This window comes from Triticum aestivum, chromosome 3B, assembly GCF_018294505.1.
Source record: "Triticum aestivum cultivar Chinese Spring chromosome 3B, IWGSC CS RefSeq v2.1, whole genome shotgun sequence".
Taxonomy (NCBI): Eukaryota; Viridiplantae; Streptophyta; class Magnoliopsida; order Poales; family Poaceae; genus Triticum; species Triticum aestivum.
This window is the reverse complement of record NC_057801.1, coordinates 823955900-824100078: the sequence shown is the minus strand read 5'-3', so window position 1 is coordinate 824100078 and position 144179 is coordinate 823955900. Positions and strand designations below refer to the sequence as shown.

At 45.6% G+C, this 144179-nt stretch overlaps 2 pseudogenes; both read left to right on the top strand.

Moving 5' to 3' along the window:
• The first annotated feature begins 25741 nt into the window (after positions 1-25741).
• LOC123068035 (uncharacterized) lies at positions 25742-116437 on the top strand (annotated as a pseudogene).
• A 377-nt stretch (positions 116438-116814) lies between these two features.
• LOC123068034 (uncharacterized) lies at positions 116815-132882 on the top strand (annotated as a pseudogene).
• The last annotated feature ends 11297 nt before the right edge of the window (positions 132883-144179 follow it).

Here is a 144179-nt window from a genome sequence, read left to right as displayed (position 1 = left end):
TTTGTCTAAACTGCAAGTTTTTTTTTCATGAAGCGTTCTGGCCAGGAACTACTCCTCAAACCCTCTTAACCGTCTTCACCGGTTTGCCAGCAAAGCTCAAGTGCATCAGTCCTTCATGTATCCACCATCTCCCGGCATCCAACCCGTCACCATACAGCGTCAGATTCTCGAATGACTAGCCTCTCATATACGGCACTCCAGCCATACATCATGTCCATCATTGGGGGAGCGGGACAGGCCGCATATGGCAGCAGATGAGCAGACTGCTCGACGGCCGGCAAGCGAGTGGCGGATCATGGAAGAGCAAACTTTGGCAGTCTGGCGAGGTTCAGAAATTTGGAGCGTGATCGACTGGTGCCCTCGGAAGCCTCAATTCCCCACGCACTCACATAGATCTTCATGGATTCTTGCATGCTGATGTGGGACAGCAGCCAGCGATTGGAGTTGTTGTTACGGACAAAGCACTCTCTATCAGCTCACAAATTCGGTAAACGCCAAATGTGCCTTTCATATTGGTTTGCTCTAATATCTCAGAATCAAAAGAGTGGGGACTATAAACTGTTCACACATCCAACAAAGGACCTCCATTGTATGCATTGTGTCGTCCTGGAAAAACTCTTGCGTGCATATATATATAGTGTCGATTCCCTTACTGCCAAAGAGCTCCTCGGGTCACCATATTGCCATGCTCATTTGCATGACAATGGCATGGTAGATCCTCATGCTTATCGTATTCAGAGAAATGCCATTTTTACAGCTCGAATCACCACTTCGCCGCTGTCAAGCAGAAAACATGGAACCCTGAAATTTGAATCAAGAAGTCCCAGTCCATAATAGCAATGGTTGCATGCGAAAACATAGGAGATCTGGGTCCACACCTCCCATGTCATCAAAATCTCAATGCTTGCCTATATTTCTCAATGATATCGCGCATGCACATGTTATAACTTCAACATTTCCTCAATTTGGCTAATGCAATGCGTGCAAACTGAAGGGGTGTCGTATTGTATGTACATCTTTTTTGCGTACACTGAGAGGACGGTGGTCCAGAAGCACTTGTCGCCACTAAAAATAATAATGGAGCACTTAGAATTGTGGCTGCCGCTACCAATTGCTAAAGGACAAACAGTTGCGATTGAGCAGAAGAAGCACACAACACCCAAGGGCTGATTTTGGCATTCTTTATACTAGGCCTAGTAACATCTCTGTATTGGTTCACAAATTCGGTGAAGCAAAATGTGCAGTATGAATCGCTCTACCCAACAAAGGACCATACGCGTGGTGGGTGGCGAAAAAACTACGGCTTGCATCAATATAGCTCAGGGTGGACACGGTCCGAGCCGGTCCGGTCCCGGTCCGAGCCGGCCTTTGGACCGGACGCCGGCGGTCCGGACCGGACCCGACCGAGCAGTGTCTCGGGCCTGTTTGCAGGGACCGGACCGGCAATGGCGGGCCACGAGCCGGACCGAGAGGACCGTCAGGACCGGCCAAGACATGGGCAGAGCGTGCTCTGGAGCTCCGGCGAGTAAGGGGACGCAATGCTAGAGGAAGCGCAGCTCGTTGAAAAGATGTCTGGGAGCTTCAGAAGAGCAAGTGGGAGCTACATGACGAAGAAGAACACCGGAGGGAGCTCATCTGTGACGAATCTGGCACGACGGCCGGTGAACAGAGATAAAAGGGACGACGGCCGATGCGGCGATGTAGGACCTCCCAGGTCGATTTCGTTGGCGGGGACGACGGACCCAAGTGTGGCGCGTCTAATGGACATAGTTTTCGGGGCCATCGAGTCCAGTGGCCGCGCAGACGACGGCCCTGTGGCGGCGGACGTAGACAACGGCGGTTTCTTGCGCCCTCGCCACGCCTGAGCCACCACACCCTTGCCACGCACCTGCCATGCCCCCGCCATGCTCCTGGCAAGCCGTCGGCACGCCCCCACCACGCCCCAGCCATGCCGCCGACTGGCACCTTCGATCCGCTCGGTCGGCTCGGTCAAAGACCGGACCGGACCGAGATTTTCTCGGGCCTGTTTGCAGGGACCGGACCAGCCATTTAAACTAGCGGGCCAGGACCGAGCCGGCCCGAGCCGAGCGGCCACGAGCCGGACCACCGGACCGGACCGTGTCGTCCACCCTGAAATATAGCTAGTGTCTATTTCTCTAGTACCAGAGAACTCCTTGGGTCATCATAATGCCAGGATCATTTGCATTACCATAGCATGGTAGATCATCATGCTTATTGTGTTTCGTAGAAATGCTGGTTTTACTACCTGAACTGCACCTTCACCTATGTCAAAAAAAACATCTGAAGAGCTCCCAATCTATTGCAACAGACCAACAGTTGCATGATAACATAGGGGAAATCTGGTGCAGACATCTCATATCTAAATTGCACCTATGTACTTCTGGTATCTCAAGTCGATGATGCGTTAATTCTGCTTCTTTCTTCCTTCCTTTTTGACATGAGTGCTCCCATTCTTACCTTCTATTATCATCCAGATAGCGGAACCCAGCCATCCATCGACAGTGAAGCAACACAACATAAACACTATACGATTCAGAAGGCTGCCCTCAATACAAAACAAACCTGGGCTTAAAGCTTCCCTTGAGATCCCCACTAATTCTGTTGGATGGCTACGTTATCTCTCCCTGATCTCTCCCTAATAATAAAGCACGGATTGGGTCTCCGGGTTCACCGTCGCAATACGCTTTCTTCTCATGTCATAATACGCTTTTACGATTATGTTTTGGAATTAACCGATGTGGTACTAACTTAAGAGTTCGTTTTTGCCTCCATGGTAGTACGATGGAAGACTTGGGCCTGCTTTAGTCTAGCCCATACACGTACAACTTTTTATAATCGTCCCGTTGCTAGGTGCTCGCGCTCCGCGAGGTCCACGGTCGCTGCACCTTCCTCCTCCATATGCCGTAGCCTTTGGCCCTTTGCTTCCTGCAGCGGCAAGCAGCAACAAAACTAGGAAGAATTGTGTGACGTGCGGTGCTAAGGTTGGTGGTATGATCTATGCACCGAGTGGGATGGCAGTTGGAAACTGTTCGATCAAAACATGAGCGCTGCTCATATGAAGTAGGATGCATGTACCACATTAATTCAATGTTCAGTTATCTCGTGAGGGCCGGCGCCGAAGGAAACACCCAAGATACGTGTGTGCGTGTGATAATATATCGTACGTGGTACATCTGATCAATCATCACAGTGTAAATCAGCAGCAGGCAGCAGCACACAAATTCTCTTAAATACCAAAAAAAAAATCCTTACTTATTTAAACTCAAAATTAAGCTACTGTTGTTCCAAAAAATATTAGAATCCACTTGAGTTCAAAACTATATTCTGAATTATTTTAAGGTTACTTACATATACTTAATGCTTTCATTTAATCTTTTAAAGTGGATGTTTACATTTGTTTTAACAGTTTATACGGTGGATAAATTATTTGATATAGAAAATATACTATTACTTTTTAAATAACATTAACATGAATTTGACTCTCGTATTCGATAAAAGACACTCCAAAAAAAATGATTGCAACAGAATATAGATTATAATTATGTTTTATTTGGAACATGCATAAGGAGCCGCCGGAACTACCCAAGGAGTTTTAAGGAAAAGCTCACAGTGTGAATTATAAATTTTTTTGGTGTTAACTTAATCTATAATGTACGATCCGTTCTTTCTTTCTTACTGATAGAGAAGAAAGGAAACATCGACAACTACACATGCACACCTGCGAAAAACCTCACAGGAAAAAAAAACATATTTCTCATGTTATTTTGAGCGAAGTGTGCGCGCGAGAGAGATGCCTTAGAACTGACCGCATTCAAACATGCTTTCGTTGTGTGAGTACTGAGACCACTATCAACAACACAAATGTGATGCCATGTGAAAATAAAGGACGTGAACACATTAGGGTCTCGAGTCATGGTTATTGGGTTAAGAACATGTGTTATTTACTCTCCCGTTGCAACGCACAGGCTCTTTTGCTAGTAATAATAAAGCACGGATTGACTTTGTCGGGTTCACCGTCACAATACGCTTCCTCCCAGTCGTATTACGCTTTTACGATTCGTATAGACAAAATTATAATATAAACGAGGTGGTAGTAATTTGGGGATGTCCTATATACGTACATATTGTTTTCGCATGTTGTCCAATATTGTTAGCGCGGCGCGGGCCGGCTCGGTCGCGTGGAGGTGCGGCTGCTCGGCGAGGCTTCGGCGGGGGTGCGGCTGGGAGCGGTGCGTTGGCGAGGCTTCATCGAGGGAGCGGCTGGCGCTAAGGGGCGGCGCCGGTGCTCCCGGACTTCGGGCCACGCACCTGGATCTGGGCGGCGGGCGGTGACACCATGCATGCATGATGCCGGCGGTGACCTTGATGGCCAACAAATTAAAGACAGGATCTTGATTCTTGAACCCAGCAGCTAATGTATGTCATAGGGTGAATCATGGAGCCACACCAGGCACCAGCGCACCCATGGGTGCGCGCCGTACAGCATGGCGGTCGGCAGAACCCGCTGGGTGATGCTCATGTGGGAACGACTACAGAACCGCCGCGATAGACGCACCGATGGTTGCCGCGCCAGCCGGCCAGCACCGGCGACCCAAGTATGGTTGCAACGTCGTCGTTTCGAACTGCATAGCCGGCGAGCGAGGTGAATGTGAAGGGCCAGCTCCGGCCGAGAGCACGAGGGGATGAAGCTGGCGGTCGTGGAGTGTTGATCCGGCCGGCCTGCCATGTATTGTACTCCCTCCGTTCCTAAATATTTGTCCTTCTAGAAATCTTAACAGGTGACTACATACGGAGCAAAATGAGTAAATCTACAATCTAAAATATGTCTATATACATCCGTATGTGATAGTTCATTTGAAATCTTTAAAAGGACAAATATTTAGGAACGGAAGGAGTATAACACTATAACCCTGGAAGAATCTATGAAAATTAATGTCCAAGACTTGAGGAGGTGATTCACCGTTGGATTCCTTGTGTTGTTTGAAGAGAAGAGAAGAAAAGAAGAAACGAGATGAGATGGTTGGGTTGGGCATTGTGCAGGCGGACCGCATGATGGAGTTCATGGGCGTCGTCGCGTGTCGAACAAGTTGCTGTGCTAGATAGATCCGCACGTTCTCGCTCCGTGGTCGCCAAATCCAGACGAGATCGACAGGATCCACTCTCGGGCGAGGTTTCTCTCTCTGTAAGTCGCTGTCGCGACCCAAGGAAACTCCGACGAACGGAGTACATGTCGGCAGCCTGCGGGTCGGCGGATCGGCTCCGGCCGCCTCCACCGTCACCTCCTCCTCCATGAACTACGCAGCCCAGACGCCCAAGGTGATCGCGTGTTGTATGGTTGTTGGGTTAAAAGCGTGTGTTATATTATTTTTCTTTCGTTGCAACGCACGGGCTATTTTGCTAGTAAAGCCTATATCTGAAGTTGATTGTGTTACGAAGGAAGCACGTGCAATATTTTTTCTGATTTTCGCCTAGTGAAAACTGAACCTGTTGAATGGCTACCTAATTCTGTATGCATTTTGCTGTTCCTTCTAAACCATGTTTGTAAGTTCCATCTTTTTCTACTTGGAGAGGTTGGCTATGGTCCGCTTGCAATGAGTAAACACTGAACTTGTTTAAGCCGTGAGTTTCAGCTATCGTTTTTCCTAACAAAAATGGCCAGTAAGCGAATCTGTTTATACTATATGTAGATGGATGCAATAGGCAAAACAAAGCACTGAAGGGGAATTTCCACGGATATACCTTCAGTCCTGCATGACCGGTGCCACTCCATGGCCTCACCAGTAATTTGCTGCCGGACCTTTAACGGGGTTGGAAGTCTAGAAAAGGTATATCATGGCATGCAGCTTAATGGACTCAGAAGCCTCACGGGAAGCGCGAACAATGTCTCAGTAGATCCGCCTCCTCTCTCATAAGCTCTGATCTTTACTACCAGGTGCAAGACAAGTTCTACGCTATTCGACATTTGCAAAAGCTAGACCAAGGAAGAGTTGATGAGGCCCCTGAAATATATTTACTACAAGATCCGATCAAGATCGTCAGCCAATAACACACAACCATCCATGCTGGGGCTCCCAATATTCAGACTGATGCCATTTTTACACTTTGCATCTAGTATCTACTGTCGTTCAGATGTACTAGTCGAAATTGCAGCTTAATCATATTTGACGTCTACGGTGTTGCTTTCTTTGGAACAACGTTCTCTCCAACCGATCTTCCACATCTGGAGCAAGCTTACCACACATGACAGAGAAAAAATTTATTAGTCACACGGGTACAGAGATGCAAGGCTTCATACATCACATATCCCAGGCCTATTCAATCTGGTGAAGTTGTTGTCGTAACTTCGTACACAGGATGATTGCAAACATGGATTCTTGGAAGAGAACCAGAGTAGTATAAAGTTTGGATAGATAGAAGCACAACATGAAAATTTTGCTAAGAACTAGCCGTGCAAGGGTCCCGTTCATGGAAAAAATACCAAGTTAAATGCAGATGTCTTGTTCATATATAATTCTAGCAATCAAAGTGAAAATCAAAATTATGGTCGCATATTTTAGAATCAACCTCATAGTTCAAATCTGGCATGGTATTTTGATAGCTCAAGTCCCACCGAAGATTCGAGTCTTTGGCCAAAAACTAGCCTCTGAAGCGCTAGGTGTGCAGCATAATCGCTGGAGAAGGAACTTGGTGGCCTTGCCAACATGTACTAATTTGCGGTTTGGAACAGGAGGATGGGTTCCATGCAGTGATGAGATGTACGAAAGCAAAAGCACTTCGTCATGAGCTGTGGAAAGTCTGGGAGCTGCCGGTTGAATCCGATTTAGTTCGCTCTGGTATAGATTGGGTCCTGATAATATTGGGTAAATGCAATGAAAATATGAGAGCAAACTTATTTTTCTTATGGATGAGCCAGCAAAACTGAAGCAGTTTAAATAAAGCCCGGTGAAGAATTAAATGGAAGAGGCCTGAGAGATGGGATGGTAAAAGCTAAATGTGGATGCGATCGTGAATATAGGAACGGGTACTGCAGCCTCGGGCTGTGCTCAGGGTGACAGTGGTGAGGTCTGGTGATCGTGCTAGGGCCTATTCGCTACTACACCAGTCGACGTCACCGAAGGTATCACTAGATTTAGTTTGATGATGTGTGTGGTGGGTAATGTTCACTCAGTCCCAACCTGTGTGTTGGAGTGGGTGAGACAAGATTTTAATGACTAATGACTACGTGTTTCATTAATAAATATACACACAGTTTTGATAAAAAAATGAATAAATATATTTTAGCATCAGCAGAATGGTAATATTATCCATGATATTTTGCTATTCCACACTTACATCTGTCTGCCATGGGTTCCTGAAAGACAAACAATTGTGATTGAACAGAGGAAGAGCACATCACTCTCACTCAATGGCTGGCTTTGGCATTCTTTACACTACACCTTTGACCAACACCATCCCATCGTTTCTCAAATTCTGTGTAGCAAAATTTGCTCGTTGTATTGGTTTACTCTAATATCTCGGTAAAAAAAGGGTATGGAGTATCAACTGTTTCCAACAAAGGACTTCTGCTTGCATATATATATAGTTTCGAATCCCCTGCTACCAAAGAGCTCCACGGGTTATCATGTTGCCATGATTATTTGCATTAGTATGGCATGATGGATCGTCATGCTTCTGGTGTTCCGTGGAATTGCAGTTTGTACTCGCTAGAATCGCCCCTTCACCTCTGTCAAGAAGGAAGCATGGAACTCTGAAATCTGAATACAGAGCTCCCAATCCATGGCAACATTTGCATGACAAAATAGTCCAAGTGGTCCACAGCTCCCATTTAAATCATGGTTATGTATCTGTATCTCAAATCGATGACGAACTAATCCCTCTAGTGCAGCTATTTCTCTGTGAATTTGTTCAGTTGTGTTTTGCTCCAGAATTCTGATGGCTATTGTGGTGTTAGCTGTAGGAGGCACCCTTTCATAGCTTTTGCTTATTTTGCTGCAGATGGATGCTAGAACTTGCTCCTTTACCGTTGAGATAGCTGAACCCCACCGTTTTTGTCACATTAAACAATACGAAAAGATTATACTGCGTACATTTTTTTTTGGCGGTGGCATACATTCTTACTGATTTGCATCTAGGCACATACAACACCAGACCTGCAAAGCGATCATGCATGCGCGTCGTCGGTGTTGCTCCTAGTTGTGCCTCCGCTGTTGTTGTGCTTGCTTGTGCCACCACCGCTGGTTGTTGCGCCTGGTTGCTTTGTCATCGATCCTCTATATATCTGCATTGGTTGTTGCTGCCGTCAAGCTCCTGCTACCTCTGCTTAATCTCGTGCTCCTGCTACTGCTTCCTGCTCTGGTGCCTTTTCCACTACTGCATATTGTTGTGTCGATCATCCTGGACTGCACTTGCACGGCTGCACCTAATGAACTGGACAATGCAAGGAGTAACTTGTGAAAGCTGACAACAACCATGGTACATGTTCCGGCCAGTAAATTGCACAAACCAACCACAATGGAGGCTAGGTTAGCAGAAAACACGACTATGCATTTTTTTTGATTGAAAACACCGGTAATAACACGGATGGGTGACTTTAGCTCGATTAAGCATGCTTATGACAGATGAGGTCCACCAGCCAGGCGGACATGGCACCGCTTAACCTCTCATATTTAACAGTGATGTTTGGTAACGTTATCATCATGTGGGGCACCGCTTAACCCTCAGATTTAACGGTGACGTTTGGTAACGTTATCATCATGTGGGGCCCTGTGGGGGTCCACCTGTCATCCAAAGAACAAAAGAAAAAAATGCTGCTTCCTGCTCCTGTTATCCTCACCACGAGAGCCTGGTGCCAGAGACACATCGCGCTGCCCCCAGCCCGCCGCTCAACCTGCGCACGCCACCGGCCGGCGACCGCAGCAGCAGCTCAAACGGGAGCAGGAGTCCCGCACCGGGACAGCGGTCGCGCTTCTAGGCTTCACCTGCACGTTCCTCATCATCGGCCACGCCCACCCCTGCTGCAAATCACAGAAGCTTCTCGGCCCCAATGGTGGCCAGCGTTCCATCGCACGGCTCCCTCCGCCAGCGACTTCCTCCCGCCTGCCCCTGCTCCGTCGCACAGGTCCCTCCGCCGGCGACTTCCTCCCTCCCGCCCCCGCTCCCTCGCACGGTTCCCTCCGCATGCTGTGGAATGACTGCGTGCGGCGCACGGTGTGCCACAACGAGGCAACCAACCACCCGATCCTGGAGCTCCCTCCGTTCCCGCCTCATCGGCGTGGGCACACCGCCCGCCAACGACCATCTCCACGTCATATTGCAGTCGGCCGACCGAGGAGCTCAAGGTGGCTGCGCTCCAGCTGCCGCCCCAAGCCTCCACAGCTTGCTGCGCCGCAGGCACCTTTCCCCAGACCCTGATGGCGCGCCTCCTCGCCGCCGACGAGACACATGGGCGAGTCGTACTGCTGCTCTCCTCATGTACTTGCGCAGGCCAAATCCATGGAGCTGATTGCGTTTATGTTTTTGATTGAAGGGTGTCCCTATAAAATTATAGGGGCTAGTTTGTAAAATGTTGAAGAGAGGAGTGTGACGCTGACAAGCGGGCCCCATGTCCAGCAACCGATTCAATGTAACGGTGTGAGAAATTTGTGCCACCTTAGCCTCACTAGCGGGCCCCATCAGTCATAAATGCACTTAACCGAGCCAAAGCAGCCGACCGGTGTTATTTGCAAAAAGATTACCATAGACATGATGTTTTCTACAAAAAGAATGTAAACTCGTGTTTTCTGCTAACCTAGCCTTTAATATTATGGTTTTGTGCAATTTACTCTGTTCCGGCCCTCAAACTGCTAAAAGCTCGTCTAAACCAAATTTGATGAAGGCCACCACCATTAACCTTCCTAGGAAAATTTCAAGGTTCTCCATGACGATAAAAAAATTATGAGGCATGTTCCCCATGATGGGATATTGTCAATCCCTAGTTCTGTTAATGTCTAGTGCTAGCTTTTGGTGATGCATCATGTTTACTTTTTTACAGAAATTTAAAATAGGGATTGCCTAAACCCTAGCATCAAAGGAATTCACTAGGTTCAACTAAAATATTTTCAGTAATCCAAATGGCTTTAAAGAAATGTTCATCATTTTTGGAAATGCTGGAAACAGTAACCAGAGGTGATGCAGATTTTTCTATGACATATTTGGGCTCTGAATTAAATCATACTCTATTTGCATTTGGGCATTTAAATGCTATAAAATATTTTAAATGTTCAAATAATCATAAAGTAAAATATTTACTGTTGGATATATTCCAAACAGTAGCCATGAGTAGTTTCATGATTTTTGGAGGTGTCTGGGTATTTTTAGAAAAGCCCTAAAGACTACAAAATAATAGAAAACAGAAACTAAAATAGGAAAAAAAACGGAGAGAGAGAGAGAAGAAAACTTACCTGGCGCTTACCTACCCAGCTTGGCGGCCCAACACTGTTGGCCCAGCACAGCAGCCCTCCCTCTGTCGTCTTCCTCCTGCTAGGAGGACAGACAGCTGCGTGGCGAGCGCGCCGACAACGCCTTGCCACCTCCTGCTTCGCCGCGTAGCCTCGACACCCCCAGGCCTGCCACGGAGACGCCCGGAAGCCCCTAGTCCTTCTCCCTCACTCTCTGCTCTCCCTCCCTCACTCTCTAGCTCCCTCCCCGAGCTCACCCGAGAGCGCTCCGCCGTCGCCGTGCTTCACCCGCGTGGCCACCGGGCCCCCTCTCCATCCAGCGTGTCTGGGAGAACTGCCGCAGTTCTGTCTTCCTCCAAGTCGTCGAACACAAGTCGGGGCGCGCCCGAACGCCCTCACCACCCTCGTCTTCAACCTCGGGACGCCGAGATCCGCCGCGCCGTCCCACTCTCTTCGATGCCTCCCCGACCTCGCTCTTGCGCCTGTTGACCTCACTGTGAGCTCCGCCATTGATTCCCTCTTTCCCCGTTGCGTTTTGCTCGCCGTACCGTCGTTCTGCCGACGCCCGTAGGTCGTCGCCGCACTTGATCATCGCCGGCAATATCCGGTGACCATTAGGTCACGCCTGGGTGCCCAGTAGCCTCGATAGGACCCGCGGGCCACTGCTGGCGTGCTAACCCGGCCGCTCACCCGCTCCAGAGCCATCGCCGCTCCTGACCAAGCTTCGGTCGCCGCCGCCTCTGCCGACCACCCCAGCACCTCCCACCACCACCAGACGGAGTGCCGCAGTGCCAGCTTTCCAACGCGCCTAGCCGCGTGACCTCCCGGCGCCGGAGCTGGCCAGACGGCCAACGCCGCCGTGCTCCGGCCATCGCCGGCGCTAACCCGCCGACGTGGCCAATTTAGTCGTCGGCTAAACCCATTGTTGGCACAAATTAACCCCCCCCCCCTACACTCTCACTAACATGTGGGCCCAGTGCCTAAATTAAGTAGTTAACTTCTCTGTTAGATTAGCACTAACCACAGTGGGCCCACGCGTCAGCTTTGGCCATGCTGACGTGGCCCTTGACTGGGCCCACCTGTGTGTGACCGTAGGCAACACTGGCTCACTGACTGGCAGGTCCCATGCATCAGGTTTGACCTAGACCGGGTCTGTTGACCTGCTGAGGTCAGTATGACGCAATGTTGACGCAGTAATTGATTTTATGGATTTAAAATAATTCAGGAAATTCCAGGAAATGCCCAAAACTTCAAAAAATCATAGTAATTCAACCGTAACTCCAAATGAAATAATTTATATATGAAAAATGATCAGAAAAATCCAATCTATCCATCTGTACCATTTTCATGCATGTCAGAACAACTTATAGCTTTTGTTTAGGACAAATCATATAAATGGCATTTGAATATCCACATATGGAGTTTGAATTTGAACCTTGGGTTCAAACCAACTTTATTTAAACCATTGTTAGTTGCATTAGCTCAATCAACAGCATATTGTCATGTCACATTCATGCATCATATTGTTGCATTGCATTGATTGTTTTCTTTCTTGTTTGCCGATGTTTGTTCCCCCTCGGTAGATGTATGCTACGATGATGAGATCGATGACACTGATGAAGAGCTATACTATCTTCAGAATTGCCAGGCAAGCAAAACCCCCTTGTTCATTCCGATACAATCCCACTCTCTCGCTCCTGCTCTCTTTTACTGCATTAGGACAACAACAATTCAACTGTTACATGCTGCGGTAGTTGAACCCCTTTCCTCTGCATGACCTGTCATTGCCACAGTAACTGGATGAAACCCACTAGCATGAGTAGGAGTTGTTTGAGCCCTGATGTGCCTACTCATTCATGCTTGTTTGTCATGCCTGCTACTGCTTAGAGTTGAGTCAGGTATGATTCATCGGTGATGAATTGGAATGTGGTGAACATGTCCTACTGTTGAGAGCTAAGTGTGTGAACACAATTTGGTAAAGGTAGCGATGAGAGGCCATGTAGGAGTACATTGTGGGTTATCTCATTGAAACTGTCCTCGGGAACTGAGTTTTGTGTTTGTGATCCATGAACAGTTACTAGCACGCATTGGAATGCTTAAGTGCCCCTCTCGACTTATTAATCAACCTGATCTCTGTCCAGGAGTTGCAACTAGTTTCTGGTGTTTGTAGGTAGTGCTAGTAGTCTACCAAGTGTCACCCGGTACAGGTGGGCTTGGGACAGACTAGGCACCGTGGCACGGTGTACCAAGCGTAGATCCATCCGTCAAGGTGGGCTTGGGAACCCTGCACACATCGTTTGGGGCCGTGAGCGACACCCCGGCCGGATCTCCTTGCGGATGTAACCCGAATAGTTGATAAACCTGGACGATAGACTTGTGTGGTTAGTCAGGTCGTAGCCGACACCATCGCTGGGCTTCCGCTTGAAGGTTGTCGAGTACATGTCGTGTAAACGGGGATAAGTGGTGAGAGCATGTGTGAAGAAGTACACCCCTGTAGGGTTAACGTTATCTATTCGAATAGCCGTGTTCACGGTAAAGGACTTCTGGGTTGCCTGTACAGTTCATAGATAACTTGAAGTGGATACTCTAAAATGCGCAATATAAGCGTGAGTGCTATGGATGGCGTTCTTGTAGGTAGACGAGAGCGGATCCATAGTGGTGTATTGATATGGTGAATATGTGGACTCGTGTGCGCCACCTCAAAGGAGTTACTTGCAGTCATAGTTCAGGATAGCCACCGAGTCAAAGTTGGCTTGTTGCAGTTAAACCCCACCATTCCCCTTTGTTGATAATGATGCATAAGTAGTTAGTTCTGATGTAAGTCTTGCTGGGTAAATTTGTACTCACGTTTGCCTATTTTATGTTTTGGTAGAGAGACTTCAGTCTCACTAATAGTTCCGCGTGAACTTCGACGTTTAGCTTGTTACCTCAGCTACGATCTTGTGCCCTCGGCAGGATCTGGTAGATAGTCAGGCTTCTCAGCCTTTTTCATTTGTAGATGTCTGTACTCAGACATGTTAAGCTTCCGCGTGTGCTTTGACTTGTATGCTCTGAATGTTGGGTCATGAGACCCATGTTTGTAATATCTCGCTCCTCGGAGCCTATTGAATAAAATACTTGAGTCATAGAGTCATGTTGTGATGCCAAGTTGTATTTGCACATATCGAGCATATTGTGCGTATGTTATTGAAATGCTTGGTATGTGTGGGATCTGACAACCTAGTTGTTTATACTTGGTAGCCTCTCTTACCGGGAAATGTCTCCTAGTGCTTCCACTGAGCCATGGTAGCTTGCTACTGCTCCGGAACACTTAGGCTGGCCGGCATGTGTCCTTCTTCGTTCCTGTGTCTGTCCCTTCGGGGAAATGTCACGCGGTGTCTACCGGAGTCCTGTTAGCCTGCTATAGCCCAGATTCTCTAGGGTCCTGCTAGCCCAGCTGCTACAGCCCGGATTCACTAGTTGTTGACCGACACGTTCGTTGTTGGGTCATATATGCCTGTCCCTGTAAGTTAGCGTCACTTTGGGTTCCCGACTAGTCATGTCAGTCTGGGTTCTTTGTCATATGGATGCTAGCGACACTATCATATACGTGAGCCAAAAGGCGCAAACGGTCCCGGACCTGGTAAGGTGACACCCGTGGGAATACCGTGCGTGAGGCCGCAAAGTGATATGAGGTGTTACATGCTAGATCGGTGTGGCATTGAATCGGGGTCCTGACAGATATATAGCCCCATAAGTCGCGAGTCGTGACGTGGAGTATCCTCGGTGACATCTTGTCAGCAGCAGCGAAAGCCATGGTGACCGGCTCTAATACTAACTTTGTGAACCTTGATCCAAGAACCTTTAAATGAGAGAACAACTTGGGAAAACAAAATGCATGCCCACATGCCATCCTTATATAAAGGATGCTCAGGCCCTTGAGAGTAATGGTACATCCACGTAAAGAAAATTACGTGTTTTACATAAGCTGCCACATGGACAATTGTGATTGGAGAAGGGGAGAAAGGGGCTCCACCCATTTTGGGGGGGGGGGAGGGGGGTGTTTGGGAAGCTTATGTAAAACGTTTTGTAAAGTTATGTACCTCTAGGATTATCGGGCCCATGAGGCCTTCGCCTTTCCCATTCTCCTAATACGTAGGAATTTTTGAGGAATCGTATATGTCTATGTTCCTTTGGAAGAAAAAAATCCTACCTGACTGTTCGACTCAGAGGAATGGCTTCACACGTGTTCCTCTGGAAAAGGCTTGCCTTTCTTTGCTTTTCATGGGAACTGAAAAATCCAGCCGGACGTCTTGTTTGGGCGGATGGCCGAGGCATGCTGCTGCGTTGGCTGTAGTTCTGTACAGGTGCAAGGTGGTTCCAGCAAATAAACTATGATGTGTGTGTCAGTATGAGGCCTTTGAGCAAAATAAAATATTTGAAAAGTTGTCCCTCAATGGATAAGTTTCCTACGGTTTCCACGCATAACTGAACATGCAACTTCAGTTTCCTTCCTCTGTTTTGCTGCTAGCTGCTTATCACGTTCCTCTACTTTTTCTTTCCTCTTTCTTACATAACTCTATTCCGGACAGGCCCTAAACTTCCTTATACAATCGAAGTCTTTATAATCTTATAATTTCTTAATGCACTCTTTTTTTTTGCAAGGAAAAGAAAATTCATTCATCAAGCAGCAGTCAAGTCTGCGTTACAAAGGTCGGCTACCTCGTCCGGCCCTGAACGAGGCCACACCGCAGTGCGCTCTTTTTTTCTACCATAGTTTGCTCAAAGGTGACTAACAATATTTTGTTTTCTCCTAACTTGCTTGACTATGAATTCTCTCTGATCCTGAAGAATCCTAATGCACTCTTAGGATACTTGTTTCTGATGGACTCTTTGTCAGGTCCTAGCAGGAGAGAAATCTCGACATATATCTCTTAGTTATCCATCAGAGCAACACAAGTGAAGGCCACAGACGGCTATCCAACGATGCATGCATGATCGCGAGATCCAACGGCTGCTATTACTTAGCTTATTTCTTTAGTTACTGTTTACTGTAATTTAGTTCAACCAGGGGCTTTTCTTAGGCCATTCACTTCAGGTTTTACTCTCGGTAATCGCTGAACCGACCCGGCTATATATGTCGTTCCCATCGTGAATAAAAAAAAGAATTCACCAAAGCTTAATTCCTTTAATTAGTAAGAAGTAGAGGCGATTATCTTCTCAACTATTCCGCATTTTACCCCAAAATCCGACTAATCCCTTGTCGGTCCTTTGATTAATTAGAAGTAGAGGTGATTATCTTCTCTACTATCCCACATTTTACACCATCCCTTGTTTGTTTTTAATCAACTCCTTCAAATCGTTCCGGTCCTAGCACTCCTCCCATGCTGGTTCAAAGGCAGCTCGGCTCTCCTCAAATGCTGGTTCAACGGGAACATTGCCCTCTATTGGCTCACAAATTCGGTGCAGCAAAATATGCTTTTTCTATTGGTTTACACTAATATCTTGGAAACAAAAGCGTGGAGTATGGACCTTTTGGATTGTGTGGATTGTGTGGTGGTGGGAAAACTGCCGCTTATATATATATAGTCTCAATTCCCCTGCTGGTCATCAGGTCATCATATTGGCATGATCATTTGCATTACTATGGCATGGCGGTTCATCATGCTTATTGTGTTTCGCAAAAATGCCATTTTTACTGTTGGAATCAGCCGTACACCTCTATCGAAAAGAAAACATGGGAACCTGAAATCAGAATCTAGAGTTTTCAATCCATGGCAACAGTAGCAAGATAAAACGTGATAAAACAGGGGAAATCTGGGTCTATAGCTCCCACCTCTAAATCACAGTTATGTTCCCCTGTATCCCAAATCAATGATGCATTAACCCCTCCTCACGCTGTGCTGAAAATCTAAGCTCCATTTTTCATTTTTGAAAGAATAAGAAACCTGAACTCAATCCATCACTTAGACAGGCAAGCCAATAAATTATCCTGCACATACGGAAGTTGTTGACTGCATACCACGCAGCATAATGGACTCCGAAGAGCAGTAACAACTGAAGCGGATGCAGTAACGTAGATCCCTGTCCAGTTACATAGGCTCTAGTCTTTCCAGGTGCCGGACGAGCTATACACGATTGGATGTTCACAAAAACTGGACCAAAAAGAGTTGATGAGGCCGCTGATATACATTTTTCCTTCGTGTACAAGATTTGATCAGGAATAACCACATACAAACGTCGATTATCAGGCAATAACAAACAACTGTGCACGCTCCTGATATTCAGATTGATGCTATTTTTGCACTTCGGGAGTACATATGAAAAATACATATCTACTGTTGTTCAGACGTAATTGAAACTGCAGCATAATCATATTTCACATCTACAGTGTTGCTATCTTTGGAACCGCGTCCTCTCCAACTGATCTTCCACATCTGGAGTAATAAGCTTACCCTACATGACAGAGGAAAATTATTACACATGGATAGATAGATGCAACGCCTATTCAATGTGGTGATGTTATCGAAACTACGTACACATGATGAATGAGAACATTGGTTTTTGGAAGGGAAAACCAGGCTATAGTATTAGTTTGAACATATTTAGTTCATGGAGTGTTAGAATGAATCTGAGGCCACCCTTGGTCTATCGAGGACCAAGCAATCACACGAGGCACAACACCGAGATTTGTTAACGAGGTTCACCGATATGGCTACATCCCCGGGGCACGACTACGGGTGCTCCTCCCCGTGACACCGTCACAATACAGCACCCTGGCCGCTCGGGGGCCGGCACACACCGCCGTCTCCCCCGCGTGCCCGTGCTATTATGTTGGCATAGGTTACATCGTGCGTCTATCCTCGCTATATATGAGAGGTCTAGGATACAAGTGTCCTACTAGGACACGACTCCATGTCCTATCTAAACACAATACAACTACAAGTCCAACTGTAACCTATCTTGTACACTATATTAGACACAACTCTAACATGGAGAAATACAAAACAAGTTAACTGCAGATTGTCAAACAAGATACGCATTAGGAGATAGATAGGCGCACGGTTTACACTCTGTATTCGGTTGTAACTAGCCTCCTTATCTCCTGTACTTCTTCTCCCTCAAGTTATGTATCTCCAACAAACTTGTACGCGTATCAGGACTCCCAATCCTCTATATAACACGTAACACGTCCCCCACGATAGAGTAAGACGTTTCTACGCTCGCACATAGTATACAGAGCCTCCTCTTCCAATCTCATCTAGCCTAGCTCATCACCATTAGTGCCCTAGCCATGTCTTCCTCCGGTTCCTCCCACCCAAACCTCAACCAACAGGTCACAAAGAAGCTTACCGGCACGAACTATGTTCTGTGGCGTGCACAGATCGTGCCGCAGCTGCGGGGCGCCGGTGTCTTCGGCTATGCCGACGGCACCACACCGGAGCCGGCCCGACTCCTCGTCAGCAAGGACAAAGACGGGAAGGAGTCATCGACGCCCAACCCTCTCCACCCAATCTGGGTGCAGGAGGACCAACGGGACAAGTCAATGGAGGCTAGTTTGCCACTGGGTCCGCTCGTCTTTTCGTTGGGGTAGTGACGGGTATTGAGCGAGGTGTTGTCGAGGTCTTGGATGCCGGGGCAGCGGCCCCGGTGGTGGTAGCGTGGTGGTCTTGGGAAGAGCACGTCGCTCGGTGCTGCCCAGTGGCCATGGCCGTGTGGGCGGTGTGGTCACTGGGGTGTGCCTTTCGGTGGCTGTGAGTGTTGGCCGCGGTGAAAACCTGCTCTATCTTCGGACCAACTGGCGGCGGCGTTGCTCGTGCCCTTCTTGAAGGCGTCGTCGCGGCTCTCATTGCCCGTCGTTGCCTGTCATGTGGCTCCTGGGGAAACTCTGATTCTCGGATCGGGCGGTGGCGGTGCTCCGGTGCCGTATCCTTCCTGAAGGCACCGTCTTGGAGCTCACGGTTCGTCGTATGTGGCTTCATTTCTTCACGGTGGCGTGGTCACTGTTGGAGTCCCCGATTGCTCTTGTAGTATTTGGGGTCGTGTTGCTGCGCTCAGCGCCTATGTATCATGTCTTGGCTGTGTGCGTGTGTGGTGGTGACGTGCGTTTGTACCGGGTTGTTGTTTGACTTTGCTTTATATATAAAGCAGTGCGGAAGCCTTTTTCGGTAAATCGAATTGAAAAATCAGAACAAAAGTATCCAGACAATATAACTTTGCTCTTAGAAAACACTCATGAGAAATTGTGCTTAGACAAAATGATTTGGCAATGGCCTATTCTTTAAACTGTGCTTAAATAAATGCTTCTGCATAACTCATTCTTGTAGCAATTTTATCACAAACAAAAAGGAGAAGTTCAGATACATTCATATTAATTGGACTGTTGACTGCTTGATAAATTTCTAGATAACAGCAGACATGCATGACTGGGGAACAGAATCATCTTGGCACCTGTCAATGCTATTGAGAGAATAAAAACATAAGAAGGGGAACAGTAAAACTTCTAGTGAGTTTTCTATGAATTTCAAGGTAACTATGGTTTATAACCAAGCATCGTCAGTACAGACTGCAAAAAGGAAAAGGTATCACCACTTCTTATGCTGTGAGAAAACCGACTATGAAATAACCCAGTACATTAACGCGAACCACATATAGCCCAATATGTTTCTACACAAACACAAGTAATTTTTTTGGTAAAAGGTTATGCATTATGAGTTAAATAGCAATATGATTTATTTGGTACTTCATGGTATTATCTCTACTATTAAAGGGGTGTCAGTAGTTCGCTCGGTTTGTTGGCACTAAGATAGGAAGATGATTGACGCCCTTGTCCCTTGCTGTTGCCTGCCACGGTGGTGTCGATCACTGGCTCACTTGGAACATGAGTTAGCAGATTTTGTGATAAGAGTGAGGGTTCCGAGTGAGCGGGATGGGGGTTGGGGTTAGTATGTTAAATTACGGCTGTCTGGGCGGAGTAATTTCCATACTTTAAAACATGTGGCAAATTGCATTTCATTACAGATGGCTTTATAGCAAATTGCATGAGCGAGCGGTTCATTTTTTTGCATCAAGTTGTTCAACTTTAGTTAGGATAGAAGAGTAAATGCATTGGTTCATTCAAGAGTTAATAACAGAAACGGTGGCATATCAGTTGATGCCGAATAACGGGCATCATATTTTTGTTTCGTGTTAATGCACGACATTCAACTATTTACATTACAAACATGGCAATGGATTAGGCGACATCTGATCTGCCTTCTTGGCTTGGGGACGTCACGGGCAGCGCACGTCTCGTCCTCCTTGATGGTGGTGGTGGATCGACTTGAACACGAGGGGAGGGGATCAGGCAACAGCGGGTCGGTTGACGAGGGACTCCTCTTTGGCGGTCCTCGGGGAAGTATGATGGGAAGGAGAGAGGGCGTCATGGTGAAGGTGAGGTGTGCATCATCCGATTTAAAAGGAGGGGGCACCAGCGATAAATGTCCTGCCACAATGAAAAACGAGCGGGAAGGGAAGGGTCCAGCAGGAAAAGGGTACGTCATGGGGTCATATTTTTTGGGATCACGTGTTGGAGATAACATGGTGGATAGTCCAAACAAACCACGCTTCTTCCCCAAACTGCCAGACGGTTCGATTTTGGGGAGCTTGCAGGAGGCCCGCTTGGTGTCCGAACACACCGGATGATGAGGAAGAAATGAGTTTCAACCTCACAGTTACAGACGACCAAACCATCTTATTTATTTATTTATATGCATTCTAGCCCGTGACAAAGCACGGACATTCTACTAGTATATATAGGGGCTGAGCCATACAGCTGAAGTCTAAAAGTGTTGGGAGAACGTGCACGTATCGTGGAGGTAGTGGGAGGGGAGCGAATCTTCGGTCTAACATTGCGCTTCCTCTACTCAATAAAAAATGATTGTTTTTCTGCATGGGTGATTGGGCCACATACGCGGTTCCTTCGTTTCGCAATACAAAATCTGAAGCATCGGAGCTTGCACGCTCTCACAGTCTGCCCTGCACAGACACAAAATTTCATTTGAATTACAATATAGAAAAATCAAGAGCGCAGATAAATCCTCGCAAAAAGAACTACACAGACGATACCTGGAAAAATACATTTATTTTTGTCACGTTTAGGAATAATATTGGGATGCGCCATTCTGCCTGTAGTACCCGAGTTTGTATAGCATCTTGCAATGGAAAGATGTTTCGCTTGCTTCGGTGTTAGGGGCGAGTCCTCTAACGCAGTTCGGTTGAGCTCTGGACGGCGACAAGTGGATTGCATGGCTACATCTAGTGCATAGGTTGATGTCGATCATGCATGTTCCAGTTGAAGGTGCACACTTCCTATTTGTTTTTCCATCAAATCCATTTATGCCGATCTCAGTGAACACAATTAATGTGGTAAGGGGCCAGAGCCTGTTTCGGGAGGGAAAGTTTTGGGAACAAACAAAGTATAGTTTCAGGGTTTCAGCTAAGTGATGCTCCATATACATGTTTTTGGTACAATGCTTCAGATTGTCAGCATGATTTGTTGATTTGATTATACTTCTTAGCGACTTCCGAGTGTACAAGATCACTTATTCGCTTGTCGGCCAAAGTGACGGAGTGCTTTCATGTCTCTCATGGCCATTTTCATCAAAAAATACCACAGCTGACTGTGTGAACATGTTCAATTTTTACCCATTGCAACGCAGACCATATCCAAAGTATCCAAGTATAGAAAGATCGAACTTAGAAACACGTTGAGTTCATATTTCTTACTCTTTCAGAAAACAGAAAACAAAAAGGTTCACTTATCCATGTATGCCACTGCCACCACGACAACTTTTATAATATCAGAGTTCCGGAGCAGAAAAACCACCAAACAAAATTTACAGAGAAATAGCAGCTCTAGACATTAGATTTACCCTGTAAATCATGCAACTATTGCAATGGATTGTGAGATCTGTATTCTGATTTCAGGTTTCCATATTTTCTTTTCGATAAAGGTGGATGGCTTATTCCAGCAGTAAAAGTGGCATTTTTGCGAAATACCGTAAGCATGATGATCTGCCATGCCATAGTAATGCAAATGATCATGGCAATATGATGACCTGATGAGCTCTTTGGTAGCAGGGGAATCGACACTATATAAATGCATGCAGCAGTTATCCCACCTCCACACAATGTACGTCCTTTGTTGGCTGGGTGAAACGGTCCATACTCCACACTTTTGTTTCCGAGATATTAGAGTAAACCAATACAAGGGCCACATTTTTCTTCAGTACATTTTCCAGCGGAAATATCAACTCTTTCTTAGTATGGTTTTTGCTGATATTCAACAGGCTGGAACTCTCGTCCCGCACCGAGGTCGTGGCCACCTCAGTAAGTCTGGCAATCAGTGTGTGAAGCAGCGGAGCGGCACCGGTCACGCAGGACTGAAGGTGTATCCGTGGAAAATCCCCTCAACGCTATGTTTTGCCAATTGTATTCATGTACGTAATATAAGCAGATTGGCTTGACTGCTGTTTGCTTTCAGATCTGTCATGGCCATTTTCATTAGCCAAACTGTACAAGTAAAAAAAGATGGGCCTCACAAACAGGGTCTGAAAGGAAGAGCAAAATGCATACAACACGCTGCGTCTCACAGAAGTTCAGACTTCTGACTCACTTTTTTTCTAAAGAAAGGTTCAGGTATTCACTACAGAAACAAGTTACTAATTAAGTTTTCACTAAAGATACAAGTTCTCAACTGCAACTGAGTACACATGTAAGCAGTGAATGTTGTACTCATAAACATAATCAACTTCAAAGGTAGGCTTCAACACGGAGCCATCCAACAAGATTATGACTAGGCCACGGTGGTTTCTATCAAAACCAACTTTCAAGGCCAGTGTGAAGCCGAGGATTGTTTGTCATGAGAGCAGTAGTTGATGTGTCGCCTTCTGAGTCCGGACATCTTTTCTGCTGTATGTTCCTACGCTGTTTTGGTGGCGAGGTAATAAACACCTTCTATATGCATTTCCTCACCACCACACAATGCGAGGGCTAATGTATAGGCTGGTTTGTGTAGACGACGATTTCTTTCACGTCTATCGTAGCCATTTTCATCATAGAAAGGGTTGATGATAAGGCAGGAACAAAGTCGCTTGCACTCCTTATTATCGCTGGTGCACTGAGCATCCTGTACTGGAGGCAAGATCTTTTGATTGTTTAATGTTTATCTGTCTTTGTTATGTACTATCTAGTTTCTTTGATGATCTTCGGCCAGATGCAGTAATCCAGATCGGCCACATTCAACCTACTGGTTGTGAGCAGCAGGTTAGTGTTGCTCCTGTGCAATATCACCAGGGTATATGCAGTTTCGCTGTTTGTGTAGATTGCTAATGTGATTAGCATTAATTTACTGGGTTCCTTCATAATCGGTTTTCTCACAGCATAAGAACTGGTGATACCTTATTCTTTTGGCATCTGTACTCACCATGCTTGGTATCCATAGTGACCTTGAAATTCATAGAAAACTCACTACAAGTTTTACTGTTCCCCTTCTTAAGTTTTTACTGTCACAATGCTATTGACCGGTGCCAACATGATTATGTTTCCCCAGTCATGTTCCTATATAAAATGGAGTAAAACTTACTTTTGGCTCATGCATTTCGTCAAACACCTGCTATGAACTCTCGTGACGATGGTGACCAAGCCGGCACGGCTAGTGAGCACGCCGGACACGCCTGAAGTCGCCGGTCTTCTCATCACCACTGCCCTGTTGGTCGGGGTGTTCGACGGGAGGGCACCAGCAGCGTCAAGGACCTCTCTGCGCTGCTGCCCAAGGCCGCGCCACACCGCACCAGCTGACAGTGGTACGTCTTTTTTCTTGTATGCACACAGCACATGTGTGCCCGTGTTGTGGAAGGGAATCCTCACAGCAAAACCTACAGGCTCAGGATCTCCAGCACCACCTCGCTGGCTTCCCTCAACCTCGCAGATGGGGTAAGAAAATCCGAGACAAATTGATTCTCGCGTGATAAAACAGTATAAACCGTGCAGTGTGCAGAATCCTGAAGCTCTGTCGGATGCTTGCAATATTTTTTTTCAGAATCACAAGCTGACGGTGGTGGAGGCCGACGGCAAGTACGTGGAGCCGTGTCGTGGATGACATGGACGTCTACTCCGGCGACAGCTACTCCATCCTGCTCACCATCGACCAGGACACGTCGTCCAACACTGTGCGGTGGGGTAATGTTTCACTCAGTCCCAAGTTGGATCGCGCGAGACAAGATTGTGACTATGTGTTTCCTTAATCAATATACACACCATTTTTTCTCAAAATAAATAAATATATTTTAGCATCGGCGGAATGGCAATATTATCCATCATATTTTGCTATTGCGATGAGAGCAATTTTATATATGTCGTGTTGTGTATGTGTCTTGTTGTTTGTGCACATAAAGGGGACAGTGGCCCTAAAGCACATGTTGCGCGTAAAAGAACAACAAAAATGGAGCACTTCAACTGGAGTCTGTCACCGGTTGCTCAAAGACAAACAATTGCGATTGAGTAGAAGAAGCACTCAAGCACACATCACTCAGGGGCTGGTTGTGGCATTCATTGCACTACACCTGGATTATCTGAAATATCGGTTTGCAAATTCGGTGAAGCAAAATGTGCTCTTTGTATTGCGTAAACATAGGTTTAGATGAGAGAATAACTTGGTGAAACAGATTGATTGTTCTTGCCTGCCTCAAACATCGACGCTTGTCATCCTTTCATATAACTGATGCTCTGACCCTAGATGCCGTTGACCTTTACTATTCTCATAATACGATCATACTCTTACGATACTTCTTTCTCATTGACTCCTTGTCAGGTCCTAGCCGGAGAGCAATCTCAACGTATATCCCTCAGTTATCCATCAGAGAGACACAAGTGCATGAAGGGCAGTCAGTTATCCAACGGTGCACGTGTGATGGTGAGATCCAAGTTGGCTGTTAATTGGCTTATAGCTTTAATTATTGTTTACTGTGATTTAGTTCAATCATGGACTTTGCTTCAGCCATATATTTCCTGTTTTACTCTCGGTAACTGCTGAACTGGCCCGACTATATATGACGTTCCCATCATGAATAAATAGTAAGAAAGAAATCACCAAAACTTAGTTCCTTAATTTAATTAGAAATAGAGGCGATTATTTTCTCAACTATCCCGCATTTTAACCCAAAATCCCACAAACCCCTCTTCGGTTCTTCTTCGGTTCTTCGATGGGTTCTTCAAAGGATTCCTTCCCATCGTTCCAACCCCCATGCTCATCGTTCCAACCCCCATGCTCGTCCAACAGGAGTCGGTTCTTTGATCGATTCCTTCCCATCGTTCCAGCTCCTTCCAGTCTCAGCAGTCCTCCCATGATGGATCATCGGGAGCTCCCTCTTTCAGCTCACAAATTCGGTGAAGTAAAACATTTTTGTATTGGTTCACTCTAATATCTCGAAAGCAAAAGAGTGTGGAGTATGAACCGTTTCACCCTGCCAACAAAGGACCTCCATGTATTCATTGTGTGGTGGTGGGAAAACTGCCGCTTGCTATATATAGTCTCCATTCCCCTAGCACCAAAGAGCTCATCTGGTCATCATAATGGCATGATCAGTTGCATTACTATAGCATGGTAGATAATCATGCTCATTGTGTTTTGCGAAAATGCCATATTTACTGCTGGCATCAGCCGTCCACCTCTATCAAGTCATCATATTGCCATGATCATTTGCATTACTATGGGATGGCAGATCATCATGCTTATTGTGTTTGAAAAGAAAATCATGCGAACCTGAAATCAGAATCTAGATTTCCCTATTCATGGCAACAATTGGAGTAAATTGCAAGAAACCACCACTTTGAAGGCTAGGTTTGCAGAAAACACGACATTACATATTTTTGACAGAAAACACCATGGCTAGCGTAATTTTTTGGCAAATAACACTGATCAGCGTATTAAGGTCATTTGAGCGTGTTTATGAAAGGTGGGGCTCACTCGTCAGGAGCCGACTTGGCAAAAAAATGCCACATAGACTCTTCCTCCTCTCTCTCCCCACTCTTGAGCATTATGTCGAACAAGTCATGTTCACTCACGGCGGCGGCAGCCTTCGCTGGAGTCCGGCAAGGCTGCTGAGCCACCAGCTCCAAAGTGTTGTAGATCCGCACCCTGTTCTCCTCCGTTGCCCCACAGCAGCAAGTTTGCTGCGCGCCCCCTCCGCTGCATCCGTCTGGGGACGACGCAGAGTCACCGCAGCACCAGGTTCACATGCGCCGCCACGTCCCACACAGAACCAATGAGAAAAATACAGCACCACATGCTGCAGCAGTCCGTCGACCGCCTGGCCGCGCCGGCGGCGGCCGGTGGTGGTACGAGCGTGCTCACGGACACGCTGCTCATCCTGGCGGCGGTGCTCTGCTTCATGATCCGCATGGCTGGGCTGGCCATGGTGGCCCAGTGCTCCCGTCTGTGCAACCCCTCCGTCTTCTTCGTCGACGCGTCGGGGCAGCAGCGGCATCGTGTAAGGGGATCAAGAAGAAGGCGCTGCAGTCGCTGCCCACGGACGAGCGCATCCGGCGGAGTTCGCGAGCGGCGAGGAGGTGTGTGTGCTCCCGTCCTGGGACAGATGACCCTCCCCCGACACCACCGCCTATCACGCCCATAGTTGCCATGTTTCCGGTACGGTGGGAACGAGGAACGGGAACGAGGGACGAGAGTCGGTGGCTGAAAAAAATAGGGTACAACGAGGGTATACATCTTTCGAACGAAATTTTTATAGCGGGGACGCGATCCAATCCGTTTGGGTATGATGAACCCGGTACGGTACCATGGATCGAGGAACGCAGTTCCTGAAGAACGACGAATCCCTGACGGTCAGCACTCCTTGCTGTTAATGGATCCCTTGCAATTAATGGATTGGAGGAAGAACGAGGAGTCCTTGAGAAAAGAAACGACGGCGTGAGTAAATTATGCCTCAGTTTTTGGCTATTGGATCCTGGAACCTGAATCGAGGAGCAGGCTGCGGGGACGATGAATCTTCATCGCATCATACAGAATCCGACCTCGTTCCCAAATCCGATTCTGGGTCGATGAATCGGGATCGAGGGACGGCCTACCGTTCCCTGTTTCCGGCTACTATGATCACGCCCCCTCCTTGCCGCGACGTCGGTCCGCGCCTCTGTCGTTTCCGCCCCATCCGCGATCTCATGCAGATTAGAGGTACGAGCTTGTTCGATTGCTATCGTCAAGCGATTAGCTAAGCACCCTCGAGAATATTCATGTTCTTGTTCCTGCGGAGTTTCTTCTGTTCATGTCACCGAGATGCATTTGGACAGCCGGCATCGAGCCGCAGCCGACGAACACCAAGTATGCATTCCCGACGAATCTGGTGCAGGGCGGGGACAATGGAGATGGATGTCTCCGGATCCAGCTGGGGGTACGACGGTGTTGCCGGGAGGTACAGCGCGAGGGGCGCGCTGGGAAAGAAGGGATGGCCGACGCATTTATTTTTTCAGACGGAGAGGAAAGAGTGACAAGTCAACGCGCCTATGTGGCAATTTTTTGCCGAGTCAACTCCTGACAAGTGAGCCCCACCTGTCATAAACGCACTCAAACGACTATAATACATCGATCAGTGTTATTTGCCAAAAAATTACGTGGTGTTTTCTGCCAAAAATATGTAACGTAGTGTTTTCTGCAAACCTAACCTTTAAAGTGATGGTTTCATGCAATTTACTCCAACAATTACATGATAAAATAGGGGAAATCTGGGTCCAGAGCTCCCGCCTCTATATCGCAGTTATGTGCCCCTGTATCCCAAATCGATGATGCATTAACCCCTCCCCGTTCTGTGCTAAAAACCTGAACTCCATGTTTTGAAAGAGTAAGAAACCTGAACTCAATCCATCACTTAGACAGGCAAGCTAACAAATTATCTTGCACACACGGAAGATGTCAAGCCCATAGCATGCAGCTTAATCGACTCTGAAGAGCAGTAAAACAACTGAAGCGGATGATAGATCCCCATCCAGTTACATAGGCTCTGGTCTTTCCAGGTGCAGGAGAGGTATATGCCATTTGAAGTTCCAAAAAACTAGAGCACAAAGAGTTGATGAGGCAGCTGATATACATTTTCCTTCATATACAAGATTTGATCAGGAAGTGTTGATCAAGAACAACCACAAACAAACGTTGATTAGCAGGCGATAATACACAACCGTACACGCTGGGGCTCCTGATATTCATATTGATGCTATTTTTACACTTCAGGGGTACATATGAAAAACATATATCTACTGTTGTTCAGACATGGTTGAAACTGCAGCATAATCATATTTGACATCTACAGTGTTGCTATCTTTGGAACCGCGTTCTCTCCAACTGATCTTCCACATCTTGAGTAAGGTTACCCTGCATGACAGAGGAAAAAACATTAGTCACATGGATACATAGATCCAAGGCCTATTCAATGTGGTGAAGTTGTTGTCAAAACTACATACACATGATGAATGCGAACATTGGTTTCTGGAAGCAAACCAGAGTACTATTATGTAGTTTGAATAAACAAAAGCGCATCATGAAAAGTTTGCTAAGAACTACCCGTGCAAGTTTGCTAAGAACTACCCGTGCAAGTTTTGCCATGATCATTTGCATTACAAATGCATGGTAGAGCATCATGCTTGTTCTGTTTCGCAGAAATACTGTTTTTACTATTGTCGACAGTGAAGGAACACAAGATAAATGTTGTCCGATTCCAAAGGTGACACATCAACTGGTACTCTCAACACAAACGTTTGTGGACTTAACAGCTCTGGTTCGAGGCGCGGGATGAGTTATACACTGTTGGACATTCGAAAAAACTAGACCAAGAAAGAGTTGATGAGTCCACTGATAAATGTTTTCGTTTGTGTAGACTAGTACTATTTTTGAACAGGACCATTCACATAAATGATCGTTGATGAGCAGCCAATAACACACAACTGTGCTCGTTGGGGCTCCCGATATCCAGATTGATGCTATTTAACTTTGCAAGTACGCGTAAGAAACACATAAATCTACTGTTTTTCAGATGTAATTGAAATTGCAGCATAATCATATTTGACGTCTACAGTGTATCTGGAGCAGAGTTAGGCCTCCTTTGGTTCATAGGGTAGGAAAATCATAGAAATAGGAAAGTCATAGGAAATGAGATGACATGCATCTCAAATCCTATGAGTAGGAATAGGAAAAGGGATGTCCTTTGATTCACATCATAGGATTTTTTCCATTGAGTCTAGGCTAATGTTTATTTTCCTATGAAATGTGGAGGATAGGAAGAATTCCTCCATAGGCATAGGATTTCATTCCTACAAACCAAAGAGCTTTAAAGAATCCTACAAAATTCCATCAAACCAAAGGAGGCCTTACCCTGCATAGCAGAGGAAAAAACATTAGTCATAAGGGCACGGAGAATCAATGTTTAATACAGTAAATTTCCAAGGGGTATTAATTGTTAATACCACACACACTGGACGAATGCGAACATTGTTTTCTGGAAGCAAACCAGAGTAATATTAAGCGTACCATGAAAAGTTTGCTCACAGCTTCTTCTATAAAAATATGATTCCAAGGGGTAGTCCTGGACGGTCTTGTTTTTTTAAATACCAACAAGTTAACTGCAGATGTCTTATTCTGATATCATTATAGTAACTGAAGTGAACAAAAAATCAACCTCATAAAGAGCGAAAACATCAAAATTTTGGTCGCATACTTTAGCATAAGTGGTATAGCAATATTATCCATGATATTTGGTGACACTTGGTGTATTTGTTTGGATTGCTCAAAGCAGAACAAGCAATACGACTACATCAGATTGAAGTGGTTCAATCAAACTACAACTCTACAAAAATAGACCCAGGCGATGCACTAAGTAAGATGACGGCTTTGCCTAGCAGCGCTGTCCACGAGTGGCCTAATTTTTTTCTAAATTGCAAGTTCTTTTTTCATGAAGCGTTCTGGTAACGAACTACTCCCCAAACCCTCTTCATCGTCTTCACCGGTTCGCCGGCAAAGCTCCAGTGCACCAGTTCTTCGTGTATCTACCATCTCCCGGCCTCCAACCTGTCATCACACAGTGTCGGATTCTCGAATGACTCGCTGCTCATATACGACACTCCGGTCATGTGTCATGTCCATCAATGGCGGGAGAGGGACATGCCGCATATGGCAGCGGATGAACTGACAACTCGACGGCCGGCAAGCGAGTGACAGATCACGAAAGAGAAAACTTCCCGGCGTGGTTCAGAAATTTGGAGCGCGATCGCCTGGTGCCCTCGGAAGCCTCAATTCCCCATGAACTCAGATAGATGTTCATGGATTCTTGCATGCCAATGTGGGACAGCAGCCAGCGATTGGGGTTGCTATTATGGACAAAGCACTCTCTATCGGCTCAGAAATTCGTTAAACGCCGAATGTGCCTTTCATATTGGTTTACTCGAATATCTCAGAATCAGAAGAGTGGAATATGGATTGTTTCACCCATCCAACAAAGGATGTATATGCATTGTGTGGTGGTGGGTCACCATAATCATATTGACATGATCATTTGCATTACAATGGCATGATAGATCTTCATGCTTATGGTGTTCCGAGAAATGCCATTTCTACAGCTGGAATCGTGACTTCACTTCTGTGAAACAGAAAACGTGGAACCCTGAAATCTGAATCAAGAACTCCCAATACATAGCAATGGTATGAAAAAATAGAGGAAATCTGGGTCTAGACCTCTCATGTCATCAATATCTCAATGTTTGGCTATATTTATCAGTGATATCGCAAATGCACAGTTTATAATTTCAAAATTTCTTCTGTTTGGCTATTGCAATGGGTGCAGGCTGAAGGGGTATCGCATTGTATTTGTATATGCATCTTATTTGCACAGAAAAAGAAGACGGTGGTCAAGAAGCACCTGTCGCCCGCAGAAAAAGAAAATAATGAAGCACTTTTACTTGTGGCTGCCACCGGTTGCTGAGGGACAAACAACTGTGATTGAGCAGAGGCGGCACACAACACCCACTAGTGCACAACCGGGCTTTAGCGCCGGTTCGTAACGGCCTTTAGTGCCGAAGAGTGGGGACTAAAGGTCCCCCCCTCTTTAGTACCGGTTCGTCATGAACCGGCGCTAAAGTGCCACCACGTGGCACGAGTCAGGCCCGGGTGCGTGTAGGACATTAATACCGGTTGGTAACACCAACGGTACTAAATGTTTGGGGGGGGGGGGTTGGTTTTATTTTCCATTTAATTTTTTTTGTTTGCTGGTATTTTATGATACTACAAATTATACAAGTTATGCATATATATAAATAGATTTCTCTTGTACGTAGAACCGCATATATATATATATATATATATATATATATATATATATATATATATATATATATCATCGAATGTCTCACAACCAACACCATTAATTATTCACACATACACATGTATATACATATACAATTTCTCCTACATGTTGCCTTGGTGCCTTCGGAGCACGATGACAAGTGGTTCATGAGACGGTAGCGGGTAATAGTATTCTCCTTTGGGATCTATGACCTGGTCGAGCAAAAATCCCGCTATTTCCTCTTGAAGTGCTAGTATGCGGTCCGCTGGTAGGAGCTGCTCCCGCACCTCTCTAAACTGTTAAGAAGGAGATCAATATGCATGTGTATTAGTTGTGTAACTAGATATTAATAATGGTGTGAATAGTGTTCTGACAAACGTACTCAGTCCTGTCTTTGAGATCTGCTCCTTTCGGACGCCATCATGCGAATGTTCTCGCAAACGTAGAATGCACACAGATCATTCCCCTGCGCCTGCTTCAGGGCCTTTACGAGAATGGAATTGAATCAGATAATGATTAATCAAGCATGATAATTAATTAATGGTATTGAAACAAGAATTAAAGAGATGGTAGCTAGCTAGCTAGCTAGTAGTACTTAATTAATTACCTTTGGTCGATACCAAAACATCTTTTTTGCCCATTTGCCTGGAGTCACCTTGATGAACTTTGCCCAAGCCCTGCCCGCCGGCAAAAAAATTAATAAAGGGGTTATTAAATAGTTCATATCAGGAAACGACGAACTAAATAGGCCGAGATATAGTTAATAATGATTGAAATTACCTGTTGACTATCCCCTTCATGATGGTGTAGTCTTTTTCTTCTTTAGTAGTGAATCCAGTACTTCAACTGTTCCTTTGTCAACTTTAATGTCTAACAAGATCCAGTGAAAACTGCATGCACACACGTTTGCATGTCTTAATTAAGCGGGCATGTGCATAAAATTAATCAACTACCGCAAACCGTATACATTTAATTATTAACATCTAGCTAGGTAGTAAGCAAAAACATAATTTATAGTACAAGACAGTGTGACTCACAGAAAATTGTAAGGAAGTAATATATCTTCATTGGTATTGAGGCGCTTGAAGAACTCTAGCATGCTTTCCTCTAAACTTGCTCGACAACTTGGAATCTTCCATGTGTACTCATTAATGGTATTTGGGTCAATGAACCCAATGCCATGGCGTCCATATTTTTCCATTTCATACATCTTCATCCTGCATATAATACTACAGAAAAGAATATACTGAGTATAATTAGATGTAATGATTGATCAAAATGATCACTACAGCTAGCTTGAGACATAAATTACCGAAAGAAATCACTTACAGACAATAGCAACTGACGATAGACTTATCGAGTGCGTCTTGATTGTATAACTGAAATAGTTCTGAATACTCAACGGGCAGAGCTTTTCCATGGAAGTAATGCTCCTCCTTGACATTCACCATGAGGAACACTCGATTGGAAATCTTGATAATGTTCATGTACCATTGATACAATTCATACATTCTCGTTGGGAGGTTCTTGGCCTTCTGTGGCTCGACCAAAGGTTGGCCCCGGACATATTTCCGTTTTATTTCCTCCTCTCTAAGCGTAGGCATGGGCTCGATTTCGAGGAGTTGTCCAACAGTGATCTTGAGCATTTCAGCCTGCATTATATGCTCCTCGGTTATTACCACATCGCCCAGCTGGGGAACGTTAACGGTTTGCCCACAATAATATTGGGCGCACGTACTCTCATGTGTTGTTGGCACAACAAGTGGGGGGATCGATTGCGCCACTTATTCTCCTAGCTGGGGAATGGTTTTCCCGCATTTTTTGCCAGCTGCTTGTTGGCTCGAGCTCGAGCTCGCTTCCTTTTGTAGCCGTGCTCGTTGTAGCTTCCTGATTTGGCGCTCATAGTCTGAGTCAACAGGCTTGGGAGCTGATGCTCTAGCCATACGAATGAAGTGGTCAATCGTTTCCTCAGGCACTTTCTCCCTTGGCGGCCATGCCGGTTTCGGTCCAAAATGGGCGTCCACTTGGGCCCGCACTATGGCTGCGTTTTGCTCCTTGGTCATGTTGTAAGGCCTCTGAGGAAGAGGAGCGAGGCTTGGACCATATTTATATCGCTTCTCTCCGCCTGTACTTCCTGTACTACCTTGACTCGTACTGCTACGCACCGTAGCTGCGGCGTGTCTCTTTTACGATTGCTGAGACGGCGGAGACGGCTGACGTGGCTGACGTTGTGCCGGACTTGAAGCAGGAGGAGTGGCCTGATGCCGTGTCGGACCTGAAACCGGAGGAGTGGCCTGACGTTATGCCGGACTTGAAGCAGGAGTCTGCTCACGCGTTCGGGGACTTGGAGGAGGTGGCGGACTTCGATGAGGAGTCGGCTCACGCGTTCGTGGACTTGGAGGAGCGGGAGTCTGCTGACTCAGTGGCGGACTTCGAGGAGGAGTCGGCAGACGGCGCGGTGTCGGTGGACTTCGGAAGATGATGCAATCCTTTCTTCATAGGATGATATGATGTATGGCCTCTCCCAGTGTGCGCTCGTCTTCACCTCCACGAATGTCAAGCTGTAGCCCCGAGTATGGGTCCACCACTTCATCAACCAAGACACGAGCATAGCCCTCTAGAATCGTGGTGCAATGCAAGGTTGCTTTGGGGGTAATTGTAAAAGCAACGCCGTCTGCCACCTTCATGGATATGTTCTTCATTTTGGAGTGTAGCTCACAGTTAGTGTTCTCTATGATATCATCCATAGGGTATGTATCCAGCAGTGTGTCGCCCGGGGCAGAACCAACACTGCTTCTCGCATGGATGGGACGGTGCTATCCCATGCTGGACGATCATCTGCTTGCCGCTGCCGCTGCTGAGACCCCCATTCCTGGCTAAGTGAGTCGATCTGCTACTGCTGCTGCTGGAATTTGAGTCCCAAGTCTGCGTGCCTTGCTTCTAGGCCTTGAAAACGTTCTACATCCTGCTTCCTCTGCTCCTCCTCCAGCTTCCTCTTCTTCTCCTCCTCCATCTTCTGTCTTGCACGGGACCTGTAGTCATCGTTCCATTCCGAAAATCCATCATACCAAGCAATAACGCCCTTGCCTCGTGTTCTTCCCGGGTGTTCAAGATTTCCAAGGGCGCGCGTAAGCTCGTCGTTCTCTCTGTTGGGCGTGAACACCCCCGTTCCAGCTTCTTCTATTGTGTCAAGTATCTTTTGTTCGGCTCCTTTTAGAATTGCCTTCTGTGAAACCAGGCCTGTCTTCGGGTCCAACGCCCCCCCCCCATGCCCATAGAACCAAGTTCTGCACCTGGGGGGGCAGCTCCTAGTAACCAGAGTGACCCATGCATCCTCCATCTCTTGCTCAGACTTATCCCACTTAGGCATTCCCACCACGTAGCCACCTGGACCCAGCCTATGGAACTGCATCTTTTTTGCGGCATTGGCCTTTTTTATCGATCGTTCCTTAGATAATTCTAGTTCCTTGAATTTCACGAAATCGGCCCAGTGTTCTCTTTGCTTCTCCAGTGTTCCCTTGAATTCTCGAGTCTTCCTTTCTGTAGCGAGGTAGTTGGCCCATACAGTTTTCTTGTGGGTGTTGAATGCAATTGCCATCTTCTTAAGAGTAGCACCCTTGACTTTCTCCACATCTGCTTCAGTGAAATAATATGGTAGGGTGAAACGTTCCATCAGAGATTCCCAAAGGTTTTTTTTGCTCTGTCGTCGACCCAAGTAACACCTGGACGTTTAGTTTTTGGCTCTTTCCATTCTTGAATGGAGATCGGGAGTTGGTCCTTCACAAGAACTCTGCACTGACGAGTCCACTTGTTCGCAATGTTCTTAGGCGTGAGGGGTTCGCCGCTAGGTTTGATGGAGTCGATGTTGTACTTTACACCCTCCTTCAAATTTTTGCCCCGGCCCTCGCTTTGTCCTGCTGTTTGTAGAAGCAGATTTGCTCGATCCGGAGGGCCTGAAAGAAGAAAGATCGATTCGTTAATATATCTTCAAATAAAAAAAACATGTGATGATGACCAGATGCCTGCTTATATAAATATACCTCGCTGGTAGTCTTTGTTATTTGAAGATCAACATTGTTTGTGTCATCATAAACATTGTCTGTGTCATCATAATCATAATCATAGTTCATGACTTCATCAGCTCGGTCGTCGATTTCGAATATCTTTTCATCACCCTCTCCGGTATTGTTGAGATATTGGGAGCCGTCATCTGCTTCATTCAGATCATCTAGCCTGCAAGGGCTGTGTATCATGTCGAACAATTCCTCTTCTCTCTCTCTACCGGTATTGTCCGCCATAGCTTTTACTAACTAATACAGAAGAAATATAAAACAATTTAGTACTCAAATTACAATGCATGAATGCAATCAATAAGGAAAAACTGAATCATATAGAACATAATATATGCATCGTCTCGATTAATATATAATCTCGAATACATTATCGTCTCAAAAAATATATATAATATCGAATACATCGTCTCGAATATTATATATCGAATACATCACTCGCTAGGTACCTAATAAAGACCGAGTACTACAGAAGAATCTAGGCCACTCGCGGTTCCTGGGGCGCGGGCGTTGGACAGCCAAAGAGAAGGAACCATCACATGATCATATATCCGGTCATCTGCCCAAAGAACCTGCCAAGTAGTGGAGAACCTGATGTCCATAGCAGCCATGTAGCGATGCATGTGCTCGTCCTCCTCCCTGACACGGCGACGCACCACCTCCGGCGGGGCCGGCTCCCTCTGCACCGAATGTGGCCCATGCGAACGCCACCAAAGGAGATCAGAGTCGACGACGGGACCCGAGGCCGGGTACCTCACCAAGCGGCGCGCCCCTCTAGGTAGCACCTCCCAGTGCCAGCCCGGCGGAGCCCAGTTCCGGACATGGGTCCTCTGAAGCATGACGTTGTCGCGAACGGGTCGACGGCGAGGATGCGGGCCGGGCATATCATCGAGAACAAATATTATATGCCGGCAAAAAGTAACATTTTTTAAATGATTGGATTGTGATAACTAAAATTCTATATGCAAATTCTAACAATTTGACATTAATCTAATTCATCTAACTAAAACTAATTCTAAAATTTCTAACATTTCTGATTATATAACTAACATTTCTATAACATTTCTAATATTTCTATAACTAAAAAACAGAAAAAAATTCTAACATTTCTATAGGCATTTCTATAACTAAAAACAGAAAAAATTCTATAACTAAAATTTATAACAAAAAAACTAGTGTGTGTGTGTGTGTGTGGACATGGCGACTGGGGCATGAGCTCACCGGCGAGGCGACGACGGGGCGACGGGACGGGACGGCGACGACGGGGCGGGGCGCGGCGATGGGGCGGCGCGCGGCAACGGGGCGGTGCGCGGCGACGGCGACGACGTGGACAGGGACGGCCGTGGCAGCAACGGTGGGGGCAGCTACGAGGGGTGGGGATGGCCGGGGCGGCGATGCGTCGGGTGCGGCGACGGCGTCGATCGAGGCAGGCGGTGTGTCATCGACACAGAGGGAAGAACAGAGGGAAACTGATTTTTTTAAAAGTGTTGTATATATATGATGGACCTTTAGTACCGGTTGGAGCCACCAACCGGTACTAAAGGTCCATCATATATATACAACACCAACCGGTACTAAAGGTCTGTTTTGGCCAGGCCAAGCGGCGGGAAGCGCCCCCCTTTATTACCGGGTCGTGGCACCAACCGGTACTATAGAGGGGGTCTTTAGTACCGGTTGGTGCCACGACCCGGTACTAAAGGGGGGCGCTAGCGTAGGTGCGGTGCGGCAAGTTTAGTCCCACCTCGCTAGCCGAGGGGCATCCGCACTGGTTTATAAGCCCCAGTGCGATAGCTCTCTCGAGCTCCTCTCCAAAGTAGGCCTACTGGGCCTACCTGTTCTCTGCTTCCCTGTGGGCTTACTAGGCCTTTGCGGGCCTGCATCCTGGCCCAACAAAACATTGTGTTTCTAGTCGTATACATGCCGCTCTGGCCCATTAGGCGGGCTTTTTTATTTTATTAATTTTTTTTGCTTTAATTTTTTTCTTTATTTATTTTTGTTTTATTTATTTTTGAGTTGTTTTTTGTTGTATATAGAGTTTCTTTGTGAATATTTGTTCTTTAGGTTAGTGCCGGTAGTTTCTGTTAGTGCCGGTAGTTTTCAAATTTGAACAGTTTAAAGTTTGAATTATTAAATTTGTGTGAATCACTAGTTTGTGAATAACTTAACTTTGAAAATAGTTTTTTTATTGATTCTTTTTTCTTATGTTTAATATTAGTGTGTTTTATCATTATATTCAATTTGGTAATGCGTAGGTTATTTAAAAAATGAAATGCCTTTGTAACAGATGAGTTTTCGTCGGAAACCCTGATTCTTCGAAAGAGATTGTCCATTTGGTACACGAAGTGCATCCAGTTTTTGCCATAACCCTCTCTACTTTTTTGCACATACCATGTGGGTGAAATTATGATACCATGCCAACTTTCAACCTTTTCTGATTTCATTTGGTATGCTTTTCAATTTCAGGGTCATTTAGCTGAAAAAATCAGTAAATGCAGGAAACAATTTGTTTGCACATCAAATTTCATCGCGTTTCAAATGCCAAAACACATAACTACCCTTACTGTTACAGAGATTCCCTCCTGGGTGTGAAACACAATGTTTGAAGCCAATAACATCCCAGATCTTTGGGTGTGAAACTTTTTCTTCGCGTGTGTCCCTTTGTGTCACGACCGGTTTTCCAATAAAAATATTTATTGAGAAACCAATCTTTTGAGTCCAGTATGAGAGAAATCCTCCTCACTGGTAGACAATTTCTTGATATAATAAGCCAGTAGCATAAAATATATTACAGGGTTGAACTGCGGTTGCTCAACCAAATTATTACAAGCACGCCAGTAATTATACATAATGGCGGACATGACACAGTGGTGCGGAGGCATACTACTGACTCGAGGATAGGGCGGTGGTGGAAAAACACAGCGGGGAGAGGAATACAAGACTCTAAGTCTGTCATCTCATCGAACGTCGAGGTGAGGCTCGATGAATTTATTTGGTAGCGGAAGCGGATGTAAAACAGTGACCAAATCCAGGGTCGCACGAGACTGACTGGGACTCCTCTAGGTGTCGGACTCGCTATCAAACTCTTCATCCATGAGAACGCCTTCGTCAGCATCTGGCCAAATCAACAAGCCAGTGAGTACTTTGAAAGTACTCGCAAGACAGTTCGGACGTAAGATATAACAAATGCATGCATGGATGCGTCATGAATAATTCACCAATGTACATTTCAAAAATTAGCATAACAAGGTAAGTAAAAAGGGAAACGGCGGTAGTCCGCCTGGAATCCCAACAGAACATAAATAACTACCGATCGGTGTCTGAAGCGATGCCTCGAAAAGTGAACAAATAAATATAAGGAAATGATGCCACAGTCGGGCGTCTTAGTGACACCACATAAAGGGCTTTAAAAGAAATACCACAGACGGATGTCGGGGCGACATCACAGAAAGGGCTTTAAAAGAAATGCCACAGTCGGACGTCGGGCGACATCACAGAAGGGGCTTGAAAAGAAATGCCACAGTCGGACGTCGGGGCGACATCACAGAAAGGGCTTGAAAAGAAATACCACAGTCGGACGTCGGGCGACATCACAGAAAGGGCTTGAAAAGAAATGCCACAGTCGGACGTCGGGGCGACATCACAGAAAGGGCTTGAAAAGAAATGCCACAGTCGGACGTCGGGCGACATCACAGAAAGGGCTTGAAAAGAAATGCCACAGTCGGAAGTCGGGGCGACTTCACAGAAAGGGCTTGAAAAGAAATGCCACAGTTGGACGTCGGGGCGACATCACAGAAAGGGCTTTAAAAGAAAAGTAAAATACAACAATGCCACAGTCGGACGTCTGAGCGACATCGCAGAAAGGGCTTTTATTCACAGGTAAATAATACTCATAATAAACATTTAATTCATAAGAATAAATGGGTTAGTCCATCCATAGGGATAATCATTTAACCGGAATTAGCACTCAAGCGAATCACCGGAGTCTCTGCCATCAAAACTGATATTTGATTAGGATAAGATAATATCGATCTGGGACAGGGAATAGATGATTTGGAGGAATATAAGACTCTGCAGAGTTTGTACAAAATTATTCCCACAGCCAACGGATTTCCGTAGTCACGAAGGACTAGTTCCGTTTACGGTATTTCGGAAGAAAACACAGCTAACCAGTACACACCCATCCTACCTCTCGATGCTAGGAATCACCCTAGACATCGTCCAAGAAAAACTTTTGAGACGGGGAGATCACAATCTCGAATAGCATGGGATCAAATTTATATACGCGCGCTCTAAGGGGTGCCCCCCTCTCGGTCCCAACCGGAAACACCCATGCCCCCTGACCGGATGACTGGCTTTAATCCAGGGCCATGGAACCATCATCACGGCCTCTCCTTTTGGTGTGTACCAGAAAAGCGGTTTGCAACTTACTAAACCATATTCCTTGCGGAAAACATGTGGTAGTACAGGGAAGGAAATGAGAGGAACTGGACCGATACGGTTTGACACTGAAGTCACATAGTCTGGCATAAGACTGGCATGCTACAACACTGCCATCTCACCCATCCTCATGCCAACACATGGCCATTCATCCTCACATCCATTCACATATGGATCATCGAACTCACTTACCTCATTATCACATAAAAATAACGATCATCGATATGCTTCTCAATATGCCATAAAACTAACTAAGTGCAAAACATGCCAAGACACTCATCATATCAAAAGTTCAAACATGCTTGCCTGGTTCAGAGTAGTCGGAGCCTAGCTCGGTGAAGTTCGCGGCTCCGTCACCTCCTTCGGTATCTACGGTATAAAGAAAATATATGCGCTATCGTAAATACCAAGGAGTGCACAGAAAGTAAACCAAATATTTTTCAAATAAATCTGATAAAAAACTAGACAAAATTTTAAAGAGAACAGAAAAAGAATCAATCAAAAATACTTTTCTGCTTAAAAGTTATAAGGGTTTTTGCCCAGGGACTCATCTGTAATGAAACAGAAAGTTTCCAGGGGCTAGCTTATAAAAACAGAAAACGCTTCGGCAGAAACTACGCCAGCTCAAAGGGAAAACGTACTTTGCCCGAAGGCGCTTCCAGAAAACGTTTCAACAGAGAGAGCAGAGAGGCTGACGGTGGGGTCCCACGCGTCAGGTTTGAATTTCAAAAAAAAGGCAAACGGAGCTCGTCGGCGCCCGAGAGCCGCGGTGGTCGCCGGCGGCGATCCACGGCGAGGCAGGGGGATCGGAGGGTACCTCCGTGCTCAGGGCGCCATTCCGCGTCGGTTGGTGGTGGTGGTGGTCGCCGGCGAGTACCACGTCGACGGCGAGCTTTGCTCCGGCGGACGGCGGCTCGGGTGGTCGAGGAACTCGTCGGAGAGGGCTGCAGAGATCAAATTGACGAGGGGGTTAGGCTTCTGGTGGCTAGAGAGGGTAACGGACGGGGTTTGGGCGCCGGAGATGGCCTCACCGGAGCGAATCGTGGTGGAGGCCGAGGCGGATCGGGGCGGCCGGAGTTGGGGAAGGAGACCTCCTCGAGGTCCTCCGAGTGGCCTGGCGTGGTGTTGGTGAGGAGTGGGGATGAGGTGTGCACGAGGGTGAGCTCGGGAGCCCTTTTTATAGGCGGTCCGAGGCGGTTGCCGTGAACGGGGATCTCCGGCGAGTGATTACGGCGGTGCCGTGGATGTGCAGGGGGATTAGGGGCTTGGGCAGCGCCGTTGAGGTCCACCGGTCCCATTTAGGCGCTAAACGGGCTGGGGTTTGGCGTTATGGGTGAGCTCGACGGAACGGGGGTGGCGCGGCCCGTCGGCGGCAGGGAGCACGTTCCGTGCTTGCCGGGCCACGGCGACGGTGCCACGGGCGTGCGCTGGCACGGCAGGGACACGCGGAGAGCCAAGGGGCTTTGGGCGGCGCTGAACGGCGTTCTGCCGTGGTGTGCCTTCTGTCGGCCGCCACGGGAGGTCACGACGCCGCAGAAGACGCCGGCGAGGGCGGGCCAGCGCGCCACCGACGCCAGGAAGGCTCCACGCACGCGTGTGAAGCTCCGGACAAGAGGGAGGGGCTACGAGGAACGTGCCAAGTGCACTGTGAACGCGTGAGTGAAACTGACGAACGCAAGATGACACTGAAACTGAATTTTCTGAATTTTGAACAGCAACAGTGCATGCAAGGTGTTCGACAGAATGAATTTGGCCTCTGGGGATTTTTCCTTGAGCTGAAACTTGGTGGAGTGGCTTCTCATTGCTCAAATAGGTTGCCTGAATTTTGGTGGAATTTTTGGAGTAGTGTAGATATGAATTTCATCAAATTTGGCAAATCTGGTCCAAACTTGCAGAGACTGAATTTTGAAAAATTTGAAAAGAGGAGGAGTGGATCAAGATGGTTCTGGGTTGTGGGTACCAAGGACTATCCAGGAGAGTTGGTTTGAGGTCAAAACTCAAATGCAATAGGGTACTTGCTTTGAAAATCACTCAGGCTCCAAATAATTTTCAGAATTGATTTGAGAGGAAAAATAATTAGAATAAAATCCAAAACTTGTTTGGATTAGTTGGGACAGAGAACTTAGGTTGATCACAAGGTGTAGGGGAGGTTTTGGAGGGGTTTTACCACATGGGCAAAAATGCCAAGTCATGGGTGGTTCCAAGATATGAAAATCTCAAATTTTCATAGAGTTTCATTTTAAAAGAAAACAAATTAAACTCCCAAAAATGAATTTGAGAGGGAACCAACAGAGAAGAAGTTTTCAAAAGATCAAACACCAAAGTTTGAAAAAATAAAATCCTTGCCAAAGCAAAGGAAGTTTTTAAGTGGAAGGTTTTTCTGAAAAAGAAAAATTTTAAATGGCCTCTCCTCAAAAACCACAAAGTTTTTGATAAAAACCAAATAAAATTTTGGAGTGTCACAACACCTACCCCCTTAGGAAAAATCTCGTCCCCGAGATTTCAGCTGATCCTTAAATAGGTGTGGATGCTCTGTCCGAAGAAAATCCTCGCTTTCCCAAGTTGCTTCACTGTCGGTGTGATTGCTCCACTGGACTTTGAAAAACTTGATGGTCTTCTGTCGGGTCCTTCTTTCAGACTCCTCTAATATTCTTATGGGACGTTCCCGATAAGTGAGGTCTGGCTGCACGTCAATGTTTTCATGGGATACTTGTTTCTCTGGGTTGCTTACGCACTTCCTTAATTGAGAGACGTGGAACACGTCGTGAATATCGGATAAATCCTCGGGTAAGTCTAGCTGGTAGGCTACAGTGCCTCTTCGTGCCACTATGCAGAATGGTCCAATGAATCTTGGTGCTAACTTTCCTTTAATCTTGAATCGTTGCAATCCTCTCATAGGGGATACTCTCAGGTATACGAACTCACCGGGTTCGAAGCTGACCCTTCGATGTTTCTGATCATAATAACTCTTCTGTCGACTTTGAGCGGTCTTAAGTCGGTCTCTGATTAGCTTGACCTTTTCCTCGGCTTCTCTGAGCATGTCTGGTCCGAAGATGCGGCTGTCTCCGGTCTCTGACCAATTTAACGGGGTACGACATCTTCGTCCATATAAAGCCTCAAATGGTGCCATTTGTAGGCTGGTCTGGTAGCTATTGTTATACGCGAACTCGGCGTATGGCAGGCTTTCTTCCCAACTGGTTCCATATGTGAGGACACATGCTCTCAGCATGTCTTCTAAAATTTGGTTTACGCGTTCAGTCTGTCCATCAGTCTGTGGGTGGTATGCGGTACTGAAGGCTAGTTGGGTTCCCAGGGCCTGTTGTAAATGCTCCCAAAATCTTGAGACGAACTGAGTGCCTCTGTCGGATATTATAGTCTTCGGGACACCGTGCAGACAAACTATGCGGGAAAGATAAATCCTGGCAAGCCTCTGAGTGTTGTAGGTCGTCTTCACTGGAATAAAGTGTGCCACTTTGGTCAACCTGTCAGTGATGACCCATATGGCATCATTCCCGTGTCGTGACCGAGGTAGTCCGACAATAAAATCCATCCCTATTTCATCCCATTTCCACTCAGGTATTTTGTTTGGTTGCAGTAGTCCGGCTGGTCTCTGATGTTCAGCTTTTATGCGTTGACATGAGTCGCAACATGCAATGAAGGTGGCTATGTCCCTCTTCATACCGTGCCACCAAAATCTTTCCTGAATATCTTTATACATTTTGGTTCCTCCAGGGTGAATTGAATATGGAGTGGTGTGTGCTTCAGCTAAAATTTGCTGCTTAAGGTCTTCTATGTTTGGCACGCAGAGTCTTTCTCCGTACCATAATATTCCTTCATTGTCTATTACGAATTCCGAGGCCTTGCCCATACTCAACTTTCTTTTGATGCCTTCGATGCTGGTGTGACCGGGCTGAGCTTCTTTAATTTTCTCCACAAGGTTGGGTTGTATTTCCAAGTTTGATATGGTGCCTTCTGCTACCATTATCAAGTTGAGCTTGGCAAATTCTTGTTGGAATTCGGGCCTCAAGCTGTGCAGATTGTTTTCGTCGGAGCTGGGGTTCCGACTAAGGGCATCGGCCACTACATTTGCTTTCCCTGGATGGTAATGGATACCAACATCATAATCCTTTACCAATTCCAACCAGCGTCGTTGCCGTAAATTTAGTTCTGGCTGCGTGAAAATATATTTGAGACTTTTGTGATCCGTATATATTTCACATCGATTCCCAAGTAAGAAATGCCTCCATTCCTTGAGTGCATGAATAACTGCTGCCATTTCTAAGTCATGAGTGGGATAATTTTCCTCATGCTTGCGAAGTTGCCTTGAAGCGTAGGCGACAACCTTGCCTTCTTGCATCAACACGCATCCGAGACCCTTTCTGGACGCGTCACAATATACTTCAAAATTCTTGTGTATGTCGGGTACAATCAATACCGGTGCTGTTGTTAACTTCCGCTTTAGCTCTTGGAAACTTTTCTCGCAGGCTTCTGTCCATTCAAACTTCTTATCTTTCTTGAGCAACTGTGTCATAGGCTTGGCTATGGTGGAAAATCCTTCAATAAATCTGCGGTAATATCCTGCCATTCCCAAGAAACTCCATATGTCCGTTACGCTGGCTGGTGACTTCCAGCCAAGTACGGCCTTGACTTTCTCTGGGTCCACTGCGATACCGTCTTGGGTCAGTACGTGGCCTAGAAAGCCTACTTGTCTTAGCCAAAATTCGCACTTGCTGAACTTGGCATACAATTGGTGTTTTCTTAGCTCTCCTAGCACAATCCTGAGATGTTCTGCGTGCTCTTCTGGTGTCTTGGAGTATACCAGAATATCGTCGATGAATACCACGACGAACTTGTCCATAAACTTCATAAATACTTTGTTCATGAGGTGAACAAAATATGCTGGGGCGTTAGTTAATCCAAATGGCATCACTGTGAACTCGTACAGTCCATATCTGGAGGTGAAGGCTGTTTTGGGGATATCTTCCGTTCGTACCTTCAATTGATGGTATCCTGACCTTAAGTCAATTTTTGAGAATACCTTGGCCTGAGCGAGTTGATCAAACAAATCGTTTATCCTTGGCATCGGGTATTTGTTTTTGACTGTGACCATGTTAAGTGCTCGATAGTCAATACACAATCTCAGCGTTCCATCCTTCTTTTTGGCAAATAAAATTGGTGATCCCCAAGGTGAGGAGCTGGCTCGAATGTATCCTTTTTCCAGTAATTCCTTTATTTGCTTCTTCAACTCGATCAACTCGGATGGTGCCATTCTGTATGGTTTCTTGTATATGGGGGTGGTTCCTGGTGCTAGCTCAATGCGGAATTCTATTTCCCGGTCTGGTGGCATGCCTGGTAGTTCTTCAGGGAATACATCTGGAAATTCACACACTACTGGAACCTTGTTTAGCTCAGAAACGTCCACCTTATTTAATCTCGGTTGCCGGGGTATTTTTCCTTCCTTGGCTGATACTCTTATTGTCTTCCCTTGGTGGTGTGTGAGAATTACGGTCCTGTTGAAACAGTCGATAAAACCCTTATTGGTGGTTAGCCAATCCATCCCTAGGATGACATCCAGTCCTTTATTTTCCAACACAATAAGATTTGCGTGAAACTCCAATCCTTCGAACTCAATGACCACATTCTGACAGTAATTCTGAGTAACTTGCTGAATCCCAGGGGACTTGATGGTCATGGATTTCTCCAAAGGAAGCATCGAAAAATTATTTTGCAAAGCAAAACTTTTCGAAATGAAAGAGTGAGAAGCTCCAGAATCAAACAAAACCATTGCAGGTATTGTGTTGACAGGAAACGTACCGAGTACGATATCCGGAGCATTTTGTGCCTCCTCTTTGGTTACGTGATTCAGATGACCCTTCCTGTGGTTATTGTTGGGATTGAAATTGTTTCGCTTGGGCGCGGAATTGTTGCCGCCGTTGTTCGGCTTTGGGGTTGAATTCCTTGGCTTGGGGCACTGTTTGGCATAGTGCCCTTCTTCTCCACAAGCGTAACAAGTAACGCCGGGGCGATAGGTGAATTCCTTGTCCCTTGCATGAAAATTCTTGATTGGGCGTGAGACATTGGATGAGGATTTGTGTGTCCCACCCTTTTGAAAATCTGTCTTGCTTCGGTGATTGCGAGCATGATTAGTCTGGTCCCTTTTTCGCTTGCGGATATCTTCCAGACTGCGTCTCTCATTTTCCAGAGTAATGGCTTTGTCCACCAGTGTTTTAAAATCAGGAAAAGTGTGCACGACCAGTTGACATTTAAGCGCGGGCGCCAGACCGTCAAGGAATTTCTCCATCTTCTTGCTTTCAGTCATACGCTCTTCATTGGCGTAGCGGGACAATAGAGTAAATTGACTGTTGTAATCTGACACTGTCATGTTCCTTTGTTTGAGGTCATCGAATTCTCTCTTCTTGATTTTCATAATACTCTTAGGAATGTGTGCACCACGGAAACCTTCCTTGAAATCATCCCAGGTTATGTCATTTTCGTTGGGATGCATGTGCAGAAAATTCTCCCACCACGATGCGGCTGCTCCTGTGAGATAGTGCGGAGCATATAATACCTTCTCGGGGTCTGAACATTTTGCAATAATTAATTTTCTCTCCATATCTCGAAGCCAGTCCTCGGCTTCAAGAGGTTTGTCAGTGTGAGAAAATGTTTGAGGACGTGTCTTCTGTAGCTCAGATAACTTGGAATGCTGCTGATACTGTCCATGGTGATTTCCCATGTTGATGACTTGGTTCATCATTTCCCGATGTTGTTGCTGACTCTGCTCATAAAGGCGGCACATTTGTGAAAGTGCCGATTCACTGCCCTGTTGGTTTGACTGTCCCTGAGTGAACTCGTTGCTGGGTTGTGTATCATAATTCCCCTCTGGTGGAGTTGGCATGGAGCGAGTCCAAGGACGAGACATTTTTCACTCTGGGGATATATTTTTGTAAAACTCATAAGAAAAGCGGAAAGAGTCGCAAAAACAAATCCATAAATGCATAAAGCTGGCAGATATAATTAAATATCCAAGCTTACTTAAGAAAAACAAATCGACTTGCGCACGGAGAAGGACTGCTCATTACATATCTTACACGCGGGCGGTAATTATACAATACATCACTCAGGATATGCGTACATAATCCTGACATGTTATTTAGGCTAGTGCACTTCTCCAGATCCTACATGATGCGCAAACAGGCTACTTCTCACAACCTATGTACATATCTTACAAAGCGGTACAATACATGGCAGCTAGGCGTACTCAGGCAGAGATGTTGACGACCTCCTTTGCCCTGCCGAGGGCGAGGCGTAGCGAGGTTGGGGACTCGACTTCCTCCTCGCTAATGGGCTCCATACGTGTGGTGTTGCGCAGAGTGGACGGAACGGTTGCCAGGGGCGGAGCAACACGTACAGGAGTGGGCGCGAAGGGTGGTGCAGTGCGCGCTGGAGTGGGCGCAATGACTTGGTTGAATTCTTCGGTAGAAGGCAGGCGACGAGTAGGCGTAAAAGATGCTGAGGACGAGACCAAAGTCAGTGGCGGTGCGATGGGTAGGAGCTCCCTCCTGTTGGCAGCACAGCCATGAACTGAGTCCATGCGGGTAGCTACGAAGTCGTCCACCAGGTTGTCGAAGGCTGCCTCCAGGGCCCGGAGATACTCAATGAGCATCTCAAAAGCCTCGTCTCGTTCTCCTCTGGGGCAGGAGTATGCGTAGTGACAGGTGTAAGGCACATGGCATGGAAGATAACGGTAACGACGAGTCTTCATCACGGGAAGGACATCCCTGAGACGAGCTATCGCCTCGCGGGCTGCCATCTGCATAGCATGCCTCTCCGTAGGCATGGCTCTTCCCACGAACCGGAAGCGGCGTAACTCACCACGCCCTCCCTTGAACTGCACCGCGGCCTGGTGCATGGTCAGACTGTCGTTGACTCGGTGCTGGTAGAGTGTGAAGACTGGGCGCACAGATGGCCCCATCGCGACCTGAACGATGAAAGAAAGAAGCTTGACGAACCCATCGGGCACGTTGGCGAAGGTCTGAGACTCGCAGCTGTTGTCGGCCATCTACAAAAGTAGGCAAAAATTCTGCAGGGTCAGATCATAAATTTATGCTGACTGACAGAAAATGACTACAATTGCAAAAATATAATTTAGCTCTATCATGCTAATAACCAATTAGCGATCGCACCTAGTGGCTTCCTATAGTCAGCCTGGCTCTGGTACCAAGCTTGTCACGACCGGTTTTCCAATAAAAATATTTATTGAGAAACCAATCTTTTGAGTCCAGTATGAGAGAAATCCTCCTCACTGGTAGACAATTTCTTGATACAATAAGCCAGTAGCATAAAATATATTACAGGGTTGAACTGCGGTTTCTCAACCAAATTATTACAAGCATGCCAATAATTATACATAATGGCGGACATGACACAGTGGTGTGGAGGCATACTACTGACTCGAGGATAGGGCGGTGGTGGAAAAACACAGCGGGGAGAGGAATACAAGACTCTAAGTCTGTCATCTCATCGAACGTCGAGGTGAGGCTCGATGAATTTATTTGGTAGCGGAAGCGGATGTAAAACAGTGACCAAATCCATGGTCGCACGAGACTGACTGGGACTCCTCTAGGTGTCGGACTCGCTATCAAACTCTTCATCCATGAGATCGCCTTCGTCAGCATCTGGCCAAATCAACAAGCCAGTGAGTACTTTGAAAGTACTCGCAAGACAGTTCGGACGTAAGATATAACAAATGCATGCATGGATGCGTCATGAATAATTCACCAATGTACATTTCAAAAATTAGTATAACAAGGTAAGTAAAAAGGGAAACGGCGGTAGTCCGCCTGGAATCCCAACAGAACATAAATAACTACCAATCGGTGTCTGAAGCGATGCCTCGAAAAGTGAACAAATAAATATAAGGAAATGATGCCACAGTCGGACGTCTTAGCGACACCACATAAAGGGCTTTAAAAGAAATACCACAGACGGATGTCGGGGCGACATCACAGAAAGGGCTTTAAAAGAAATGCCACAGTCGGACGTCGGGCGACATCACAGAAGGGGCTTGAAAAGAAATGCCACAGTCGGACGTCGGGGCGACATCACAGAAAGGGCTTGAAAAGAAATACCACAGTCGGACGTCGGGCGACATCACAGAAAGGGCTTGAAAAGAAATGCCACAGTCGGACGTCGGGGCGACATCACAGAAAGGGCTTGAAAAGAAATACCACAGTCGGACGTCGGGCGACATCACAGAAAGGGCTTGAAAAGAAATGCCACAGTCGGACGTCGGGGCGACTTCACAGAAAGGGCTTGAAAGAAATGCCACAGTCGGACGTCGGGGCGACATCACAGAAAGGGCTTTAAAAGAAAAGTAAAATACAACAATGCCACAGTCGGACGTCTGAGCGACATCGCAGAAAGGGCTTTTATTCACAGGTAAATAATACTCATAATAAACATTTAATTCATAAGAATAAATGGGTTAGTCCATCCATAGGGATAATCATTTAACCGGAATTAGCACTCAAGCGAATCACCGGAGTCTCTGCCATCAAAACTGATATTTGATTAGGATAAGATAATATCGATCTGGGACAGGGAATAGATGATTTGGAGGAATATAAGACTCTGCAGAGTTTGTACAAAATTATTCCCACAGCCAACGGATTTCAGTAGTCACGAAGGACTAGTTCCGTTTACGGTATTTCGGAAGAAAACACAGCTAACCAGTACACACCCATCCTACCTCTCGATGCTAGGAATCACCCTAGACATCGTCCAAGAAAAACTTTTGAGACGGGGAGATCACAATCTCGAATAGCATGGGATCAAATTTATATACGCGCGCTCTAAGGGGTGCCCCCCTCTCGGTCCCAACCGGAAACACCCATGCCCCCTGACCGGATGACTGGCTTTAATCCAGGGCCATGGAACCATCATCACGGCCTCTCCTTTTGGTGTGTACCAGAAAAGCGGTTTGCAACTTACTAAACCATATTCCTTGCGGAAAACATGTGGTAGTACAGGGAAGGAAATGAGAGGAACTGGACCGATACGGTTTGACACTGAAGTCACATAGTCTGGCATAAGACTGGCATGCTACAACACTGCCATCTCACCCATCCTCATGCCAACACATGGCCATTCATCCTCACATCCATTCACATATGGATCATCGAACTCACTTACCTCATTATCACATAAAAATAACGATCATCGATATGCTTCTCAATATGCCATAAAACTAACTAAGTGCAAAACATGCCAAGACACTCATCATATCAAAAGTTCAAACATGCTTGCCTGGTTCAGAGTAGTCGGAGCCTAGCTCGGTGAAGTTCGCGGCTCCGTCACCTCCTTCGGTATCTACGGTATAAAGAAATATATGCGCTATCGTAAATACCAAGGAGTGCACAGAAAGTAAACCAAATTTTTTTCAAATAAATCTGATAAAAAACTGGACAAAATTTTAAAGAGAACAGAAAAAGAATCAATCAAAATACTTTTCTGCTTAAAAGTTATAAGGGTTTTTGCCCAGGGACTCATCTGTAATGAAACAGAAAGTTTCCAGGGGCTAGCTTATAAAAACAGAAAACGCTTCGGCAGAAACTACGCCAGCTCAAAGGGAAAACGTACTTTGCCCGAAGGCGCTTCCAGAAAACGTTTCAACAGAGAGAGCAGAGAGGATGACGGTGGGGTCCCACGCGTCAGGTTTGAATTTCAAAAAAAAGGCAAACGGAGCTCGTCGGCGCCCGAGAGCCGCGGTGGTCGCCGGCGGCGATCCACGGCGAGGCAGGGGGATCGGAGGGTACCTCCGTGCTCAGGGCGCCATTCCGCGTCGGTTGGTGGTGGTGGTGGTCGCCGGCGAGTACCACGTCGACGGCGAGCTTTGCTCCGGCGGACGGCGGCTCGGGTGGTCGAGGAACTCGTCGGAGAGGGCTGCAGAGATCAAATTGACGAGGGGGTTAGGCTTCTGGTGGCTAGAGAGGGTAACGGACGGGGTTTGGGCGCCGGAGATGGCCTCACCGGAGCGAATCGTGGTGGAGGCCGAGGCGGATCGGGGCGGCCGGAGTTGGGGAAGGAGACCTCCTCGAGGTCCTCCGAGTGGCCTGGCGTGGTGTTGGTGAGGAGTGGGGATGAGGTGTGCACGAGGGTGAGCTCGGGAGCCCTTTTTATAGGCGGTCCGAGGCGGTTGCCGTGAACGGGGATCTCCGGCGAGTGATTACGGCGGTGCCATGGATGTGCAGGAGGATTAGGGGCTTGGGCAGCGCCATTGAGGTCCACCGGTCCCATTTAGGCGCTAAACGGGCTGGGGTTTGGCGCTATGGGTGAGCTCGACGGAACGGGGGTGGCGCGGCCCGTCGGCGGCAGGGAGCACGTTCTGTGCTTGCCGGGCCACGGCGACGGTGCCACGGGCGTGCGCTGGCACGGCAGGGACACGCGGAGAGCCAAGGGGCTTTGGGCGGCGCTGAACGGCATTCTGCCGTGGTGTGCCTTCTGTCGGCCGCCACGGGAGGTCACGACGCCGCAGAAGACGCCGGCGAGGGCGGGCCAGCGCGCCACCGACGCCAGGAAGGCTCCACGCACGCGTGTGAAGCTCCGGACAAGAGGGAGGGGCTACGAGGAACGTGCCAAGTGCACTGTGAACGCGTGAGTGAAACTGACGAACGCAAGATGACACTGAAACTGAATTTTCTGAATTTTGAACAGCAACAGTGCATGCAAGGTGTTCGACAGAATGAATTTGGCCTCTGGGGATTTTTCCTTGAGCTGAAACTTGGTGGAGTGGCTTCTCATTGCTAAAAATAGATTGCCTGAATTTTGGTGGAATTTTTGGAGTAGTGTAGATATGAATTTCATCAAATTTGGCAAATCTGGTCCAAACTTGCAGAGACTGAATGTTGAAAAAATTGAAAAGAGGAGGAGTGGATCAAGATGGTTCTGGGTTGTGGGTACCAAGGACTATCCAGGAGAGTTGGTTTGAGGTCAAAACTCAAATGTAATAGGGTACTTGCTTTGAAAATCACTCAGGCTCCAAATAATTTTCAGAATTGATTTGAGAGGAAAAATAATTAGAATAAAATCCAAAACTTGTTTGGATTAGTTGGGACAGAGAACTTAGGTTGATCACAAGGTGTAGGGGAGGTTTTGGAGGGGTTTTACCACATGGGCAAAAATGCCAAGTCATGGGTGGTTCCAAGATATGAAAATCTCAAATTTTCATAGAGTTTCATTTTAAAAGAAAACAAATTAAACTCCCAAAAATGAATTTGAGAGGGAACCAACAGAGAAGAAGTTTTCAAAAGATCAAACACCAAAGTTGGAAAATAAAATCCTTGCCAAAGCAAAAGGAAGTTTTTAAGTGGAAGGTTTTTTTCTGAAAAAGAAAAATTTTAAATGGCCTCTCCTCAAAAACCACAAAGTTTTTGATAAAAACCAAATAAAAATTTTGGAGTGTCACACTTTGCGCCGTAGCCATGGAAAATCTTCATCATTTAACTGGATGCTCGGGTCAATATTCACTTTGAATGGAGCAATTTCATCAAACTTTTGATAATCTTCTGACATGTCTGTCTTGTCATCCACTCCCACGATGTTTCTTTTCCTTGAAAGAACTATGTGGCGCTTTGGCTCGTCGTATGATGCATTCGCTTCCTTATCTTTTCTTTTTCTCGGCCTGGTAGACATGTCTTTCACATAAAAAACCTGCGCCACATCATTGGCTAGGACGAATGGTTCATCTGCATACGCAAGATTGTTGAGATCCACTATTGTCATTCCGTACTGCGGGTCTTCCGTTACCCCGCCTCGTGTCATATTGACCAATTTGCACCGAAACAAAGGGACCTTCAATCCACCTCCATAGTTAAGTTCCCATATGTCCTCTATGCAACCATAATATGTTTCCTTTCCCGTGTTGGTTGTTGCATCAAAGCGGACACCACTGTTTCGGTTGGTGCTCTTCTTATCTTGGGAGATAGTGTAAAATGTATTTCCATTTATCTGGTACCCTTTGAAAGTCATTATATTCAAAGATGGTAACTCGGGACAGCGAGTATAGGTCATCTTCAATATCTCCATCATCCATGGCATGTTTCTACAACCAACCGGTGAAAGTCCTCATCTGTTCACGTGTAATCCAGTCGACAGACTTCTCCGGGTGTTTGGAGTCTAGAAAATTCTTGTGTTCCTCCATATACGGAGCCACCAAGGCGGAATTCTGTAGAACTGTGTAGTGTGCTTCAGTGAGAGAATGCATGCCATACGTCTTATTTGATCCCCTCCTGGCGTGCCTTTTCCATCCAGTCTGCCCTTATGTCGCGATTCAGGAACACCAATCGGCTTAAGGTCAGGAATAAAGTCAATACAAAACTCAATGACGTCCTCATTTTCATGGCCCTTCGAGAAGCTTCCTTCTGGCCTAGCACGGTTATGAACATATTTCTTCAAGACTCCCATGAACCTCTCAAGGGGGAACATATTGTGTAGAAATACAGGACCCAAAACGTTAATATCTTCTCAAAGGTGAACTAGGACGTGCGTCATGATGTTGAAGAAGGATGGTGGGAACACCAACTCGAAACTAACAAGACATTGCACCAAATCATTCTATAACATTGGTATGATTTATAGATCGATTACCTTATGAGAGATTGCATTGAGGAATGCACATAGCTTCACAATGGCTAATCGAACGTTTTCCAGTAGAAGCCCCCTCAATGCAACCAAAATCAGTTGCGTGATACGTCCATTTTGCATCATGCGTTTATATCAATATTTAGTGCATTATGGGATACATATTATATATCAATACTTATGGCTATTCTCTCTTATTTTGTAAGGTTTACGATGAAGAGGGGGAATGCCGGCAGCTGGAATTCTGCCTGAAAAGGGAGCAAACATTGGAAACCTATTCTGCACTGCTCCAAAAGACCTGAGACTCCACCAAACTTATATTTGGAATTAATAAGAATTATTGAGCAGAAGAAACACCTCAGGGGGGCCCACGCCCTGTCCAGGAGGGTGGGGGGGCGCCCATCCCTACTGGGCGTGCCCCCCTGTCTCCTGGGCCCCCTGGTGGCCTCCCGGTGTCCCTCTTCTGCTATATGAAGGGTTTTATCCTGGAAAAAATCGAGGGCAAGCTTACGATACGAAACTTCGTCGCCACGAGGCGGAACCTTGGCGGAACCAATCTAGAGCTCCGGCAGAGCTGTTCTGCCGGGGACACTTCCCTCCGGGAGGGGGAAATCACCATCGTGATCACCAACGATCCTCTCATCGGGAGGGGGTCAATATCCATCAACATCTTCATCAGCACCATCTCCTCTCAAACCCTAGTTCATCTCTTGTATTCAATCTTGTATCCAAAACCACAAATTGGTACATGTGCACTACTAGGGAAAATCTTATACACAAAATCTTACCATTAGTGCTTGTTAAAATGAGGCGCTACTGCTACTTAGCAGTAGCACGTCGGCTAGAACCGCGCTACTGTTACCCCCTTAGCAGTAGCACGGCAGGAACAAAACACGCTACTACTATAATTGCCACACTGTTCCCAACGTGCTAGGTATAGTAGTAGCGCCCTTCTAGAAACGTCGCTACTACTACCGATTTTAGCAGCTACGTGTTTTCCTCCCCACGCTACTGTTAAAGCTATTTTCACCTAACCCCCCGCGCGGCATGATTCCCTCTCCTCTGCTTCCTCCCCCAATTACCACTCTCTCTTCTCCCCCTCGTCGCCTCCGCCTTGCCGCCGTCTCCCCCGACCCCGCCTCGCGGCCGTCTCCCCCGACCCTGCCTCACCGCCGTCTACCGCGACCCCGCCTCGCCGCCGTCTCCCTCGACCCGCCTCACCGCTGTCTCCCCTGACCTCGCCTCGCCGCGCCTCGGTGCCACCATCTCCCCTGACCCCATCTCTCTCCCCGCCCTCTGTAAGCACTCTCCCCTTCCGATCCCTCTTGTTTGCTTAGTATGAACCCTAGCTATTTAGTTCTAGTTAGTATGAACCCTAGGCTATTTTTAGTGCTAGTTAGTTAGTTACAATTAGTATTAACCCTATTTAATTAGGTAGTACAAACCATAGTTAAAAATGGATACTTATATGGTAATTAGGGCAGTAGTTCCTAGGTACTAATTAGTTATAAGAACTAGGTACTAATTAGCTAGGTACTAGTTTATTTTTATTTATAGTAAGTTTATTTTTAGTAAGAACTAATTGAATTAATTGAACTAGTTAGTAAGAACTTGTTGCTATTTTTTTAGTTAAAGCAATTTTCCCGCATCGATGTGGACGATGCCTATCCCGCATCCTCGTCGTCGAGTCGGCGGAGGACGATACCTTCTTGACAAGATGGGCCATGTCCGGGACTGGGCTCTGCCGGGGTGGTAATGGGAGGCACTACCTACCGGGGGACGCAGGTTGGTGAGGAGCCAGCCTGTCGTTGACCCAAACCTTCTTTGGTGGCGGTCGCGTGGGCCAGTGATGGTCCAGAGGCTCGAGGACCCCGGGGAGGTGGTGCGTCACCGTGTCAGTGAGGAGGACGCGCATGTCCGTCGCTACTTGTTTGCGATGGAGCACAGGTTCTCCAATAGCTGGCAGGTTTTCCAGGGATCTCACTGGAGCTATGATCCCGTGATGGTTCCTTCTCTGTGGGTGTCCACCGCTCGCGCTGATACCCGTCGTGTCCTAGGGTTTTAGTTGTATTAGTGATGTTATATGTATGACACTATTCGGAATGTATTAGTGATAATATTCAACGATGTATGGACGCATGAGATGATTTACTTTTGCTTATTGAATGCATGCTAATTTGAGTCCTATAAGATATTTTGAAATGTATATCTTGTTTTGCTCAAATAGGATATGTGCTTGCCCAAGTGGCCGGTCATGTTTGCAGGTTACACCTCCGAGTGGTCTATGTTTTGCCGGAATGTTGATTCATTTCTGTTCCGGCAAATTTCAGGTGCTCGATATGTCCTATTTTAGCAAAGGTCATGCTGGAATTTTCCGTGAATTTTGGCATGACTTGTGCCAGAATATGTAGGAAATATCGAGTGCCCCAGATTTGTGTGTTGAGTATCCTGGTAGTTGTATTCGATCGATTTTCAATTAATGTTTAAACTATGAACATAGGAAATGTCTGACAATGAAAAGGATTTCGGTATTTGCAATACTGCGAAGACGAGCGTGGTCTGTGCGGCGGAATCTTCCTAGATGATGATAGGCGCTTCAGCATCAAGCTGGACGAGAACTTCGAAGTGGATACAGTAAGTCACAATGACAAGTCTTTTTTCATAATTAAGCATGACATCTGCTTCATTTGCTTCAACTTATTTTTTTTTACTATTCTACTAGCGTATCCCCTGCCTTGCAAGAGTTTTTGTATTGGATAAGATAGGTTGCAGTCGTACTATGGAGGTAAAGAAAGTTTACTTGAAGACCGAGCATGGTTATATTTTCCATGCAAAATTATACAATTCAGATGACTACACCTATTTTGGATGCAAAACATGGCGAGCACTATGCAAGACTTATGCATTTGAGCCTGATATGGTTATCACCTTTGATATTCGTCCGGAAGATGATATTGAAGGTAATACCGACATATGGGTCGATGTGCAGACGCCTCCAGTTATACCATTATGTAAGTTTCTCAACCATATTTATGTCTTTGATATTGTTTATTCAAAAATAGTTCACAACTAATTTGTATTGTCAGCTTATTTCGGTGCAAGAAAACATGTCCAGCGCTTGGTAGACAGGACCGTATACTGTGCCGGGGCTGAACTCAACTGTGAGGAGCTCAGTCATTATGGTTCATGGCTTGCGGATCTTGATACTGTCAAGACAAATTTTCTTCCTGCATTTAGAAATGTTAGTACTGAAAACGTGCGACCAATAGTGTTCGTAATGAACTACGGTCACATCTATTTAGGAAGGATGGTAAGATTTTTACTATTTGTCCTTAGTGCATCTTTTCCATACATTTTTTTGAAGCTAAACTTCATTGCTAAGTATGTTACCATACGATGTTCTTCAACAGGGACTCCCGATGAATGTTGTGCCTTATGGGGTCGAGACTAAAGGTACCATGAGTATTATTAGCTTACAGCCAAGATATCCTACAGATTACTTTAGTGCATTCAAGATTAGCGACAGATGCTTAATAGTGCAAGACTGGACCAAATATGTGATGGGGGAGCGCAGAGAAGTACTAGGGGGCAGCAAACAGATGAGCTACCCACGATTAGGAGACAGGTTCATCTGCATGCTCCAACTTGATCAAGGAGGAGAGCTATACATGTTTTATGTTATTTTACCTAAGAGAGAGCAGCAGGAGTGATTAGCTAGCTTGAAATGAGTTTGAAGATGATGATGTGCTACACTATTACTATGATGATAAAATAGCTAGTGTTGGTGGTAATGACTATGATGATTATTATTAGATAGTGTTAGTGGTGATTAAATAAATACTATTGGTGATAATGACTATGATGATGGTTAAATAGTTTGTGCTGGCGGATTAGATTCAAGTGGAGGCAACATGTGGTGCACATCGAAAGTACTACTAGTCCAAACTAGATCAAGTTTGGATTACTAGTATACTTTTGACATGCACCACATATTGCCTCCACTTGAACCTAATCCACGTTCATTTGACACACTGTTATGGACATAATGATATAAACCTCATAACTGGTATTGTACCAATATTTGTACGATGGAGAGAAAACCGCATAAATACACTAAAAATAAAAAAAAATAAAAATGGATACTAGTAGCGATGAAGAGAAAATGCGCTGCCACTAGTTACATTAGCAGTAGCGTGGGGGTGAACAAACGCTGCAGCTATTTGTCCTAGCAGTAGCGCGTGCCGGCACGCGTTACTGCTGAGCAATAGCTGTAGCACCTTATTAGTAGCACACCTACCCGCGCTACTAGTGAGCACAAAACCAGCGCTACTGCTAGGGTTTTCCCTAGTAGTGGTGGGTTGCTAATAGTACGTGTTGATTACTCCTTGTAGCTGATACTTATTGGTTTACTTGGTGGAAGATCACATGTTCAGATTCTTAATGCATATTATTACACCTCTGATTATGAACATGAATATGCTTTGTGAGTAGTTACGTTTGTTCCTGAGGACATGGGAGAAGTCTTGCTATTAGTAGTCATGTGAATTTGGTATTCATTCGATATTTTGATAAGATGTATGTTGTCTTTCCTCTAGTGGTGTAATGTGAACGTCGACTACATGACACTTCACCATTATTTGGGCCTAGAGTAAGGCATTGGGAAGTAATAAGTAGATGATGGGTTGCTAGAGTGACGGAAGCTTAAACCCTAGTTTATGCGTTGCTTCGTTAGGGGCTGATTTGGATCCATATGTTTCATGCTATGGTTAGGTTTACCTTAATACTTTTGTTGTAGTTGCGGATGCTTGAAATAGGGATTAATCATAAGTGGGATGCTTGTGCAAGTAAGGGCAGTACCCAACAACCAGTCCACCCACATATCAAATTATCAAAGTAACGAACACGAATCATATGAGTGTGATGAAACTAGCTTGACGATAATTCCCATGTGTCCTAGGGAGCGCTTTTCTCATTATAAGAAATTGTCCAGGCATGTACTTTGCTACAAAAATGATTGGGCCACCTTGCTGCACCTTATTTACTTTTATTACTTGTTACTTGTTACAATTTATCTTATCACAAAACTATGTATTACCTACAATTTCAGTGCTTGCAGAGAAAACCTTACTGAAAACCGCTTATCATTTCCTTCTGCTCCTCGTTGGGTTCGACACTCTTACTTATCGAAAGGACTACGATAGATCCCCTACACTTGTGGGTCATCATTGCGTCATAATCACGTGGCAGTCATGAGACTTTAGGTTCTGGAACTTCTTCTCAACCATATTTATTATTCCCTTTATATTCAACGAGAAGCCAGACGGTACCTTCATGCTGAGCAGGCATTCAAAGAAGATTTCCTTCTCTTCTTTGGTAAGAGCGTAGCTGGCCTGGCCCTGATGTATGCCATCTTTTCCGTGCATACGTTGCTGGTCCTCCCGTGCCTCTGGTGTATCTTTTGTCTTCCCATACATGCCCAAGAAGCCAAGCAGGGTCATGCAAAGATTCTTCATCACGTGCATCACGTCGATTGTGGAGCGGACCTCTAGGTCTTTCCAATATGGCAGTTCCCAAAATATATATTTCTTCTTCCACATGGGTGCGCGCCCGTCAGCATCCTTCGGAACAGGTTGTCCGCCAGGACCCTTTCCAAAGATTACCTTCAAATCCTTGACCATATCATGTACATCAGCACCAGTACGGTGCCGAGGCTTCATCCGGTGATCCGCCTCACCTTTGAAATGCTTGCCTTTCTTTCTTATGGGATGCCTGCTCGGAAGAAATCGACGATGTCCCAGGTACACATTCTTCCTACAACTATCCAAATATATATTGTCGGTATCATCAAAACAGTGCGTGCATCCGCGGTATCCCTTGTTTGTCTGTCCTGAAAGGTTACTGAGAGCAGGCCAATCATTGATGGTCACGAACAGCAATGCCTTTAGGTCAAATTCTTCCTGTCCGTGCTCATCCCACGCACGTACACCTTTTCCATTCCACAGCTATAATAGTTCTTCAACTAATGGCCTTAGGTACACATCAATGTCGTTGCCGGGTTGCTTAGGGCCTTGGATGAGCACTGGCATCATAATGAACTTCCGCTTCATGCACAACCAAGGAGGAAGGTTATACAAGCATAGAGTCACAAGCCAGGTGCTATGGTTGCTGCTCTGCTCCCCAAAAGTATTAATGTCATCTACGCTTAGACCAAACCATACATTCCTTGGGTCACCTGCAAACTCCTCCCTGTACTTTTTCTCGATTTTTCTCCACTATGAACCGTCAGCTTCCCTCCCTCCCCCCCTTTATATAGGCCCCCCTGGGTGGGGGCGCCGGCCCTGGAGATGGGATCTCCCAAGGGGGGGGCAGGGGGGTGGAGTGCCCCCCAAGGCAAGTGGAGGCCCCCCCCACCCTAAGGTTTCCAACCCTAGGCGTAGGGGGGGCCCAAGGGGGGGGCGCACCAGCCCACCAGGGGCTGGTACCCTCCCCACTTAAGCCCACGGGGTCCTCCGGGATAGGTGGCCCCACCCGGTGGACCCCTGGGACCCTTCCGGTGGTCCCGGTACAATACCGGTGACCCCCGAAACACTAGTAGAAAACCACCCATTAGTCCCGGTTCGTAAGGGCCTTTAGTCCTGGTTCATGAACCGGGACTAATGGGTCGTTACTAATACCTCCACCCATTAGTCCCGGTTCAAACCAGAACCGGGACCAATGTGCCTCCACGTGGCCCTGTGCGCCCACCCCAGTCAGGGGGCCTTTGGTCCCGGTTGGTGGCTCCAACCGGGACCAAAAGTCAATTTTTTTAAAAGTGGCTGCTTTAGGGGTTATTTTTAGGTTGTTATTATAGCTAGCTAATAGAGAGAAGTGTCCTCTCTTATATCTTCGTCCTTGGTTTATCAACGCTGCTGCTATGTTCATTGCACCCGCAGATATAAAATGCTCATGCATGCTTGCATCATACATCATATATATATATATATATATATATATATATATATATATATATATATATATATATATAATAACAAGTCGTACTAATCATGCATCATCATATACACTTCTACTCGTTATTAATAATAAGTCATACGATCATCATCCTCATAGTCATCGAACCCAACCCTACATAATTGTTCTTAGCACATGATCATCAGTATCAGGTAGGACCTAAACACCCTTAAGGTAAAATAGCATAAAACAATATAGACCCTGACTCTCCATTATGAAGAATGGCGATCATCCTGTCTCCAATTTTTGCCCTTCGCTGAATGTTGCTTCCAAGAAGCTCCTTACGACTGTCCATACATTTTTTCCATTCTCTGATTATCATGTCTCCACTTCTTTTAGAAACCCAGTATGGACAGTTGAGATTCGTAGGACGACCTAGGTGTATGTTCAAAACATGAAGGCTACCCCGTGTATACATCAGATGAGGCACACAATCATTTGGGATTATCTGTTGAAAAACATAGTAATAACTTCATAGTTAGCAATGATATGATGTACTAGTTTTAGAAGTGTGCAAAAAGATGCACGAATGTTGTAATAGTAAAAAATCATACCAGGGTATCTCCATGGTAGTTACCGTAGTTCAACACGTGCACTAGTGACACGTATTGACCATAATGTTGAGGAGTTCGACTGTAGACATTGTAATTCTCAAGATCAGTACAAAATCCGACCAGATGATTTTTCTCCTGATAAGTTAGTTCGGAGCCTTCGGTGTAGTAGGTTCTGTCTACCATCTTCCGCACATTCTTTGAAGAATGAAAATAAGCTGTCAATGGAGAATAAGTTGTCAACTATTTTCAAATAAACAATATAAATTACTTAATAACTATGTTAAGCTCACATGGGGGATGAATTGGAGGTGTATCCACAAGGACGAAAATCGTAGGTCTCTCTTGCTCGATTGTAGGATCACCAAGATCCATGGTAACAAGCATACCCTCATCAAAACCTTACATCTTGCAAAGTGTTCCCAATTTTTGCAACCAAAATGGGCTACACTCTGAGCATTGTACAACTTTACTTGAAAATCCACACCATGATGGGTACTTAGGATAATTTTTTTGGTTTCGAAACTTTCATGGTCTTCAAAACCCATCCTCTCCAAGACATAGCGTCTTGCAAAGCATGGGATAAGCTAGTCGAATTGGAAAAGATGAAAAATATTGTCATGATTAAAATAGTTGAAGTCATGAGTAATTACGAAAAAAAACTATTATCGTCGGTTGCGTACCGTATGAACATCGAAGGTCTCCTCGAGCTTAATGCTGAAGCGCCGATCTTCGTCCAGCACAATGAACCTGTCGCAGATACCTCGGTCGTTGTGGCACCAGTCGCACTCCCCCGAGCGGTTTTCGTCGTCCGATGAGTACGACATTTTCGGCCTATACATTCATAATTCAAATATTGAACTAGATCATTATTATTAATCACGGGTTGAGTATCGATGATCGATGTACGTAGCTCCTCCTTTCATTCCCGAATGCATTATTAATTATATCAACTTGTCTAGCACACGGGAATGAAGGAGAAATTATCCAATATGAGCATTCAATAAGCAAAACCAAATCATAAAATAAGCAAAACCAAATCATAAAATAAAGTATAGTATTCAAATTAGCATGCATTCAATAATTATAAGCAAAAGTACATCATCTCTTGGTGTCCGTACATCATCGAATATTATCACTAATACAACTAGAACCGTAGCTCCCGACGGGTATCGACGCGGGCGGTGGACACCCAAAGATAAGGAACCATCACAGGATCATAGCTCCAGTGAGATCCCTGAAGAACCTGCCAGGTATTGTCGAACCTCCCCTCCAATGCAACCATGTAGCGACGGACGTGCTCGTCCTCCTCGCTGACACGGTGACGTACCACCTCTGCGGTGTCCGGATGCCTCACCACCGTCACTGGCCCACGCGACCGCCACCAAACAAGGATCAGGTCAACAATGGGCTGCCTCCTCACCAACCTACGTCCCCCGGAAGGTAGCACCTCCCAATACCAACCCGGCGGAGCCCAGTCCCGAACATGGCCCTGATCAAGCAGGCCTCCACCGCCGAGTCGACGACGACGAGGATGCGGGATAGGCATCGCCGACGTCGACGCGGGAACTACTTCTATATATAGTTAAATAAAAGTAGTTTTATTAATTAAATCAACTATGTAGTTCAACTACTAAGCACTTACTATAAATAAATAAGTAGTACTTACTAAAAACATACTACTTCTATATATAGTAAAATAAATTATTTTATTAAATCAACTAGCTAGTTCAACTATATATAAACTACTTCTTATTTTTTTCCTTTTTCTAAATACTATGAACAAAAAAAACCATTAAAATTCTATGAACAAAATTAATTACACAATCTAAATATCACCAAAAAAATCTATTAACAATAATATCACCAAACGTGCATATTCAATAATAATATCACCAAAAAAATCTATTAACAGAAAAGAAATCTAACATAATATGAACAAATTAATTACTACACATATCTAGTCTAACAAAAAAAATCTAATTAATCTAACAAAAATATCTAACATAATATGAACAAATTAATTACTACACATGTAATCTAACAAAAAAATCTAATCTAACAAAAAAATCTAATTAAATCAACTATCTAATTCAACTACTAAGCACTTATTATAAATAAATAAGTAGTACTAAAAACAAACTACTTCATTATATAGTAAAATAAATTAGTTTATTAAATCAACTAGCTAGTACAACTATATATAAACTACTTCTTATTTTTTTCCTTTTTCTAAGTACTATGAACAAAAAAATCATTAAAAATTTATGAACAAAATTAATTACACAATCTAAATATCACCAAAAAAATTCTATTAACAATAATATCACCAAACATGCATATTCAATAATAATATCACCAAAAAAATCTATTAACAGAAAAAAAATCTAACATAATATGAACAAATTAATTACTACACATATCTAGCCTAACAAAAAAAATTAATTAATCTAACAAAAAATCTAACATAATATGAACAAATTAATTACTACACATGTAATCTAACAAAAAAATCTAATCTAAAAAAAATCTATGAACTACATATCTAAATTACTACACATCTAACCTAACAAAAAAAATCTATGAAATACAAAAAGAATCTAAAAAAATCTAACAAAAATAAAAAAACCGCTCACGTCGGCGTCGAGGCGGCGCGGTGCAGGGGCGACGACGGGCTCGGGGCGGCGCCGGGCAGGGGCAACGAGGACAGCGGGCTCGGGGGCGGCGACGGGGACGGCGGGCTCGGGGCAGGGGCGACGACTGGCGACGTCGGGGCGCGGCGGCGCGGGACGCGGGCGGGGATGACGGGGTGGCGCGGGACGCGGGCGGTGATGGGGGCGGCGACGACGGCGGGCTCGGGGCGGCGACGGGGACGGCGGTCTCGGGGCGGCGTGGGGCGGGCTCGGCGGCGACGGCGACGAGGAGCAGAGGCTTGGGGCAGGGGCGAGAAAGAGATGGAATTTGGCGAAAACTGCTAAGTCCAGTATATATAGCAAGAGCATTGGTCCCGGTTGGAGGCTCCAACCGGGACTAATGCCCCCTTTAGTCCCGGTTGGAGCCATCAACCGGGACCAAAGGCCTCTTTTCAGCAGCCCAAAGGGCGGGAAACAAAGACCTTTGGTCCCGGTTGGTGGCTCCAATCGGGACTAAAGATGAGCATTCGTCCCGGTTGGTCCAACGAACCGGAACCAAAGAGCGGCATTGGTACCGGTTGGTTCCATGAACCGGTACCAATGGACCCGTGTAACTACTTTTTTATTTTCTGCCGCTATTTTTTTGTTGATTCTTCCTGCAGCTATTTTTTTAGTCCTACCTCGCCAAGCGAGAGGCAGTCGCAGTTGTTTATAAGCCCTGAGTGCAGAGACGATGACGAAGAGGCTCAATGCTCCTGCACGTTGGTTAGCTTCAAGCCTTGAGGAATACGGTAGACTGCACAGAGCTATGTGCAGTGCAGTTGACACTTTTCCGAAAGGCTTGAAGCAAATTAACGAGCATTGCGCCTCTTTTTTATTTTTAATGACTTATTACAATTCAGAAATAAATAGAAGAAAAAATAATTTTGATTAACTTTACTAAAAAATAATTCTGACCGTTGCAGCCGGCGATGGTGGTCATCTCTTCAGTCAGAGGTGGTCGGCCTGAGGCTGGGTGTTCGGATCTCGGGATCCGTCATCTGGCACCAGCTGCGAGTCGGGGAGACGTAGTTGCCGGTGAAAACCGAGCTGACGGTGGGCGATGGCGGCGTTCCATGTCGTTACCATGATGAAGGCATTGTCGTGTGACTACCGTTGACCCACTCGTATTGCTCCGGGGGAGCGGCTTCGTCTTAATGAGCATTGCGCCTCTTTTTTATTTTTAATGACTTATTACAACTCAGAAATAAAAAGAAAAAAATAAATGTAGCAAAAAAGAAAAAAATATAAAAAAAAACCACTCAAAAATAAATAGAAGAAAAAATAATTTTGATTAACTTTACTAAAAAATAGCATAGATGCTTATTTCTAATGACTTATTACAACTCAGAAATAAAAACCAAGAATAAATATAACAGAAAAGAAAAAAGAAAATATATAGAAAACTACTCAGAAATGAATAGAAGCAAAAAATAGTTGTGATTAACTGTACTAAAAAAGGAGCATATATCCTTATTTTTAATGGCTTATTACAACTCAGAAATAAAAAGAAAAAAATAAATATAGCAGAAAAGAAAAAATAAAATAAAAAACTACTCAGAAATGAGCATAGATGCGCTTATAGAGGAAAATCAACTTAAATTCATAACGAATTTCAATCGAAATCCGTATGAATTTAGGCTAATTTCCCTATATAAGGGCATCTATTTTCATTTTCAGAGGAGCTCAATATGGCAGAGAGGGAGGGGCTTATAAACCGGTCTGATTCCCCTTCGGTTGGCGAGGTGGGACTAAACTCTAGCCACAACGAGGACAAACCCTTTGGTCCCGGTTCGCCCCACCAACCGGGACCAATGGTGTTGGGCCAGGAGCGAGGCCCATTGGTCCCGGTTCGTCCCACCAACCGGGACAAATAGGTCCAGCCGAACTGGGACCAATGGCCCACGTGGCCCGGCCGGCCCCCGGGGCTCAAGAACCGGGTCCAGTGCCCCCATTGGTCCCGGTTCTGGAATGAACTGGGACTAATGGGCTGGACCAGCCTGGACCATTGCCCCCTTTTCTACTAGTGAAACTCTCCCGATGGCCGAAAGTGCACTTCCTATATATAATTCTTTACCTCCGGACCATTCCGGAACTCCTCGTGACGTCCGGGATCTCATCCGGGACTCCGAACAACTTTCGGTTTGCTGCATACTCATATCTCTACAACCCTAGCATCACCAAACCTTAAGTGTGTAGACCCTACGGGTTCGGGAGACACACAGACATGACCGAGACGGCTCTCCGGTCAATAACCAACAGCGGGATCTGGATACCCATGTTGGCTCCCACATGCTCCTCGATGATCTCATCGGATGAACCACGATGTCGAGGATTCAAGCAACCCCGTATACAATTCCCTTTGTCAATCGGTACGTTACTTGCCCGAGATTCGATCGTCGGTATCCCAATACCTCATTCAATCTCGTTACCGGCAAGTCACTTTACTCGTACCGTAATGCATGATCCCGTGACCAGACACTAGGTCACTTTGAGCTCATTATGATGATGCATTACCGAGTGGGCCCAGAGATACCTCTCCGTCATACGGAGTGACAAATCCCAGTCTCGATCCGTGTCAACCCAACAGACACTTTCGGAGATATCTGTAGTGCACCTTTATAGTCACTCAGTTACGTTGTGACGTTTGGTACACCCAAAGCGCTCCTACGGTTTCCGGGAGTTACACGATCTCATGGTCTAAGGAAAAGATACTTGACATTGGAAAAGCTCTAGCAAAATGAACTACACGATCTTGTGCTATGCTTAGGATTGGGTCTTGTCCATCACATCATTCTCCTAATGATGTGATCCCGTTATCAATGACATCTAATGTCCATAGTCAGGAAACCATGACTATCTGTTGATAACCAAGCTAGTCAACTAGAGGCTCACTAGGGACATATTGTGGTCTATGTATTCACACGTGTATCACGATTTCCGGATAATACAATTATAGCATGAATAAAAGATAATTATCATGAACAAGGAAATATAATAATAATCCTTCTATTATCGCCTCTAGGGCATATTTCCAACAGTCTCCCACTTGCACTAGAGTCAATAATCTAGTTACATTGTGATGAATTGAACACCCATAGAGTTCTGGTGTTGATCATGTTTTGCTCGCGGAAGAGGTTTAGTCAACAGATCTGCGACATTCAGATCCGTATGTACTCTGCAAATATCTATGTCTCCATCTTGAACATTTTCACGGATGGAGTTGAAACGACGCTTGATGTGCCTGGTCTTCTTGTGAAACCCGGGCTCCTTGGCAAGGGCAATAGCTCCAGTGTTGTCACAGAAGAGAGTGATTGGCCCCGACGCATTGGGTATGACTCCTAGGTCGGTGATGAAATCCTTCATCCATATTCCTTCATGCGCTGCCTCCTGAGGCTGTCATGTACTCCGCTTCACATGTAGATCCCGCCACGACGCTCTGCTTGCAACTGCACCAGCTTACTGCTCCACGATTCAACATATACACGTATCCGGTTTGTGACTTAGAGTCATCCAGATCTATGTCGAAGCTAGCATCAAGGTAACCCTTTACGACGAGCTCTTCGTCACCTTCATAAACGAGAAACATGTCCTTTGTCCTTTTCAGGTACTTCAGGATATTCTTGACCGCTGTCCAGTGTTCCTTGCCGGGATTACTTTGGTACCTTCCTACCAAACTTACGACAAGGTTAACATCAGGTCTGGTACACAGCATGGCATACATAATAGATCCTATGGCTGAAGCATAGGGGATGGCACTCATCTCTTCTTTATCTTCTGCCGTGGTCGGGCATTGAGCCGAGCTCATTCTCACACCTTGCAATTAAGGCAAGAACCCTTTCTTGGACTGATCCATTTTGAACTTCTTCAATATCTTATCAAGGTATGTGCTTTGTGAAAGACCTATGAGGCGTCTCGATCTATCCCTATAGATCTTGATGCTTAATATGTAAGCAGCTTCTCCAAGGTCCTTCATTGAAAAACACTTATTCAAGTAGGCCTTAATGTTGTCCAAAAGTTCTATATCATTTCCCATCAAAAGTATTTCATCTACATATAATATGATAAATGCTACAGAGCTCCCACTCACTTTCTTGTAAACGCAGGCTTCTCCATAAGTCTGCATAAACCCAAACGCTTTGATCATCTCATCAAAGAGAATGTTTCCAACTCCAAGGTGCTTGCACCAGCCCATAAATGGATCGCTGGACCTTGCATACTTTGTTAGCATTCTTAGGATCGACAAAACCCTCAGGCTGCATCATATACAGTTCTTCCTTAAGATGGCCGTTAAGGAATGCTGTTTTGACGTCCATCTGCCATATCTCATAATCATAGTATGCGGCAATTGGTAACATGATTCAGACGGACTTCAGCTTCGCTACGGGAGAGAAAGTCTTATTGTAGTCAACCCCTTGAACTTGCCGATAACCCTTAGCGACAAGTTGAGCTTTATAGATGGTAACATTACCATCCGCGTCCGTCTTCTTCTTAAAGATCCATTTGTTTTCTATCGCTCGCTGATCATCGAGCAAGTCTGTCAAAGTCCATAATTTGTTTTCATACATGGATTCTATCTCGGATTGCATGGCTTCAAGCCATTTGTTGGAATCTGGGTCTGCCATCGCTTCCTCATAGTTCGAAGGATCACCGTTGTCTAACAACATGATTTCCAGGACAGGGTTTCCATACCACTCTGGTGTGGAACGTGTCCTTGTGGACCTACGAAGTTCAGTAGCAACTTGATCCGAAGTACCTTGATCATCATCATTAATTTCCTCTCCAGTCGGTGTTGGCACCATAGGAACATTTTCCTGAGCTGCACTACTTTCTGGTTCAAGAGGTAGTACTTCATCGAGTTCTACTTTCCTCCCACTTACTCCTTTCGAGAGAAACTCTTTTTCCATAAAGGATCCGTTCTTGGCGACAAAGATCTTTCCTTAGGATCTAAGGTAGAAGGTATACCCAATGGTTTCCTTAGGGTATCCTACGAAGACGCATTTTTCCGACTTGGGTTCGAGCTTTTCAGGTTGAAGTTTCTTGAAATAAGCATCGCATCCCCGAACTTTTAGAAACGACAGCTTAGGTTTCTTCCCAAACCATAATTCATACGGTGTCGTCTCAACGGATTTATACAGAGCCCTATTTAAAGTGAATGTAGCTGTCTCTAGAGCGTATCCCCAAAATGATAGCGGTAAATCGGTAAGAGACATCATAGATCGCACCATATCCAATAGAGTGCGATCTGATCGTAAGAAGTTTATTTTTCGGTCACGTTGATTCTCTACCTCATTCTGAAATTCCTTGAACTTTTCAAAGGTCTCAGACTTGTGTTTCATCAAGTAGACATACCCATATCTACTAAAGTCATCAGTGAGAGTGAGAACATAACGATATCCTCCGCGAGCCTTAACGCTCATTGGACCGCACACATCGGTATGTATGATTTCCAATAAGTTGTTTGCTCGCTCCATTGTTCCGGAGAACGGAGTCTTGGCCATTTTGCCCATGAGGGATGGTTTGCATGTGTCAAATGATTCATAATCGAGAGACTCTAAAAGTCCATCAGCATGGAGCTTCTTCATGCGCTTGACACCAATGTGACCAAGGCGGCAGTGCCACAAGTATGTGGGACTATCGTTATCAACTTTACATCTTTTGGTATTCACACTACGAATATGTGTAATATTTCGTTCGAGATTCATTAAGAATAAACCATTGACCATCGGGGCATGACCATAAAACATATCTCTCATATAAATAGAACAACCATTATTCTCGGATTTAAATGAGTAGCCACCTCGTATTAAACGAAATCCAGATACAATGTCCATGCTCAAACTTGGCACTAAATAACAATTATTGAGGTTTAAAACTAATCCCGTGGGTAAATGTAGAGGTAGCGTGCCGATGGCGATCACATCGACCTTGGAACCATTCCCGACGCGCATCGTCACCTCGTCCTTCGCCAGTCTCCGCTTATTCCGCAGCTCCTGCTGTGAGTTACAAATGTGAGCAACGACACCGGTATCAAATACCCAGGAGTTACTACGAGTACTGGTAAGGTACACATCAATTACATGTATATCACATATACCTTTAGTGTTGCCGGCCTTCTTGTCCGCTAAGTATTTGGGGCAGTTCCACTTCTAGTGACCCTTCCCTTTGCAATAAAAGCACTCAGTCTCAGGCTTGGGTCCATTCTTTGACTTCTTCCCGGCAACTGGCTTACCGGGTGCGGCAACATCCTTGCCGTCCTTCTTGAAGTTCTTTTTACCCTTGCCCTTCTTGAACTTAGTGGTTTTATTGACCATCAACACTTGATGTTCCTTCTTGATTTCTACCTCTGCTGACTTCAGCATTGAAAATGATTCAGGAATAGTTTTCACCATCCCCTGCATATTATAGTTCATCACAAAGCTCTTGTAGCTCGGTGGGAGCGACTGAAGGATTCTGTCAATGACCGCCTCGTCCGGGAGGTTAATGTCCAGCTGGGACAGGCGGTTGTGCAACCCAGACATTTTGAGTATGTGCTCACTGACAGAACTATTTCCCTCCATCTTACAACTATAGAACTTGTCGGAGACTTCATATCTCTCGACCCGGGCATGAGCTTGGAAAACCATTTTCAGCTCCTCGAACATCTCATATGCTCCGTGTTGCTCAAAATGCTTTTGGAGCCCCGGTTCTAAGTTGTAAAGCATGCTGCACTAAACGATGGAGTAATCATCAGCACGTGACTGCCAAGTGTTCATGATGTCTTGGTTTTCTGGGATGGGTGCATCACCTAGCGGTCCTTCTAGGACATATGCTTTCTTGGCAGCTATGAGGATGATCCCCAGGTTTCGGACCCAGTCTGTATAGTTGCTGCCATCATCTTTCAGCTTGGTTTTCTCTAGGAACGCGTTGAAGTTCATGTTGACATTAGCGTTGGCCATTTGATCTACAAGACATATTTGCAAAGGTTTTAGACTAAGTTCATGATAATTAAGTTCATCTAATCAAATTATTTATTGAACTCCCACTCATATTAGACATCTCTCTAGTCATCTAAGAGTTACACGATCCGAGTCGACTAGGCCATGTCCGATCATCACGTGAGACGGACTAGTCATCATCGGTGAACATCTCCATGTTGATCGTATCTTCCATACGACTCATGTTCGACCTTTCGGTCTCTGTGTTCCGAGGCCATGTCTGTACATGCTAGGCTCGTCAAGTTAACCTAAGTGTTTTGCATGTGTAAAACTGTCTTACACCCGTTGTATGTGAACATAGGAATCTATCACACCCGATCATCACGTGGTGCTTCGAAACGACGAACTTTAGCAACGGCGCACAGTTAGGGAGAACACTTTCTTGAAATTGTTATAAGGGATCATCTTATTTACTACCGTCGTTCGAAGTAAACAAGATGCATAAACATAATAAACATCACATGCAATTATATAGTAGTGACATGATATGGCCAATATCATATAGCTCCTTTGATCTCCATCTTCGGGGCTCCATGATCATCTTCGTCACCGGCATGACACCATGATCTCCACCATCATGATCTCCATCATCGTGTCTCCATGAAGTTGCTCGCCAACTATTACTTCTACTACTTTGGCTAACAGTTTAGCAATAAAGTAAAGTAATTACATGGAGTTAAATCATTGACACGCAGGTCATACAATAATTAAGACAACTCCTATGGCTCCTGCCGGTTTTCATACTCATCGACATGCAAGTCGTGATTCCTATTACAAGAACATGATCTCATACATCACAATATATCATTCATCATTCATCACAACTTTTGGCCATATCACATCACAAAGCAATTGTTGCGAAAACAAGTTAGACACCCGCTAGCCACCTTATGCAACTAGTGCATGTCAGTCGGTGGAACCTGTCTCATGTAAGCGTACGTGTAAGGTCGGTCCGGGCCGCTTCATCCCACAATACCGCTGAAGCAAAATAAGACTAGTAGTGGCAAGAAAGTTGACAACATCTACGCCCACAACAAATTGTGTTCTACTCGTGCAATAGAGAACTACACATAGACCTAGCTCATGATGCCACTGTTGGGGAACGTTGCATAAAATAAAAAATTTCCTATGTTCATCAAGATCAATCCATGAGTTCATCTAGCAACGAGAGAGAGGAGTGCATCTACATACCCTTGTAGATCGCGAGCGGAAGCGTTCAAGAGAACGGGGTTGAGGGAGTCGTACTCGTCGTGATCCAAATCATCGGAGATCCTAGCACCGAACGGACGGCACCTCCTCGTTCAACACACGTACAGTCAGCGTGACGTCTCCTCCTTCTTGATCTAGCAAGGGGGAAGGAGAGGTTGATGAAGATCCGGCAGCACGACGGCGTGGTGGTGGATGCAGCAGAGTTCCGGCAGGGCTTCGCCAAGCGACTACAGGAGGAGGACGTGTAGCAAGGGGAAAGGGAGGCGCCAAGACTTCAGGGTGCAGCTGCCCTCCCTCCCCCCCTTTATATAGCCCCCCTGGGGAGGCGCCGGCCCTGGAGATGGGATCTCCCAAGGGAGGCGGCGGCCAGGGGGGTGGAGTGCCCCCCCAAGGCAAGTGGAGGCGCCCCCACCCTAAGGTTTCCAACCCTAGGCGCGGGGGGGCCCAAGGGGGGGGCACCAGCCCACCAGGGGCTGGTCCCCTCCTCACTTCAGCCCACGAGGTCCTATATATAATTCCGATGGCCCACGGGGTCCCCTCCTCACTTCAGCCCACAGCCCCCTCCCGATGGCCGAAACTGCACTTCCTATATATAATTCTTTACCTCCGGACCATTCCGGAACTCCTCGTGACGTCCGGGATCTCATACGGGACTCCGAACAACTTTCGGTTTGCTGCATACTCATATCTCTACAACCCTAGTGTCACCGAACCTTAAGTGTGTAGACCCTACGGGTTCGGGAGACACGTAGACATGACCGAGACGGCTCTCCGGTCAATAACCAACAGCGGGATATGAATACCCATGTTGGCTCCCACATGCTCCCCGATGATCTTATGGGATGAACCACGATGTCGAGGATTCAAGCAACCCCGTATACAATTCCGTTTGTCAATCGGTACGTTACTTGCTCGAGATTCGATCGTTGGTATCCCAATACCTCGTTCAATCTCGTTACCGGCAAGTCACTTTACTCGTACCGTAATACATAATCTCGTGACCAGACACTTGGTCACTTTGAGCTCATTATGATGATACATTACCGAGTGGGCCCAGAGATACCTCTCCGTCATACAGAGTGACAAATCCCAGTCTTGATCCGTGTCAACCCAACAGACACTTTCAGAGATACCTGTAGTGCACGTTTATAGTCACCCAGTTACGTTGTGACGTTTGGTACACCCAAAGCACTCCTACGGTATCCTGGAGTTACACGATCTCATGGTCTAAGGAAAAGATACTTGACATTGGAAAAGCTCTAGCAAAACAAACTACACGATCCTGTGCTATGCTTTGGATTGGGTCTTGTCCATCACATCATTCTCCTAATGATGTGATCCCGTTATCAATGACATCTAATGTCCATAGTCAGGAAACCATGACTATCTGCTGATCAACGAGCTAGTCAACTAGAGGCTCACTAGGGACATATTGTGGTCTATGTGTTCACACGTGTATTTCAATTTCCGGATAATACAATTATAGCATGAATAAAAGACAATTATCATGAACAAGGAAATATAATAATAATCCTTTTATTATTGCCTCTAGGGCATATTTCCAACACACTCTTGGGGAACGTTGCATAAAATAAAAAATGTCCTACGTTCACCAAGATCAATCTATGAGTTCATCTAGCAACGAGAGAGAGGAGTGCATCTACATACCCTTGTAGATCCCGAGTGGAAGCATTCAAGAGAACGGGGTTGAGGGAGTCGTACTCGTCGTGATCCAAATCACCGGAGATCCTAGCGCCGGACGAATGGCACCTCCGCGTTCAACACACGTACGGTCAGCATGAAGTATCCTCCTTCTTGATCCAGCAAGGGGGAAGGAGAGGTTGATGAAGATCCAGCAGCACGACGGCGTGGTGGTGGATGCAGCAGAGTTCCGGCAGGGTTTCGCCAAGCGACTACCGGAGGAGGAGGTGTAGCATGGGGAAAGGGAGGCGCCAAGACTTCAGGGTGCAGCTGCCCTCCCTCCCCCCCTTTATATAGGTCCCCCTGGGGGGTGCCAGCCCTGGAGATGGGATCTCCCAAGGGGCGCGGTGGCCAGGGGGGTGGAGTGCCCCCCAAGGCAAGTGGACACTAGTGCAGAACCGGGCTTTAGTGCCGGTTCGTGACGGCCTTTAGTGCCGGTTGGCGAACCGGCACTAAAGAGTGGGGACTAACGCCTCCCTCCCTTTAGTACCACATCGTCACGAACCGGCGCTAAAGTGCAAACACGTGGCACGAGCCAGGCCCGTGTGCGTGTAGGACATTAGTACCGGTTGGTAACACCACCGGTACTAAATGTTTGGGTGTTTTTTTTTAATTTTTGCTCTAAGTTTGTGTTTTCAATTTGGCTTTATTTTCCATTTAATTCTTTTTTGTTTGCTGGTATTTCACGATACTAAAAATTGTACACGTTATGCATATATATTAAATAGATTTTCTATGTAGAACCGCATATATATATAATATATATCATCGAATGTCTCACAACCAACACCATTAACTATTCACACATATACACATGTATATACATATACAATTTCTACTACATGTTGCCTTGGTGCCTTCGGAGCACGATGACAAGTGGTTCATGGGGGCGGTAGCGGGTAATAGTATTCTCCTTTCGGATCTATGACCTGGTCGAGCAAAAATCCGGCTATTTCCTCTTGAAGTGCTTGTATGCGGTCCGATGGTAGGAGCTTATGCCGCACCGATCTGAACTGTTAAGAAGGAGATCAATATGCATGTGTGTTAGTTGTGTGACTAGATATCGATAATGGTGTGAATAGTGCTCTAACAAAAACATACCCAGTCCTGTCTATCAGATCTGTTCCTTTCGCACGTCATCATGCGAATGTTCTCGCAAACATAGTATGCACACAGATTATTCCCTTTCGCCTGCCTCAGGGCCTTTACGAGAATGGAATTGAATTAGATAGTGATTAATCAAGCATAATAATTAATTAATGATATTGAAACAAGAATTAAAGAGATGGTAGCTAGCGATTACTACTTAATTACTTACCTTGGGTCGATGCCAAAACAAATTTTTTTTCCATTCTCCTGGAGTCACCGCAATGAACTTTGCCCATGCCCTGCCCGCCGGCAAAGAAAATTAATAAAGGGGTTATTAAATAGTTCATATTAGGAACTAATAGTTAATAATGATTGAAATTACCTGTTGACTATCCCCTTCACAATGGTGTAGTCTTTATCTTCTTTAGTTAGTGAGTCCAGTAATTCAACTTTTCCTTCCTCAACTTTAATGTCTATCAAGACCCAGTGCCAACTGCATACGCACACATTTGCATGTCTTAATTAAGCGGGCATGTGCATAAAATTAATCAACTACCGTAAACCGTATACACTTAATTATTAATATCTAGCAAGCTAGTAAGCAAAAACAGAATTTGTAGTACAAGACAATGTGACTCACGGGAAGTTGTAAGGAAGTAGTATATCTTCGAAGGTATTGAGGCGCTTCAAGAACTCTAGCATGCTTTCCTCTACAGCAGCTTTACAATGTTCAATCTCCCATATGTCCTGATTAATGGTATTTGGGTCAATGAACCCAACGCCATAGCGTCCAGCTTTTTTCATTTCATACATCTTCATCCTGCATATAATACCACAGAAAAAGAATATAGTGAGGATAATTACATGTAATGATTGATCAAAATTATCACTACATAACTAGCTTGAGACTTAAATTACAGAAAGAAATCACTTACAGACAATAGCAACTGACGATAGACTTGTCGAGTGCGTCTTGATTAAATAACTGAAATAGTTCTGGATACTCAATGGCCAGAGCTTTCTCATGGTAATAATGCTCATGCTTGACATTCACCATGAGGGACTCTCGATTGGAAATCTTGGTAATGTTCATGTACCATTGATGCAATTGATACATTCTCGTTGGGAGGTCCTTGACCTTGTCTGGATGGACCAAAGGTTTGCCCCGGACATATTGCCATGCTATTTCCGATTCTTTAAGCGTAGGCATGGGCTCGATTTCGAGGAGTTGTCCAACAGAGATATTGAGCATTTGAGCCTGCATTATATGATCCTCTGTTATTACCACATCGCCATGCTGGGGAACGCTAACGGTTTGCCCACAATAATATTTGGCGCGCGTACTACTCCTCTCATGTGTTGTTGGCACAACAAGCGGGGGGATCGCTTGCGCCGCCTGTTCTCCCAACTGGGGAACGGTTTTCCCGCATTTTTTGCCAGCTGCTTGTTGGCTCGAGCTTGAGCTCGCTTCCTTCTGTAGTCGTGCTCGATGTGCCTTCCTGATTTGGCGCTCATAGTCCGAGTCAACAGGCTTGGGAGCTGGTTCTCTAGCCATACGAATGAAGTGGTCAATTACTTTCTCAGGCACTTTCTCCTTTGGCGGCGGTGCCGGTTTCGGTCCAAAATGGGCGTCCACTTGGGCTTGCACTATGGCTGTGTTTTGCTCCTTAGTCATGTCGTAAGGCCTCTGAGGAAGAGGAGCGAGGCTTGGACCATATTTATATCGCTTGCCTTCGCCTGTACTTCCTGAACTACCTCGACTCGTACCGCTACGCACCAAAGCTGCGGGATGTCTCTTCTGCGATTGCTGAGACGGCGGAGACGGCTGACGTGGAGTTGGACCAGGAGAAGTGGCCTGACGATGTGCCGGACTTGAAGCAGGAGGTGTGGCCTGACACGGTGCCGGACTTGCAACCGGAGAAGTGGCATGACGCTGTGCCGGGCTTGAAACCGGAGGAGTCAGCTCACGCGTTCGGGGACTTGGAGGAGGTGGCGGACTTCGAGGAGGAGTCGTCTCACGCGTTCGTGGACTTGGAGGAGCGGGAGTCTGCTGACTCGGTGGCGGACTTCGAGGAGTCGGCAGACGACGCGGTGTCGGTGGACTTCGAAAGATTATGCAATCCTTTCTCCATAGGATGATACGATGTATGGCCTCTCCGAGTGTGCGCTCGTCTTCACCTCCAGGAATGTCAAGCGTTAGCCCCGAATATGGGTCCACCACTTCATCAACCATGACACGAGCATAGCCCTCTGGAATCGGGATGCAATGGTAGGTTGCTTCGGGGGTAACTGGAAAAGCAACGCCGTCCGCCACCTTCATGGATATGTTCTTCATTTTGGAGTGTAGCTCGCAGTTAGTGTTCTCTATGATGTCATCCACAGGGTATTTATCCAGCAGTGTGTCGCCCGGGGCAGAACCAACGCTGCTTCTCGGCATGGATGGGACGGTGCTATCCAATGCTGGACGATCATCCGCTTGCTGCTGCCGCTGCTGAGACCCCCTTTCCTGGCTAAGTGAGTCGATCTGCTGTTGCTGCTGCTGGAATTTGAGTGCCAGGTCCGCGTGCCTTGCTTCTAGGCCTTGAAGGCGTTCTGCGTCCTGCTTCCTCTGCTCCTCCTCCAGCTTCCTTTTCTTCTCCTCCTCCATCTTCCTTCTTGCACGGCTCCTGTAGTCCTCGTTCCATTCTGAAAAGCCCTCATACCAGGGAATAACGCCCATGCCTCGTGTTCTTCCCGGGTGTTCAGGATTTCCCAGGGCGCGCGTAAGCTCGCCGTTCTCTCTGTTGGGCGTGAACACCCCCCTTCGAGCTTCATCTATTGCGTCAATTATCTTTTGTTCGGCTCCTTTCAGACTTGCCTTCCGTGAAACTCCGCCTGTCTTCGGGTCCAACGCTCCCCCATGCGCATAGAACCAAGTTCTGCACCTGGGGGGCCAGTGCCGGGTAACCGGAGTGACCCCTGCATCCTCCATCTCTTGCTCAGACTTATCCCACTTAGGCAATGCCACCGCGTAGCCACCTGGACCCAGCCTATGGAACTGCGTCTTTCTTGCGGCATTTGCCTTGTTTTTCATCGACCGTTCCTTAGATATTTCTGAATCCTTGAAGGTCACGAAATCGTCCCAATGTTCTCTTTGCTTCTCCAGTGTTCCCTTGAAATCTGGAGTCTTCCTTTCATTAGCGAGGTAGTTGGCCCATACAGTTTTCTTGTGGGTGTTGAATGCAATTGCCATCTTCTTAAGAGCAGCGGCCTTGACTTTGTCCACATCTGCTTTAGTGAAATGATCTGGTAGGGTGAAATGTTCCATCAGAGATTTCACCAGGTCTTCTTTGGCTCTGCCATCGACCCAAGTAACACCTGGACGTTTAGTCTTTGGCTCTTTCCATTCTTGAATGGAGATCGGGAGTTTGTCCTTCACAAGAACTCCGCACTGACGAGTCCACTTGTTCGCAATGTTCTTAGGCGTGAGGGGTTCGCCACTAGGTTTGATGGATTCGATGTGGTACTTTACACCATCCTTCAACAATCTGCCCGGGCCTCGCTTTGTCTTGCTGTCTGTAGAAGCAGATTTGCTCGATCCGGAGGGCTGAAAGAAGAAAGATCGATTCGTTAATATATCTTCAATAAAAAAACATGTGATGATCACCATGATGCATGCTTATATAAATATACCTCGCCGGTAGTGTTTGTTATTTGAAGATCAGCATTGTCTGTGTCATCACAAACATTGTCTGTGTCATAATCATAATCATAGTTCATGACTTCATCAGCCCGGTCGTCGAGATCGAATATCTTTTCATCACCCTCTCCGGTATTGTTAAGATATTGGGAGCCGTCATCTGCTTCATTCAGATCATCTAGCCTGTGAGGGCTGCGTATGATGTCGAACAATTCCTCTTCTCTCTCTCTGCCGGTATTGTCCGCCATAGCTTTTACTTTACTAATAATACAGAAGAAATATAAAACAATTTAGTATTCAAATTACAATGCATGGATGCAATTAATCAATAAGGAAAATCTGAATCTCGAATACATCCTCTCGAATATATAATCTCGAATACATCATCGTCTTAATATATATAATCTCGAATACATCGTCTCGAATACTATATATCGAATACATCACTGGCTAGGTACCTAATAAAGATCGAGTACTACAGAAGAATCTAGGGCGCCACTCGCGGTTCCTGGGGCGCGGGCGGTGCACACCCAAAGAGAAGGAACCATCACAGGATCATATCTCCGGTCATCTGCCCAAAGAACCCGCCAAGTAGTGGAGAACCTGACGTCGTCCATAGCAGCCATGTAGCGATGGACGTGCTCATCTTCCTCCCTGACACGGCGACGCACCACCTCCGGCGGGGCCGGCTGCCTCTGCACCGAATGTGGCCCACGCGAACGCCACCAAAGAAGATCAGGGTCGACGACGGGACCCGAGGTCGGGTTCCTCACCAAGCGGCGCGCCCCTCCAGGTAGCACCTCCCAGTGCCAGCCCGGCGGAGCCCAGTCCCGGACATGGGTCCCCTGAAGCATGACGTCGTCGCGAACGGGTCGACGGCGAGGATGCGGGCCGGGCATATCGTCGAGAACAAATACTATATGCCCGCAAAAAGTAACATTTTTTAAATGATTGGATTGTGATAACTAAAATTCTATATATATGCAAATTCTAACAATTTGACATTAATCTAATTCATCTAACTAAAACTAATTCTAAAATTTCCTGATTATATAACTAACATTTCCATAACAATTCTAATATTTATATAACTAAAAAACAGAAAAATTGCTAACATTTCTATAAATATTTCTATAACTAAAAACAGAAAACATTTATAACATTTCTATAAAACTAACATTTCTAATATTTATATAACTAAAAAACAGAATAATTTCTAACATTTCTATAACTAAAAAACAGAAAAATTTATAACAAGCAAACTAATGTGTGTAGTGTGTGTGTGTGTGTAGTGTGTGTGTGTAGTACTGTGTGTGTGTGTGGACATTGGCGGCCGGGGCGAGCTCACCGGCGAGGCGACGACGGGGCGGCGACGAAGGGGCGACGGGACGGGGCGGCGACGACGGGGCGACGGGACGGGGCGGCGACGACGGGGCGACAGGACGGGGCGGCAACGGGGCGGGCGGCAGGGCGACGGGACGGGCGGGACGACGGGCGGGGCGGGCGGCGACGGGACGACGGGGACGACGGGACGGGGACGGCCGGGGCGGCGACGTCGACGGGGCGGCGACGAGGGGCGGGACGGCCGGGGTCGGCGACGAGGGGCGGGGGCGGCGACGATCGGGGCAGGGCGGCGCGACGGAGGGAGGAAACAGAGGGAAGAACAGAGGGAAACTGAATTTTTTCAAGTGTTCTATATATAGGATGGACCTTTAGTACCAGTTGGAGCCACCACCCGGTACTAAAGGTCTGTTTTGGCCACGCCAAGCGGCGGGAAGCGCACCCCCTTTAGTATCGGGTGGTGGCTCCAACCGGTACTAAAGGGGGGGTCTTTAGTATCGGTTGGAGCCACCACCCGGTACTAAAGGTGCGCTGGCTAGGCGGTGCGCAAGTTTAGTCCCACCTCGCTAGTCGAAGGGCTACCGCACTGGTTTGTAAGCCCCAGTGCGGTAGCTCTCTCGAGCTCCTCTCCTAAGCAGGCCTACTAGGCCTACCAATTCATTGCTGCCATGTGGGCCTACTGGGCCTTTGCGGGCCTGCATCCTGGCCCAACAAAAGGTTGAGTTTCTAGTCGTATGCAGGCCGCTTTGGCCTAGTAGGCGGGCATTTTTTTATTTTCTTATTTTTTTTGCTTTTTTATTTGTTTTATTTATTTTTGACTTGTTTTTTGCTGTATTTAGAGTTTCTTTGTGAATAGTTTTGCTTTAGATACAAAAATTTACAAACTTTGATCTGTTAGTGCCGGTAGTTTTCAAATTTGAATAGTTTAAATTTTGAATTATTTGAAATTTGTGTGAATCACTAGTTTGTGAATAACTTAACTTTGGAAAAAGATTTTTCAGTGATTATTTTTTCTTATGTTTAATATTAGTGTGTTTTATCATTATATTCAATTTGGTAATGCTTCGGTTATTTAAAAAATGAAATGCCTTAACATTTCAGTTTTCATCGGAAACCCTGATACTTCGAAAAAGATTGTCCATTTTGTACACGAAGTGTGTCCAGTTTTTGCCGTAACCCTCTCTACTTTTTTGCACATGCTATTTGTATGAAATTATGATACCATGCCAACTTTCAACCTTTTCTGAGTTCCTTTCAAATGCTTTTCAATTTCAGGGTCATTTAGCTGGAAAAAAATCTGTAAATGCATGAAAAAGAATTTGTTTGCACATAAAATTTCTTCGCGTTTCAAATACCAAAACACATAATTAACTACCCTAACTATTACAGACATTCCCTCCTGGGTGTGAAACACAGAAGAAAGTGATGATAGTGAAGCCGATAACATCCCAGATCTTTGGGTGTGAAACTTTTTCTTCCCGTGTGTCCCTTTGCGCCGTAGCCATGGAAAATCTTCATCATTTAACAGGATGCTCGGGTCAATATTCACTTTGAATGGAGCAATTTCATCAAACTTTTGATAATCTTCTGACATGTCTGTCTTGTCATCCACTCCCACGATGTTTCTTTTCCCTGAAAGAACTATGTGGCGCTTTCGCTCGTCGTATGATGCATTCGCTTCCTTATCTTTTCTTTTTCTCGGCCTGGTAGACATGTCTTTCACATAAAAAACCTGCGCCACATCATTGGCTAGGACGAATGGTTCATCTGCATACACAAGATTATTGAGATCCACTGTTGTCATTCCGTACTGCGGGTCTTCCGTTACCCCGCCTCGTGTCATATTGACCCATTTGCACCGAAACAAAGGGACCTTCAAATCCCCTGATCCATAGTTAAGTTCCCATATGTCCTCTATGTAACCATAATATGTTTCCTTTCCCGTGTTGGTTGTTGCATCAAAGCGGACACCACTGTTTTGGTTGGTGCTCTTCTTATCTTGGGCGATCGTGTAAAATGTATTCCCATTTATCCGGTACCCTTTGAAAGTCATTATATTCGAAGATGGTAACTGGGACAGCGAGTACAGGTCATTTTGAATATCGCCATCATTCAGGGCACGTTTCTGCAACCAATAGGCGAAAGTCCTCGTTTGTTTGCGTGTAATCCAGTCGTCAGACTTCTCCGGGTGTTTGGACTGTAGAAAATTCTTGTGTTCCTCCATATACGGAGCCACCAAGGCGGAATTCTGTAGAACTGTGTAGTGTGCTTCAGTGAGAGAATGCCCGTCCATACATATTATTTGATGCCCTCCTAGCGTGCCTTTTCCTTCCAGTCTGCCCTTATGTCGCGATTCAGGAACACCAATCGGCTTAAGGTCAGGAATAAAGTCAATACAAAACTCAATGACCTCCTCATTTTCATGGCCCTTCGAGATGCTTCCTTCTGGCCTAGCACGGTTATGAACTCTTGGGGAACGTAGCAGAAATTCAAAATTTTCCTACGTGTGACCAAGATCTATCTATGGAGAAACCATCAATGAGGGGAAGGAGAGTGCATCTACATACCCTTGTAGATCGCTAAGTGGAAGCGTTCAAGAGAACGGGGTTGAAGGAGTCGTACTCGTCGTGATCCAAATCACCGGAGATCCTAGTGCCGAACCGACGACACCTCCGTGTTCAACACACGTACAGCCCGGTGACGTCTCCCATGCCTTGATCCAGCAAGGAGAGAGGGAGAGGTTGAGGAAGAATCCATCCAGCAGCAGCACGACGGCATGGTGGTGGTCGAGGAGCGTGGCAATCCTGCAGGGCTTCGCCAAGCACCGCGGGAGAGGAGGAGGACTTGGGAGAGGGGGAGGGCTGCGCCAGAACTTCGTGTGAAGCTCCCATGAACCTCCCCACTATATATAGGGGTGGAGGGGGCTGGTTTCTTGCCCTCCAAGTCCATTGGGGCATTGGCAAAGGTGGGAGAAAAGAAATCCCATCATTTCCTTCCCCACCGATTGTTATCCCCCCCTTTTAGGGATCTTGATCTTATCCCTTCGGGATATGATCTTATTCCTTCTAAGGGAGGATCTTGGTGCGCCTTGACCAGGGGTGTGGGGCCTTGCCCCCACTACCCACGTCCATGTGGGTCCCCCCATGCAGGTGGGCCGCACTCCGGAACCTTCTAGAACCTTCCCGGTATAATACCGAAAAATCCTGAATATTTTTCGGTGGCCAAAATAGGACTTCCCATATATAAATCTTTACCTCCGGACCATTCCGGAACTCCTCATGACGTCCGGGATCTCATCCGAGACTCCAAGCAACATTCGGTAACCACATACCAACTTCCTTTATAACCCCAGCGTCATCGAACCTTAAGTGTGTAGACCCTACGGGTTCGGGAACCATGCAGACATGACCGAGACGTTCTCCGGTCAATAACCAACAGTGGGATCTGGATACCCATGTTGGCTCCCACATGTTCCACGATGATCTCATCGGATGAACCACGATGTCAAGGACTCAATCGATCCTGTATTCAATTCCCTTTGTCTAGCGGTATTGTACTAGCCCGGGATTCGATCGTCGGTAACCCGATACCTTGTTCAATCTCGTTACCGGCAAGTCTCTTTACTCGTTTCGTAACACATCATCCCGTGATCAACCCCTTGGTCACATTGTGCACATTATGATGATGTCCTACCGAGTGGGCCCAAAGATACCTCTCCGTCACACGGAGTGACAAATCCCAGTCTCGATTCGTGCCAACCCAACAGACACTTTCGGAGATACCTGTAGTGCACCTTTATAGCCACCCAGTTACGTTGTGACGTTTGGTACACCCAAAGCATTCCTACGGTATCAAGGAGTTGCACAATCTCATGGTCTAAGGAAAAGATACTTGACATTTAGAAAAGCTTTAGCATACGAACTACACGATCTTGTGCTAGGCTTAGGATTGGGTCTTGTCCATCACATCATTCTCCTAATGATGTGATCCCGTTATCAACGACATCCAATGTCCATGTTCAGGAAACCGTAACCATCTATTGATCAACGAGCTAGTCAACTAGAGGCTTACTAGGGACATGTTGTTGTCTATGTACCCACACATGTATCTGCGTTTCCTATCAATACAATTATAGCATGGATAATAAACGATTATCATGAACAAGGAAATATAATAATAACTAATTTATTATTGCCTCTAGGGCATATTTCCAACAGTCTCCCACTTGCACTAGAGTCAATAATCTAGTTCACATCGTCATGTGATTAACACTCACAGGTCACATCGTCATGTGACCAACATCCAAAGAGTTTACTAGTGGCACTAAACTAGTTCACATCATCATGTGATTAAGACTCAATGAGTTCTGGGGTTTGATCATGTTTTGCTTGTAAGAGAGGTTTTAGTCAACGGGTCTGCAACATTCATATCCATATGTACTTCGCAAAACTCTAGGTCATATTGTAAATGCTGCTTCCACACTCCACTTGGAGCTATTCCAAATGGTTGCTCCACTATACGTATCCGGTTTTCTACTCATAGTCACTCGGATATGTGTAAAAGCTTGCATCGACGTAACCCTTTACGCCGAACACTTTATCACCTCCATAATCGAGAAACATGTCCTTATTTATTCCAAGGACAATTTTGACCGCTGTCCAATGATCCATTCCTGGATCATTCTTGTGCCCCTTGACTGACTCATGGCAAGGCACACTTATGGTGCGGTACACAGCATAGCATACTATAGAGCCTACGTCTGAAGCATAGGGGACAACCTTCGTCCTTTCTCTCTCTTCTGCCGTGGTCGAGCTTTATGTCTTAACTTCATACCTTACATCTCAGGCAAGAACTCCTTCTTTGACTGATTCATCTTGAACACCTTCAAGATCATGTCAAGGTGTATGGTCATTTGAAAGTACCATTAAGCATTTTTGATCTATCCTCATAGATCTTGATGCTCAATGTTCAAGTAGCTTAATCTAGGTTTTCTATTGAAAAACACCTTTCAAATAACCCTATATGCTTTCCAAAAATTCTAGATATTTCTGATCAACAATATGTCAACAACATATACTCATCAGAAATTCTATAGTGCTCCCACTCACTTCTTTGGAAATACAAGTTTCTCATAAACTTTGTATAAACCCGAAATCTTTGATCATCTCATCAAAGTGCACATTCCAACTCCGCGATGCTTACTCCAGTCCTTAGAAGGATCGCTGGAGCTAGCATACCTTTTAGCATCCTTAGGATCGACAAAACCTTTCTGATTTGTGTCACATACACCCTTTCCTTATGAAGACTGGTAAGGAAACTTGTTTTGACATCCATCTGCCAGATTTCATAAATGCAGCTAATGCTAACATGATTCCGACGGACTTAAGCATTGCTACAGATGAGAAACTCTCATCGTAGTCAACTCCTTGAACTTGTGAAAAACTCTTCGCCACAAGTCGAGCTTCATAGACGCTGACATTACCGTCCACGTCAGTCTTCTTCTTAAAGATCCATTTATCTCAATGGCTTGCTGATCATCGGGCAAGTCCACCAAAGTCCGTGCTTTGTTCTGATACATGGATCCTATATCGGATTTCATGGCTTCTAACCATTTGTCGGAATTTGGGCCCACCATCGCTTCTCCATAGCTCGTAGGTTCATTGTTGTCTAGCAACATGACCTTCAAGACAGGATTACTGTACCACTTTGAAGTAGTACGCATCCTTGTCACCCTACGAGGTACGGTAGTGACTTGATCCAAAACTTCATGATCACTATCATAAGCTTCTACTTCAATTGGTGTAGGCGCCATAGGAACAACTTCCTGTGCCCTGCTACACACTTGTTGAAGTGATGGTTCAACAACCCCATCAAGTCTCCACCATCCTCCCACTCAATTTTTTCGAGAGAAACTTTTCCTCGGGAAAGGACCTAATTCTAGAAACAATCCTTTTGCTTCCGGAACTGAGACTGGAGGTATACCCAACTGTTTTGGGTGTCCTATGAAGATGCATTTTATCCGCTTTGGGTTCAAGCTTATCAACCTGAAACTATTCACATAAGCGTCGCAGCCCCAAACTTTTAAGAAACGAAAACTTAGGTTTCTCCAAACCATAGTTCAAACGGTGTCGTCTCAACGGAGTTACGTGGTGCCCTATAAAGTGAGTGCGGTTGTCTCTAATGCCTAACCCATGAACGATAGTGGTAATTCGATAAGAGACATCATGGTACGCACTATATCCAATAGGGTGCAACTATGATGTTCGGACACACCATCACACTATGGTGTTCCTGGCGGTATTAATTGTGAAACAATTTCCACAATGTCTTAATTGCGTGCCAAAGCTCGTAACTCAGATACTCATCTCTATAATTTTTATCCTCTTGTCACGATGATCTTCAACTTCACTCTGAGATTACTTGAACCATTCAATAATTCAGACTTGTGTTTCATCAAGTAAATATACTCAACATCTACTCGAATCATCTGTGAAGTAAGAACATAACGATATTCACTGCATGCCTCAGCACTCATTGGACTGCACACATCAAAATGTGTTACTTCCAACAAGTTGCTATCTTGTTCCATCTTACTGAAAATGATGCTTTTCAGTCATCTTGCCCATGTGGTATGATTTGCAGATCTCAAGTGATTCAAAATCAAGTGAGTCCAAACAGTCCATTTGCATGGAGTTTCTTCATGCATATACACCAATAGACATGGTCCGCATGTCTCAAACTTTTGAAAAACGAGTGAGTCCAAAGATCCATCAACATGGAGCTTCTTCATGCGTTTCACACCAATATGACTTACATGGCAGTGCCACAAGTAGGTGGTACTATCATTACTATCTTATATCTTTTGGCATGAACATGTGTATCACTACGATCGAGATTCAATAAACCATTCATTTTAGGTGCAAGACCATTGAAGGTATTATTCAAATAAACAGAGTAACCATTATTCTTCTTAAATGAATAACCATATTGCGATAGACATAATCCAATCATGTCTATGCTCAATGCAAACAACAAATAACAATTATTTAGGTTCAACACCAATCTCGATGGTAGAGAGAGCGTGCGATGCTTGATCACATCAATCTTGGAATTACTTCCAACACACATCGTCACCTCGCCTTTAGCTAGTCTCCGTTTATTCTATAGCCTTTTATTTCGAGTTACTAACACTTAGCAACCGAACCGGTATCTAATACCCTGGTGCTACTAGGAGTACTAGTAACGTACACATTAACATAATGTATATCCAATATACTTCTATCGACCTTGCTAGCCTTCTCATCTACCAAGTATCTAGGGTAATTCTTCTCCAGTGGTTGTTCCCTTTATTACAGAAGCACTGAGTCTTGGGTTTGGGTTCAACCTTGGGTTTCTTCACTAGCGCAGCGGCTGATTTGCCGTTTCATGAAGTATCCCTTCTTGCCCTTGCCCTTCTTAAAACTAGTGGTTTCACTAACCACCAACAATTGATGCTCCTTCTTGATTTCTACATTCGCGGTGTTGAACATTGCGAATAGATCAAGGATCATTATATCTATCCCTGTTATGTTATAGTTCATCACGAAGCACTAGTAGCTTGGTGGCAATACCTTTGGAGAAACATCACTATCTCATCTGGAAGATCAACTCCCACTCGATTCAAGTGATTGTTGTACTTAGACAATCTGAGGACAAGCTCAAGATTGAGCTTTTCTCCCTTATTATGCAGGCTAAGAAAATCGTCGGAGGTCTTATACCTCTTGACATGGGCACGAGCCTAAAATCCCAATTTCAGCCCTCGAAACATCTCATATGTTCTGCGACATTTCAAAAATGTCTTCGGTGCCTCAATTCTAAACCATTTAACATTACCAAACTATCATGTAGTCATCAAAACGTGTATGTCAGATGATCGCAACATCCACAGACCAAGTTCGAGGTCCAGCACACCGAGCGGTGCATTAAGGACATAAGCCTTCTACTGTCCGCATAATTGCTACTGTCAACTTTCAACTATATTTTCTCTAGGAACATATCTAAACAGTGGAACTAAAGCGCGAGCTTACGACATAATTTGCAAAGATTTTTTGACTATGTTCAGGATAATTAAGTTCATCTCATGTACTCCCACTCAGATAGACATCCCTTTAGTCATCTAAGTGATTACATGATCCGAGTCAACTAGGCCGTGTCCGATCATCACGTGAGACGGACTAGTCATCATCGGTGAACATCTTCATGTTGATCGTATCCTCCATACGACTCATGCTCGACCTTTCGGTCTCTTGTGTTCCGAGGCCATGTCTGTACATGCTAGGCTCGTCAAGTTAACCTAAGTGTTTCGCGTGTGTAAATCTGGCTTACACCCGTTGTATGTGAACGTAAGAATCTATCACACCCGATCATCACATGGTGCTTCGAAACGACGAACTTTCGCAACGGTGCATAGTTAGGGGGAACACTTTCTTGAAATTTTAATGAGGGATCATCTTATTTACTACCGTCGTTCTAAGCAAATAAGATGTATAAACATGATAAACATCACATGCAATCAAATAGTGACATGATATGGCCAATATCATATTGCTCCTTTTGATCTCCATCTTCGGGGCTCCATGATCATCATCGTCACCGGCATGATGCCATGATCTCCATCATAATGATCTCCATCATCGTGTCTCCATGAAGTTGTCTCGCCAACTTATTACTTCTACTACTATGGCTACCAGTTAGCAATAAAGTAAAGTAATTACATGGCATTGTTCAATGACACGCAGGTCATACAATAAATAAAGACAACTCCTATGGCTCCTACCGGTTGTCATACTCATCGACATGCAAGTCATGATTCCTATTACAAGAACATGATCAATCTCATACATCACATATCATTCATCACATTCTTCTTGGCCATATCACATCACATAGCATACCCTGCAAAAACAAGTTAGACGTCCTCTAATTGTTGTTTGCATGTTTTACGTGGCTGCTATGGGTTTCTAGCAAGAACGTTTCTTACCTACGCAAAAGCCACAACGTGATATGCTAATTGCTATTTACCCTTCATAAGGACCCTTTTCATCGAATCCGATCCGACTGAAGTGGGAGAGACTGGCACCCGCTAGCCACCTTATGCAACAAGTGCATGTCAGTCGGTGGAACTTGTCTCACGTAAGTGTACATGTAAGGTCGGTCCGGGCCGCTTCATCCCACAATGCCGCCGAATCAAGATTGGACTAGTAACGGTAAGCATATTGAACAAAATCAACGCCCACAACTACTTTGTGTTCTACTCGTGCAAAGAATCTATGCAATAGACCTAGCTCATGATGCCACTCTTGGGGAACGTAGCAGAAATTCAAAATTTTCCTACGTGTGACCAAGATCTATATATGGAGAAACCATCAACGAGGGGAAGGAGAGTGCATCTACATACCCTTGTAGATCGCTAAGCGGAAGCGTTCAAGAGAACGGGGTTGAAGGAGTCGTACTCGTCGTGATCCAAATCACCGGAGATCCTAGTGCCGAACCGACGGCACCTCCGTGTTCAACACACGTACAGCCCGGTGACGTCTCCCATGCCTTGATCTAGCAAGGAGAGAGGGAGAAGTTGAGGAAGACTCCATCCAGCAGCAGCACGACGGCGTGGTGGTGGTGGAGGAGCGTGGCAATCCTGCAGGGCTTCGCCAAGCACCGCGGGAGAGGAGGAGGACTTGGGAGAGGGGGAGGGATGCGCCAGAACTTCGTGTGAATCTCCCATGCGCCTCCCCACTATATATAGGTGTGGAGGGGGCTGGTTTCTTGCCCTCCAAGTCCATTGGGGCGTTGGCAAAGGTGGGAGAAAATAAATCCCATCATTTCCTTCCCCACCGATTGTTATCCCCCCTTTTTAGGGATCTTGATCTTATCCCTTCGGGATATGATCTTATTCCTTCTAAGGGGGGATCTTGGTGCGCCTTGACCAGGGGTGTGGGGCCTTGCCCCCACTACCCACGTCCATGTGGGTCCCCCCATGCAGGTGGGCCCCACTCCGGAACCTTCTAGAACCTTCCCGGTACAATACCGAAAAATCCTGAACATTTTCCGGTGGCCAAAATAGGACTTCCCATATATAAATCTTTACCTCCGGACCACTCCGGAACTCCTCGTGACGTCCATGATCTCATCCGGGACTCCAAACAACATTCGGTAACCACATACTAACTTCCTTTATAACCCTAGCGTCATCGAACCTTAAGTGTGTAGACCCTACGGGTTCGAGAACCATGCAGACATGACCGAGATGTTCTCCGGTCAATAACCAACAGCGGGATCTGGATACCCATGTTGGCTCCCACATGTTCCACGATGATCTCATCGGATGAACCACGATGTCAAGGACTCAATCGATCCTGTATTCAATTCCCTTTGTCTAGCGGTATTATACTTGCCCGAGATTCGATCGTCGGTATCCCGATACCTTGTTCAATCTCGTTACCGGTAAGTCTCTTTACTCGTTCCGTAACACATCATCCCGTGATCAACCCCTTGGTCACATTGTACACATTATGATGATGTCCTACCGAGTGGGCCCAGAGATACCTCTCCGTCACACGAAGTGACAAATCCCAGTCTCGATTCGTGCCAACCCAACAGACACTTTCGGAGATACCTGTAGTGAACCTTTATAGCCACCCAGTTACGTTGTGACGGTTGGTACACCCAAAGCATTCCTACGGTATCCGGGAGTTGCACAATCTCATGGTCTAAGAAAAAGATACTTGACGTTTAGAAAAGCTTTAGCATACGAAATACACGATCTTGTGCTAGGCTTAGGATTGGGTCTTGTCCATCACATCATTCTCATAATGATGTGATCCCGTTATCAACGACATCCAATGTCCATGGTCAGGAAACCGTAACCATCTATTGATCAACGAGCTAGTCAACTAGAGGCTTACTAGGGACCTGTTGTTGTCTATGTACCCACACATGTATCTGAGTTTCCTATCAATACAATTATAGCATGGATAATAAACGATTATCATGAACAAGGAAATATAATAATAACTAATTTATTATTGCCTCTAGGGCATATTTCCAACATGAACATATTTCTTCAAGACTCCCATGAACCTTTCAAAGGGGAACATATTGTGTAGAAATACAGGACCCAAAACATTAATCTCTTCGCAAAGGTGAACTAGGACGTGCGTCATGATGTTGAAGAAGGATGGTGGGAACACCAACTCGAAACTGACAAGACATTGCACCAAATCATTCTGTAACCTTGGTATGATTTCTAGATCGATTACCTTCTGAGAGATTGCATTGAGGAATGCACATAGCTTCACAATGGCCAATCGAACGTTTTCCGATAGAAGCCCCCTCAATGCAACCGAAAGGAGTTGCGTCATAATCACGTGGCAGTCATGAGACTTTAGGTTCTGGAACTTTTTCTCTGCCATATTTATTATTCCCTTTATATTCGACGAGAAGCCAGACGGTACCTTCATGCTGAGCAGGCATTCGAAGAAGATTTCCTTCTCTTCTTTGGTTAGAGCGTAGCTGGCCTGACCCTGATGTATGTCGTCTTTTCCGTGCATACGTTGCTGGTCCTCCCGTGCCTCTGGTGTATCTTTTGTCTTCCCATACACGCCCAAAAAGCCAAGAAGGGTCACGCAAAGATTCTTCGTCACGTGCATCACGTCGATTGCGGAGCAGACCTGTAGGTCTTTCCAATATGGCAGGTCCCAAAATATAGATTTCTTCTTCCACATGGGTGCGCGTCCGTCAGCGTCCTTCGGAAAAGGTTGTCCGCCAGGACCCTTTCCAAAGATTACCTTCAAATCCTTGACCATATCATGTACATCAGCACCAGTACGGTGCCGAGGCTTTGTCCGGTGATCCGCCTCACCTTTGAAATGCTTGCCTTTCTTTCTTATGGGATGCCTGCTCGGAAGAAATCGACGATGTACCAGGTACACATTCTTCTTACAACTATTCAAATATATACTGTCGGTATCATCCAAACAGTTCGTGCAACCGCGGTATCCCTTGTTTGTCTGTCCTGAAAGGTTACTGAGAGCAGGCCAATCATTCCTGGTCACGAACAGCAACGCCTTTAGGTCAAATTCTTCCCCCATGTGCTCATCCCACGCACGTACACCTGTTCCATTCCACAGTTGTAAGAGTTATTCAACTAATAGCCTTAAGTACACATCAATGTCGTTGCCGGGTTGCTTAGGGCCTTGGATGAGAACTGGCATCATAATGAGCTTCCGCTTGATGCACAACAAAGGAGGAAGGTTATACAAACATAGATTCACAGGCCACATGCTATGGTTGCTGCTCTGCTCCCCAAATGGATTAATGCCATCTACGCTTAGACCAAACCATACGTTCCTTGGGTCACCTGCAAACTCCTCCCAGTATTTTCTCTCGATTTTTCTCCACTATGAACCGTCAGCGGGTACTCTCAACTTTCCGTCTTTCTTACGGTCTTCTGCGTGCCACCACATCGCCTTCGCATGCTCTTTGTTTTGGAACAAACGTTTCAACCGTGGTATTATAGGAGCATACCACATCACCTTGGCAGGAATCTTCTTCCTAGGGCGCTTACCCTCGACATCACCAGGGTCATCGCGACTGATCTTATAACGCAATCCACCGCATACCGGGCAAGCATTCAAATCCTCGTACTCACTGTGGTAGAGGATGCAGTCATTAGGGCATGCATGTATCTTTTGCACCTCTAACCCTAGAGGGCAGACAGCCTTCTTTGCTTCATACGTACTCTCGGGCAATTCGTTGTCCTTTGGAAGCATATTCTTTATCATTACCAGCAACTTTCCAAATCCCTTGTCAGATACACCATTCTCTGCCTTCCATTGCAGCAATTCAAGTGTGGTGCCCAACTTTTTTTTGTCAGCTTCGCAATTAGGGTACAAAAATTTCTTGTGATCCTCTAACATGCGCTGCAACTTCGTCCTCTCCAGATCACATGCGCAGTTTCTCTTTGCATCGGCAATGGCCCGACCTAGATCATCAGTGGGCTCATCTGATGCCTCTTCTTCAGCTTCTTTCTGCATTGCCGGCTCAGCTTCTTCCCCCATTGTTGTATCATCGTATTCAGGGAACCCATGGCCAGGATAGCCGTCGTTGTCCTCTTCTTCTTCATTGTCTCCCATCATAACCCCTATTTCTCCGTGCTTGGTCCAAACATTATAGTGGGGCATGAAACCGGACTCAAATAGGTGGACGTGAATGGTTCTTGACGTAGAGTAACTGTGACCATTCTTACAATCAGCACATGGACAAGGCATAAAACCATCCGCCCGCTTGTTTGCCTCAGCGGCAAGCAGAAAAGTATGCACGCCATTAATGAACTCGGGAGAGCATCTGTCATCATACATCCATTGTCGGCTCATCTTCATTACACAACACCGAATAGACCACATAAAGTTCATATACAACACTTAATTAAATGGAACATACAAATAACTCTCTAGCTAAAGAATTTAAATGCAACAACAAATGCGATGAAGATCGCAATTAAGGTAACAATTGATCCAACAGCATAATGATACCAAGCCACACTATCAATGGCATATTTTCTAATCTTTCTAATCTTCAACCTCATTTTCTCCATCTTGATCTTGTGATCATCGACGACATCGGCAACATGCAACTCCAATTCCATCTTCTTCCCCTCAATTCTTTTCAATTTTTCTTTCAAATACTCGTTTTCTCTTTCAACTAAATTTAACCTCTCGACAATAGGGTCAGTTGGAATTTCCGGTTCACATACCTCCTAGATAAAAATATCTATGTCAACTTGATGGGCATAATTTGTCATAAACACGAAATGCAACAACTAGTTTTAAAAGAGAATATACCACATCCGAATCATAACAAGGACGAGGGCCGACGGGGACGGATATCAAAACCATGGGACTATGTATAACAAACAACGTACGGGTAAGATAACTATACGAGTAACTATATATCCAAATCACATAAACATCAATTTGGTAATGTAAAACATTCATGAACAAGAGCCTCACCAGAAGGTGGTGCCGGCGATGGGACGGTGCGGGCGATCGACGGTGGTTACGACGGAGATTTAGAAGGCACTAAGTAAACCACACCTACATATGCAAACTAAGTGTTATTTTTGTGCTCAAATTGCATATAGATCAAATACTAGCAAATATAATTATTCCTCCCAAATTAATCACTATACAAAGCATTGAAAGAGCTAATCTAGCAATGAGAGTTGAAAGGACAAAGTTGCTAACCTTTGTGATCATTTGAATGGATAGGGGCCTTCAAATCTTGACAAATTTTGGGCAAAATTTGTGAGGAGCTCGAGGAGAGAGGGGGAAGAACAGAGGAAGTGAGGGGAAAGGGGAAGAATAGAGTGGCTCGGGGGGACGAAGGGTGACGTCGACCTTTAGTATCGGTTCGTGCCACGAACCGGTACTAAAGGTGTTGGGCGGGCCCCAGACTGACAACACCCTGCCACCACCCTCTTTAGTACCGGTTCGTAGCACGAACCGGTACTATAGGTTCGCCACGAACCGGTACTAATGAGAACGGCCGGATAGCCGTTGGAACCGGCACTATTGGACACATTAGTGTCGGCTCAAAATCAAACAGGCACTAATGTGTCTCATATTAGGTCCTTTTTCTACTAGTGGGAGGCGCCCCCCACCCTAAGGTTTCCAACCCTAGGCGCAGGGGGGGCCAAGGGGGGCACACCAGCCCACCAGGGGCTGGTCCCCTCCCCACTTCAGCCCACGGGGTCCTCCGGGATAGGTGGCCCCACCCGGTAGACCCCCGGGACCCTTCCGGTGGTCCCGGTACAATGCCGGTGACCCCCGAAACTCTCCCGATGGCCGAAACTGCACTTCCTATATATACTTCTTTACCTCTGCACCATTCCTGAACTCCTCGTGATGTCCGGGATCTCATCCGGGACTCCGAACAACTTTCGGTTTGCTGCATACTCATATCTCTACAACCCTAGCGTCACCGAACCTTAAGTGTGTAGACCCTACGGGTTCGGGAGACATGTAGACATGACCGAGACGGCTCTCCGGTCAATAACCAACAGCGGGATCTAGATACCCATGATGGCTCCCACATGCGCCTCGATGATCTCATCGGATGAACCACGATGTCGAGGATTCAAGCAACCCCGTATACAATTCCCTTTGTCAATCGGTACGTTACTTGCCTGAGATTCGATCATCGTATCCCAATACCTCGTTCAATCTCAATACCGGCAAGTCACTTTACTCGTACCGTAATGCATGATCCCGTGACCAGACACTTGGTCACTTTGAGCTCATTATGATGATGCATTACCGAGTGGGCCCAGAGATACCTCTCCGTCATACGGAGTGACAAATCCCAATCTCGATCTGTGTCAACCCAACAGACACTTTCGGAGATACCTGTAGTGCACCTTTATAGTCAACCAGTTACCTTGTGACGTTTGGTACACCCAACGCACTCCTACGGTATCCGGGAGTTACACGATCTCATGGTCTAAGGAAAAGATACTTGACATTGGAAAAGCTCTAGCAAAACGAACTACACGATCTTGTGCTATGCTTAGGATTGGGTCTTGTTCATCACATCATTCTCCTAATGATGTGATCCCGTTATCAATGACATCTAATGTCCATAGTCACCAAACCATGACTATCTGTTGATCAACGAGCTAGTCAGCTAGAGGCTCACTAGGGACATATTGTGGTCTATGTATTCACACGTGTATCACGATTTCCGGATAATACAATGATAGCATGAATAAAAGACAATTATCATGAACAAGGAAATATAATACTAATCCTTTTATTATTGCCTCTAGGGCATATTTCCAACACACTGTTGGGGAACGTTGCATAAAATAAAAAAATTCCTACGTTCACCAAGATCAATCTATGAGTTCATCTGGCAACGAGAGAGAGGAGTGCATCTACATACCCTTGTAGATCGCGAGCGGAAGCGTTCAAGAGAACGGGGTTGAGGGAGTCGTACTCGTCGTGATCCAAATCACCGGAGATCCTAGCGCCGAACGGACGGCACCTCCGCGTTCAACACACGTACGGTCAGCATGACGTCTCCTCCTTCTTGATCCAGCAAGGGGGAAGGAGAGGTTGATGAAGATCCAGCAGCACGACGGCGTGGTGGTGGATGCAGCAGAGTTCCGGCAGGGCTTCGCCAAGCGACTACGGGAGGAGGAGGTGTAGCAAGGGGAAAGGGAGGCGCCAAGACTTCAGGGTGCAGCTGCCCTCCCTTCCTCTCCTTTATATAGGCCCCCCTGGGGGGGGCCGGCCCTGGAGATGGGATCTCCCAAGGGGGGGGGGGCAGGGGGGTGGAGTGCCCCCAAGGCAAGTGGAGGCGCCCCCCACCCTAAGGTTTCCAACCCTAGGCGCAGGGGGGGCCCAAGGGGGGGGGGGCACCAGCCCACCAGGGGCTGGTCCTCTCCCCACTTCAGCCCACGGGGTCCTCCGGGATAGGTGGCCCCACCCGGTGGACCCCCGGGACCCTTCCGGTGGTCCCGATACAATACCGGTGACCCCCGAAACTCTCCTGATGGCCAAAACTGCACTTCCTATATATAATTCTTTACCTCCGGACCATTCCGGAACTCCTCGTGACATCCGGGATCTCATCCGGGACTCCGAACAACTTTCGGTTTCCTGCATACTCATATCTCTACAACCCTAGCGTCACCGAACCTTAAGTGCGTAGACCTTACGGGTTCGGGAGACACGTAGACATGACCGAGACGGCTCTCCGGTCAATAACCAACAGCGGGATCTGTATACCCATGTTGGCTCCCACATTCTCCTCGATGATCTCATCGGATGAACCACGATGTCGAGGATTCAAGCAACCCCGTATACAATTCCCTTTGTCAATCAGTACGTTACTTGCCCGAGATTCGATCGTCGGTATCCCAATACCTCGTTCAATCTCGTTACCGGCAAGTCACTTTGCTTGTACCGTAATGCATGATCCCATGACCAGACACTTGGTCACTTTGAGCTCATTATGATGATGCATTACCGAGTGGGCCCAGAGATACCTCTCCGTCATACGGAGTGACAAATCCCAGTCTCGATCCGTGTCAACCCAACAGACACTTTCAGAGATACCTGTAGTGCACCTTTATAGTCACCCAGTTACGTTGTGACGTTTGGTACACCCAAAGCACTCCTACGGTATCCGGGAGTTACACGATCTCATGGTCTAAGGAAAAGATACTTGACATTGGAAAAGCTCTTGCAAAACGAACTACACGATCTTGTCCTATGCTTAGGATTGGGTCTTGTCCATCACATCATTCTCCTAATGATGTGATCCCGTTATCAATGACATCTAGTGTCCATAGTCAGGAAACCATGACTATCTGTTGATCAACGAGCTAGTCAACTAGAGGCTCACTAGGGACATATCGTGGTCTATGTATTCACACATGTATCACGATTTCCGGATAATACAACTATGGCATGAATAAAAGACAATTATCATGAACAAGGAAATATAATAATAATCCTTTTATTATTGCCTCTAGGGCATATTTCCAACAGTCTCCCGCTTGCACTAGAGTCAATAATCTAGTTACATTGTGATGAATCGAATACCCATAGAGTTCCGGTGTTGATCATGTTTTGATCGCGGAAGAGGTTTAGTCAATGGATCCGCGACATTCAGATCTGTATGTACTTTGCAAATATCTATGTCTCCATCTTGAACATTTTCACGGATGGAGTTGAAACGACGCTTGATGTGCCTGGTCTTCTTGTGAAACATGGGCTCCTTGGCAAGGGCAATAGCTCCAGTGTTGTCACAGAAGAGAGTGATTGGCCCCGACGCATTGGGTATGACTCCTAGGTCGGTGATGAACTCCTTCATCCATATTGCTTCATGCGCTGCCTCCAAGGCTGCCATGTACTCCGCTTCACATGTAGATCCCGCCACGACGCTCTGCTTGCAACTGCACCAGCTTACTGCTCCACGATTCAACATATAAACGTATTCGGTTTGTGACTTAGAGTCATCCACATCTGTGTCGAAGCTAGCATCGACGTATCCCTTTACGACGAGCTCTTCGTCACCTCCATAAATGAGAAACATGTCCTTTGTCCTTTTCAGGTACTTCAGGATATTCTTGACCGCTGTCCAGTGTTCCTTGCCAGGATTACTTTGGTACCTTCCTACCAATCTTACGGCAAGGTTTACATCAGGTCTGGTACACAACATGGCATACATAATAGATCCTATGGCTGAAGCATAGGGGATGACACTCATCTCTTCTTTATCTTCTGCCGTGGTCGGGCATTGAGCCGAGCTCAATCTCACACCTTGCAATACAGGAAAGAACCCTTTCTTGGACTGATCCATTTTGAACTTCTTCAATATCTTATCAAGGTATGTGCTTTGTGAAAGACCTATGAGGCGTCTCGATCTATCCCTATAGATCTTGATGCCTAATATGTAAGCAGCTTCTCCAAGGTCCTTCATTGAAAAACACTTATTCAAGTAGGCCTTAATGCTTTCCAAAAGTTCTATATCATTTCCCATCAAAAGTATGTCATCTACATATAATATGAGAAATGCTACAGAGCTCCCACTCACTTTCCTGTAAACGCAGGCTTCTCCATAAGTCTGCATAAACCCAAATGCTTTGATCATCTCATCAAAGCGAATATTCCAACTCCGAGATGCTTGCACCAGCCCATAAATGGATCGCTGGAGCTTGCATACTTTGTTAGCATTCTTAGGATCGACAAAACCCTCCAGCTGCATCATATACAGTTCTTCCTTAAGATGGCCGTTAAGGAATGCTGTTTTGACGTCCATCTGCCATATCTCATAATCATAGTATGCGGCAATTGCTAACATGATTCGGACGGACTTCAGCTTCGCTACGGGAGAGAAAGTCTCATCGTAGTCAACCCCTTGAACTAGTCGATAACCCTTAGCGACAAGTCGAGCTTTATAGATGGTAACATTACCATCCACGTCCGTCTTCTTCTTAAAGATCCATTTGTTTTCTATCGCTCGCCGATCATCGGGAAAGTCTGTCAAAGTCATACTTTGTTTTCATACATGGATTCTATCTCGGATTGCATGGCTTCAAGACATTTTTTGGAATCTGGGTCCGCCATCGCTTCCTCATAATTCGAAGGTTCGCCATTGTCTAACAACATGATTTCCAGGACAGGGTTGCCATACCACTCTGGTGTGGAACGTGTCCTTTTGGACCTACGAAGTTCAGTAGCAACTTGTTCCGAAGTACCTTGATCATCATCATTAATTTCCTCTCCAGTCGGTGTAGGCACCACAGGAACATTTTCCTGAGCTGCACTACTTTCCGGTTCAAGAGGTAGTACTTCATCAAGTTCTACTTTCCTCCCACTTACTCCTTTCGAGAGAAACTCTTTTTCCAGAAAGGATCCATTCTTGGCAACAAAGATCTTGCCTTCGGATCTAAGGTAGAAGGTATACCCAATGGTTTCCTTAGGGTATCCTACAAAGACGCATTTTTCCGACTTGGGTTCGAGCTTTTCAGGTTGAAGTTTCTTGACATAAGCATCGCATCCCCAAACTTTTAGAAACGACAACTTAGGTTTCTTCCCAAACCATAATTCATACAGTGTCATCTCAACGGATTTAGACGGAGCCCTATTTAAAGTGAATGTAGCTGTCTCTAAAGCGTATCCCCAAAATGATAGCGGTAAATCGGTAAGAGACATCATAGATCGCACCATATCCAATAGAGTGTGATTACGATGTTCGGACACACCGTTACACTGAGGTGTTCCAGGCGGCGTGAGTTGTGAAATGATTCCACATTTTCTTAAGTGTGTACCAAATTCATGACTTAAATATTCTCCTCCACGATCTGATCGTAAGAACTTTATTTTTCGGTCACGTTGATTCTCTACCTCATTCTGAAATTCCTTTAACTTTTCAAAGGTCTCAGACTTGTTTTTCATCAAGTAGACATACCCATATCTACTCAAGTCATCAGTGAGAGTGAGAACATAACGATATCCTCCGCGAGCCTCAACGCTCATTGGACCGCACACATCGGTATGTATGCTTTCCAATAAGTTGGTTGCTCGCTCCATTGTTCCGGAGAACGGAGTCTTGGTCATTTTGCCCATGAGGCATGGTTCGCATGTGTCAAATGATTCATAATCGAGAGACTCTAAAAGTCCATCAGCATGGAGCTTCTTCATGCGCTTGACACCAATGTGACCAAGGCGGCAGTGCCACAAGTATGTGGGACTATCGTTATCAAATTTACATCTTTTGTTATTCACACTATGAATATGTGTAATATTACGTTCGAGATTCATCAAGAATAAACCATTGACCATCGGGGCATGACCATAAAACATATCTCTCATATAAATAGAACAACCATTATTCTCGGATTTAAATGAGTAGCCATCTCGTATTAAATGAAATCCAGATACAATGTTCATGCTCAAACTTGGCACTAAATAACAATTATTGAGGTTTAAAACTAATCCCGTGGGTAAATGTAGAGGTAGCGTGCCGATGGCGATCACATCGACCTTGGAACCATTCCCGACGCGCATCGTCACCTCGTCCTTCGCCAGTCTCCGCTTATTCCGCAGCTCCTGCTGTGAGTTACAAATGTGAGCAACGGCACCGGTATCAAATACCCAGGAGTTACTATGAGTACTGGTAAGGTACACATCAATTACATGTATATCACATATACCTTTAGTGTTGCCGGCCTTCTTGTCCGCTAAGTATTTGGGGCAGTTCCACTTCCAGTGACCCTTCGCTTTGCAATAAAAGCACTCAGTCTCAGGCTTGGGTCCATTCTTTGACTTCTTCCCGGCAACTGGCTTACCGGGTGCGGCTACATCCTTGCCATCCTTCTTGAAGTTCTTCTTACCCTTGCCCTTCTTGAACATAGAGGTTTTATTGACCATCAACACTTGATGTTCCTTCTTGATTTCTACCTCTGCTGATTTCAGCATTGAAAATACTTCAGGAATAGTTTTCACCATCCCCTGCATATTGTAGTTCATCACAAAGCTCTTGTAGCTCAGTGGGAGCGACTGAAGGATTCTGTCAATGACCGCCTCGTCTGTGAGGTTAATGTCCAGCTGGGACAGGCGGTTGTGCAACCCAGACATTTTGAGTATGTGCTCACTGACAGAACTATTTTCCTCCATCTTACAACTATAGAACTTGTCGGAGACTTCATATCTCTCGACCTGGGCATGAGCTTGGAAAACCATTTTCAGCTCCTCGAACATCTCATATGCTCCGTGTTGCTCAAAACGCTTTTGGAGCCCTAGTTCTAAGTTGTAAAGCATGTCGCACTGAACGAGGGAGTAATCATCAGCACGTGACTGCCAAGCGTTCATGACGTCTTGGTTTTCTGGGATGGGTGCATCACCTAGCGGTCCTTCTAGGACATATGCTTTCTTGGCAGCTATGAGGATGATCCTCAGGTTCCAGACCCAGTCCGTATAGTTGCTGCAATCATCTTTCATCTTGGTTTTCTCTAGGAACGTGTTGAAGTTCATGTTGACATGAGCGTTGGCCATTTGATCTACAAGACATATTTGCAAAGGTTTTAGACTAAGTTCATGATAATTAAGTTCATCTAATCAAATTATTTAATGAACTCCCATTCAGATTAGACAACCCTCTAGTCATCTAAGTGTTACACGATCCGAGTCGACTAGGCCGTGTCTGATCATCACGTGAGACGGACTAGTCATCATCGGTGAACATCTCCATGTTGATCGTATCTTCCATACGACTCATGTTCGACCTTTCGGTCTCTGTGTTCCGAGGCCATGTCTGTACATGCTAGGCTCGTCAAGTTAACCTAAGTGTTTTGCATGTGCAAAACTGTCTTACACCCGTTGTATGTGAACATAGGAATCTATCACACCCGATCATCACGTGGTGCTTTGAAACGACGAACTTTAGCAATGGCGCACAGTTAGGGCGAACACTTTCTTGAAATTGTTATAAGGGATCATCTTATTTACTACCGTCGTTCTAAGTAAACAAGATGCATAAACATAATAAACATCACATGCAATTTTATAGTAGTGACATGATATGGCCAATATCATATAGCTCCTTTGATCTCCATCTTCGGGGCTCCATGATCATCTTAGTCACCGGCATGACACCATGATCTCCATCATCATGATCTCCATCATCGTGTCTCCATGAAGTTGCTCGCCAACTATTATTTCTACTACTATGGCTAACGGTTTAGCAATAAAGTAAAGTAATTACATGGCGTTAAATCATTGACACGCAGGTCATACAATAATTAAGACAACCCCTATGGCTCCTACCGGTTGTCATACTCATCAACATGCAAGTCGTGATTCCTATTACAAGAACATGATCTCATACATCACAATATATCATTCATCATTCATCACAACTTTTGGCCATATCACATCACAAAGCAATTGCTGCAAAAACAAGTTAGACGTCCTCTAATTGTTGTTGCATCTTTTACGTGGCTGCAATAGGGTTCTAGCAAGAACGTTTTCTTACCTACAAAAAAGTCACAACGTGATTTGTCAACTTCTATTTACCCTTCATAAGGACCCTTTTCATCGAATCCGCTCCAACTAAAGTGGGAGAGACAGACTTCTGCTAGCTACCTTATGCAACTAGTGCATGTCAGTCGGTGGAACCTGTCTCATGTAAGCGTACGTGTAAGGTCGGTCCGGGCCGCTTCATCCCACAATACCGCTGAAGCAAAATAAGACTAGTAGCGGCAAGAAAGTTGACAACATCTACGCCCACAACAAATTGTGTTCTACTCGTGCAATAGAGAACTACGCATAGACCTAGCACATGATGCCACTGTTGGGGAATGTTGCATAAAATAAAAAAATTCCTATGTTCACCAAGATCAATCTATGAGTTCATCTAGCAACGAGAGAGAGGAGTGCATCTACATACCCTTGTAGATCGCGAGCGGAAGCATTCAAGAGAACGGGGTTGAGGGAGTCGTACTCATCATGATCCAAATCACCGGAGATCCTAGCGCCGAACAGACGGCACCTCCACGTTCAACACACGTACGGTCAGCGTGACGTCTCCTCCTTCTTGATCCAGCATGGGGGAAGGATAGGTCGATGAAGATCCAGCAGCACGACGGCGTGCTGGTGGATGCAGCAGAGTTCCGGCAGGGCTTCGCCAAGCGACTACGGGAGGAGGAGGTGTAGCAAGGGGAAAGGGAGGCGCCAAGACTTCAGGGTGCATCTGCCCTCCCTCCCTCCCCCCCTTTACATAGGCCACCCTGGGGGGCGCCGGCCCTGGAGATGGGATCTCCCAAGGGGGGCGGCGGCCAGGGGGGTGGAGTGCCCCCCAAGGCAAGTGGAGGCGCCCCCCACCCTAAGGTTTCCAACCCTAGGCGCAGGGGGGGCCAAGGGGGGGCGCAGCAGCCCACCAGGGGATGGTCCCCTCCCCACTTCAGCCCACTGGGTCCTCCGGGATAGGTGGCCCCACCCGGTGGACCCCCGGGACCCTTCCGGTGGTCCCGGTACAATGCCGATGACCCCCGAAACTCTCCCGATGGCCAAAACTGCACTTCCTATATATAATTCTTTACCTCCAGACCATTTCGGAACTCCTCGTGACGTCCGGGATCTCATCCGGGACTCTGAACAACTTTCGGTTTGCTGCATACTCATATCTCTACAACCCTAGCGCCACCAGACCTTAAGTGTGTAGACCCTACGGGTTCGGGAGACACGTAGACATGATCGAGACGGCTCTCCGGTCAATAACCAACAGCGGGATCTGGATACCCATGTTGGCTCCCACATGCGCCTCGATGATCTCATCGGATGAACCATGATGTCAAGGATTCAAGCAACCCCGTATACAATTCCCTTTGTCAATCGGTACGTTACTTGCCCGAGATTCGATCGTCGGTATCCCAATACCTCGTTCAATCTCGTTACCGGCAAGTCACTTTACTCGTACCGTAATGCATGATCCCGTAACCAGACACTTGGTCACTTTGAGCTCATTATGATGATGCATTACCGAGTGGGCCCAGAAATACATCTCCGTCATACGGAGTGACAAATCTCAGTCTCGATCCGTGTCAACCCAACAGACACTTTCGGAGATACCTGTAGTGCACCTTTATAGTCACCTAGTTACGTTGTGACGTTTGGTACACCCAAAGCACTCCTACGGTATCCGGGAGTTACACGATCTCATGGTCTAAGGAAAAGATACTTGACATCGGAAAAGCTCTAGCAAAACGAACTACACGATCTTGTGCTATGCTTAGGATTGGGTCTTGTCCATCACATCATTCTCCTAATGATGTGATCCCGTTATCAATGACATCTAATGTCCATAGTCAGGAAACCATGACTATTTGTTGATCAATGAGCTAGTCAACTAGAGGCTCACTAGGGACATATTGTGGTCAATGTATTTACACGTGTATCACGATTTCCGGATAATACAATTATAGCATGAATAAAAGACAATTATCATGAACAAGGAAATATAATAATAATCCTTTTATTATTGCCTCTAGGGCATATTTCCAACCTCAACTTTCCGTCCTTCTTACGGTCTTCTTCGTGCCACCACATCGTCTTCGCATTCTCTTTGTTTTGGAACAAACGTTTCAACCGTGGTATTATAGGAGCATACCACATCACCTTGGCAGGAATCTTCTTCCTGGGGTGCTCGCCCTCGACATCACCAAGGTCATCGCGACTGATCTTATAACGCAATGCACCGCATACCGGGCAAGCGTTCAAATCCTCGTACTCACCATGGTAGAGGATGCAGTCATTAGGGCATGCATGTATCTTGTGCACCTCTAACCCTAGAGGGCAGACAACCTTCTTTGCTTCATACGTACTCCCGGGCAATTCGTTGTCCTTTGGAAGCATATTATTCATCATTACTAGCAACTTTCCAATTCCCTTGTCAGATACACCATTCTCTGCCTTCCATTGCAGCAATTCCAGTGTGGTACCCAACTTTTTTGTGTCAGCTTCGCAATTCGGGTACAACAATTTCTTGTGATCCTCTAACATGCGCTGCAACTTCTTCTTCTCCAAATCACTTGCGCGGTTTCTCTTTGCATCGGCAATGGCCCAACCTAGATCATCAACAGGCTCATCTGATGCCTCTTCTTCAGCTTCTTCCCGAATTGCAGGCACAGCTTCTTCCCCCATTGTTATATCATCATATTCAGGGAACCCATGGCCAGGATAGCTGTCGTCATCCTCTTCTTCTTCATTGTCTTCCATCATAACCCCTCTTTCTCTGTGCTTGGTCCAAACATTATAGTGGGGCATGAAACCGGACTCAAATAGGTGGACGTGAGTGGTTCTTCACGTTGAGTAATTGTGACCATTCTTACAGCCAGCACATGGACAAGGCATAAAACCATCCGCCCGCTTGTTTGCCTCTGTGGCAAGCAGAAAAGTATGCACGCCATTAATGAACTCGGGAGAGCATCGGTCATCATACATCCATTGTCGTCTCATCTTCATTAGACAACACGGAATGGACCAAATTAATACAAGTTCATACATAAAGTTCATATACAACACTTAATTAAATGCAACATACAAATAACTCTCTAGCTAAAGAATTTAAATGCAACAACAAATGCGATCAAGATCACAACTAAGGTAACAATTGATCCAACAGCATAATGATACCAAGCCACACTATCAAAGTTTCTTCACCACCCACACATGCACGTATGGAGGTCCTTTGTTGGTGGAAGAATCCATACTCCACATTCTTACTTTTCTTAGATATTGGGGTAAACCAATACAAAGAACACATTTTGTTTCGTGAATTTGTGAACAGATAACGAGTATGTGCTAGGTCTAGTATAAAGATGACCAAAGCCAGCCCTTGGGTGATGTGCATGATATTTGGGGGAATCAATGCTATAATCATTACAGAGTATAGTGGTTGCATATACAGGGGGTGACCAATACAATTGAAGGCTAAGAGAGGTCGAGTCCCCGACGAGATCGTGGAAGTAGTGGAACAAGACCGAGTCTTCATTCAAACAACCACAACAACAACAACGACAGGCTTGACAATGTTCAGAATGGAGCGAATGTCGATGAAAACTGCCATGGGAACTAGGGAGCCCCTTGGTAACTGAGCGCTAGTAGGAACATTTAACACTTGAACTTCACCTAATGCTACCTTTTCCTGGACAAAGTGCATGTCTATCTGTAGGTAAAGCTGAGCCCTTCCTCTACTCAATCAAAATTGTCTGTATTTCACCATGGGTAGTTCTTGTTCACAGCAAAACCAAATTTCAGGCATCAAAGCATGCATGCTCTCACAGTCTTCCATCCTTAGAACCACAAAATCGTTCAAATTACATGCTTTTTTTGGTCAGTATCAAGGAAAAGCTTGTGATTGGCCAGCATTATGTTTGCTGCTTTGATTATATCAGATAAATTGCATGCTAATGCGAGGGGGATTGACTGTACAGATCACGAGCAAAGTCATGTGACCAAATTCTGCTGTTTTACTCTCTTACATTAGTGATTGACAGAATAAAGTTGCCAAGGGGGGATGTGAGGGCAAATGAAGTGTAGATTCAGCTACAATTAGGCTTTCATTTGTTTCTCTGGTCAGTACTACAGAGGGAATGCTTCTGATTCCAGCACTATCGGTTGCTTTGGTTATATTAGTTGTGTGCTGCCCACGAATCCTGATGTTATTAGCCCCTTAGGTTCCTGATTTAATGAGTACAACGACATGATTGAGGCGAGAAGAGGGGAAACTGGTGAGCGAGTGAAGTGTAAGTTCAGCTGAATTACTCTTTGGTTAGTACACGGAGAAAATGCTTGTGATTGGTCAGAATTGTATGCTTTGCTTGATTATATGGCTCCTAACGCAAGTGCTTGGGCATTCTGCATCTGTGATATTGATACTAACGGACAATGGTACATATCAAGAGCAGGAAAATAGTCTTATTACTGATCAATTACTCTTTGTTTGATTTATTTTGCAGGGATCCCTAATATGTTGAATGTGCTCTTGAACATCCCTTTTCTTTTTGTCGGCCTCACCGAGCTCATCTTGTGCCAATACAAGAACTACTTCACGCTATGGTGCTCACTCAACGCCCATACCAATTTTTATTCTTGTTCTGACTCGCTTATGTTTTGAAGCACTCTGATGTTGATCCTGCTGGCAGCTTGCAGGGGGAGCTCTGGAGTTGGACACTCTCCTTTGCTGGTTTCACTGCTGTCGGTATTGGTTCATCCTACTACCATCTCTACCCGAACGATGCCACCTTAGTTTGGGACAGATTGCCTGTGAGTCTTTCCTAGATCTTCTGTGCCGTAGATCTAACATTCAGCATCATGATATTTACATCATCATGTCCTATTATGTATAGTCCCAAGCTTGTTGCCAATACATGTACACAGTGCATAGTCCCCAGACCCTAGGAGTTGCTCCTTCTTTCTTGATTTTAAATACTATGAGCGCTGACATATAAGCTTACTTCTCTAGATGACGATTGCTTTCACGTCTATCGTGGCCATTTTCCTCATTGAAAGGGTTGATGATAGGGCAGGAACAACGTCCCTTTCACCCCTTGTTATTGTTGGTGCACTGAGCATCCTGTATTGGAGGCAAGATCTTTTGATTTTTTATCCTTCTCTCAGAAATATTTCCTTCCTTTAACTTAACTTTCTTCTCTATTATGTAGTTTCTTTGATGATCTTCGGCCATATGCAGTAATCATGGTTTTTAATTTCAGTTTCAACAAAATTTCAGCACCAACTGAAATCACTGAAATTCAGTGGAATTCAGTTATTTCAATTTGCATTTCAGCCAAAAGGCCGAAATATTCATTTGAATTTAATTAAATATTTGAAATTTTCAAAAAATATTTTAAAAAATGTTTCATTTCTTGTGTACTACTGAATTTGCTGAAATATTTTGACCGAAACGTAATATTTCAGTGTCTACTAAAATTAATGAAATTCAGTGAATTTCAGTGAAATCTCACTGAAAGTGAAAACCATGGAAGTAATCCAGTTTGTTCCATGCATTCTAAACCTGTGATGGCTATAGTTATTCCACCAATGTATACACATTCAAGCTACTGGTTGTGGACAACAGGTTAGTGTTATTGTCTCTCAATATCACCAGGGTGTATGCAGTTCCATTATTTGTGTGGATAGCTATATGTGATTCAAGTTAATGTACTGGGTTATTTCATAGTCGGTTTTCTCACAGCATAAGAACTGGTGATACCTTTTTCTTCTTGCAGCCTGTACTCATGATGCTTGGTTATAAAAAACTCACTAGAATTTTCAATGTTCCCCTTAAATTCTTATTCTCTCAATACCATTGACCTGTGCCAAAATGATTCCTTTTGCCCAGTCATGTCTGCTGTTACCTAGAAATTTATAAAACAGTCAGCAGTCCCAACTAATATAAATGTGTATTAATTGCTACTTTCTGGTTGTTGGCCCTTGATGAAGTTGCTACAAGAATGAGTTATGTAGAAGCATTATTTAAGAGCAATTTAAACATAGGCCACTTCAAGCATTTATTCTAAGCACACTTTTTTGCGAGGGTTTTGTAAGCGCATAGATACTTCTGTTCTGATTTTTCAAATTGATTTCAGGATTTTACCTTCTTGCCAAAGTAGAAGAGGCTGCGGACAAACCTATATATAGGTGGACACATGACATTGTTAGCGGACATACTCTTAAGCATCTATGTGCTGCGATGGTACCTGTTTTCTTGACTCTTATGTTGGCAAAGAGGACAATTGAACCTGACAGGTATACATCAACTTACTCAATGCATTGCTTGAGTCTATTTTTGTATATTTTTACTTGGATTGAACCACTTTAATTCGATCTTGGTATTCCTCACTCTTCTTTGAGCATACAAATACACCAAGTGTTACCAAATATCAATAATATTGCCATTCCACTGCTTTACCAAAATTTTGATGTTTTCGCTCTTTATGAGGTTGGTTTTTGTTTACTTTCGTTACTACTCCCTCCGTTCCTAAATATTTGTCTTTTTAGAGATTTCAAATGGACTACCATATACAGATGTATATAGACATATTTTAGACTGTAGATGCACAGTTGTGTATTATTGCCTGCTAATCGAAGTTCGTATGTGGTTGTTCCTGATCAAATCTTGTACAGGGAGGAAAAATGTATATCAGTGGCCTCATTAACTCTTTGTGCTAGTTTTTAGGAACCTCCAATCTGAGACTGCATCCGCTTCAGTTGTTGCTGCTCTTCGGAGTTCAGTAAGATGCATGCTATGGGCTTGACATCTTCCGTGTGTGCACGATAATTTATTTGATTGCCTGTCTAAGTGATGGATGGATAGTTCAGGTTTCTTACTCTTTCAAAAGAAAAAAAAGGTTCGGGTTTTTAGCACAGAATAAGAAGGAGTGCATCATCAATTTCGGATACAGGGGCACATAACAGCGATATAGAGGCGGGAGCTCTGGACCCAGATTTGCCCCGTTTTATCATGCAATTGTTGCCATGAATTGGGAACTCTAGATTCTGATTCCAGGTTCCCATGTATTCGTTTTGATAGAGGTATACGGCTGATTCCAGCAGTAAAAATGGCATTTTTGTGTAACACAATAAGCATGATGATCTGCCATGCCATAGTAATGCAAATGATCATGGCAATATGATGACTGATGGTCTTCTGTAGCATAGCAGGGGAATGGACACTATTTATAAGCAAGCGGCAGTTTTGACACCACCACACAACGCATACATTGTGTTGGCTGGGTGAAACGATCCATACTCCATGATCTTTGTTTCCGAGATATTAGAGTAAACCAATAGAAAAGGCATATTTTGCTTCACTGAAATTTTGAGGCTATAGATGGACCTGCCCCTGTTGAGCCAACATCGGAGAAGAGCCAATATAGGCATGGGAGGAGTGCTAGGACCGGAACAATGGGAAGGAACTGATTGAAAAACCGACAAGGGATTTGTCCGATTTTGGGGTAAAATGCAGGATAGTTTAGAAGATAATCGCTTCTACTTCTAAGTAATCTAAGAAAGTAAGTTTTGGCGAATTTTCTCATACTCTTTATTCACGATGGGTGCAGTAGGTTATCCAACGGTGCACGTCTGATGGCAAGATCTAATGGCTGCTGTTACTTGGCTTATTTCTTTAGTTACTGTTTATTGCAATTTAGTTCAGCCAGGGGCTTTGCTTAGACCATTTACCTCATATTTTACTCTTGGTGATCGCTGAACCAACAAGGGATAACCGACTGTGCCATTCACTTGTGTTTCTCTGATAGATGACTGAGGGATATATGTTGAGATTCCTAAAATTCCATGAGCAAGAAGTATCCAAAAAGTCCATTACGAAATTGTAAGATTACGAAATAGTGCAGGCAAGAACAATCAATCTGTTTTCCCAAATTGTTCTCTCATCTAAACCTATGTCTGCACAATCCCTTGCGGCCATGCATTTTGGTGGATCAAGGTTCACAATAGTTAGAATGTCGCGGCGGCTTTCACAGTCTGACCAATCACCATGGCTTTCACTGCTGCTGACAAGATGTTACGAAGTATAGTCCATGTCACCACTCACGACTCATCATGCTATATATCCCATCAAGGGGAGCGTGCTTCATCAATTTTTGTCCTCATGGAGAACCTTGAAATTTTCCTAGGAAGATTAATAGCTGTGGCCTTCATCAGATTTTGGTTAGACGAGCTATTGGCAGTTTGCAGGGCCGGAACATGTACCATGGTTGTTATCGGCTTTCACAAGTTACTCCTTGTATTGACCAGTTCATTAGGTGCAACCGTGCAAGTGCAGTCCACGATGATCGACACAACAATATGCAGTAGTGGAAAAGGGACCAGAGCAGGAAGCAGTAGCAGAAGCATGAAAAGCAGAGGTAGCCAAGCTTGACGACAGCAACAACCGACGCAGATAGAGCATTGACGACAAAGCAACCAGGCACAACAACCAGCGGTAGTGGCACAACCATGCACAACAACAATAGAGGTCTGGTGTTGTATGTGCCTCGCTGCAAATCAATGACATATATCAACAAGAATGTATGCCACCGCCAAAAATAAACAAACAATCTTATATTTCTTTACAGAGGAAGTACGCGGTATAATCTTTTCGTATTGTTTAATATGACCAAAAAGGGCGGGGTTCAGCTATGAGCTATCTCAACAGTAATGAGCAAGGTCTAGCATCCATCTGCAACAAAATAAATAAATGCTAAGGAAGGGTGTCTCCTATAGCTAACACCACAATAGCTATCAGAGTTCTAGAGCAAAACACAACTGAACAAATTCACAGAGAAATAGCTGCACTAGAGGGATTAATGCGTCATCAATTTGAGATACAACATGATCAATATTTAATATGGGAGCTGTGGACCACTTCCCCTATTTTGTCATGCAACTATTGCCATGGATTGGGAGCCCTGTATTCAGATTTCAGAGTTCCATGTTTCCTTTTTGACAGAGGTGACCGGGCGATTCTAGTGAGTACAAACTGCAACTCCACCAAACACCATAAGCATGACGATCCATCATGCCATACTAATGCAAATAATCATGGCAATATGATGACCCATGGAGCTCTTTGGTAGCAGGGGATTTGAAACTATATATATGCAAGCAGAAGTCCTTTGTTGGAAACAATTGATACTCCATACCCTTTTTTTTACTGAGATATTAGAGTAAACCAATTAGGGCTGGACACGAGCCGAGCCGAGCCGAGCTTGATCCGAGCCTGCCTTTGACTCGCCATGAACGAGCTAAGCTCGGCTCGGCTCGCTGGTCGAACGAGCCTGCTTTTGGAGGCCCGGCTCGTCTTGCCTCTGGCTCGGTTCAGGCTGAGCGGCTCGTGGGTGCCCTGCTGTATTTTTTTTTGAACAAAAGTGCCCTGCTGTATGGGTGCGCGGCGATGCAGTGTGCCAGTGCTGCAGTGCATGCGTGAGTCAGCTAGTGCTAGTGCATGCGTGAAGTGTGCGTGCTAGCCGTCGGTGTGAGTGCATGGGCGCCGCCGGAGGGAGCCATGGAAGTCATACTCATACCTGCTTGTGCTTGGGGCGGCCACACTAGGGACTGCCGTGAGCTTCGCGATGAACCTCGGGAGCGACGAACGGCGACGTCCGTCACGGCGCAGAATGGGCATGTCTGCCGTCGGTGCCGAGAGAACGCCGTCCAACATCGGGCACGGCAAGGAGGATGACGACTTCGTCAGGTCATGACGAGAGCGGCGCCGCGGCGGGGGAATTTGTGGGTCAGAGTTTGGGTTAGTCGGGGGTGCTTCGTAGTGGGCTTGGGCTGTTCCGTAGGCTGCTTAGTGTATACACTGGGCTGCAAATTTTATAAAAAAACATCTGAGCCGCGAAACGGGCCACCGTGCTGGACCGAGCGGAAACCGGCTCGGCTCGGTCGCCGAACGAGTCGAATATTCACAGCTCAACTCGGCCTATTTCCATGTCGGGCCGAGCTGAGTCGGGCTGAGCTGGAGCGAGTTTCGGGCCGAGCTAAAAAGCTCGCTCGAGCGTCCAGCCCTAAAACCAATACAACGAGCAAATTTTTCTTCACAGAATTTGAGAAACGATGACGGAGTTGGTCAGAGGTGTAGTGTAAAGAATGCCAAAGCCAGCCGTTGAGTGAGAGTGATGTGCGCTTCCTCTATTCAATCACAATTTTTTGTCTTTCAGGAACCCATGGCAGACAGATCTTGAAATGCAGAATAGCAAAATAATCGTGGATAATATTACCATCTGCTGATGCTAAAATATATTTATTCATTTTTTATCAAAACTGTGTGTACATTTATTAATTAATCACGTAGTCATTACAATCTTGTCTCACTCGATCCAACACACAGGTTGGGACTGAGTGAAACATTACCCACCACACATCATTAGAACTAAATCTAGTGATGCCTTCGGTGACGACGACGGGTGTAGTAGCAAATAGGCCCTAGCACGATCAACAGACCTTACCACTGTCACCCTGAGCACAGCCTGAGGCTGCGGTACCCGTTCCAATATTCACGATCGCATCCACATTTAGCTTTTACCATCCCATCGCTCAGGCCTCTTCCATTTAATTCTTTACCTGCCTTTATTTAAACTGCTTCAGTTTTCCTGGTTCATCCATAAGAAAAATAAGTTTGCTCTCATATATTCATTGCATTTACCCAATATTATCAGGACCCAATCCATACCAGAGCGAACTAAATCGGATTCAACCGGCAGCTCCTAGAATTTCCACAGCTCATGACGAAGTGCTTTTGCTTTCGTACATCTCATCACTGCATGGAAGCCATCCTCCTGTTCCAAACCGCAAATAGTACATGTTGGCAAGGCCACCAAGTTCCTTCTCCAGCGATTATGCTGCACACCTAGCGCTTCAGAGGCTAGTTTTTGGCCAAAGACTCGAATCTTCGGTGGGACTTGAGCTATCAAAATACCATGCCAGATTTGAACTATGAGGTTGATTCTAAAATATGCGACCATAATTTTGATTTTCACTTTGATTGCTAGAATTATATATGAACAAGACATCTGCATTTAACTTGGTATTTTTTCCATGAACGGGACCCTTGCACGGCTAGTTCTTAGCAAAATTTTCATGTTGTGCTTCTATCTATCCAAACTTTATACTACTCTGGTTCTCTTCCAAGAATCCATGTTTGCAATCATCCTGTGTACGAAGTTACGACAACAACTTCACCAGATTGAATAGGCCTGGGATATGTGATGTATGAAGCCTTGCATCTCTGTACCCGTGTGACTAATAAATTTTTTCTCTGTCATGTGTGGTAAGCTTGCTCCAGATGTGGAAGATCAGTTGGAGAGAACGTTGTTCCAAAGAAAGCAACACCGTAGACGTCAAATATGATTAAGCTGCAATTTCGACTAGTACATCTGAACGACAGTAGATACTAGATGCAAAGTGTAAAAATGGCATCAGTCTGAATATTGGGAGCCCCAGCATGGATGGTTGTGTGTTATTGGCTGACGATCTTGATCGGATCTTGTAGTAAATATATTTCAGGGGCCTCATCAACTCTTCCTTGGTCTAGCTTTTGCAAATGTCGAATAGCGTAGAACTTGTCCTGCACCTGGTAGGAAAGATCAGAGCTTATGAGAGAGGAGGCGGATCTACTGAGACATTGTTCGCGCTTCCCGTGAGGCTTCTGAGTCCATTAAGCTGCATGCCATGATATACCTTTTCTAGACTTCCAACCCCGTTAAAGGTCCGGCAGCAAATTACTGGTGAGGCCATGGAGTGGCACCGGTCATGCAGGACTGAAGGTATATCCGTGGAAATTCCCCTTCAGTGCTTTGTTTTGCCTATTGCATCCATCTACATATAGTATAAACAGATTCGCTTACTGGCCATTTTTGTTAGGAAAAACGATAGCTGAAACTCACGGCTTAAACAAGTTCAGTGTTTACTCATTGCAAGCAGACTGTCCAATCTCTCCAAGTAGAAAAAGATGGAACTCACAAACATGGTTAAGAAGGAACAGCAAAATGCATACAGAATTAGGCAGCCATCAACAGGTCTAGGTTTCTTAGTTTCAAAACAATGTGCAGTTTTCACTAGGCGAAAGTCAGAAAAAAGCATTGTAATAAATTTCAGATATAGGTTTCATAACGTAGCCATCCAACAGAATTAGTGGGGTCTCAAGGGCAGCTTTAAGCCCAGGTTCGTTTGTATTGAGGGCAATCTTCAGAATTGTATAGCCTTTATGTTGTGTTGGTTCCGCTATCTCGATGATAACATAAGGTAAGAATGGAGCACTGATGGCAAAAAGGAATAAAGAAAGAAGCGGAACTAATGCATCATCGACTTGAGATGCAAGGTACGTAAGTGCAATTTAGATATGGGAGGTCTGGACCAGATTTCCCCTGTTTTTATCATGGAACTGTTGCAATGGATTGGGAGCTCTTGATTCAGATTTCAGAGGTCCGTGTTCCCTTTTTGACATAGGTGAAGGTGTAGTTCCAGTAGTAAAAATGGCATTTCCGCGAAACACAATAAGCATGATGCTCTATAATGCCATTTTAATGCAAATGCTCATGGCAATATGATGACCCGATGAGTTCTTTCATAGCAGGGAATCCACTATATATATATATATACAAGCGAGAGTTTTTCCACCACCACACAATCCACACATGGTAGGTCCTCTGTTGGATGGTTGAAACAGTCCATATTCCACTCTTTTCATTCTGTGATATTTGAATTAGAGTAAACCAATATGAAAGGCACATTCAGTCTCACCAAATTCATGAGACGATACGGAGTGGTTTGTCCAGCGGCCCCAATTCCGGGGCTCCTCTCAGCTCCTCTCAGTCAGCTATGAAAAACCTGCTTCAGCGACTTTCTGCCAAGTTTCCTGTCAAGGACCTTGGATCACTTCATTATTTTCTTGGTATTGAAGTGCTTCCCAATTCCGGGGGAATAACTCTTAAACAGAAAAAGTATGCTATGGATTTGTTGCAGCGTACTAACATGGCGAATTGCAAAGCAGTTTCAACACCAATGTGTACACATGAGAAGCTTACTCGTGACTCCGGACGTGGACTGAATGAAGCTGAAGCCTTCAGGTACAGAAGCACGGTGGGAGCCCTTCAGTACCTAACCTTAACACGGCCAGATCTTTCATTTGCAGTAAACAGGGTCTGTCAATACTTATCATGTCCCACTGATGTTCATTGGGAAGCCGTCAAGCGCATTCTTAGGTTTGTCAAAGGAACAATATCCACTGGTCTGACCATCCGTCGATCGCCATCAACTCTGCTAAGTGTATTCACAGATGCCGATTGGGCGGGCTGCGGCGACGATAGGCGATCAACAGGCGGGTTCGCTGTATTTTTTGGACCTAACCTCATTTCTTGGAGCGCACGGAAGCAGCGTACAGTCTCGAGATCGTCGACCGAGGCGGAGTATAAGGCGTTGGCAAACGGTACAGCCGAAGCGACATGGGTGCAGTCATTGCTAAAGGAGCTGCAAGTTGCTCAACCTCGAGCACCTGTTCTATGGTGTGATAACCTCGGCGCGACGTACCTCACGGCCAACCCAGTATTCCATGCACGCACCAAGCACATTGAGGTGGATTTCCATTTCGTGAGAGAGAAGGTTGCCATGGGAGCTCTCGACGTTCGTTTTGTTTCATCAGCTGATCAAGTCGCCGATGCATTTACTAAACCTCTCATGAAGATCATGTTGACTCGATTGCGGTCCAACCTCAACCTTTGCATAGTCTGAGTTTGCGGGGGAATGTTAAACAATCGAGTCATATCTTGGCTGATTGATTTGGTTAAGATACATTCCTATACGAGCTATGTAGATTGATCCTTGGGATCTCATGTAATCTGTTGTAAACTTGGCAATCAAGGTTGCCCATGTATAAATACAAGGTAAAGCCCGTGGGGATGATCACGGCAAAACATTCTCTGACTGGCACAACCAAGCACAGCAATAGCAGAGGCACAACTAGGACAACATGGACGACGCACATGCATGGTCGCTTCGCAGGTCTGGTGTTGTATGTGCCTCGTTGCGAATCAGTGAAAACTATCAACAACAATGTATGCCACCGCCAAAAATAAACAAACAATACTGTACACAGTATAATCTTTTCGTATTGTTTAATGTGACAAAAACGGTGGGGTTCAGCTATCTCAATGGTAACGAGCAAGGTTTAGAATCCATCTGCAGCAAAATAAACAAAAGCTAAGAAAAGGTGCCTCCTACAGCTAACACCACAATAGCTATCAGTGTTCTGGAGCAAAACATAACTGAACAAATTCACAGAGAAATAGCTGCAATAGAGGGATTAATGCGTCATCGATTTGACATACAGCAAACTACTCCTTTTCGGAAAAAAATCTATTCAAACTAATACTACTCTGATTCTCTTCCAAGAATCCATGTTCCCATTCATCCTGTGTACGTAGTGTCGACAACAACTTCACCAGATTGAATAGGCCCGGGATATGTAATGTATGAAGCCTTGCATCTCTGTATCCGCGTGACTAATATTTTTTCACTATCATGCAGCGTAAGTTTGCTCCAGATGTGGAAGATCAGTTGGAGAGAACGTCGTTCCAAAGAAAGCAACACCGTAGACGTCAAATATTATGAAGCTGCAAGTTCGACTAGTACATCCCGACAGTAGATACATATGTGTTTCTCATGCGTGCATACTTGCAAAGTGTAGAAATGACATCGATCTGAATGTCGACAGCCCCAGCGTGCACGGTTGTGTGTTATTGCTTGACAATATGTGAACGATCCTGATCAGATCTTGTAGTAAATATATTCCAGGGGCCTCATCAACTATTTCTCTGTCTAGCTTTTGCAAATGTCGAATATGCTAGAACTTGTCCTTGCATTGAGCCTATCACAGAGGAGGGTGATCTATTGAGACATTGTTCACGCCTCCCGTGCGTCTTCTGAGTCCATTAAACTGATGCCATGATTTACCTTTTCTAGATTTCCAGCTCCATTAAACGTGACACAAATCACTGGTGAGGCCATGGAGAGGCACCGGTCATGCAGGACAGCAGGACTGAAGGTATATCCATGGAAATTCCCCTTCAATGCTCTGTTTTGACAGTTGCATACATCTACATATAATATAAACAGATTTGCTTACTGGCCATTTTTGTTAGGAAAAACGACAGTTCAAACTCACGGCATAAACAAGTTAAGTGTTTACTCAATGCAAGCAGACCATAGCCAACCACTCCAAGTAGAAAAAGATGGAAATTACAAACAGGGTCTAGAAGGAACAACAAAATGCATACAGAATTAGGTAGCCATACAACAGGTCCAGGTTTCTTATTTTCAAAACAATGTGCAGTTTCCACTTTCCACTAGGCGAAAATCAGGAAAAAAAAAGCATTGTACTATGTGCTTCCTTCGTAAGCATAGTAAATTTCAGATATAGGTTTCATAACGTAGCCATCCAACAGAATCAGTGGGGTCTCAAGGGCAGCTTTGAGCCCAGGTTCGTTTGTATTGAGGGCAATCTTCTGAATTGTATAGCTTTTATGTTGTGTCGTTTCCATTATCTCGATGATAACAGAAGTTAAGAATGGAGCACTGATGGCAAAAAGGAAGAAACAAAGAAGCGGAACTAATGCATCATCGACTTGAGATACAAGGTACAAAAGTGCAATTTAGATATGGGAGGTCTTGACCAGATTTCCCCTGTTTTTATCATGGAACTGTTGCAATGGATTGGGAGATCTTGATTCAGATTTCAGAGTTCCGTGTTCCCTTGTTGACATAGGTGAAGGTATAGTTCCAGTAGTAAAAATGGCATTTCTGCGAAACACAATAAGCATGATGCTCTACAATGCCATTTTAATGCAAATGCTCATGGCAATATGATGACCCGATGAGTTCTTTCATACAAGCGAGAGTTTTTCCACCACCACACAATCCACACATGGGAGGTCCTCTGTTGGATGGGTGAAATAGTCCATATTCTACTCTTTTCATTCTGAGATATTAGAGTAAGCCAATATGAAAGGCACATTCGGTCTCACCAAATTCATGAGACGATACAGAGTGGTTTGTCCAGCGGCCCCAATGGCTGGCTGTTTTCCCACATCCTTAATTCCTTATACGGGAGTTCTTGAGGAATTGATGCTTACCAGGGCACCAGGAGAACACACTCCAAATTTCTGACCCGCGCCGGACTGCCAGGATTTGCTCTGCCATGATCCGCCACACACCTGCTTGCCGTCGAGCTGTCAGCTGTCCGCTCATCCGCTGACGAGGGTGACAGGTCGGAGAGGTTCAGGGGAATCAATGCTATAATCATTACAGAGTATAGTGGTTGCATATACAGGGGGTGACCAATACAATTGAAGACTAAGGGAGGTCGAGTCCCCGACGGGATCGTGGAAGTAGTGGAACAAGACCGAGTCTTCATTCTAACAACCACAACAACAACAACGGCAGGCTTGACAATGTTCAGAATGGAGCGAATGTCGATGAAAACTGCCATGGGGACTAGGGACACTGGTAGAAAAAGAGGCTTCCGTCCAGCCCCATTAGTCGCGAAACTGTAGGAACCGCGACTAATGAAGTCTTTAGTCGCAGTTCGGCAGACGAACCGCGACCAAAGGCTTGGGCCAGGGCGCTCGGTGGCCAGCTGGTGCACGTGAGGGGCTTTAGTCGCGGTTGGCCAGGCCAACCGCGACTAAAGGTGCCCAAAGGCCTTTAGTCGCGGTTGGCCTGGCCAACCGCGACTAAAGCTCCTCCCCTATATATACCAGTTCAGCGCACTCACTTAGCCATTTGGTGCCACTTCTCTTCACAAGGGGGTGTAGGTTTGCTTTTGGTTCCTCTTATGCACACAAGGTGTTTGATGAAATGCCCAACAGCGTGAAACAAACATGATATGAAGTGTTGGAGCCACACTTGAGGTTCCTCCTCGATCGCGGTTAGCAACTTGAACCTTTCATGCATGTGTGTCATTGATAAAATATGCATGTGTGTTGTTCATTGTTTAATTTCTATTGTTTATAGCTAGTTACTTTAACAAATGCATGATGGTTAATTATATATTTTATATTATAATAATGCAGATGAATCGGCAATGGATGTACGGTAACCGACTCTCCCGCGAGTTCACTACGGGTTTGAAAGATTTCCTCGTAGTGGCTAATGCGAACAAGCAGAAGGGTTTTGTTATCTGTCCATGTGTTGACTGTAAGAATCAGAAGGGTTACTCTTCCTCAAGAGAAGTTCACCTGCACCTGCTTCGGCACGGTTTCATGCCAAGCTATAATTGTTGGACCAAGCATGGAGAAAGAGGGGTTATAATGGAAGAAGATGAAGAAGGGGATGATTTCATCGATGAAAGCTATCTTGCTCATTTCGGTGATACTTTCATGGAGGATGCTGAAGGTGAAGGGGAAGGTGAAGGGGAAGGTGAAGGGGAAGGTGAAGGTGAAGGTGAAGAAGAGGCACGTGATGAGACCGTTGATGATCTTGGTCGGACCATTGCTGATGCACGGAGACGCTGCGAAACTGAAAAGGAGAGGGAGAATTTGGATCGCATGTTAGAGGATCACAGAAAGTCGTTGTACCCTGGATGCGATGATGGTCTGAAAAAGCTGGGCTGCACACTGGATTTGCTGAAATGGAAGGCACAGGCAGGTGTAGCTGACTCGGCATTTGAAAACTTGCTGAAAATGTTGAAGAATATGTTTCCAAAGAATAACGAGTTGCCCGCCAGTACGTACGAAGCAAAGAAGGTTGTCTGCCCTCTAGGTTTAGAGGTTCTGAAGATACATGCATGCATCAACGACTGCATCCTCTACCGCGGTGAATACGAGAATTTGAATGAATGCCCGGTATGCACTGCATTGCGTTATAAGATCAGAGGCGATGACCCTGGTGACGATGTTGAGGGCGGGAAACCCAGGAAGAGGGTTCCCGCCAAGGTGATGTGGTATGCTCCTATAATACCACGGTTGAAACGTCTGTTCAGGAACAAAGAGCATGCCAAGTTGTTGCGATGGCACAAAGAGGACCGTAAGTCGGACGGGGAGTTGAGACACACCGCAGATGGAACGCAATGGAGAAAGATCGACAGAGAGTTCAAAGATTTTGCAGCTGACGCAAGGAACATAAGATTTGGTCTAAGTACAGATGGCATGAATCCTTTTGGCGAGCAGAGCTCCAGCCATAGCACCTGGCCCGTGACTCTATGCATCTACAACCTTCCTCCTTGGTTGTGCATGAAGCGGAAGTTCATTATGATGCCAGTGCTCATCCAAGGTCCGAAGCAACCCGGCAACGACATCGATGTGTACCTAAGGCCATTAGTTGATGAACTTTTACAGCTGTGGGGCAGACCTGGTGTCCGTGTGTGGGATGAGCACAAAAAAGAGGAATTTAACCTACGAGCGTTGCTTTTCGTAACCATCAACGATTGGCCTGCTCTTAGTAACCTTTCGGGACTGTCAAATAAGGGATACAATGCATGCACGCACTGCTTACATGAGACTGAAAGTGTACATTTGCCAAATTGTAAGAAGAACGTGTACCTTGGGCATCGTCGATTTCTTCCGAAAATTCATCCAGTAAGAAAGAAAGGCAAGCATTACAACGGCAAGGCAGATCACCGGCCGAAGCCTGCGGAACGCACTGGTGCTGAGGTATTTGATATGGTCAAGGATTTGAAAGTCATCTTTGGAAAGGGTCCTGGCGGACAATCAGTTCCGAAGGGAGCTGACGGGCACGCAGCCATGTGGAAGAAGAAATCTATATTCTGGGAGCTAGAATATTGGAAAGTCCTAGAAGTCCGCTCTGCAATCGACGTGATGCACGTTACGAAGAATATTTGCGTGAACCTCCTAAGCTTCTTGGGCGTGTATGGGAAGACAAATGATACAAAGGAAGCACGGCAGGACCAGCAACGTTTGAAAGACCCTGATGACCGGCATCCGGAATGGTTTCAAGGTCGTGCCAGCTACGCTCTGACCAAAGAAGAGAAGGTCATCTTTTTTGAATGCCTGAGCAGTATGAAGGTCCCGTCTGGATTCTCGTCCAATATAAAGGGAATAATAAACATGGCGGAGAAAAAGTTCCAAAACCTGAAGTCTCACGACTGCCACGTGATTATGACGCAATTGCTTCCGATTGCTTTGAGGGGGCTCCTGCCGGAAAATGTTCGAGTAGCCATTGTGAAGCTATGTGCATTCCTCAATGCAATCTCTCAGAAGGTAATCAATCCAGAAGATCTACCACGGTTACAGAACGATGTGATCCAATGTCTTGTCAGTTTCGAGTTGGTGTTCCCGCCATCCTTCTTCAATATTATGACGCACCTCTTGGTTCACCTAGTCGAAGAGATTTTCATTCTCGGTCCTGTATTTCTACACAATATGTTCCCCTTCGAGAGGTTCATGGGAGTATTAAAGAAATATGTTCGTAACCGTGCTAGGCCAGAAGGAAGCATCGCCAAGGGCTATGGAAATGAGGAGGTAATTGAGTTTTGTGTTGACTTTGTTCCTGACCTTAAGCCGATTGGTCTTCCTCGATCGCGGCACGAGGGGAGACTAAGTGGAAAAGGCACGATCGGAAGGAAATCAACGACATGTATGGACGGCCATTCTCTGACTGAAGCACACCACACTGTACTGACCAATTCCAGCTTGGTGGCTCCGTACTTTGAGAAACACAAGAATATTTTACGCTCGGACAACCCGGGGAAGCCTGAATCCTGGATTAGGAAGGCCCACATGGAGACTTTCGGCAGTTGGTTGAGAAAACATTTAATGAATGACAATGATGTTGTAGATCAGCTGTACATGTTGGCCAAGACACCATCTTCGACTATAACGACTTTCCAAGGGTACGAGATAAATGGGAATACATTTTACACGATCGCCCAAGATAAAAAGAGCACCAACCAAAACAGTGGTGTCCGCTTTGATGCAGCAACCGAGAATGGGCAAAAGGTCACATATTATGGTTACATAGAGGAGATATGGGAACTTGACTATGGACCCTCCTTTAAGGTCCCTTTGTTCCGGTGCAAATGGTTCAAGCTAACAGGAGGTGGGGTAAAGGTGGACCAGCAATACGGAATGACAATGGTGGATTTCAACAATCTTGGTTACCTTGACGAACCATTCGTCCTAGCGAAAGATGTCGCTCAGGTTTTCTATGTGAAGGACATGAGTAGCAAACCGAGGAAACGGAAAGATAAGAAAACGATCAGTACATCATGCGATGATCCAAAGCGCCACATTGTTCTTTCAGGGAAAAGAAACATCGTGGGAGTGGAGGACAAGACAGACATGTCAGAAGATTATAATATGTTTGCTGAAATTCCGCCCTTCAAAGTGAACACCGACCCAAGCATTAAGTTAAATGATGAGGATGCTCCATGGATACGGCACAATCGTAAGCAAGCAGGGACACAAGGGAAGAAATGATGTGTAATAATTTATTGTACCAAACTTTGTTGAATGGATCATGTGAATTATATTACCCGTGATGTGTTTGGTGTCCATTTTCGAATGATTCGAGATACCACTGATGATACATGAAATTTGGAGTGATTTAGTCATACTCCTGCCTAGGCGTATAAAATTTTGAATTGAATTAGTTTTATTTTTCTGAATTTTTTGATATATTATTTGTATTTTTAACATTTTGAATTGAATTAGTTTTATTTTTCTTAATTTTTTGATATATTATTTGTATTTTTAGAATTTTGAATTGAATTAGTTTTATTTTTCTGAATTTTTTGATATAATATTTGTGTTTTTAACATATTGAATTGAATTAGTTTTATTTTTCTGAATTTTTTGATATATTATTTGTGTTTTTAACATATTGAATTGAATTAGTTTTATTTTTCTGAATTTTTTGATATATTATTTGTATTTTTAACATTTTGAATTGAATTAGTTTTATTTTTCTTAATTTTTTGATATATTATTTGTATTTTTAGAATTTTGAATTGAATTAGTTTTATTTTTCTGAATTTTTTGATATAATATTTGTGTTTTTAACATATTGAATTGAATTAGTTTTATTTTTCTGAATTTTTCGATATATTATTTGTATTTTTAACATTTTGAAAAAGAAAAAGTATTTTAAGAATACCTTTAGTCGCGGTTGGCCTGCCCAACCGCGACTAAAGGTCGTTGCGCGCGGAACGAAAACCCCGCCAAAAAGCCCTTTAGTCGCCGGTCGCCTCCCCAACCGCGACTAAAGGTTACCCTTTAGTCGCGGGTCGCCTCCCCAACCGCAACTAAAGGTCCCTTTAGTCGCGGGTCGCCTCCCCAACCGCGACTAAAGGGGGGGGCTATAAATACAGGGGCCCGACCCGTCGCGGGCATTTCTCGTCTTCTCTGCCGCGCCGAAGGCCTGCCGCCGTCGCCCTCGCCCTCGACGCCGCCCGCCGTCGCCCTCGCCCTCGACGCCGCCCGCCGTCGCCCGCCGCCCCCTCTCGCCCTCGTACGCCGCCCGCCGTCGCCCGCCGCCCCCTCTCGCCCACGACCGTCGCCCGCCGCCCCCTCTCGCCCATGCCGGCCGGCCTCCCTCGCCCACCGCGCCGCCTCTCGCCCGCCCTCAACGCCGCCGCCCGCCGTCGCCCGCCGCCCCCTCTCGCCCACGTACAGAGAGCTAGCGAGATCGTGGAGAGGGAGAGAGAATTTTTTTTTTGTTCTTTTTAATTTTAACTAGTTAATTAGTTTAACAAAAACGATAAAATAACTTAACAAAAAACGTATAACCGTAAAATAACTTAATTAACAAAAAACGTATAACTTAACAAATAACCGTAAAATTTGATAATTAACAAAAAAACGTATATACGGAGAGGGGGCGGCGAGGGGGCGGCGATGCGCGCGGTGTTTTTTTAGGGATCGAGAGGGGGCGGCGAGGGTTATACATGTGTGTTGTCCTCGCCTCCCTCTCCGTGACGCCGTCGTCTGCCGCCCCGTCTCGCGCTCTACCGCGACACCCTCTCCCACCCCTTCCTCGCCCCCTCCTTTTGCCACCGCCCTTTCGCCACCGCCACCGCCACCGCCCCCCTTCTTCACTTAATTAATTTGTTTTTACTACATGTTTTCAGGACTGACATAATGGTGGACGATAGAGCTGACCCGATTATGGACAACTATGATCCGGACGGTGAAGCACATATGTTCGGCATCATAAACGGCGATATTCTATATGTGCCGACCGGACAAGAAGAAGATGATATCTCTTCTTATCTGAACCTTGACGGTGAAGATGAAGGGCGCCGTCAGCAAGATGATGCCGAACAAACGTCGATAAACGACGATCTTCAAATGGAAGTAGCAACCACCTCCGGCGCCGAGGTATATATATATACATTGAGCCTCTGGTGATACAAACTAACTGATTTGAATAAATATGTGTGGACTAACGCGCGCGACTCTCTTTCTTATTTTAGCCCTCGGCCGGATCGTCGAAACAATCGAGTACGTCGTCAAAGCGTGGCGCAACCAAGACGATGAAACAAGGAGAAACATGCACCATCGAGGTTGTCGACAGTGCAACCGGCAGGCCGCTGGAGCCCCGCAAGAACGCCACCAAGTTTGTCAACCAATGCGGAGCCATTGTTAGAGACAACGTCTCGATCACCGTCCAGGAGTGGAATAAGCCAAAGAAGGCACGAATTGCTGGTTTCACTTTTGTCGATAAGAGAACAAAAAAAGATTGCTTCAAAAAGCTTATGGAACATTTCGTTCTACCTCCGGAATACAACAAATTCGATGAGGAGGGTAACAAGATTGAGGAAAACAAGGAGAGGAGGAGGCTAGTCAAACAGTTCGCTCTTCATAAGATGGCCGACGCATTCCGGAAATTCAAGCAAAATCTAGCCCATGACTTTGTCAAGCAGAACAAGACTCCGGATTTCAAAGGACAATATGAGAAACTGAAACATGATTGGCCAGAATTTGTGAAGCAAAAGAAATCGGAGCAGTTCATTCAAATATCGAAAAAAATAAGGAAAATGCGGCTAAGAAGGAGTACAATCATATTATGGGGCCAGGAGGGTATCGCCTTTGGGAGCCTAGGTGGGAGAAGATGGAGAACGAGCTGAGGGCGCGAGGAATCCGTCCAGGTACGGAGGGATGGGACCCAAGGGCCAAAAGCTGGTGGTACGGGCATGGGGGAACGCTGAACCCGGAGACAGGGGACTGTGTTTACCGGGGCAAAATAATTAAACCCACCCAAGCCCTTATTGACGCAATGAGGGATGCTCAAGAGGGGAAGATCAAGTTCAACAGAGAGAACGACGCGCTGACAAAAGCCCTCGGGAATCCTGAACACGGAGGACGTGTACGAGGCATGGGGCACATTCCGTGGAAAATAGGGTTCCCCCAGAACGATGACCCGTACGGTTACAGAAGCCGGAAGAGAAAGATGGATCGGGAAGCAGATGTTGTGGCGCGGTTGGCATCGGAAATGGATGTGATGAAGAAAACCGTGAGTGTACTAGTAGCCGAACGAGATGCAGCTCGGGCGCAGCATGAAGATCATCCAGCGGATCTCAGAAGCCAGCAGCGGAGAAGCAGTGTGGCTTCCACGGAGGCCCCACCGGCTGGTGCAGATGCACCGACGATCGAAATTACTGCACCGGAGCCTCTGGTGGTCGAAATTACTGCACCGGAGCCTCTGGTGGTCGAAATTACTGCACCGGAGCCTCCTCGCTACCCCGTGGACGATATAAAGGAGATGAAAGAATGTCATCTGTATTATCCTATCGGGAACATGTCCATGAAGGTAGCCATCGGCAGTGCTTTACCATGTTTACCTGGAGCACTCCACCACAACAACCCCATTCAAGATGGCTATGCTCGTGTCACGGTGGAGGACATAGTCCAAGGGTTTGAGGACCTGGAGATTGACATTGCTACACCTGAAGGGGAGAAAAGACTTGGAGATGTCAAGCGCCATTTCATTCTATGGCAAAAGAAGTTTATCAAGTTTCCAGGCGAGGCGCCAAGGACAACAAGTCCACCCCCCTACGGTGGTGGCGGTTCACCTACACCTCCGTCACGTCAGCCGACGCCCCCCAGTCCACAACGTCCGGCGGGTGATCAGACGCCGCCCCCCAGTCCTCGTCCGGCGGGTGATCAGACGCCGCCCCCCAATCCACCTCCGGCAAAGAAGCAGAAGCAGTCCTGGATTATTAACCCGGACCCTTATGTACCTAAGACCACAAAGGTACCGGAGCCATCATTGAAGCCTCTCCCCACAAGGCCTTGGGAACGTAGTGCCGAGGAAACTGCCGCGGCCGCGGCTGCTGATCATGAGAAATGGAAGGCGGACTGCAAGAAGAAAAGAGAGCCCGAGCCCAAGCCAGTATTTTCTGATGAGCAAAAGAAGTGGGCTAAGTCATTTTTGAGCACACCGTCCCAAGCCGCGAAGAATCTGCCTGACGACTATGCACGTGAACTTCGTAGGCAGGCACTCATGTTGAAGGAGAAGAAAGAGCGGGCGGAGAACCAGGAGAACAAAGCCTTGGAGGAGGCCGAGAAAACGGAATTAGAAAGTAAAAAAAGCGGGAAACGAGTTGCCCAGCTCGGGGAACAAAGTAAACAATCGATTGCCCCGCTTATAGTGAAAGCCGCCGGTCCGGATGACCCCGATATCATAGCAGCTGCGGCAGCACATGGATTGACTGTAACGAGTGCCAGAGAACAAGCGGCCAACTTAGGTATTACTCTTCGTGAACTGTTAGGCCTTGATGAGGCGCCAGTGAAGGAGGTAGTAATTACATATGTGAAGAATGGGCCTCTCGTCGAGCCTGCGCAGGAAGAGGATCTACCTCCACAAATGAAAGGTCTGCTGAAATGGTACAAGGGTTACATAAAAAATAAAAACGCCAAAGAATATATTTATGCGGAAGTTAGATATGAGCATCACTTCAAACATTACTATGTACAAATTCATCTGAGTGAATTGTTCCAGCTTTTCAATCTGCGCGAGCTCGACAAATCTATCATCAGTTGCTACGTTCTGTAAGTGATTTATTTCTACCCCATCTCGTTCATATTGCCTGCACTATATATATGTCCTAACTATATTGTTGTGTCCGCTATTATACATGCAGAATGAAGATTAAGGAATGCAGAGTAAGGAACATCCATGATGTTGGGTTCATTGACCCACACATCGTTAATGGATATGTGTTGGAGCATCACCCCGCCGACATGGAGGCAGACCTGTGGCAGTTTCTTACAAAGCAGGAACTCAAAAGTGATATTCTATTTCCTTACCATTTTGGGTGAGTGTTTCTGTCTTGAGCACATTCTCTTTTGTTTACTCCATGCATGGTATGTGGCCGGCTAATCGATGAGTTATGCATGACGTACTGTGCATGTATCGTGTCCGCAGGTTCCACTGGATTCTGCTAGTAATTAAAGTTGACACCTCAGAATGTCTCGTCCACGACTCTCTGAATAAGGATCCAAAGCTTTGGGTCGACATGAGAAGAATGCTGCAGAAGTAATTATTTTCATTCATTTGCGCTCTATATCGATCGGCCTATTTCGTTCATTTCCTAATATCAAGTAACTAATAACTCTCTTGTTCATTTAATTTTCTTTGCCTCGTAGGGTTTGGAGACGGTTCGTAGATACAAAGGTCGGTGAATTCAAAAAAGAGCTAGAATTCAAAAGGGCAAAGGCTAAGAATGGTGAGGATATTCAGCCAGCGGGGACCAATCTATGTGCATACTATGTCTGTGAGATGATCCGGAGATACACCTCTGAGCGGGTTCCGAGTGATACCAATGCTCAGAGGAATAACCTCCGGATGATGCTTAGTCCAGAAGCTCGCTTCCGACCACTTCAAGAGGAACTAGCTGGATGGTTCAGGAGGGAAGTCCTCCATCCTAAAGGAGAACACCATTACGAGGACGTAGAACTTTATATGCATTAAATTATGTATGGAAACTTGTTCAAAATTGTATATGGTCATCCGATGATATTGAATATATATTGTATATTCCTCTTGAATTCTTTTTGGTTCTAATTTCAAATTTGTTTGAAATTGTACATTCATATGCATGTATGTAGTACCGTAGAATATGTGAAACTCCTTCAAAATTAAAATAAAGCACAAAAGAAATAAAACAATACAAATTAAACAGAAAACAGGTTTAGGGGGGGGGGGCTAAAACCCTAAACCTGCGGCGGCCTTTAGTCGCGGTTGGCCAGAAGAACCGTGACTAAAGGTCCTCCGCCCCGACGGCCGCCTGGCGCCCACGTGGACGGGCCTTTAGTCGCGGTTCTTAAGCAACCGCGACTAAAGGGTGGGGCCTTTAGTCGCGCCCGTTCGGTCGCGGTTGCGCAACCGCGACTAATGGCAGTTGCGAACCGCGACCAAAGGCCCTTTTTCCACCAGTGGGAGCCCCTTGGTAACTGAGCGCTAGTAGGAACATTTAACACTTGAACTTCACCTAATGCTACCTTTTCCTGGACAAAGTGCATGTCTATCTGTAGGTAAAGCTGAGCCCTTCCTCTACTCAATCAAAATTGTCTGTATTTCACCATGGGTAGTTCTTGTTCACAGCAAAACTAAATTTCAGGCATCAAAGCATGCATGCTCTCACAGTCTTCCATCCTTAGAACCACAAAATCGTTCAAATTACATGCTTTTTTTGGTCAGTATCAAGGAAAAGCTTGTGATTGGCCAGCATTATGTTTGCTGCTTTGATTATATCAGATAAATTGCATGCTAATGCGAGGGGGGTTGACTGTACAGATCACGAGCAAAGTCATGTGACCAAATTCTGCTGTTTTACTCTCTTACATTAGTGATTGACAGAATAAAGTTGCCAAGGGGGGATGTGAGGGAAAATGAAGTGTAGATTCAGCTACAATTAGGCTTTCATTTGTTTCTCTGGTCAGTACTACAGAGGGAATGCTTCTGATTCCAGCACTATCGGTTGCTTTGGTTATATTAGTTGTGTGCTGCCCATGAATCCTGATGTTATTAGCCCCTTAGGTTCCTGATTTAATGAGTACAACGACATGATTGAGGCGAGAAGAGGGGAAACTGGTGAGCGAGTGAAGTGTAAGTTCAGCTGAATTACTCTTTGGTTAGTACACGGAGAAAATGCTTGTGATTGGTCAGAATTTTATGCTTTGCTTGATTATATGGCTCCTAACGCAAGTGCTTGGGCATTCTGCATCTGTGATATTGATACTAACGGACAATGGTACATATCAATAGCAGGGAAATAGTCTTAGTACTGATCAATTACTCTTTGTTTGATTTATTGTGCAGGGATCCCTAATATGTTGAATGTGCTCTTGAACATCCCTTTTCTTTTTGTCGGAATCGCCAAGCTCATCTTGTGCCAATACAAGAACTACTTCACGCTATGGTGCTCACTCAACGCCCATACCAATTTTTATTCCTGTTCTGACTCGCTTATGTTTTGAAGCACTCTGATGTTGATCCTGCTGGCAGCTTGCAGGGGGAGCTCTGGAGTTGGACACTCTCCTTTGCTGGTTTCACTGCTGTCGGTATTGGTTCATCCTACTACCATCTCTACCCGAACGATGCCACCTTAGTTTGGGACAGATTGCCTGTGAGTCTTTCCTAGATCTTCTGTGCCGTAGATCTAACATTCAGCATCATGATATTTACATCATCATGTCCTATTATGTATAGTCCCAAGCTTGTTGCCAATACATGTACACAGTGCATAGTCCCCAGACCCTAGGAGTTGCTCCTTCTTTCTTGATTTTAAATACTGTGAGCGCTGACATATAAGCTTATTTCTCTAGATGACGATTGCTTTCACGTCTATCGTGGCCATTTTCATCATTGAAAGGGTTGATGGTAGGGCAGGAACAAAGTCCCTTGCACCCCTTGTTATTGTTGGTGCACTGAGCATCCTGTATTGGAGGCAAGATCTTTTGATTTTTTATCCTTCTCTCAGAAATATTTCCTTCCTTTAACTTAACTTTCTTCTCTATTATGTAGTTTCTTTGATGATCTTCGGCCATATGCAGTAATCATGGTTTTTAATTTCAGTTTCAACAAAATTTCAGCACCAACTAAAATCACTGAAATTCAGTGGAATTCAGTTATTTCAATTTGCATTTCAGCCAAAAGGCCGAAATATTCATTTGAATTTAATTAATATTTGAAATTTTCAAAAAATATTTTAAAAAATGTTTCATTTCTTGTGTACTACTGAATTTGCTGAAATATTTTGACCGAAACGTATTATTTCAATGTCTACTGAAATTAATGAAATTCAGTGAATTTCAGTGTCATTGAGCACCGCTTAAGAAGAATGACAAGCGTGACCAAAAATCAGTTTGGTTTCATGCCTGGGAGGTCGACCATGAAAGCCATTTTCTTGGTACGATAACTTATGGAGAGATATAGGGAGCATAAGAAGGACTTGCATATGGTGTTCATTGACTTGGAGAAGGCCTATGATAAGATACCGCGGAATGTCATGTGGTGGGCCTTGGAGAAACACAAAGTCCCAGCAAAGTACATTACCCTCATCAAGGACATGTACAATAATGTTGTGACAAGTGTTCGAACAAGTGATGTCGACACCGATGACTTCCCGATTAAGATAGGACTGCATCAGGAGTCAGCTTTGAGCCCTTATCTTTTTACTTTGGTGATGGATGAGGTCACAAGGGGTATACAAGGAGATATCCCATGGTGTATGCTCTTTGCGGATGATGTGGTGCTAGTTGACGATAGTCGGACGGGGGTAAATAGGAAGTTAGAGTTATGGAGACAAACCTTGGAATCGAAAGGGTTTAGGCTTAGTAGAACTAAAACCGAGTACATGATGTGCGGTTTCAGTACTACTAGCTGTGAGGAGGAGGAGGTTAGCCTTGATGGCCAGGTGGTACCTCGGAAGGACACCTTTCGGTATTTGGGGTCAATGTTGCAGGAGGATGGGGGTATTGATGAAGATGTGAACCATCGAATCAAAGCCGGATGGATGAAGTGGCGCCAAGCTTCTGGCATTCTCTGTGACAAGAGAGTGCCACAAAAGCTAAAAGGCAAGTTCTACAGGACGGCGGTTCGACCCGCAATGTTGTATGGCGCGGAGTGTTGGCCGACTAAAAGGCAACATGTTCAACAGTTAGGTGTGGCGGAGATGCGTATGTTGAGATGGATGTGTGGCCACACGAGGAAGGATCGAGTCCGGAATGATGATATACGAGATAGAGTTGGGGTAACACCAATTGAGGAGAAGCTTGTCCAACATCGTTTGAGATGGTTTGGGCATATTCAGCGCAGGCCTCCAGAAGCTCCAGTGCATAGCGGACGGCTAAAGCGTGCGGAGAGTGTCAAGAGAGGGCGGGGTCGACCGATTTTGACATGGGAGGAGTCCATTAAGATAGACCTGAAGGATTGGAGTATCGACAAAGAGCTAGCTATGGACAGGGGTGCGTGGAAGCTTCCTATCCATGTGCCAGAGCCATGAGTTGGTTGCGAGATCTTATGTTGTTGTTGTAGTGAATTTCAGTGAAATCTCACTGAAAGTGAAAACCATGGAAGTAATCCAGTTTGTTCCATGCATTGTAAACCTGTGATGGCTATAGTTATTCCACCAATGTATACACATTCAAGCTACTGGTTGTGGACAGCAGGTTAGTGTTATTGTCTCTCAATATCACCAGGGTGTATGCAGTTCCATTATTTGTGTGGATAGCTATATGTGATTCAAGTTAATGTACTGGGTTATTTCATAGTCGGTTTTCTCACAGCATAAGAACTGGTGATACCTTTTTCTTCTTGCAGCCTGTACTCATGATGCTTGGTTATAAAAAACTCACTAGAATTTTCAATGTTCCCCTTAAGTTCTTATTCTCTCAATACCATTGACCTGTGCCAAAATGATTCCTTTTGCCCAGTCATGTCTGCTGTTACCTAGAAATTTATAAAACAGTCAGCAGTCCCAACTAATATAAATGTGTATTAATTGCTACTTTCTGGTTGTTGGCCCTTGATGAAGTTGCTACAAGAATGAGTTATGTAGAAGCATAAGAGCAATTTAAACATAGGCCACTGCAAGCATTTATTCTAAGCACACTTTTTTGCGAGGGTTTTGTAAGCGCATAGATACTTCTGTTCTGATTTTTCAAATTGATTTCAGGATTTTACCTTCTTGCCAAAGTAGAAGAGGCTGCGGACAAACCTATATATAGGTGGACACATGACATTGTTAGCGGACATACTCTTAAGCATCTATGTGCTGCGATGGTACCTGTTTTCTTCACTCTTATGTTGGCAAAGAGGACAATTGAACCTTACAGGTATACATCAACTTACTCAATGCATTGCTTGAGTCTATTTTTGTATAGTTTTAGTTGGATTGAACCACTTTAATTCGATCTTGGTATTCCTCACTCTTCTTTGAGCATACAAATACACCAAGTGTTACCAAATATCAATAATATTGCCATTCCACTGCTTTACCAAAATTTTGATGTTTTCGCTCTTTATGAGGTTGGTTTTTGTTTACTTTGGTTACTACTCCCTCCGTTCCTAAATATTTGTATTTTTAGAGATTTCAAATGGACTACCATATACAGATGTATATAGACATATTTTAGAGTGTAGATTCACTCATTTTTCTCCGTATGTAGTCACTTGTTGAAATCCCTAGAAAGACAAATATTTAGGAACGGAGGGAGTAGAATGATACCAGAATAAGACATCTGCAGTTAAATTGTTGGTGTTTATAACATGAACCAAAACTTGCACGGGTAGTTCTTAGCAAACTTTTCATGATGTGCTTCTGTTTATTCAAACGATATAATAGTACTCTGGTTTGCTTCCAGAGATCAATGTTCGCATTCATCATGTGTATGTAGTTTTGGCAACAACTCCACCAAATTGAATAGGCCTTGGATCTATGTATCCATGTGACTAATGTTTTTTCCTCTGTCATGCAGGGTAAGCTTACTCCAGATGTGGAAGATCAGTTGGAGAGAATGCCGTTCCAAAGATAGCAACACTGTAGATGTCAAATATGATTGTGCTGCAGTTTTAACTACGTCTGAACAACAGTAGATGCATGTTTTTCATATGTACCCCTGAAGTGTAAAAATAGCATAAATATGAATACAGGAGCCCCTGCCTGCACAGTTGTGTATTATTGCCTGCTAATCGAAGTTCGTATGTGGTTGTTCCTGATCAAATCTTGTACAGGGAGGAAAAATGTATATCAGTGGCCTCATTAACTCTTTGTGCTAGTTTTTAGGAACCTCCAATCTGAGACTGCATCCGCTTCAGTTGTTGCTGCTCTTCGGAGTTCAGTAAGATGCATGCTATGGGCTTGACATCTTCCGTGTGTGCACGATAATTTATTTGATTGCCTGTCTAAGTGATGGATGGATAGTTCAGGTTTCTTACTCTTTCAAAAGAAAAAAAAGGTTCGGGTTTTTAGCACAGAATAAGAAGGAGTGCATCATCAATTTCGGATACAGGGGCACATAACAGCGATATAGAGGCGGGAGCTCTGGACCCAGATTTGCCCCGTTTTATCATGCAATTGTTGCCATGAATTGGGAACTCTAGATTCTGATTCCAGGTTCCATGTATTCGTTTTGATAGAGGTATACGGCTGATTCCAGCAGTAAAAATGGCATTTTTGTGTAACACAATAAGCATGATGATCTGCCATGCCATAGTAATGCAAATGATCATGGCAATATGATGACTGATGGTCTTCTGTAGCATAGCAGGGGAATGGACACTATTTGTAAGCAAGCGGCAGTTTTGCCACCACCACACAACGCATACATTGTGTTGGCTGGGTGAAACGATCCATACTCCATGATCTTTGTTTCCGAGATATTAGAGTAAACCAATAGAAAAGGCATATTTTGCTTCAGTGAATTTTTGAGGCTATAGATGGACCTGCCCCTGTTGAGCCAACATCGGAGAAGAGCCAATATAGGCTTGGGAGGAGTGCTAGGACCGGAACAATGGGAAGGAACTGATCGAAAAACCGACAAGGGATTTGTCGGATTTTGGGGTAAAATGCAGGATAGTTTAGAAGATAATCGCTTCTACTTCTAAGTAATCTAAGAAAGTAAGTTTTGGCGAATTTTCTCATACTCTTTATTCACGATGGGTGCAGTAGGTTATCCAACGGTGCACGTCTGATGGCAAGATCTAATGGCTGCTGTTACTTGGCTTATTTCTTTAGTTACTGTTTATTGCAATTTAGTTCAGCCAGGGGCTTTGCTTAGACCATTTACCTCATATTTTACTCTTGGTGATCGCTGAACCAACAAGGGATAACCGACTGTGCCATTCACTTGTGTTTCTCTGATAGATGACTGAGGGATATATGTTGAGATTCCTAAAATTCCATGAGCAAGAAGTATCCAAAAAGTCCATTACGAAATTGTAAGATTACGAAATAGTGCAGGCAAGAACAATCAATCTGTTTTCCCAAATTGTTCTCTCATCTAAACCTATGTCTGCACAATCCCTTGCGGCCATGCATTTTGGTGGATCAAGGTTCACAATAGTTAGAATGTCGCGGCGGCTTTCACAGTCTGACCAATCACCATGGCTTTCACTGCTGCTGACAAGATGTTACGAAGTATAGTCCATGTCACCACTCACGACTCATCATGCTATATATCCCATCAAGGGGAGCGTGCTTCATCAATTTTTGTCCTCATGGAGAACCTTGAAATTTTCCTAGGAAGATTAATAGCTGTGGCCTTCATCAGATTTTGGTTAGACGAGCTATTGGCAGTTTGCAGGGCCGGAACATGTACCATGGTTGTTATCGGCTTTCACAAGTTACTCCTTGTATTGACCAGTTCATTAGGTGCAACCGTGCAAGTGCAGTTCACGATGATCGACACAACAATATGCAGTAGTGGAAAAGGGACCAGAGCAGGAAGCAGTAGCAGAAGCATGAAAAGCAGAGGTAGCCAAGCTTGACGACAGCAACAACCGACGCAGATAGAGCATTGACGACAAAGCAACCAGGCACAACAACCAGCGGTAGTGGCACAACCATGCACAACAACAATAGAGGTCTGGTGTTGTATGTGCCTCGCTGCAAATCAATGACATATATCAACAAGAATGTATGCCACCGCCAAAAATAAACAAACAATCTTATATTTCTTTACAGAGGAAGTACGCGGTATAATCTTTTCGTATTGTTTAATATGACCAAAAAGGGCGGGGTTCAGCTATGAGCTATCTCAACAGTAATGAGCAAGGTCTAGCATCCATCTGCAACAAATAAATAAATGCTAAGGAAGGGTGTCTCCTATAGCTAACACCACAATAGCTATCAGAGTTCTAGAGCAAAACACAACTGAACAAATTCACAGAGAAATAGCTGCACTAGAGGGATTAATGCGTCATCAATTTGAGATACAACATGATCAATATTTAATATGGGAGCTGTGGACCACTTCCCCTATTTTGTCATGCAACTATTGCCATGGATTGGGAGCCCTGTATTCAGATTTCAGAGTTCCATGTTTCCTTTTTGACAGAGGTGACCGGGCGATTCTAGTGAGTACAAAATGATCGTAAATTCCATAAATTTGTTCGGGAGTTTGAAAAAGTGTTCCTGTTCCAAAATTTGGTCGAAAATTTCAAAAAATGTTCATATTTACAAGTTTTGTTCGGAGTTTCGAAAAATGCTCTATTTCCGAAATTGTTTGCAATTTTAAAAAATGTTCCTTTTTTCAAATTTTGTTCTGCAGTTTCAGAAAATGTTCGCGTGAAAAAGTTGTTCGTGTTTCCAAATTTTGTTTTGAAATTTGAAAAATTGTTCCTGTTCAATTTTTTGGGTAGTTTAAAAAATGTTTTCCATTCTAAAAAATATGTTCGCATCTCCAAAATTCATTTGTGTGTTGAAAAATGTTTGAGTTTTCTCAGAATTTGTGAAAAAAATAATGTTCGCGTTTGATAAAATATTCGCGTCTTCTTTTTGAGAAAAACGTTTTGTGTTCGAATTTTTAAAAGATGTTCGGATCGGCGTTTTAGTTTTCTTAAGATTTTACAATGGTCTGTGGTCAACAAAGCTAGCTAGCTCAACTGGTTCGAGGCGCATGCTCCTAAACAGTTCGCCAGAGAGATGGGCTGGCCCAGTCTATCGATCCCCTATGCAATCGCTCGACTGCTTGACGCAGAGAGCGTCACATAGGAGCTCCCATAAAAACCGGCAATTTTGAAAAAAGAAGACACTTGTGGGCTTGAACGATTCTGGCCCAGCGTCTTCCTCGTCCCTGCCGCCTCGCTCGCGCACACCCGCACGCCTCCCGCCTCGCCCAGGGAGCAGGTCGTGGACACCCCTTCTCATAGCCCCCGTCGCACCGTGACCTTGAATCATCGTCGCACCGTGCCCGGCTCCCACCTTTGTCCCGCTTGAGGGCGCCACCGTTGCAGCGCCATAGCATCCCTCGTCGTCGGTAGCTGCACCATCACCACCATGGACTGGGAGCTCTGCAATCAGACTTTAAAGTTCCAAGCTTTCTTTTGGACAGAGTTGAGTGGTGGTTCCAGCGGTAAAAAATGCATTTCCATGGAAGGGAACACACAATAAGCATGATGATATGCCATGCCATGGTAATGCAACTGATCATGCCAATATGATGACCTGATGATCCCTTTGGCAGCTGAGGAATCGAGACTATATATATACAAGCAGGAGTTTTCCCCTCACCAAACAATGGAGGTCGTTTGTTGGCTCGGTGAAATGGTCCATACTCCACACCTTTGTTCTGATATTAGAGTAAACCAATAGAAAAAAATTATTTTGATTCACCGTATTTGTGAGCGAATAGACGGAGCTCATGTTGACCCACTGTGGAAGTCGTTCTGGGACTGGAATTATTGGAAGAAATTGCTCAAGAACCGACAAGAGATTGATCTGATTTGGTGGTAAAATGCGGAATAATAGTTAAGAATAATACCAAAAAAGGCTTCCGTGTAGGGCAAATAAGCCATGACGGGCTCGAATGCGGTGCGCGTGTACGCGCCAGGTTTGGCCCATGGCAGACATGGGCGCGTGCGTGTGTGACCAAGTGCGTGTGTGTGTGTGTCCGCGTGTACGTGCGCATGGGCCGTTGTCTGTTGGCGAGGAGCGTGGAGTAGTGACCGCGTCGGGCGCGGGACTCGGGCGTGGCAACTGTGTACGTGCGCGTCGGGTACGTGGGCCTGGGAGCGCGGGAGATGTGGGGCGTGAGTGGGTGCATGTCAGTGCACGCCCGTATAAAGCCTGCTTCCTCCTCCACGTTGTAGCTCGCCGGAGTTGAGTTCATGCTCAAGAAGGAAAACGCCGTTCGAGCGGCGCGGCGTTCGTGCGGCGGCAAAACCTATGTCCATTATTCCATCTTCCTCCTCATTTCTTCTTTGCTTTGTGCCAGATTTGAGTGCCAAAGAGAGAGACAGAGAGAGAGAGCTTCGGTGAGAGGGAGAGCTAGGGCTAGACACCAACAATTGGCATGAGAGCTTCGGTTCGAGTGTTCGCCGGCGGCCATGGCGCTTGTTCCGCCCGGTGGTGGTGGTGGAAGTTACTCGCTGCCGGTCCCGCCGTTGACGACGACGAACTACATCTCCTGGGCAATCATGGTGGAGGCGCTCCTTGATGCCCAGGGGCTGTGGTGCGGTGGTTCCGGCGGATGGCAAGGCGGTGGACGCCGGAAAGACCAAGACAGCGAGGGCGTTGCTGCTCGCAGCGCTGTCAGAGGAGGTGCTACTTCCGTTCTCGACGAAGCCCACCGCGAAGGAGGTATGGGACTCCCTCAAGGTGCGCTTCGTCGGTGCCGATCGGGTGCGGGCGGCCCGGCTTGCGTCGCTCCGTGGCGAGTTTGATCGGCTGCGGATGGCGGACGGCAAGGACTTGGACAGCTTCGCTGGGAAGCTCGGTGCCATGACAACACGATACGCACGCCTGGGGGAGGTGCTAGAAGATGCCACACTCGTGAAGAAGCTGTTGGACTTGGTCCCCGACTGCCTGTACCCCGCCGTCACCGAAATAGAGAAATTCTGCGACGTGGATGACACGGCGTTCGAGGAGGCCTTGGGGAGGCTCAAGGCATTCGACGAACAGACCCGGCGTCGCAGGCACGACGGCGAGGTGCTGTTGTACACGGCGGCGCAGTGGTAGGCACTGCAGCGCAGGGAGGGCAGTGTCGGCTTCAACGACCACGACGACGACGGCGCGGCGAGCATGGCGTCTGACGGTGGCGAGAAGAGGGGAGGCCATTGCTACAACTGCGGGCAGCGCGAATACTTCAAGTGTGATTGCCCGAGGCCCAGGAAGCCGGCGGCGGCGGAGGAACAGGCGCTGCTGGCGGACGTCGGCGTCGAGGACACTGGCCTCCTTTGAGCCATGGCTTAGGGGGTGAAATGTAGGGAAAATAAGCCATGGCAGGCTCGAACACAGTGCGCATGTACATACGGTGGACGCGTTGGGTTCGGCCCGTGGCAGACTTGGGTGCATGTGTGCGTGACAAAGGGCATGTGCGTGTGTGTGTGTGTGTCCGCGTGTACATGCGCGTGGGCCGTTATCTGTTGGTGAGGAGCATGGAGTAGTGACCACGTCGGGCGCGGGACTCGGGCCGTAGCGACTGTGAGTGTGCGCTTCGGGTACGCGGGCCTGGGAGCGCGGGACATGGGGATTGCGTGAGTGGGGTGTGTGGGAGCGCGGCGCGGCGTGTCAGTGCATGCCCATATAGAGCCTGCTCCCTCCTCCTTGTTGTAGCTCGCCGGAGCTGAGTTCGTGCTCAAGAAGATAAACGCCATTCGAGCGGCGGGGCATTCGTGCGCCGGCAAAACCTGTGTCCCTCCTTTCATTTTCCTCCTCGTTTCTTCTTTGGTTTGTGCCAGAGCTGAGTGACAGAGAGAGAGCTCCGGTGAGAGGGAGAGCTAGGGCTAGACACCAACATTCTTCCCTACTTTAAGCATCACATCCAAACTGATACAAGGTGACAAGGAGAACCGAAATAGCTGAGAATAATCGCCTCTACTTCTAATAATTAATCTAAGGTACTGTGTTTTGGAGAAATTCTTCCTTATTATTCACGATGGGAACGACATATTTAGTCGGGTCAGTTCAGCAATTACCAAATGTAAAAGATGAGGTAAGTGGCCTAAAAAAAGCCCCACTAAAGCAATAAGCCGATTGACATCAGCCACTGGATATTCATATCACACGTGCACCGTTGGATAACTTAATGTGCCCTTCACTTGCGTTGATCTGATGGATAACCAAGGGATATATGTTGACATTACCTGTTGTAGAGTGAAACCCTAAGAGGGATCTTTTCACATTTTGAGGAGGAAAAGGAGATGAACACCAAGAACACAAAGAGAAAATCACTCCTACAAAACCCAATTACACATCCACTAGAATTGCAAGCCCATAGATCCACAAGAATACAAGCACAATCAAAGGAAACAAGTAGTAGGTAAAGGTTCTTCCCACTCCTAAGGAGGTGAGGTCTTGATGATAATCTTCTCCAAGTGGAGGTCTTGAAATCCACAAGCCGATCCTCTCCTAAGAGGACTTGACCTCCAATGGAGTGGTAGAAGGAGCAAAGCTCTCAAATATCTCATATATGTCTTTGCTAACCCTAAACATGACCCTAGGTAAGGAATATATAGGCTTGGGGATGAAGTGGACCAAGTGGAGGTCCAGCAGCCAATCTCAGCCGGCCATCCTGTAGGGCCCGTGCACACGGGGATCCTCTGTGCACGGTCCACGCCCGTGCGCACGGGTGCTACAGCGGCCTGGGCCTGTGTGCACGGGGAGTGCATCATGTGTCCAGTATCCCCCTGGACGGCCCGTGCGCACGGGGTCTTGGGGGCCCGTGGGCACGGGGTCGCCTAGGAGGTGCTGGACTGCTCCTTTTGGTCTTCTTCCTCTTTGGTGACTTGGGGTGTCTCTCATCCTCCTTGGTGATGCTCCTCAGCTGCATGGAAGTGTTCTTCTTCATACCTTATGATACATACAACATTTTGGTGAGGTAGCAAGCAAGTTCCATGCATATCCATATGCATGTCAAGTAAGAAGGAGTTTACCTTAGTTTCCATTGCGCGTGCTCGAGCTCTTGTCATAAGTCTGTGTGGTGATTGATGCGTTGGTGTAGAGTCCATGTGGATGATGAAAGGATGCTCCGCATCATTACTTGACAAGGAGTCCATGAGAATGAAGTATCCTAACAGTCCATTAGGAAATTATAATATTAGGAAAGACTCCAATTGTAGAAGGATGTCTGATCGTATTATTAAGAGAATAGGAAAAGTCAAGGCGTTAAGGGCCTGAGCTTCCATTGTATAAGGATGACATGTGTCCATGTTCGAGGCACGCAAGAACAATCAATCTGATTCCCCAGGTTATCCTCTCATCTAAACCTGTGTCTTATGCAATCCCTTGCGGCCATACATTTTCTAGTGGATCAAGGTTCACAACAGTTGGCATTAGAGCCAACCACTGCTAGGAAAAACGCTACCAGTAGCGTGTTTTTTTGCATACCAGTAGCGTGTGTACCCGCGCTACTACTAAAACGCTACAGCTAACTTTTAGCAGTAGCGCGTTTTTTACCCCGCGCTACGGCTAAAAAAATTAGTAGTAGCGCAGTGCACCCACGCTACCACTATTCAGCACCTATGCTACTACTATCTAAGTACTAGTAGCACCCCACTTACACCTATGCTACTACTATCCAAGTACTAATAGCCCCCCATTTTTTCCCACGCTACAACTAACTAACTAGAAATTAAAAAAAAAGTCAGATGCAATATTCATGGATGGAAATCAAGACACGTCCAGTGTAAATGAACTAAGTTCACAAAACCATCTTAACACTTGTAGCATTCATGGATACAACATTGAACATCTCAACTCAAGATCACCAGATCCCATTTAAGATCAGATGCAAACAACTAGACCACTTCTCTAGATGTATCTACCAAGGCTCGGAGTTCAAACGTCGATGGGTCTGAACACTCCCTCCCGCCGGACGGTGACGTCGAGGTCCTCCACCTCGGCGACCTCCGGTGTCGCAATGACCTTGATGATCATCTGTGCGGTGCAATCGCCGGGCTTCATGATGAAGTTCGTCTCCAAGTGGTTTTTTGAGGAATTAACAGTGGGAGAGAACTCCCACTGTGAATGCATATATCTATATAAATGGGGTGTTTACATAGACATACCTTACAAACTCACTAGCTTCATACCCTGTGTGAAACCACCAGGGGTGGGCAGCTACACCAATCAAGCTTTAACAGTAGTGGACTAAGCGTATGTTACAAGATAAAGAAAAACACAGAGAGAGGACTCAACTAAGTGTGTCACAATATGAGAGCAGGGCAGCTCTACGTGCCACCTTCACTGATGCGGAGCATCCTACGGACATCACCATGTCAAGAGTCCATTTGGCAAGTGACACGTGCGACATCTACTTTACATACACAAAGGTGAATCATCTCCTTTACACGTGCTCACTTGACACTCTCGAGGATAGTATACTACTTGACACTTCTCCTGTGTGCATGCATAGGTATTGTCGGAACCTCACGGATGTCGAGGAGGAGTGCGAGCGCAAGTGTACGTCTACACCATCCGCGAGGGAAGCATGGAAGAGAAGACGAAAGAAAGGAGAAGAAGACGGAGCAGCGGCTGAAGCTAGCCCGGACATCCGGACCGTCGTCCGGATCATCCGGACCCAGCCGGATCATCCGGGTCCCCCTCCGGATTATCCGGATAACCGCGCTGAGGATACCCGAAGGTTTCTCCTGTAGCCGGATCATCCGGGCCACCTCCCGGATCATCCGGACGACGGCCGGATCATCCGGACCCCCATCCGGATCATCCGGGCCTTGCCTGCGTGCAACGTTTCGGGCCGAGGCCCATGTACCCATTCGCCCCCTCACTTACCCCTTCACCCACTAAACTATAAATAGACCTCCTCCTCCCCATTTTTAGGGTTAGCAAATATGATAGCTCATTCTTAGGTGAGCTTTGCTCCTACCTCTACTCTTGAGAGAGAGAGACTACCACTCCCATGGAGTTCAAGCCCTCCATGTGAGAAGATCCTGCGGGATATCATCAAGACCCCCTTGTGGGAAGATCCATCTAGGATATCATCAAGACCTCCTCTTGGAGATGAACCTTACCTTGTATCTTTCCCTTTGTTGTTCATGTACCTTGTGATCTTGTGTGTTTGATTGTCTAGTGGATGTGTGATTTGGACTTGTTCTTGAGTGTTTCCCCTTGTGATTTCTCCCCGTTCTTCCCCGTGTTCATCGTGTTCTTCGAGGGATCCCGCTCCAAACGTGAAAGATCGACGCTATAGGGTTCCACCCTACATCATCTTGGTATCATGAGCCACGTTGATCACGTTTTTGGAGCCCCTACCCCTCTTTTTCTAGCTTGATTTTGTTGTTTTCGTCCTAAATCCGAAAATCCCCACCAAAAATAGCCCCAATCTTTTTTGTGATTTGTTGGTTTGATGATGTTTTGTTGATTTTGATCCGTGGATTTGCTTGGTTTCAAGTGGATCTAGCATTTTCCCAAGTTTCCCCACCTTCTATCCACGAAATCCCTCAAATTTTGCCCCGAAAATCATCCATTTCCGCCCAAAAATTCGTCCCCGAGAGGAAATCCCGAGCAGTTTGACCTGCCCGGATCATCCGGACCTTCTCCCGGATCATCCGGACACCTCCCGGATCAGCTGGACCCTCTCCCGGACGTCCGGATACCCCATGCAGAAAACAGAACCGGAGCTGACAAACCCGGATCATCCGGATGTACACCCGGATCATCCGGACCTAGCCCGGATCATCCGGACCTCCTCCCGGATGTCCGGTTAACCCTGACACTGACTCGGCTGAAATCTTATTTTGGCCGTAACTAATTCATCCGAACTCCGTTTTTGACGTTCTTTAGCTCGTTTTGAAGCTATTGACAATACCCTATCCACAAAATACCACCAACATAATTTTGACTCCATCATATTTTTCTGAAATTTGGAAACTTTGCCTAGGCCCTCCACCATATCATCCGCATTACCACCATCGACTTCCGCAACCTAACCCATTTTGTTCCCCATTGCATATGTGGTTGTTGAGTTGTGACTAGAGTCTCCTAAGGTGTTTCGGCTACTTAGGGACAATTGCTTCTTCATCAACCACCACCACCACTTCCGCATAGATGTGCCCACCATACATTTCAACCCCAACTTAACCCCAATTTTGTTTGAGTTGTGGCTTGTGTCTCCTAAGGTGTTTCGGCTACTTAGGGACGGCAAATTCAACTCCGACTCGTGTATAGCCCATCATTCCACTTCCGCATTGCCTAGTGCAACACCACCACCGCTTTCCGCTACCACCATTTGACATTTGTCATTTGAGATTTTTGAGTTTGCGGTTTTTCCGTTTCCTTAAGGTGTTTCGGCTACTTAGGGACGAGTCTCCATCATCTTGGTATCTACACCAAGAACACCGCCACTCATCATCGCAAAGGACGGTAACCTCGACGACACCCTTTGTATATTCCCTTGCAATTGCATTTGTTAACCCCTAGCCCATTTTGCGTTACTTGCCTATCGAGACTAGCCATTTGAGTATTGCCGGCAACGTGACTTTGTGCACATTAGCGGTCTACACCATCCATTGCATACATAACCATATCATCTTGGTATCATACCATCCATTGTGCCTCAAGTTTGTTCCCGCATATACACAATTGCATCTTGGTTTGTGCATTGTGCAAAAGTGGCCATAGAAAAAAAAGATAATAAAGCTTTTAAGCAAAAGAAGAGACCAAAGAGCTTGTAAGCAATAGCCATAGCATCACAATATATCATACGGTATCATATTTGACCATCTTGGAATCATTGTGTGAGAAACACCGGGAAACCATACATATATAGCATACTTGGGATAGAAAGTTTATCCATTTTGCATCTTATAGGTTGTGCACAAGTGTCGTATCCGCCTAATTGAGAAATCGTGCTAGCGTCTCTCTTGAGTTGTGCAACACCGAAGCATTTTCCGTGGATTCCACATTTTGTGCTCATTCCTTGGTTGCACGACCCCATTTATCTATCCGCTGTGTTTGTTTCCGTGAGCCACATATTGCTATTGGTCTACTTGTTTCGCTTGCGAATTTGTGAATCTCTTTTCAACATTATTGACTCTTGCTAACATTTTGCCATCAAATTTTTTGTGCACTATCCTCACCGAGCTCTACCATAAGCTTCACTTGATAGGTGTGAGTGAACAAGTTCGGTACCAATTCCACTATTCTTTCATCTCACATTGAGTGAAACGAGATACATCCTCAACTTTGGGAAAAGGTAACTTGGTATTGTTTATATCATTTCCTACTCACCTCTACTCGAGTCTTGTGA